This window comes from Anabrus simplex, chromosome 1 (assembly GCF_040414725.1).
Source record: "Anabrus simplex isolate iqAnaSimp1 chromosome 1, ASM4041472v1, whole genome shotgun sequence".
Classification (NCBI taxonomy): domain Eukaryota; kingdom Metazoa; phylum Arthropoda; class Insecta; order Orthoptera; family Tettigoniidae; genus Anabrus; species Anabrus simplex.
In genome coordinates this window covers 1,203,592,789-1,203,736,967 of record NC_090265.1, presented here as the reverse complement: position 1 = coordinate 1,203,736,967, position 144,179 = coordinate 1,203,592,789, and positions in this window count along the sequence as shown.

Genomic DNA, 144,179 nt, shown 5'->3' with positions numbered 1-144,179 from the left:
TCCAAATTCATGAATATTTCTATGATCATAGCCGGTACGGTAACAATGCATAAGATATAAATGATCGGAAATTTAAAATTATATAACTTTAGTTATGTAGTATTTGTTGATAAGACCACTAAAATCATCAATATTTGAGAATTACATTTTAGGCCTTCCCCTAAACTACCATTTTACTCAGCGTGAATAAAATTAGTTATGGCCTAGATTATAGCGACTTATTTTCCGACTTTGCATACCGATTTTCATTAAGACAGGACCACTAATAACAAATATTATTGAGAATTAAGTTTTAGGCTTTCTCCTAAACTACCATTTTTCTCAGTGTGAATACAATTATTTATGGCCTGCATTGTAACGACTTATACGACTTTTTTCCCGACTTTGCTGTATATAGATCGTCACGCGCATCACGAGAAAACGGCTGAACAGAATTAAACGAAAATCGGTATGTAAAGTTGGGGAATATGGAACTACAGTCTACGCTATAAATAATTTTATAAGATGCCTTAATATCAGAGAGTGGGAAGAAAACTAAATGTGGAGGCCTACAATATAGAAAGCTCATAAAGTTGATCAACAATAACATTCGTTGTTTCTTTTGCCTTCATGTTTCGTTGTTTTGTTGTTAATTGGTGTCTCTACAGTTATTTTGTTAGTTTAGTTAGGTTTTCCTCTATTTTCATCAGTAGATGCTTTTTCATTGTTCTTTTATGTTGCTATGTGCTACTCCATTGTAAATATTTCTTTTTTTAAATTGCGAAACTCCGTAATTCGGCTTCTCGCTGTTTTGTTTTCCAAAATTAGTAAAAAAAAAAAAAAAATTACAATGACCATTGTTCTGTTGTGTTTTGTGTCTTCTGTATTCTAATCTCTTCTGTATTGTAATCTCTTAGATGTTTAGTTTTTAATCTTATTCTTATATCTTCAGTAGGAAAAAGTATCTTACGCTTTTTATTTATTCTATTTATTAGATTGTGTATAATGGTTGATACATTTAAGTTAAAGTGGTAGTTAGTTACAGCCAAAGGGACCTCTAGTCCTACTTCTAATTGTAATTAACTTGAAATAAATATATTTCTATTTCTGCCACTCATCTCCGATAGGCTGGATTACTGCTGCTTACCGAGTATAACAGGCTGCCTGAATATTAGCAAGAAAATGCAGTTTTTAATGTTTCGTAATTCTGTATATATGTAGTATGAATGTAAGTGTGCATGCGATAAAACGGCTGAACGGAATTTAAGGAAAATCGGTATGCAAAGGAGTTGTGTTGGGGAGTTGGATATCTCTCTTCTTCTGGTTCATAAATTTTCTGATACTGCTGGTACCTAACACACTTGTTCATCATAGCATTCCAGCTCTTCAATCCTTGCTCTGAGTCACTAATATTAGAATAAGCTGTGTGCACTTCTAACGGAGTAATGGCAGAGGATTTCTCGCGGCTGTCTGCGGCCGGGCCATTCTAGCACGGAACTTTGGACTGTTAGATCGGCAGTGTAGTACTGTTCGTTAAAGTAAGAAAATGTGCGGTTTTTCATTTAATCGAGTATTTTGTATGATAACATTGCTTTTATCGCTAGATTCGCTACATTCCTACTGACGTCATTGTAATGTTGACTTTAGTTGGGAAAACCACAAAGACAGCCTTTCTGAGAATTCCGTAGTAAAGCACTGGTAAGTCAGCTACTCTACACTAATATATAAACAGGTATAGTTTGTATGTAATGGCTAATCTCAGTAACTACTAGATCGATTCTAAAAATATGTGTACTAATGTAAATATTCATTATCCCTGAGGGACATTGGCTTTATTTTATTTTATTTTATTTTCAAAACAATTCGAGAGGGCACTGGGGGAGATATAAAAATACTAGGCTAATATAGGAGAAATATCGAATTTGTCATACAAGGACAAGACAAAGCTCAATTTAAGCCCCTTGACGCAAATAACAAAACTCGGTGAGCCCTACGGGCCCAAAAACCATATTCTAAGGCTTTAAAACCAACCGTTATGAAGATGTTGGCTCCACACTATCCCTGCTCTAGGAATCTGATAAAGAAAGATTAACTGCCGTAACCATAGCAACGTCAGCTCCAGTATTCTTACAGCAGCGAGATTATCTACAATATATCACGAAAACCCAACATGTTACAGACATGAAAATTGGTATTTGGAATCTCCTTTAATAATAAAAGAACACAAATTTTTGTTTTCACAAAATCCACCTAAGGTGTGAGTAGGGGGTGGGGGGGGGGGGGTGGGGGGCGTGAAATGAAGTGAGGAAGGAGTTGAAGTCTTTATATAATGATACATATATCTCAGAAACTGAAGATGTTACAGACGTTAAAACTGGTACTTGGAATCTCCTTTAAAAATAAATGAACACCCTTATTTTTAGAAAATCCACTTATGGGGGTTAAATAATAAAAAAGCAGGTGAATTTTTAAATTGAGTATCTTCTTCTTCTACTGTTTTTCTCACACCCTTCATATCTGGAGGAGACCACCCTGGACGAATACAGGTTCTACGAGGGCCGTATTGAAGAGGCTTTGGACCTTATGTTAATGTTAGGTGACATAATTCACGATCAACTCTTGGACGATGAATTTGAGACGGATGTACCGACTTGTGAAGAATGGTATCGACGCTATCGAGACTGCTAAACGCGCGCTCCAAAGAGCAACACGAGGTATCAATAACGAGCTTTCCAATACAATTGCGAGAAGAGACGGGGTGGTAAGAAGCGTAGTGTTCCGTACACCAAATGGAGAGACAGTCGTTCGATCTATTCAGCTGGCCTTTTCTTTAGAGGTTGACCAGGGTTGGGTAGGGTATAGAGCATTAACTCATTATAACTTATTTACTATTTGATTGGGCCTCACCTCTTATCTACCTTAATGTTCTTTGTTGCTGTAAATACTACTTGTGTATTTAAAATATGAACATGTAGTTTGTTCGATGTAGATAAGAATAAACAATGTTATAAAATATGGAGTGTTAATATGTGCGTGTACGTAATTGGCCAACAACAGTAACAACCACCACCACCACCACCACCACCATGTACAAAATTCTGTGGAATCGTAAGAGAGCTCCATGTTGTGTATGTGAACATAGTCTAGTTTTACGGTCGGATGCCCTTCCTAACGTAAATCTTTGTGGAAGAAAGTACTCTAGTATTAAGTGTTTGCGTACTAATTAGTAGTGTAGTTTTCTATGCATAAAAGAAGAAAATTTTGGGATAAACACAAATGCCTATTGTCCGAGTTGGACAAATCATCCGCATACGACTGTAATATCTGAATCTAGCCCGAGCCCCTCTGAACAGAAGGTCACTCCTTTATTTATCCAAAGATGCTCACCATCTTAGTCAATGCCAGAAATAATAAATTCAACTCTAAAATAGCGTTGTTTATTTCCGTAACACGCGCATGTGCGTTCTTAATACACAGTTTTTAACTGTAAATATATGAACAACCTATTAATAAATATTGTAACCATAATAAACTGAATTACCGGGCGAGTTGGCTGTGCGCGTAGAGGCGCGCGCCTGTTAGCTTGCATCCGGGAGATAGTAGGTTCGAATCCCACTATCGGCAGCCTTGAAAATGGTTTTCCGTGGTTTCCCATTTTCACACCAGGCAGTAGCTGGGGCTGTACCTTAATTAAGGCCACTGCCGCTTCCTTCCAACTCCTAGGCCTTTCCTATCCCATCGTCGCCATAAGACCTATCTGTGTCGGCGCGACGTAAAGCCCCTAGCAAAAAAAAAAACTGAATTACTCGCGTATATTTCCCTTTCTAACTTCCCTTAAATAATCTGCGTGGTCTGAACTACAACATTGCATTGTTTTACCAAGCGTAATTTCTGTAAAATACATTTATGTAAGAACTCATTCGACTATCGACTCAGGTTTCAGCAAGGTACCTATCTGCTTCCAGATTATTTGGATATAAGAATCCATTAGTAATGTCAAGATTTTCTGCATTCAAACACAAAGTTGGCCTAATTATCTTAGTACAATATTAAATTACTTTCTGTAGCTAAAAATTTGTTCTTTAGTTACTGCACACAATTTCTGCAAACGATCCGTTATCTTATTCTGTACCAAAAATCCTACTTGCTAATAAAAGCTGTACGTAATAAAAAGTCCTGGAAATTTTCTTGACTGTTCACTTCTTTACACTTGTAAATATTTTGCATTTATCCGAAGTGAAAACATTTTTTTACTTGACGTAGCCCATGAACCTTCGACATAATCTTCTATGAGTCAGAAGCTATTGAAATACAATAGGAGTTATCTAGTGTTATTTACAACATGTTGTGGGTTGCCTGGAGAATGTACAGGCAAGTGTCTGTAATCCAAATTCCATCACTATGTGTGCAAATCTCAGAGAAGTAGTAATTGACAAGTCATCCCTTAATTTACACACCGTAATAGGATTCAGAGCGGTAACTTCATGTTATCGAAAGATCGTCTATGCACATGATTTGTGTTACAATGGTTGTGCGTGATTAAGGTGTGACGTGCAACATGTTGAAATCAAGGCGAGGCTACTTCCAGAATAATGTAACGTAACCCCTTGAAGTTCAAATGATAAATTTATCTCCCGGTGTATAATGATAATTTATTGGTGATTGTGTTGAGCACTTCCCCTCGACGCCTATCAGGTGTAAAACTGCAAATACCTAGTTATTAATACAAGGAACGACTTTTTTAAAATTTGCTTTGAATGGCGTATGGCTTTTAGTGCCGGGAGTGACCGAAGACATGTTCGACTCGCCAGGTGCAGGTCTTTTGATTTGACACCCGTAGGCGACCTGCGCGTCGTGATGAGGATAAAATGATGAAGACGACACATACACCCAGCTCCTGTGTCAGCGAAATTAACCAATTATGGTTAAAATTCCCGACCCTGCCGGGAATCGAACCCGGGACCACTGTGACGAAAGACCAGCACGCTAACCATTTAGCCATCGAGCCGGACTAAAATTTATTTTACGTCGCACCTTCACACATAGGTCTTATGGCGATGATGGGATAGAAAAGGGCTAGGGGTGGGAAGAAAACGGCCGTGGCCGTAATTAAGGTACAGCCTCAGTTATTGCTAGTGTGAAAATGGGAAACCACGGAAAACCAACATCAGGACTGCTGACAGTAGGGTCGAACCCACTATCTTCCGAATACAAGCTCACAGCTGCGTGCCCCTAAGCGCACGGCCAGCTCGCTCGGTGAAAGATCTTCATTGGGGTAATCAAGTTAATGAAACTGTAAATAAAGGTTACAAATCTCTTCATAATTTATGAGGGTATTTAAGCGTTGTAGTGGAAAGGGGGCGTAAATCAGTAAGAGTATGGTTAAACTGTTTGCAACACCTCATCATAATTACTTTATTCAAGAACAGAAAGAGAGTCAAAAGAAAGTGGTACGATTTGTTCTGGGTGATTTGCGTCAAGGAAAAAGCAGTATTAAGAAAAAGTTACCAACTTTGGACTGGTGAACTTTTGGAGTAAGAAGACGAGTTGCTCGATTAAACGGTATCTCCAAGCTGTCTGTGGAGAAATGGCGAGGAATGACATTAGAAGAGGAATAAGCTAGAGAAGAAGAATTAGGGGCTGGAATAAATTACCAAGGGGTCCGGCCCTGCGGTGTAGGGGACAACGCGTCTGCCTGTCACCCGGCGGCTCCGGGTTCGATTCCCGGCCGAGTCAGGTCCCCGGCCTGGGGACTGGATGCTTGTGTCATCCTTAACGTTCCTTTCCTCACTTTCAACACTTTACACTTCCGCAATTTCCAAATACACGCAGGTTCCTAACATATGGTGCAAGTAGGGGCAAAAGATCTTTCTAGGTCGACGCCCGAACAAATAGAATTAAAAAATACCAAGGGAAATGTTCTATACGCTTCCAACTTCTTTGAACTCTTTTAATAATAATATTGATTTTTATACGTCCCACTAACTACTTTTCTGTTTTCGGAGACGGCAAGGTCACGCAGTGATTGTTTTACGTGCGAGTAAATACACGGACACGAGGCTGACGTATTTGATCACCTTCAAATACCACCGGACTGATTCAGGATCGAATGCCAAGTTGGGCTCAGAATGTCTGAGCTACTTAGCCCGGCAAAATCTTTAAAAAAAGTTTGGATAAACAATTGATACGGAATCTGCCATCAAGGTGACAGCCTTAAATGCAGGTCATTGATAAATGATGGTGACAATAATAATAATAATAATAATAAGATAATAATAATAATAATAATAATAATAGAGTTCCTTGCGTATATTTCATGTAAATTATTCATGACTTACTCGTACATCTGTGAGTCACATGATCACTCGCATTGTCAGTTATAACTAGGCAATATTTTGTAAATCATTAGTCATAATATATTTCTTGTGTTCATTTCCGTCAGTTTAATTGTAATTTTGGTAAAACGCTAAAACATGCGTTAGGATTGCAATGAACATTTAAGCTCAAACAACACATCCTTTCCTTATAAAACAGCGTCAACAATTACTCAGAATTAAGTTCTGTAAACATACCAAATACTGAAAGTATTATAAATACATTTTGAAACATGAAGGTAACTATTTCCTGGAAATTAAGATCACAAATAATGAATGCCATACTCTTAACAAGAATCGTAGTTTGTTTCAAAATGAAAGTAAGGTAGTTTGTTGAATCACTGTCTATGTAACGCATCCCAATATTTTGCAGCACATGTGAAATGCATAGTTCAGGAAATTTTCTCCAGACGCACCTAGAACTATTTTCATTCGATGACACGGATATGTTATTCTATATGTATTGAAGGGTTACATTAACTTGCTTGAGACGACTTCAACATCAGCTACTAATGGGTGCATATTGTTGCATGTTGGACAAGGAGTGCCTCTTACACGTGAGAGATCCTTTTGCTCTTCTACATACTCTCTCCTTGTGTTTCTTGAGTGAATGATGGGTTCGATCCCAGCACGGTGCTCAAATTCTCCGAGCACACATTAGTAGGTTTATTAGCAAATAAGAGATTCAGTGGGTGAAACTTTCCATGAATGTAGTTGATGGGATGTAAAACTAATAATATTATCATTATTTAAACTGTACTCTGTTAATTGTACGTGACTGGATCCTGGCTACGTCCTGCAGTATTTAAAGAGGCCCAAATAGGATGGTACAAAATTCTGATACCTCATTGTATTCGAAAAAAACGTACTAGTAGTGTGTGGGACGAAAAACCATTATTATTATTATTATTATTATTATTATTATTATTATTATTATTATTATTATTTGCATATTTCCCCATCCGACTGTTTGCGATGTAACATCACGTAACAAGTTGCTTTCCTCGTCTTTCTCTCTCCAGAGTATCATTCTCCAAAACATATTATCGCGTGTCCAGTTCATCAAAGGGGACATTTTGAAAGGACACGATTCTGTGTAAGAGATTAACGAATTGTGGGAAGAAGTGTGAAAATGAATCTCGATGAGTCTGCTCGTGGGTTAATGTAACCTATATACTGTAGTTCTAGAAGAAGTAATGGTAGTTTATAAAAGCTACTCAAGAGTGTGCAAACCCAATGAGACACCTACTAAAAAAGAGATGATGCTTCAAATGTTGACCTTCTTCTTTGAAAGATGAAGTGTATCTGGTGATTATGGACGGGAAAAGCGGGGAAGAAATGGAATAGGCCTATACCTGTTTTACCATAAATCGATTTTCGTAAGCTGTCCTCAAATCGAAGTATTTCCAATATTTGCCTTAACGCAAGGATATATCCTATTTTATCTTTCATCTTACTTAACGTTCCCTGCTCCACATAGTCTGATTTGTAGCAGGCTATCTAGAGAGTTTGGGATTTCGTTTAACTCTTTAACTCCTTAGAGGGTTTCATTGCTTTGAGTTTATTTTTCTTTAGTTACACTCGAAGTAGTAAACATAACAGTCGATATGGGAGCTGGATTGGTCCTCTAAGCTCCTCTTTCAGCTGCTCAAAGACGTAGTTACAGCTGCGGGCTCTGAAAAGTGTTTCTCGTCGGTTTTTATAGAACTGTATGTCTTGCGGCTTATGCTATCCCTCCGGCTGTGAGAACTGTGAGGTTCCGTAGATGCCCTCGTCGTTTCACACCAGCTTGTTGCATCAGTAGTTTAACATATGCTGAGGCAAAGGTTATAGTAGCCGCATTTTATGTCTGTCTTACGAAAGGCCTCCATGCATATGTATTGAACATATTCGTAAGTACCCAATTCTATCAATTCTGTTTGTGTTCAGTCGTTAAATACTGGACTTAAAACAGCATGCGTAAATGACAAGGAAGGAAGAAATGTTTTATAGTAAATGAAGGTTGGTATTTTTTTAACACCACCTTCGTCCATTTACAGTATACGGTTTAATTTCATTTAATTTTGTGTGAGCCGGACTGAGTGGCTCAGACGGTTGAGCGGTAGCTTTCTGACCTCATCTTGGTGGGTTCGATCTTGGGTCAAATACGCCAACCTCGAATCGACAGGTTTAATGGCACGTAAAACAAAAACAAATTGTGCGGGTCGAAGTTCTGGCACTCGGCGTCTCCGATTATTATTATTATTATTATTATTATTATTATTATTATTATTATTATTATTATTATTATTATTATTATTATTATTAATATTATTTATTATTTGTGTTTCGTTTTGTGATCACAGCATGACGCGGTACTGGTAAGGCCGATTTTTCAAAGAGGGGTGGAAGGCGTATGCCATGTGGAGGAGGGTAGTGTTGTGTGAGGTATGTTAGTTGCATGAAAGTTGCAACACAGTTAAACATAGACGATTACTCCCACAGCGCAGCAAGGAATCGAACACGGAGCATTAAGGCCTGAAAGCCGTAACAATTACTACTCATTCATGGAGTCGGACACATTTCTGTGATGATGGTGGCACATCCAGATTTAATTTAGGTGACGTGCCCATCAACTGGTTCAATTGAAACTTTCACTTGAATTGGAATTTTGCCATTGAGGAGTTACTTTATGTGACGGTAAATCTGCTGATACAGGATTGACGTACGTACACACATTCAAACGCATTGCGACATGAATGAATATCAGAGGCGACTGGAATGTTTAGGTTATTGCCCCGCTGTTCACACAAGGGTGTAAATAAAGTAGTCGCGATATTGATAGGATGCAATATTTAATGAACTAACAATTTACAGTTGGACTCCATTCCTTCGATGTAGTCACCCGTAAAAACTCTTACCTTTCGCGAAATGCCGGGAAGTCGAGGACCGATGGCAAAGCATTCTCTGTTGATGACAACGACGGAGCGCCCTACTGCGCGGAATAGAGATGCCACGTCAGGAAATCAGCGGCCTCGGAAAGGTTCCTTCAACTTCGGAGAAAGTTTGAAATCACGAGGACTCACGTCTGGTGAGTACGGAGGGTGCTCCAGGGCCTCCCAATGCCACCATTGCAATAAGAAATTGACATTGTTTGTGACATGATAACGTGCGTTGTCATGCAACAAACGTGGAAATTTGCGCCGCATAGTCGGACGCAGATGTCGCTCCAGAAATCGGCAGTAGTAGTCACTGTTGACGGTTTATCCTTGAAGCACAGCATGGGGAAGATAAACTCGCTCATAGCCGTGTGCCACAATCAGCGTAAGCTTCACCCGACTGGGTTCCTGTCGAAATTTCTGTGGACGTGGCGGACCTGCGTGTCGCCATTCATTCTAATGACGCTTTAATTCAGGCTCGTAGGCTCGTGTCCACGTCTCTTCAATGGCGACAATACTTGTACGCTGCAGAAATGCGTCTTTTTCGTTGCGGTATCTGTCCAGATGGATGCCAGCCAGTGCATACCGGTGAGTTGATGTGGAACCCAACGGGGCGCACGTTAAGACGTTTCGTCAGTATGTGCCGTACCGTTTGATGACTGAGACCAACCTCCACAGATAATTCCTGGACAGTCCATGGATGGTCTACGGAAAAGAGAGCACTCACGATATCAATCTGATCTTGAGGAATGGACGGCCGACCTGTGCCGTGCTAATCGACAATCTCATTCCGACCTGTACGAAACGCCTTGACCCATCGTGTAACCGTCCTATACGGCAATGCATTCTCGCCACATGCTTCACGAAATCCTCGATAACATTCTGATGCATTTTAGCAAACTCGATTTTAATCCATGAACGCTGACCACCTTTTCAAAACATGCTTTAGTGCGAAGAAATCGACACTCTACACTTCAACGCCACGCAACAACACCACTCCGAACTGGATGCCCGTCAAATGCACACTAGACATCGATAGCAGCATCAGCTGACCGCTCCCACATCCTGTTTGCGCATGCCCGATCTTCTGCGAGTGTCTGAACCGCGTTGCCACTACTTTATGTACATCCCGCGTAATTAGTGTGGTTCCTGCAGACAATTGTTTCCGCTCACTCACACGAAGACAGCTGTCACTTTGTACAAGACAGAAATGACTCTCGTCGCAGAATATCACCGCTTACATTTCGCCTCCCCATGTACTCACTTCAGTACTTTGGTAGACGTTGTCGGCGTCCGTGACGTCGCCAGGCATGTCCTCGCACCACTGTATCTGGACTTCGTGAACGAATATTTTTGAAGGATAACTCGCGTCCGCATAAGACAGAGACCAAACACCGTATTCTACGCTTTGGACGCCTTCAACTTGGCCTGCTAGGTCTCCGGACCCAGTCCTATCGGAAGCGCCTGGAAATGATAAGGTGCCTGTAATCCAACGCTGTTCCGCCTACGGCCATTACCCAGCTATGTACAGCTAGTGTAGAATACCATACGCTAGACATCACTAATTGTACGACGCGTTAACTACCGAAGTAAATTACTCTTTGCTGTTTGCTTTACGTTGCATCAACACAGACAGATCTCATGACGACAGAAGAGGGATAGGACTAGGAAGAAAGAGACCGTGGCCTTTATTACGTTATAACCTAAGCAATCACCTGCTGTGAAGATGGGAAATCTCGAGAAACCGTCTTAAAAAGTGCCCGAGCGTAAATTCCGAACCTACCATCTCCCGAATACAAGCTCAGAGCTATGGGGTCCAAACCGTGCATAGCGTAATTTTGTGTCTGCTCATGGTGTTTAAATACACTCTAAGGCGTCCATTCTTCGTGTTTCAAACACGCTGAATTCAATACTCTCAACGTCCCAAGCGTACCGTATTTTGATTACTGCCATATTCTGCAGTTACCATGATCCTGAGAACTTGTGAGCCTACATTGTCAGATACGCGAAATCCTATGAGAGACGTTCTTCGATATACATTCATCTGTGTGTACACGCGTACAGTGGTTTTCTCATTATTTTGTCAGAAAATATCATCTGGCGATGAAAACGAGTACCGTAGCAATTTGTCAGCTAGTCTATTAGCGATAAAATGTCCGACTCGGCTGAATGATCAGCGTACTGGCCTTCGGTTCAGAGGGTCCTGGGTTCGATTTCCGGCCGGATGGGGGATTTTAACCGTCATTGGTTAATTCCAATGGCTCGGGGGCTGGGTGTTTGTGCTGTCCCCAACATCCCTGCAACTCACACACCACACATAACACTATCCTCCATCACAATAACACGCAGTTACCTACACATGGCAGATGCCTCCCACCCTCATCGGAGGATCTGCCTTACAAGGGCTGTACCCGGCTAGAAATAGCCACACGAAATTAATTAAGCGATGAAATCGGCAGGGGTTTTAATATCTATGCATTCTATATGAAATCGATATTCTATGCAGTCCATAACATACATCCACAAATACATGCTGAACGTAATACAATTACTATAAATAATATTCAAGTAAATATGTATAGGGTGTACATATGATTTTAAGTATTCTTTGTTGGCAGTATCATCTTCCAAAGGCCAGCGTGATAACCATTTAGCCATGGATTCTTTCTAGAAAATTGAATGAGTAATAATATTATTCGTTTCGCTTCCCACTAACTGTCTGTACGTTTTTTTTGCTAGTTGCTTTACGTCGCACCGACACAGAATCTTTTTTTTTTGCTAGTGGCTTTACGTCGCACCGACACAGATAGGTCTTATGGCGACGATGGGATAGGAAAGGCCTAGGAGTTGGAAGGAAGCGGCCGTGGCCTTAATTAAAGTATAGCCCCAGCATTTGCCTGGTGTGAAAATGGGAAACCATGCAAAACCATCTTTAGGGCTGCCGACAGTGGTATTTAAACCCACTACCTCCCGGACGCAAACTCACAGCCGCGCGCCCCTAACCGCACGGCCAACTCGCCCGGTACAGATAAGACTTATAGCGACGATAGGACAGGAAAAGCCTAAGAATGGGAAGGAATCGGCCATGGCCTTAATTAAGGTACAGCCCCAGCATTTGCCTGGTGTTAAAATGGGAAACCACGGAACACAATCTTCAGGGCTACCGACAGTGGAGTTCGAACCCACTATCTCCCGGATGCGAGCTCAAAGCTGCGCGCTCCTACTCGCACGGGTTGTACGGTTTTCGGAGACGTCCAAGTGTGAAGTTTTGTTCCACAGAAGAGAGATGTAATAGGGTAGGAGAGTGTTCATTAAATCAGTCGCATATGCGTCCATCCAGATGAACTTTGCTATTGTCATCTTGAAAAATCGGGGTATCAATAGCATACTCATTACGCAGATGTTAACTGAAAGGCAACACATTATCCAGAATGTTCAAATAAGCAAGCTGGTTAATGTTAGTGGTCAGTAGCGGCGATTGGGAATTAAACGTGCGGGGAAAAAAAAAAAAATCATACAACAACCAGTACACGGGTTTGCGGGATATAGCGGATGGGTGGGTGGGGAATTCATCAATACTGAAGAAAAAAAGCTACAAAGTGGTAAGCTCTTTGATGCTCTCTGAGCGAATTTCGACTGAGAGGTAGAGGTTGACAGTTTACCAATTTAAGTGCGGTAATAATAGCTTTGTGAGATTTTGTTTCAATGCTATAGGAACATAGGAACCATAGGAACAAAATTAGACATTTATTACAATTAAATAAAAGTACGGCGTGATTATACAATTAAAATAATTTAGTATTTGATGAAAGTCCTCCGTGGCTCCGGCGGCAGCGCGCCGGCCTCTCACCGCTGGGTTCCGTGGTTCAAATCCCGGTTACTCCATGTGAGATTTGTGCTGGACAAAGCGGAGGCACGCCAAGTTTTTCACCGGGTACTCCGGTTTTCCCCTGTCACTTCATTTCAACAACACTCTGCATTATCATTTCATTTCATCTGTCATTCATTAATCATTGCCCCAGAGGAGTGCGAAAAGCTTCGGCAGCCAGCACAATTCTTATCCTCGCCGCTAGATGGGGCTTCATTCATTCCATTCCTGACTCGGTCGAATGACTGGAAACAGGGTGTGGAAAATTTTTTTCCTAGTATTTGATGCACACTAAGAAACTAACTATCATGGCCATGAGACCTATCGGACCGAGCTCGATAGCTGCAGTTGCTTAAGTGCGGCCAGTATCCAGTAATCGGGAGCTAGTGGGTTCGAGCCCCACTGTCGGCAGCCCTGAAGATGGTTTTCCGTGGTTTCCCATTTTCACACCAGGCAAATGCTGGGGCTGTACCTTAATTAAGACCACGGAGCAACTTGCAAAAAAAAAAAAAAAAAAAAAAAAACCTAGCAGACACTAAAGAGACTTGTAAACTGACGAATGAGCGCGGCAAGCGAGTGAATCATACCTCATTGTCAATGACCTTGGCAAAAACAGTGTACCTTGCTACCCTTCCTTACAGCACATGCAAAGTGTTCAGTACTTGCTTTGGCGCTGTGCAAATCGAATATGCGGGACGAACGACCTTTTGTGCGTATTTCTGCTAATAATGTTGTTAATAATTCCAGATAATAAAGGAAGGAATCAACTGACAAGACAACAGGACTTGTACATATTGCTTTTTTTAAATTTTTATAATTCCTAGTTTAAGCTAGCTAAAATGTAATATTTTTCTCCACAAAGGAGAGGCGACTGCCCCCCCCCCCTCCCCCCCCTCACGTAATCACAGCTATTGTTAGTGGTCACCTCAGTGACCAGGTCCAACGCATGATACGAAAAACACCCCCAAAACTTCACAAACCCACCTCCAGCTTGAGCGTGACTTTGCACACATCAAGGACGAAATGTTTCATTTGACCTTCGGTGCACTCGACGACGTGCGTCAATGGAATACAGGCAAAAACGTGATTCGCCAGACCACATTACTTTCCCGCAGTCAGCTACTGTCCACGTTCGATGATTTCTAACCCGTCGAGCACGCGCATTTAATGTGCCAGTGTGAACAATTTCCTCTTGCGACGTGACTGACTCCAAATATTCATTGCATGCAGTTCCCGTCGCAATGTTTTCTCGCTGACAGATTGGGTTGAACCTTCATTCCTGTCGGGTTTGGAAGCGATTTTGATTCACAAGCCGTAAAACGCGTCTCCGGTCCCTCTCAGTCAGGATATTTCTCCGACCAAAATATAATTCCGACATCGTGTTTCGTAGCCACGTGTAGTACACGACTGCTTGCAGACACGTTGATAAGTCCGCTCCGAAACATCAACAAATCCAGCAATTTCACGCACCGTATGACCATGGGTACGGCCAAACACGATTGCCCCGTTTTGCCACTCTGTCACATCCTTACATCTACCCATGTTGAAGTACACTGTCCTATTGAAACATCAATGTTCCACTGATCGCTACAGCTCACGTAGAGGCAGTGAAATGAAATGTCGTATGGCTTTTAGTGCCGGGATATCCCAGGACGGGTTCGGCTCGCCAGGTGCAGGTCTTTCTATTTGACTCCCGTAGGCGACCTGCGCGTCGTGATGAGGATGAAATGATGATGAAGACAACACATACACCCAGCCCCCGTGCCATTGGAATTAACCAATTAAGGTTAAAATCCCCGACCCGGCCGGGAATCGAACCCGGGACCCTCTGAACCGAAGGCCAGTACGCTGACCGTTCAGCCAATGAGTCGGACGTAGAGGCAGTTCGCGTGCGGATCAGCACGGGACTCGTTCACTGCGCCATCTGTACAGGATTAACGATCCAGCTGTGCGCAGGCACTAGGTGACTATTTTTTTGTCTCGTGAGCTTACTTTGGCCGGGTCCACTATATGAGACAGTTAATCAGTTTTTTAAAAATATGGCTTTCGGTCATTTGCAATTCACATTTTTGATACTTGTTAATGGAACTTATTTTATATGACATTTACTGCTATATGTATTTATAGATTCATTTAGAATTAATTGACTGTAATATTGTTAGACTGCGGGGCTGAATAGCTCGGATGGTAGAGCGCTGGCCTTCTGAGTCCAACATCGCAGGTTCGAACCTGGCACAGTCCGGTGGTATTCGAAGGTGCTCAAATACGTAATCTTCGTGTCGGTAGATTTATACATACATACATACATCATCATTATAGACTGTTATGCCTTTCAGCGTTCAGTCTGCAAGCCTCTGAGAATTTACTAAACGTTGCCACAATCCTCGATTTGCAACTAGTGTTGTGGCCTCATTTAGTTCTATACCTCTTATCTTTAAATCGTTAGAAACAGAGTCTAACCATCGTCGTCTTGGTCTCCCTCTACTCATCTTACCCTCCATTACAGAGTCCATTATTCTCCTAGGTAACCTATCCTCCTCCATTCGCCTCACATGACCCCACCACCGAAGCCGGTTTATGCGTACAGCTTCATCCATCGAGTTCATTCCTAAATTAGCCTTTATCTCCTCATTCCGAGTTCCCTCCTGCCATTGTTCCCACCTGTTTGTACCAGCAATCATTCTTGCTACTTTCATGTCTGTTACTTCTAACTTATGAATAAGATATCCTGAGTCCACCCAGCTTTCGCTCCCATAAAGCAAAGTTGGTCTGAAAACAGACCGATGTAAAGATAGTTTCGTCTGGGAGCTGACTTCCTTCTTACAGAATACTGCTGATCGCAACTGCGAGCTCACTGCATTAGCTTTACTACACCTTGATTCAATCTCACTTACTATATTACCATCCTGGGAAAACACACAACCTAAATACATGAAATTATCGACCTGTTCTAGCTTTGTATCATCAATCTGACATTCAATTCTGTTGGATTTCTTACCTACTGACATCAATTTAGTCTTCGAGAGGCTAATTTTCATACCATACTCATTGCACCTATTTTCAAGTTCCAAGATGTTAGACTGCAGGCTTTCGGCACAGTCTGCCATTAAGACCAAGTCGTCAGCATAGGCCAGGCTGCTTACTACATTTCCACCTAACTGAATCCCTCCCTGCCATTTTATACCTTTCAGCATATGATCCATGTAAACTACAAACAGCAAAGGTGAAAGATTACAGCCTTGTCTAACTCCTGTAAGTACCCTGAACCAAGAACTCATTCTACCATCAATTCTTACTGAAGCCCAATTGTCAACATAAATGCCTTTGATTGATTTTAATAATCTACCTTTAATTCCATAGTCCCCCAGTATAGCGAACATCTTTTCCCTCGGTACCCTGTCATATGCTTTCTCTAGATCTACGAAACATAAACACAACTGCCTATTCCTCTCGTAGCATTTTTCAATTACCTGGCGCATACTGAAAATCTGATCCTGACAGCCTCTCTGTGGTCTGAAACCACACTGGTTTTCATCCAACTTCCTCTCAACGACTGATCGCACCCTCCCTTCCAAGATGCCTGTGAATACTTTGCCTGGTATACTAATCAATGAGATACCTCGATAGTTGTTGCAATCCTTCCTCTTCCCTTGCTTATAGATAGGTGCAATTACTGCTTTTGTCCAATCTGAAGGTACCTTACCAACACTCCACGCTAATTTGACTACTCTATGAAGCCATTTCATCCCTGCCTTCCCACTATACTTCACCATTTCAGGTCTAATTTCATCTATTCCTGCTGCCTTATGACAATGGAGTTTATTTACTATCCTTTCCACTTCCTCAAGCATAATTTCACCAACATCATTTTCCTCCTCCCCATGAGCTTGACTGTTTGCAACACCACCATGATGATTTCCTTTTACATTGAGAAGATGTTCAAAACATTCCCTCCACCTCTCCAGTGATTCCCTGGGATCTGTTATGAGTTCACCTGAATTACTCAAAACACTGTTCATTTCCTTTTTCCCTCCCTTCCTAAGATTCTTTATTACTGTCCAGAAAGGTTTCCCTGCTGCTTGACCTAGCCTTTCCAGGTTATTACCAAAATCTTCCCACGACTTCTTTTTGGATTCAACAACTATTTGTTTCGCTCTGTTTCTTTCATCTACGTACAAATCCCTGTCTGCCTCGGCCCTTGATTGGAGCCATTTCTGATAAGCCTTCTTTTTACGTTTACAGGCTGCTCTCACTTCATCATTGCACCAAGATGTTCGCCTTTTCCCATCTTTACACACACTTGTTCCTAGGCATTCCCTTGCTGTTTCTACTACAGCATCCCTGTATGCCACCCATTCACTTTCTATATCCTGAACCTGCTTACTGTCTACTGTTTGAAACTTCTCACTAATCATATCCATGTACTTCTGTCTAATTTCCTCGTCCTGGAGATTTTCTACCCTTATTCGTTTGCAGACATATTTCACTTTCTCTACCCTAGGCCTAGAGATACTTAGTTCACTACAGATCAGATAATGGTCTGTATCATCGAAAAATTCCCGAAAAACTCGTACATTCCTAAAAGATTTCCTGAATTCAAAGTCTGTTAAGATATAGTCTATTATGGATCTGGTACCCCTAGCCTCCCATGTGTAGCGGTGAATAGCCTTATGCTTGAAGAATGTATTCGTAACAGCTAAACCCATACTAGCACAGAAGTCCAGCAAACGCTTCCCATTCCCATTAGCTTCCATTTCTTCCCCACATTTACCAATCACCCTTTCGTATCCTTCAGTTCTATTCCCAACTCTCGCATTGAAATCGCCCAATAGCACTATTCTATCCTTGCTGTTCACCCTGACCACGATGTCACTCAATGCTTCATAAAACTTGTCAACTTCATCCTCATCTGCACCCTCACATGGTGAATACACAGACACAATTCTTGTCCTAATTCCTCCCACTGACAAATCTACCCACATCATTCGCTCACTCAGTCTAAGCAAACTTACTTGCATGTGTTGTGAAACGAACACGGGGCCTTCGAGTAAGAGGCTGACCCACTACATTTGCACTCGGGGGCTAGTATACCACTAATACTGGGCAATGTTATTGTCTTCTTGTAAATCTGCGTGGAAGTTGAACACCTAACCAACTACGCTACTGAGGAGGAACACTTTGTTAATTCTAAAACAGAGAAGAAGGTAAAAGATGGAACTTCGTAACGCATGTTTCAGTTCAATTCACTTAAAACTAACATTTTCTCCTTCAGTTTGCATCCGTAGCAAATCCGTGATCTGAGCATTGTTCTGCTTAAATCATAAATCAAACAAGTAAGCAAGTTTGAAGTTTCACGAGAGTGTTGATACCGTTATGCTATCCTCAGAACCTCTTATACCCACGCGGATGTCATATTTTATTTCAGAAATCACTCATGCATTGATCGGGATTCGAACTACGGCCACCTTATTGAGAAGCCAATGACAATGCCAGTTGCCTAACACGCCTCAAACTTAAATCGCAGGCCTACATCAGACGCGTATTATATTCACAAATCATTAAACCAGTCAGGTTTGTCGTGTTGTATGCGCTCTGTACCTCGAAGTAATATACCTTTCATTGGAGAAGCAGATAAGAAATGCCTGCACTACAGCCAGGAGTTATAATAAAAATGGTACAAAATTGATGTTCCGTGTAAAAGGTTGCAGGATGTATTATTCATTAGACGGAATTCTCTGTCTTTGTGAAGCGTTTCACACGAATTCTGTAATCCTTTGCTGAATCCGTTTTGCTCTCCTTAAGACGCTGTCACTGTTTCTCATCGAGAATCTCATAATCCTAATTGTCCTGACAGTGTATTGCTCTCCCTCTATCTCTCTCTCTCTCTCTCTCTCTCTCTCTCTCTCTCTCTCTCTCTCTCTCCCCTTCACCTAGTGGATTTCAAAGTAAGATTGGCGTTATATACACACTTCTCTGCAAAAGATATTACATATCGTAGCTCTTGACAGATCAACTTGTCTCTGATAATAATAAATTTTCGATTGGCCTTAGTATCAAATACAAAATAAATCTTCGAGAAGAGAGAAATTTAGGGAATTATTCTTGAAAGTCTAAAACGAATAAAAAAATTCCTGAGTCTTTCATAATAACATTGCTTTTCATATAAAATCCCGTCCTTAAATCTCTGACGTTCGCAGCACTGCACCCTCTTTGTCAAATAACTGTAAATTGAATGCTCGTTTAACTAAGAATGTCAACCTTATCCCTCATACCCTACGCAGTGTTTAATCTAATAAACACACATTATTAGATATCAGGTGTGAACCAACGACTTCCAGACATCTCTTTAAGTGTTCTGCCTTTCAGGTGAGTTTAGGCGCTCACCCACGACTAACCTCGCTCCAGGCGCAAACATCGTCTCTGGTAACATGTGGCTATAAAGTGAGGCTATACTGGAGGCGTGATAGCACTGCGAATTAGTACGTAAGTAACTAAATAAGGATTTTTCGTGGAAATATTACGACTTAATAAACTCTCTTACACTTGATCACAAAATTAAAATGATACAATTATCTAACAGGAATATTAAGAATTACAACAAACCACGAAAAAGTATTACTATTTGCAAACATGGAGATAGTAATCCCCCATAAATAAAATCGTTACATTCGTGTGTCTGTACATTGAATATTTTGGCGAAATTTTGTACAGTTATCCGTTTCAGGTGTAATAATGACCATCTACATATTGTTTTGTTTGGTGTCTCCCTTTGTCGGTTTGTCTGTTTTTTTCTGTGTTCTTATAATTGGAAAACTACTAGATATACAGTATTTCTGCCAAACTTCATATATAGAATCCACTTGCCCTTGGGTAGATTACAAAACCAATATCATTTCTAAATCCCTGAATGGGTTGGGAATTTATAGGAGGATCGTAACAGTGATTTACCGCCCCCCCCCCCCCACCCAACACATACACACAATGTCCATGACCAACCTAAATGGAAATCTACCAGCCTTAAAGGAAACCAACTTCTGAAACCTTTTCTGCATGTACACCTTTTCTACTGGAGGAGTAATAAGGTAGATATCATTAACGGACCGTTTTTTTAGTCTATATCCCACCGGACTTAGCCTAAAAGCGGGTGCGTGTAAAGCATATTTCTTATAACTGCAAAACTACTAAAATATTTCAACCAAAGTTCATATATAGCATCCATCTGTCCAAAGGGAGATTTTAGGGTCCATAGCACTTCAAATTCCCGGAATTGATTGGGAGTTTATGGGAAACCGTAACAGTGATTTTACTCTCGCACAAAATATACAAGACCAACCTGAATTGAAATCTACCAACCGTGATAGAAGTTACTTTCTAAAACTTTCTTGTCATGTGCACTTTTTCGATACGTGGATTTCTAAGGGATATATCATTAACGGACGGTTTTACAGGCTATGTCCAGCGGACAAGGTGTTTGTACGTGAATCATATTCCTTATCTATAATAATAAAAGGAAGTGTTTGTCTGTCTTTCTGTCTGTCTGTGCGAGATGTCCAGCAAAATCTACAGCACGCAGAGATCTGAAATTTTGAATATAGGTAGATGGAAAGGGGTCCGAAAGGACCTCGAAGCCGGAATTTTCATTTTCGCTTTCGTTGGTGAGTTATGAACGAAAAACTATCGAAAAACGTGTATTGGGATATGACAATCCAACGTGCTGTCACCAAGATTAAATGCATAGAGTTCCTATCGCTAGGCAACGTACATAAGATAAGTAGAGAACACAATATTGAAGGAGCCATTTTACGTCCAGGACGTAGGAAGCTGCTTTGGTCTTATATGGTGTGAGGGCATATGACGGTGTTGATGATGATTCGTCCGTCGGATCGGGACGTTAAGTATTGAGCTATTCGAGAGGAGTGGCATATGTGCCGGCGCCGGGTTTCATCCTCTTCATTCCTGCTATCATATATCATGTCATTCATTTCTTTCAAAAAGCAACTTTTACAAGAATTATCCGATGTTCTACACCGTTACAAGTCTATCGACTACACGGCAGAGCTTCGAAAGACTTGGAGTCATCTGGAGTACCCTCGAACATCTTAGAGCGGACGATTGTGGCACCAATTATCCTTCTTAAGAATAAGAAACTGATGACTAATATTATCGAAGCCATTCTCATGATTGGGCATGCCGCGAGCGAAGTAATATTCATTCCTCGGATTCGAACAATTTCTTCGGATATACAGTTTAAGTTTAGATCTCTGCAGTGTTCAAAATAAAATTTCTCTATGTAATAATAAAGCAAGCATAATCTTCTTCTTCTTACTATATATAAAAATGGATGTATGCATGTATGTGTGTGTGTAAATGACACATCTCCTCCTAAACCACTGGAGCAATTTCATCCAAACTTGGTACACTTATGACTTACTATCTGGAGACGAGCACTGTGGGGGCAAGCCATCCGTAGCTCCCTTAGGGGTGGGGGTCAGGGGGGGGCAAGGTACAAAAATAATCGAAAAAAGTGCCGAATACACAGTTTCCGGGGTCGCTGAGATGAACAGTGACACTCCCCATTTTTCAAATGTCAAAGTTCAGCTCCCTTTCGCAGGGGGGAGTGATATATAAAATTAAACGAAAATAATGTCGAATACATAGTTTTCGGGGGTCGCCGAAGTTAATTGTGTACTAAAAATCCATAGTATCAGGAGACAAACAACGTGGAGGTAAGAAAGCCCAGGAACCCTTAGGGGCGGGGGGCGAGGGGGATCAGATGAACAAATTAACGAAAATACTGTCGAATCCATGCTTTTGGGGGTCGCTGAGATGAATAGTGACACTCCGGATTTTTTTTTAAAGTTCAAGTTCAACCCCCTTTGGGGTGGGGGCGACGGGTAGTGATATATAAAATTAAACGAAAATAGTGTCGAATACATAGTTTTCGGGGTCGCCGAGGTGAATTGTACACTCCGGATTTTTAGTATCAGGAGACAAACCACGTGGGGGTAAAACACTCCAGGAATCCTTTGGGGCGGGGGGGGGGGGCGGCAAGGGGACTGAGATATACAAATCATCGAAAGTAGTGGCGAATCCATACTTTTCGTTGTCGCTGAGATGAACAGTGACACTCCGGAATTTTTTAAAGTCCAAGTTCATCCCCCTTCGTGGTGCGGGGCGATGGGAGAGCGATATATAGAAATAATAATATATAGAAGTAATAGTGTCGAATACATAGTCGATGAGGTGAATAGTGACACTCCGAATTTTTAGTATCATAAGACAAACCACATGGGGGTAAAACACTCCAGGAATCCTTTGGGGCGGGGGGGGGGCAAGGGGACTGAGATATACAAATCATCGAAAGTAGGGGCGAATCCATACTTTTCGGGGTCGCTGAGATGAATAGTAACATTCCGATTTTTTAAAACTCAAAGTTTAGCCCATTTAGGGTGGGGGAAGGGGGAATGAGATACAATAGTAATCGAATATACCGCCGAATCCATAGTTTTCCGGGTCGCTGAGATGAATAGTAACATTCCGGATGTTTAAAGTATATCTTCAGCGCCCTTTGGCATAGGGGGTGAAAAGGGGTGCAAAAATTGTCAGAAATGACCGAGATAATGGACGTGCGTATGTTCCAGTATGACTTTCAGGTATGACTTACTACCTGGAAAACGTAGTGGGAATAAGACGCCCCTAGAACCACTAGGGAAGCGGGTAAAATATTATCCACACTAATAAATGGAAGTCTGTTTGGCGCGATCTATATATACTGTACTATATATATATTAAGGCATAAAAATGAAAAAAGATGTAAATTAGTGAGACCATTCTAGGCATCTTAGAAATTTAAAATTTGGTACCAGACAACCTGATGACTTCAGGATCCCTAGAAAAATCTCAAATTCTCTAATTCTGTGCTGGGAGTTTCAAACCTGCATAAGAACACAGTCGGTGATACTTATCCAAAACCTACAGGTTTTATGGGCTTAAAAGTTTCCTTAAAGTCCTGATTTTTAACCCACTCCCCCATATCAAGATCGCAGCACAATCTCCCAGACAAGTTAGAAAATTGAAATTTTGCAAAATTATAGCTTTTAGCATGTAACCGACGGAAAATTTTCGAGATGTTTAAAAGTTTTATATTTTACCCCCGAAAAATATCGAAATATGGAGGCAATTTTAATAACGGTGCAGTCCTTCCTTTCGATGTATTTCGTGGCTAAACGGTAAGTCGTATCACAAAACGGATGGCACAATCTCCGTTCAATTTGGAGTGATCTACAACTTCGGTCCTATGACCTTTTTTTCGTATCTCCATCACTTATACATTCAATTCTTCTCTGTTTCTGGACTTACCTAAATTTTGCACTTTGTACACGTACAATTGATGGTATGATTCACTTATAGGAAAGATGGGATCATCAAATTCTACACAAATATTGGCCCACCCAGTAGCCATATGTGAGCCAAATTCTATGTTTGAAGCTGTCGTATAAGTATCTGAAAAGATATTCACTGTGTGAAAAACTTACACAAATTTCACCCTATTCAACGTTTCTAAAACATAATGAATTGTGGTAGACAAGTGCACCTATCGTTATCATCACAACTCCACAACTCGCACTTTACATTGAAACATCGTCTGCGGACCTCCCTATGAATTTTCTCGGATAACGCCAATTTACATGCAATAAAAAAATTATTATTAACTTCATGTACAGTAATTTACTTCGATATCCATATACAATCTGGAATACCGTAGCGAAGCACGGGTACAATTGCTAGTCTATATAAATAAAATAGTAACGACCGTGTGTCTGTGCATTGTGCTACCCTTGAGTAGGTTTTAGGGCCAATATTCTTTCCAAATCCCTGAATAGACTTGGTTTTTTTTTTTAGGAAGATTGAAACAGCGTTGTTACCCCTCTCACACAATATACATGTCCAACCTCAATGGAAATCTACCAGCCTTAATGGGAGTCAATTACTAAAACTTTTTTCTCATGTGCACCTTTTCGCTAGGTGTATTAACAAAGGAGATATCATTAATGGACGGTTTTACAGGCTAAGTCGTGTCACTTCACGGTGGGTTAACGGGAGTCACTAAAGAGCCATTTTACTCTTTTCGATAGAACTGGTAGTAAGAGAGGTTATCGCCAACTATTGGTTTGACGTAAACAACAATATGTAACCGAGAAATAAAGAGAAATTCGCACAACTTCGGACCAGGAACTGTATCGTTCAATAAACTCTGTGATCGGCCTCATCCTGTCTCGACTTCGCTCACTTTATCGTACTTCACGTTACTGCAAAGTGCTTTCGTAGAAAAATGCCAGTTTAACATGCCATATTAAACGTTTGAATACAGGCATGTAACACGTGTAATCCATTACTTATTCGCGTGCGAAGAACGGGTACATATGCTAGTAATATAAGTGTTCATGGAATGTACAACTTGGCAGTTCTTCTTCTTCTTAATCTGCTTAACCTCCAGGGTTGGTTTTTCCCTCGGACTCAGCGAGGGATCCCACCTCTACCGCCTCAAGGTCAGTGTCCTGGAGGGTGACACATTGGGTCGGTATACAAGTCGGGAGTGTTGTAACCAAGGTTGAAGTTTACAAAACACAACTTTTATTGCTTCACTTTATGGTATTTACACAAATAACTGAAATTTATTTTGAAGCAAAAAGGAATATTGAATCTTGAGAAAAGTCTGTCTTTATACAATATGTACAGGTTTGCAGTCTTTATATACACTTCTATCTTGAAAAGATAGTCTTTGTGAATTGACACGTTGATAGTCGAGAACTATCTGGCACACTAACATAAATGTCTTTGAGAGTCCTTGTTTGTTGAAGTGCCTGAATTCCTAAAAAGCAAGTTCAATTGATTGAAGAAATTCCACCTAGCGAAACTAAGGGAGCTTGCATAACTTAGGGAATGAAAATGGCTTGTAAAAGAATTACGGAACATAGGCAGCGGAAACAGGTAAGGGAGCGGTGACCAGAGGTGAGACCTCGTACTGCCAGAAATTCAGTCCACCTGGTCGAAGCACATTTTCAAGAGGAGTAGCCTCCGTGCTCGACGTAGGGTGTATTCTGGAGCTGGACACCGGGCAAGTGGGCCAGTGAGCAGGCAGGGAGCTCCTATTTATAGTACACTCGATGGTCAGGCACGCGCACTGAGGGCTGCGCGTCGAAGCTAGCAGAATGATACACAGGCGCGCTTGCAGCTGGCTGGTGGAGCGAGAAAGGGAGCGCCGGACATACAACACCCTCCCCTCCTAAATACGCCGGTACGGCGTGAAACGGCGGCGGCGCTGGCGGCGACGGCGATGCTGGGGCGGAGCTGCTGATGTTTCTGTTGTATTGTCCGGAGCTGGAACTGGGCGAAGTGGCGCTGTCTCGTCCTGAAAGGAACCCATTGTTATTAAATGATCTAAAGCGCGTTCAGCAATAGATTTATCAGGTTTAGCAATAGCATCAATAGCTGGACAGGGGCGGTAGCGCAGACGTATCTGATCTTGATGGCGGCAGATACGTTTCTCTGTAGTCTGTATCTCGTATAGACGATGACCCAAAGATCTGCAGATGACTCCAGGTATCCAGAGTGGGTTGGATTTGAATGTCCTGGTGTAGACCTTGTCGTTGAGGGAGAACTTCGTTGGTGAGGTCTTATGCTGGGCCGGAAGAGGCTGTAACAGAGAAAGTAAAGTTCTGTGAGGTCGTCCATGGAGCTTCTGTGCAGGAGTGATATTATCAGCGCCGGGTAGAGTTCTGTAGTTGTTTAAGAGTTGGAGCAAGGCTTGGTCTTTAGTTAAGCCTGAAGAGACAGCTTTCTTCATACTTCTTTTAAATGTTTGTACGAAGCGTTCAGCTTCACCATTAGATTGAGGGTGAAAAGGTGGTGCTAGGATATGACGAATGCCATTATGTGTACAAAAGTTCTGAAAAGCAGTAGCTGTAAATTGAGGTCCGTTGTCCGAAATGAGTACTTGCGGTAAACCTTCTGTAGTAAAGATTTTCTGGAGAGCACGAATGGTAGCTTCGGTTGTAGTAGTCGAATGCATATCCACGACATATGGAAAGTTTGACAGTGAATCGATGACTATTAACCACATGGAATTGAGGAAAGGACCTGCGAAATCGATGTGAACTCGTTCCCATGGAGTAGTAGCAGGAGGCCATGAAGCAAGATCAGAAGACGGGGCGTTCTGATTCGTTTGACATTGCTCACAATGACGTATTAGCTTTTCGATGGCGGCATCAATACCGGGCCAGTAGCAGTGTTGACGGGCGAGTTGCTTTGTTCTGGAGATACCCCAATGGCTTTGGTGTAATAATCCGAGAACGTGTTTCTGTAGGCTAAGTGGGATAACCACTCGGAAGATGGTGCCTGCTTCTAGTAATACAACTCCGGCACGAGTCGTGAGACGATGCTGCATACGATGATAAGGTGCCAGGGGGGCAGGAAGTGTGCTCTGAAGAGGCCAACCGTTGCGGATGTAAGTACGTACAGTAGCAAGTGTACTGTCCTTATCCGTAGCTTTAGCTATGCAGGTAGCATCAATAGGAAAACTGGATACAGTATCTTCAAGTTCTATGTCCAACTGAAGACATTCAGATTCTTGAGAATCGAAGGCAGTATCAGGACCAACGGGTAAGCGGGAGAGGGCATCAGCATTACAATGCTGGGATGTGGCTCGATAGACAATCTGATAGGAATAATCAGAAAGGAACATGGACCATCTTTGAAGCTTTCTGAGGGAATTCTCTGGGATCTTATTACCAGGATGGAATAAGTGTACGAGAGGCTTATGATCGGTAATGATCAGGAAATGGTTGCCATAGAGATATTCATTGAAACGGCGAATACCAAAGATGATGGCTAAAGCTTCTTTCTCTATCTGTGAGTATCGACGTTGATGGTCATTAAGTGTTTTCGAAGCGAAGGCGATGGGGCGTTCTTGTCCATGACGATCCTTCTGGGAGAGAACGGCACCGACACCGTAGTCTGAAGCGTCAGTAGCTAGCGTGATGATCTTGTCGGGCTGAAAATGAGTGAGTTGTATAGCTTGAACTAAGGCGTTGTTGATTGCTTTCCATGCCTGTTGGCATTGCGGAGTCCACTGAAACTTAACACCTTTTTTACGTAGAGCGTTTAATGGAGCTGCCACTGTAGCGAAGCGTGGAATGAACTTATTATAATAGTTCGCTTTGCCTATGAAGGACTGAAGCTGCTTGAGGTTCTGAGGTGCTGGCATGTTTACTATCGCTGAGACATTCTGTGTACTAGGACGAATTCCATTCTTATCAAGTATATGTCCTAGGTAGTGAACTTGAGGCTGAAAGAAGGTACATTTAGCGAGATTCGCTCGTAGGCCATTGTCTTTCAATTTCTGGAGAAGGAGGCGTAGATTGGTTAGATGTTCCTGATGATCTTTTCCAGTAACAATAATATCATCCAGGTAGTTAGCACAACCGGGAATGGAGGCGGTGAGTTGAGCCAAATAGCGCTGAAAAATAGCCGCTGAGGATGAAACACCGAATGGGAGCCGCTGGAGCTGAAGCAGTCCGATAGGAGTGTTGAGTGTGAGAAATTTCTTAGATTCTTCGTCTAAAAGTAGCTGTAGATATGCTTCTTTAAGATCAACTCGAGAGAAGAATTGTCCACCAGAGAGACGACGGAATAAGTCTTCTGGACGTGGAATAGGAAAGATATCTGTGTCGAGTTGTGCGTTGACTGTAGATCGAAAATCGCCACAAAGTCGAACATTACCATCAGGTTTCTTGATTACCACTAGTGGAGTAGCCCATTGACTAGAAGTAACTGGTACAACAATTCCAGGTTGTATCCATCTTTCTAATTCTTTCGTGACCTGGTCTTGAAGTGCTAGGGGTACTGGACGTGCTTTGAGGAAGCGAGGCTTAGCTCCGGATTTCAGCTGTATGTGAGCTGTATAGTCTTTTGCTGTTCCGAGCTGAGAGTCGAAGACTTCAGGAAACTGCGCTAGGAGAGCGGTAACGTCAGAAGTAGGATGCAATGTAGATACGACGTTAATGTTGTCATGTATCTGGAAACCAAATAAGTTAAATAGATCCATGAACATAATGTTTGATGCCGTGTAGTTGTTAACTACGAGAAGAGGAATGGCTTTCTGAATTCCTTTATAACTAGCCTGAAGCTTGATTTGACCTTTGATGTCAATTTTCTTCTTGTTAAATGTCACGAGCTGGATGTCAGCTGGAGAGCATGAAGGTGAACCTAAGTCGTGGTAGGTAGTCAGGTTAATAATAGAGACAGGCGATCCAGTGTCTAATTGAAATTCGACAGATCGATCAGAAAATGAGAGAGGAATGATGATTTTGTGAGAATCCTTTGTGGGAAGAATAAGATTGATCTGATCAACTTCCATGTCTTGGCGGGGCGGTATATGCTTCCGGCGTGCTGCAGTAGTCGTAGCAGGGCGGAGCGAACTTTGACAGACAGTCTTAATGTGTCCAAGTTTATTACATCGTTCACAAGTAGCTTTGAAAAAACGACAGTCACGACGTTCATGATGCTTGAAACAACCTCGGCAGGAAGGCAGGAGTTTCGAGGTGCTTTTAGAATTGGGCTTCCGTGTAGCATTACGAGAGGGAACCTGGCGAGAATGCTTGGTGGAGAGCGCCTTATCCGTACGGTTCACTGTAGCAGAGGACTTGCGGGCCTGAGGCGAGACTTGTGCAACTTCGTGTGGAGAAGCTATGGCTGCGGCAGTCTTGGTAGTAAGCTCATAAACCGTAGCAATACGCTGGACGTCTTCTAAAGAAGGGTTACTCTGCTTGACAGCGTCAAAACGTATTTTGTCTTCAGGAGTATGTAAAATTATCATGTCCCGAATGAGAGAATCAGTGTAGGATGAACCACAACCGTCCTTGGAGCAGATGAACTGGCAGGGTTTAGCTAGACCACGCAATTCAGTTATCCATTCAGTATGTGTCTGATGGGGTTGCTTTCTGCTCTGAAAAAATTTATAGCGAGCAGCCACTATGTGAGGAGCTTTGGCATAGTGTTCCGTGAGACGGGCCAAGAGCTGCTTGAAGGGTACCTCAGATAAGTGTTCTTCCGGACTTAATTTACGTAGTAATTCACACGTAGCATTGCCAACCGAACTAAGAAATAGTGCGCGGCGGCGTTGATCATCTGTGACAGAATGGCGGATGAAATGCTGTTGTAAACGGGCTAAATAAACTGACCATTCTTCCTTAGCTGGATCAAAAGCAGAGAACGGAGGAATAGCTGATGGCTGTGTAGAGACAGAAATAGCTTGAATAGCCTGAAGTAATGCTGCCTGTTGTTGTTGCATAAACTGTTGTTGTTGCTGCTGTAAGGCTTGGAAGACCGTAGCGAGTTGTTCCGCAGTAGCCATTGCGAGATGCGTGCAAGAAAGAGTAAGGCAAGCTGTGTGTCAGAACTGGTTGGAGTGTCGTTGTTGTTTAGCACGTCGCCGTAGAGTTGACAACTGGGCCTGTTGAATTGTAGTGTCGTGATTACCTCTTCGCTATAGAGTTGGCGATTGGGGCTGATGACGTGTAGTTTGTTGCTTTTTTACCTCGTCGCTATAGAGTTGGCAACTGGGGTCGAAGAATTGTAGGTGGTTGCGTTTTACCTCGTCGCCATAGAGTTGGCAACTGGGGTCGAAGAATTGTAGGATGTTGCTTTTACCTCGTCGCCATAGAGTTGTGTTGTAACCAAGGTTGAAGTTTACAAAACACAACTTTCATTGCTTCACTTTATGGTATTTACACAAATAACTGAAATTTATTTTGAAGCAAAAAGGAATATTGAATCTTGAGAAAAGTCTGTCTTTATACAATATGTACAGGTTTGCAGTCTTTATATACACTTCTATCTTGAAAAGATAGTCTTTGTGAATTGACACGTTGATAGTCGAGAACTATCTGGCACACTAACATAAATGTCTTTGAGAGTCCTTGTTTGTTGAAGTGCCTGAATTCCTAAAAAGCAAGTTCAATTGATTGAAGAAATTCCACCTAGCGAAACTAAGGGAGCTTGCATAACTTAGGGAATGAAAATGGCTTGTAAAAGAATTACGGAACATAGGCAGCGGAAACAGGTAAGGGAGCGGTGACCAGAGGTGAGACCTCGTACTGCCAGAAATTCAGTCCACCTGGTCGAAGCACATTTTCAAGAGGAGTAGCCTCCGTGCTCGACGTAGGGTGTATTCTGGAGCTGGACACCGGGCAAGTGGGCCAGTGAGCAGGCAGGGAGCTCCTATTTATAGTACACTCGATGGTCAGGCACGCGCACTGAGGGCTGCGCGTCGAAGCTAGCAGAATGATACACAGGCGCGCTTGCAGCTGGCTGGTGGAGCGAGAAAGGGAGCGCCGGACATACAACAGGGAGGATGACCAGTACCTCGCCCAGGTGGCCTCATCTGCTATGCTGAACAGGGGCCTTGGTGGGAGATGGGCAGTTTGGAAGGGTTAGACAACTAAGAGGGAAGGAAGCGGCCGTGGCCTTAAGTTAGGGACCATCCCGGCGTTTGCCTGGAGGAGAAGTGGGAAACCACGGAACACCACTTCCAGGATAGCTGAGGTGGGAATCGAACCCACCTCAACTCAGTTGACCTTCCGAGGCTGAGTGGACCCCGTTCCAGCCCTCATATCACTTTTCAAATTTCGTGACAGAGCCGGGAATCGAACCCGGACCTCCGGGGGTGGCAGCTAATCACACTAACCACTACACCACAGAGGCGGGCAACTTGGCAGTTAAATGATGATAATAATAATAATAATAATAATAATAATAATAATAATAATAATAATAATAATAGCTAATAAATTTGTAATGTTTTAAAAAGTATGGTCATTGACACACTAATTCACACTTCACTCGGCACATAAGTCAACTGGAAGCACTCAGCAAGGTATTACATCAATCCGCCTTAACTTTCTCACGAGAACGCGAATCTCTAATGTTGGCAGGGAGGATATCCTACAGGCTTGCCAGTACCGACTACGAAGGAGCCGTTCGTAAGGCCTGAAGTGACTGAGAGATAGCTGCTGGCTTTCCATCTAGATGGCAAAATTAGAATCCCAGTCTATTCCAGACTGGAATTGTCACCCGAAACATGACGTGACATCGGGAAAGATATCCGTCCTTCAGCCTCTTACCGAGACCCTTAAACGAACTAGGTTGCGGCGTGACAGTACACGAGTTACATGACCATGCTGGCATGACACCTGAAACCCCAGGTAATGTACCTAGTATCTCAGGTACAGCAAGTAATATTCATAGTTATAAGTTTTGAAGGAAATATTACCATGTATTTCAATACTGTACAATAGTCATAGGCTGATTTAGGAAGTAATGTCACAATTGTATTTGTCACTGGGTTGGTCATCCAAAGTAAATCCAGTGACACACACATGAGCGGAAGATTCTTGTTGATGACTCGCTGTTAGTCACGAGCTACTGAGTGTATTGTAATCTCGGGGTACGCCCTGAACTTTGCTCGCTATTTCATTATAAAAGAGCCTGTGTCCCAGGCTCATCAGCTTCACTTAATCATCAACACGCTGTAAGGTAGGACTCTGCTAGTCCGTCACCAAGAATCGAACTCTGCATTAACATCAGCATTGAGAGTAGATTATCAGCAACTGTTTAACTTATTCAATCTTCAATAAAAGTTAGTTATTTTAAACCTGCTACCAACAAGTCTAGTTATTTATTAAAGAGTAGCCTACAGCAAGCGGTAACGAATTCGAGACCTTAGTGGTTTAACATTAACACAACTTAAAGGTTCTACGTTCGAGATATAAACCGCTAAAAGATAACTGGGGGCCCGTCCGGGATCGAGCAGAGTCATCCTAGCCAGATAGACCAAGAAGAAACTGCTGGAGGAAACGACAACCCTGAAGGAGTCTTCTGGGTGCAGCTCTACCGACAACATTTAGGGGACTGCACAACTTCCAAGGGGCTTTTCAACCGCCATCAGGACCAGACTGCCGATCCTAACAACTGCTGAGCAACTCGAGAAGGACTGGACCAGAAGCAGACCGCCAACAGGACCAGGAGGATGCAGACAACTTGGATCATCTTTTCCTATCTGTAAGTGCAACATTAATAACGGCCGAGTGATAAATGTATAGAGGAGAGATCTGAGAATAGTATTTTTCGCCTTTTTTGCTTGTCATTTGGAACGTACTTTTAAAAGTGAAGTCAAGATTGAGAGTTAAACGAAGTAGACTAGGAAAATAGAAATTAAAATCAGAACTAAAAGAAACTCATTAGATACCAGGCACTAGAGTACCTGAAAATAATAATAATAATAATAATAATAATAATAATAATAATAATAATAATAATAATAATAATAATAATTCCGCTTCAATTATTTTGAATTAGTGAGATCGAATAGATTCGTCGCTGTTCACCATACATTGAATTAAACCAACTAAACTAATAATTTATTAGCTTGTAAATTTAATTATTTTATTAATTCAGAATGTCTGATAACGAGCTCTTAACAAAATTTGAGTATGCCCACATTCAGTTACTGCCCGAATTTAACGGAAGTCCTTCATGCAGTTTAGATTACTTCATTGCAAGGTGTGATGCCTTCTTAAACAATTTTAGGAGAGCACCCACAGCTCCAAACGCTGCAGTAATCGTGAATTTCTCTTTAATGTAGTAAAGTCGAAGTTGAAAGGAGACGCATGTAGTGTCCTAGACTTTGATGTGAACTAAAGCTACGACAGATTAAAGGAGAAACTAATTCGGAAATACGGAGACGTTCGCGATGAACGCCTTCTAGTTCAACAAATTTCTAATTGCTTTCAGAAAATAAATGAACAGTACCCACATTACCACGATAGACGTGAATCACTAAAACTTCAATGCATAAGTCTATACAAGATCAATAACCAGGGAGCAATATTAGAATTAAAACTCAGAGAACTTGAGGAATTAAGGTTGCATACATTTATAGCAGGAATTATGGAACCGCATCGTTCATACTTACGATACGCACAAGTAAATGACCTCGGTCAAGCAATTCGAATCTGCAGTCATATGACAATGATCGCGCACATGAGAATTACATGGACCAACTGAGGAACGGACAGAGAGCACAACAGAATAGAATGATACCAAACACTAGTCACAATCCATTTACCGCACATAAACTTGCTCCATTCGGAAAAACAGAACACAACTATACACCACCACTGAGACCTCAGTATACACCACAAACAAGAGCACACGATCAATTTGCACCTCGTCCCTTTTCGAACATGCAACCAAGACCTAACTGGATTCCCAGTGCAACACCTAACACAAGATCGTTCGTCCAACCGAACCCACAGCCAACAAGAACTACATATATGAACCGACCTTACCCTACACCTAATAATATTGATAGATGTTTCAATCAGTCTCAACCAAACCAGAACTTTCCGAGACCAATGCCAGGCGTTTCTACCGTAAGAGGAAACGTGAATTCACATGCAGAATTCCCTACTGACATCCAGTGAGAAAACCCCATGTATAAAGTAGACTTTCAAACAGAAATTGAAAATGAGGCTCGAACTAACGTCCCTTACTTCACTGAAGAATGTGACACCACCTACATTTCAGATCACTATGATACGCAGGTTGACCCATCTTGCTTTCCTAATGAGCAAACGAGTGAGGAATACCATCAGGATTTTCACTTGGCCCAGCAATCACAATCGAAACCTAAACAACATTCGCGACGCACCTAAGTCGCCATTCATTAATGTGTGTGGACTCAAGATTTTGATTGATAGTGGGGCTTGTAATTCAATTATGAACCCTGACATATCACTCAGCCACTTTTCTGAATGTACGTTTAAAGACCCGTTTTGTATACAGTCAGTACATACAGAAACTATTGGCGATGACAATGTAAGTTACCCAATATTTCTTGAGCACAACATAGACACACCTATAAATTTTAGAGTGATGAAATGGCACGGCTATTTTGATGCCCTAATCGGCTCTGCCGACTTCACCAGATTAGGAGCAAAAATAGACTATAGCACTAATCAAGTCACATTAGCCGGAAAAATTATACCTTTTTATTTTTATTCATCAAACAAGCAGAAAACATTCAAACCCACATGTGATTCACATTATACCGCTATACCGGTATCCATAGAACAAGGAGACGTGTATGTCCCTCCATTCAGTTTCGAAGGAGTGTATTTCCAAGATGCAATTTTGCATGCTGAGAATTATCAAGTACTTTATCCCATTAACACCAGTTTCAAGAAAGAGTTTAGAAGATCCGTAGTGGTTGAACCTTTGGAGAATATCGAAGTCCAACCATTAGAGATAAATCCCATTACCGATCAGAATGTGAATGAATCTCAGAACCCAACATATGAATCAGATGGAAGAAAAAGCAATCCGTGAAATCTGTTCTAACTTTCAGGATGTATTTTACTATCCAGGGTGTGATCTGTCTTTCACTAACACAGTGAAACATTTCATACGAACTACTGATGAGGATCCGGTATACAAACGAAATTACTGTTACCCTCCCGCATTGAAAAAGATCCTGCCAGATGAAGTTGAAAAACTTCTCGAGCAGGGTGTAGTCACTCATAGCGAATCTCCACATTCGAACCCAGTGTGGATAGTGCCGAAGAAGCTAGATGCTTCTGGACAAAAGAAATGGAGACTTGTCACAGATTTTAGAGATCTCAATAAGAAAACCGTAGAAGATAAATACCCTCTCCCGAGGATAGAAGAAATTCTCGATAACCTAGGTCGATGTCAATACTTTAGTACTCTTGACCTAGCTCAAGGATTCCACCAGATCGAAATGGATCCCCGGTCTATTGAAAAGACAGCCTTCACAATAGACAACAGACATTTAATGTTCAGGCTCATGCCATTTGGTTTGAAAAACGCGCCCGCGACATTCCAACGTGTCATGGACAATGTCCTAAGACCTTTCCTATACAAATTTTGTTTCGTTTATATGGACGACATAATTTTGTTTAGCAAATCTTTGGAAGAGCACGTTCAGCACTTGAACCTAGTGCTGCAGAAGCTCAGAGAAGTGAACTTGAAGGTTCAACTTGACAAGACAGAGTTCCTTCATAAGGAAGTAGCTTTTCTTGGTCATATTGTCACCCCTGACGGAATAAAACCGAACCCAGAGAAAATCCAGGCAATAAAGGACTATCAAATCGCAAAGACTGCCACAGAAATTAAACAGTTTCTTGGCTTAGCCGGATTTTACAGACGATTCATTAAAGACTTCTCGAAGATAGCGCAACCCATCTCGCGTTGTCTAAAGAAAGGTACAAAAATTGAATCCCGAATATGAGATCTCTTTTAAGACTCTGAAAACAGTCTTAATCAATGCACCAGTGCTAGCTTACCCCGATTTCGATGATTAATTCACACTAACCACAGATAGTTCGGATTTCGCCTTAGGAAGCGTTCTATCACAGAGAAATCACCCAATAGCTTATTTCTCTCGAACCCTGAACCCCCCAGAGAGAAAATACTCCACTATTGAGAAAGAACTCCTTTCTATAGTAGAAAGCTGTAAACGTTTCAAACCATATTTATGGGGCAAATACTTCCAAGTAGAATGTGACCATCGACCGCTTCAGTGGTTGTTCACATTGAAAGATCCCAGTTCGAGGCTTTAGAGATGGAAAATAAAGCTCGGAGAATTCGACTTCGACATCAAGTATGTCAAAGGGAAATTGAATTATGTAGCTGATGCCCTCTCGCGAATAGAAGTAAACTCCAGCGAAGAGACAGCCTCTAATATGCCAAACGTAGGAGATGAAGGTTATCAAAAAGGACTTGATAATCAGACGGTCCATTCCAATCAGGAAGACCCTATATTCACCCTTAAGATGTCCGAAAGAAAATTAAACCAGAACAGAAACCAGATAATTGTCAAATTTGGTAGCTCACCGAAGATTCTCGAACAGAGGATATTCAAGAAGCACACCAGGCATATTATGATTGTCACACGAGACAACCTGAATCAGGATTTGAATAATCACTTGCTGAAAACAATTATTCCTTCCAACAAATACGTCGTTCATTTTAATGACGTAACCCTTGAAATCCCATTCATCCAAACATGTCAAAGATTGTTCACATCAGAATTGATAATAATTAGATGCATGCAACTCTTAGAAGACGTTGAATCCCCTGATTCACAAAAACAGATAATTTTACAGTACCATGCTTTGAATCATAATAGCATAAATGAAACAGTTGAGCACCTACAAACGAAATACTATTGGCCACATTTGAGAGAACAGGCTCGTACCCTGATCAATCAGTGTAACTCATGCCAAAGAAACAAGTATGAGAGAAACCCCAACCAAGTCCAGAACCATATCACCGCAGAACACCCCTTTTCTTCAATCCATATTGATACATTTCATTTCGAGCAAGATAGAATACTAACTATAATAGACGTCTTCTCGAAATACGGTCAAGCATATGTGCTGTCAAATGGTACAGCCCTGGCCGTATTAAATGAATTGCAGACATACTTCGCACATCACGGGTATCCTAAAAAAATTACCCATGATCAGGGCGGAGAGTTTGAAAATAATTTAATTAAAGACTTTTGTAAATCCATAAACATTGAATACCATGCCACAACCCCTTTGAACTCATCATATAATTCACCAGTTGAGAGATTTAACTCTTCTCGAGAAATTGCGCTTTTCAAGAGATAATGATAAGTTCACGCCATTACCCCAGCTGTTACCTAATCTAATTATTAATTACAATTCAGCTATTCATTCCACGACAAAGCAACCACCATTTAATGTATTATATGGTCCATATTATAAGTCCCTGGATCATATTTTCTCGCCTTCGCCCAAGATCAATGAATACGTTGAAAGGCAAGGTAGACACCTACTCACAGTATAGAATAACATCGAACCCACTACTACCAATTTCAAACACACTTACAAAGTAGGAGAAACTGTATTTGTATTAGATCCACAAACTAGAAACAGAAAATCGAAGAATCTCTACAATGAAGGTATAATTACACAAATTGAAGAGAACAATGTTTACTGTAAAATGAAAAATGGAAAGACCCATGTAAGGAACTTTAGGAATATAAAACCTAAAAGGAAAACTGATCTCGTTTCAGATTCACATGCGGACATGGATTCCTCAAGTCAGAACCCATAGAAACTCGAGGATTTTACGCTGATCCGCTAGGTTCTGCCGTAATAATAGACGACTACCACACATTTCTATTTCACTTTAACCTCACTACGTTAAAGGAATCTTATGATAACCTACTGGACACTGTATTGAAATTTCAAGTACATACTAACGACACTGTTCCATACTTAGTAAATGAATTAAATGAATCTTTGGAAAATACTAGAAAAGACTTAAATAAATTGCTACCTGTTACCAATAGAAGTAAACGAGGCCTAATTAATGGTCTAGGTTCAGTAATTAAATTTATATCTGGTAATCTGGATCAAAACGATTTTGATAATTTACAAACCCAATTAAATGCCTTAAGAAATAGCCGTACTAATGAAATACAAAATGTAAACAAATTAATATCTTTTAGCAGTTCCATAGTTCAAAAGTTCTATAATGAAATTAATAGAATAGACTCTAATACTAAACTCATTAAAGGTATGTTCCAAAGGCAAAACTTCGAAATCAATGTAGTCGAAAGTTACCAACACATAGTGTCGTGTGTAAACAAGTCCAACAAAGTAGTGAGTGATCTAGAAGAAACTATCAGTCTCTCATTCAACGACATAACCAACATCAAGATATTCTCCACAAAATACTTGAAGAATATAATTAAACACCTACAGACTGTTTATTCAGAAAAGGCAATAATATATACCGATTCTTACCATGTGTATAGAAATCTTAAATTTACGAAAACACAAGTGGCAATGTCAAAATCTGAATTAATTATAATTCTATCAGTACCAATTATTGAAAAACAAAACTACCAACTGTACGCCATATCCCCTGTCCCTAGTAAAGACAACACTATCCTAATTCCTTCCGAGAAATATTACCTCCAAGGATCCATTCAAAAATGGACAAGAATGCCATGTATAAAAGGTGCCAAAGGTTATGTATGCAATAAGTTTAATATTAGAATAACTCCTTGTAATCTTACCGATGTATCAGGATATGAATTTGCGGAAGTTAACAATGATGTGCAATTATTTATATCTTTAAATAATGAACACTTACTGTTCTTGAAGAAATATCCGCAAACGATATTACAGACCTGCATTAAGCAGCAAATTGTTATAAAAGTATCAGATCCACATATTGTATATACTAATGAGTCATGTCCTATATCTGCAATGGGAATAACATTGGAACCCAAACCAACGAACTATGTGCATAAATTCGCTATCACGAGCACTGCTTACCTAATCCCTTCCAAAAATAAAATAAACTTCCAATTGTCCCACCTGGATGTAAATAAAATGAAATTAGATTTAATCCCTGTCACTCCCAATTACCTCACTTCAAGGAAATATGACTATTCAATTGTAATTATAACATTTGTTGTACTATGTATATTATTATTAATATTTAGACAAAAACTATGTAATCTGTATCAAAAATGAAAAATATGTAAGGTACAAGTCAATGAGGACATAGACTTGTCAGTTAGGGGGGGAGGAGTTACATGACCATGCTGGCATGTCACCTGAAACCCCAGGTAATGTACCTAGTATCTCAGGTACAGCAAGTAATATTCATAGTTATAAGTTTTGAAGGAAATATTACCATGTATTTCAATACTGTATAATAGTCATAGGCTGATTCAGGAAGTAATGTCACAATTGTATTTGTCACTGGGTTGGTCATCCAAAGTAAATCCAGGGACACACACATGAGCGGAAGATTTTTGTTGATGACTCGCTGTTAGTCACGAGCTACTGAGTGTATTGTAATCTCGGGGTACGCCCTGAACTTTGCTCGCTATTTCATTATAAAAGAGCCTGTGTCCCAGGCTCATCAGCTTCACTTAGTCATCAACACGCTGTAAGGTAGGACTCTGCTAGTCCGTCACCAAGAATCGAACTCTGCATTAACATCAGCATTGAGAGTAGATTATCAGCAACTGTTTAACTTATTCAATCTTCAATAAAAGTCAAGTTATGTTAAACCTGCTACCAACAAGTCTAGTTATTACTTAAAGAATAGCCTACAGCAAGCGGTAACGAATTCGAGACCTTAGTGGTTTAACATTAACACAGTTTAAAGGTTCTACGTTCGAGATATAAACCGCTAAAACATAACTCACGTGTGTTTGGCCAACGTCGAGTTGCCCGAAATCGTATTACGAGGGTAGAGAACAGTGTCTATAAATAGTGCGGGAAAGGTTCTGCCGGACGACCGCGGCGCGAATCAACTGACAAACCCATAAACTGTGAGCAGACGGAGACACTATGATAACACCTAGATTAATGCCAACCAAGCTCGATAGCTGCAGTCGCTTAAGTGCGGCCAGTATCCAGTATTCGGGAGATAGTGGGTTCGAAAAATGGTTTTCCGTGGTTTCCCATTTTCACACCGTCGCACCGACACAAATAGGCCTTATGGCGACGATGGAAGAGGAAAGAGCTAGGAGTGGGAAGGAAGGTGTGAAAACGGGTCATCTGAAAAATCATCTTCCGGGATGCCGATAGTGGAGTTCGAACCTACTATCTCCCGAATGTAAGCAAACAGCTGCGCGCCCCTAACCGCACGGCCAACTCGCACGGTGAATATGAAATTAAGAGATTGGTGCACTGTGATAATGGCTTATGGGGATGGCATCTTCCAGGCATTTACCTGGAGTGGGACTAAAGAACTACGAAGAATTATTTCCTAAATAGCTCTTAGTGTTGTTTGAAATTTGCCGTACATGTGGTTATATTGGCCAGTGGTTAACAACTATCAGGTGAGTAGAGTAGTAACAATCAGTGTAGCGTAAGGGGATGAAGTTACGAGGGCTATTTCTTTTAAGGTCCGATCTGTCGCGAAATTAAAACCACAGTGGAAATCAACAATGTTTAGTTTGCAACATCTACCTACACCATCGAGCTACTTCTCTCATAGCCGACTACAGTTACAAGCCGGTGTCATGTAAGTTCGGCAACGTCCAGCGGAGGCCAAGGTGAAAACGCGGGAGCTATCCCTGTATGCTGATGTCTAGTGAACTTCGTCTCGTATTTCGTTCAAAGCTGCAGGTTTAGTGTAAGTACACTTCCGCTAGATAGTACCACAAATATAAATGTTATTTAATGTATTTGTTTGATCCGACATTTCGTAACTATTACAAATGATCAAGGAAATACGCGATGCATAAAAGAAACTACTATAATTATCGAGAATTATAATTCTCATGTCACACATCATACACGGTAATGTATCTGAGTATAAATGTTGAGAATTTTTTTCAAATCTTGACAATTGTGTACAGTATATAGGTTTTCATGGTTACAATGATCGTAAAAATGGACCAAAATATCGGCACTAATAACATCAGTGATCCTACTACTCCTTTATTTGATAGAAAGTTTAAACTACAGGTAACAGACTCCGCAAAAGGCTGAAAACTAAGCCAGTACGTAAAGACGGAGGCCCGTCGGCAACCGCTTGTCGCTGTACTAAGGAGATCTCCGGGGCTATTCTTTTTATACTTCACTCCCTTTCCATCCACGCTCAAAGGAGTCCTATGAGCGTCTTACACAACAGTTTATTTTTTCCAGATAGTAAGTTATACGTGTATCAATTTTGGTTGGCAGCTATGCCCAAACGTACATGCATAATCTAGCTGCTGTAGAATCCTGGAGCTGCTGTTGCCATGGTTACGGCCGTTCGTTTCCTTATCCGATTCCTAGAGCAAGGAGTGTGTGGTTCCAATATCTCCATAACGGTCGGTTATAGGGCCTTCATACATGGTCTTTGGGCCCGAAGGTTTTACCGAGTTTTGTTGTTTGCGTCAAGGGGCTTAAAATGAGCTTTGTCTCGACCTTGTACGACAAATTCGATATTTAGCCTATATTAGCCTATTACTTTTATATCTCCCCCCCCACGTTTTTTTTGCTATTTGCTTTACGTCGCACCGACACAGATATGTCTTACGGCGACGATGGGATACGAAAGGCCTAGGAAGTGGAAGGAAGCGGCCGTGGCCTTAGTTAAGGTACAGCCCCGGCATTTGCCTGGTGTGAAAATTGGAAACCACGGAAAACCATCTTCAGGGCTGCCGACAGTGGGGCTCGAACCCACTATCTCCCGATTACTGGATACTGGCCGCAATTAAGCGACTGCAGCTATCGAGCTCGGTCTCTCCCCCCCGTGCCCTCCACCTCGCTTATATTAGCCTATTATTTTAATATTTTTATATCTCCAGTCGTCGCCCCCCTCGAATCGTTTGGAAAATAAAATACAGCCCATGTTACTCACTGGCAATGTAGCTCTTATAGGTGAAGTAATTTTTAAAATCGATTCAGTAGTTTTTCAGTCTATCCGTTACAAAAAAATGCAAATTTTTCCTCTTTATAATATTAGTTTAGAAGTATAGATTACAACTCTACACATACGGTTGCCGTCAGGAAGGGCATCCAGCCGAAAAAACAGGGTCAAATCCTCATGTGCGACACAGTTCGTAGCCGCAACCTCACAGGTGTGGGTAATGCGATAGAAGAATAAGATACTCATTTTTAAAAATTGACACGCTTTTTTATTCTTTTCACCCCCTTAAGTGAATTTTCCAAAAGAGTGTGTTCATTTTTAAAGAGATTCCAAGTACCAATTTTAAAGTCTGTAAATCTTCATTTTATGAAATATATTATGTATCCTCATATAAATAATTCAACTCCTTCCTCACTTCTTTTCACACACACATCATCACCCCCTTAAGTGGATTTTGTGAAAACGAATATTTGTGTTCTTTTATTTTTAAAGGGAATTCCAAATATCAGTTTTCAAGTCTGTAACATGTTACGTTTTCGTGATTTATTGTAGATAATGTCGCTGGTGTAGAAACCTGAAGCTGACGTTGCCATGGTTACGGCAGTTCATTACTTTATCCGATTCCTAGAGGAGGGGTAGTGTGGTGCCAATATCTCCGTAACGGTTGGTTTTAGGGCCTTAAAACATGGTTTTCGGGCCCGTAGGGCTTACCGAGTTTTGCTCTTTGCGTCAAGAGGATTAAATTGAGCTTTGTCTCGTCCTTATACGACAAATTCGATATTTTCCCTATATTAGCCTATTACTTTTATATCTCTCCCCCCCCCCCGTGCCCCCCACATCGAATTGTTTTGAAAATAAAATACAGCCCATGTTACTCACTCGCGATGTAGCTTTCAACAGGTGAAATAATTTTTAAAATCGGTTCAGTAGTTTTTGAGCCTATTCGTTACAAACAAACAAATTTTTCCTCTTTATAATATTAATATAGATAAGTGATAGAATAAGCATACGTAGAGCCTATTATCAAATTATGTGAAGGCTAGGCAGGGCTGAGTAGCTTGGACTGTAGAGCTGGCTTTCTAAGCCCAACTTAGTCCGGTGATATTTGAAGGTGCTGAAATACGTCAGCCTCGTGTCGGTAGGTTTACTGGCACGTTAAACAACTTCTCTGGGACAAAATTCCGGCATCTCTGTGTCTCACAAAAACAGTAAAAGTAGTTAGTGGGACGTTAAATCAATAACGCTATTATTTGTGAAGGTGCGGACTGAATTTGGCTTATTAATAAAACGTTTCGTGTATTTGCAGATGCCCGGAAAATGTTGTGTTCCCATGTATCGTTAACAACTATAGTATTAAGAAAGATTTTGTTACCTCGTTTAGGTTTCCTTAAGACGAGGAATTAAAACAAAAATGGTTGTGTCATTCAGTCGTATACATAAAACATGTCACTCACGAAAGTTTTTCAACAGGGGATAACATTTGTGTTATTAAAGTCAACGTAACTATACTACCACCTAAACCTAATGAACTTCTCCCTGATGCATGTCCAATTATTTTCCCAGATTTGGAAAAATATTATTAATTGAAAAGTGTAAAAAGAAAAGATCCTGAAGGTAGGAGCGTGGAAATGTAGAGTAGGGTAAACAAGAAGATGGATGATATGGCAAATGTAACCCATTTACTCAAGATTCACCCAGATATGAATGTCACTGTATATGTTAATAGTTATCAGGTGTTGCTAAAAGAAATGACGTGTTTAGCAGATGGTAACATATAAAAGTGGTCTCAACTAAATGCAAATTCATTACATTATATAGGAACCGCTTCTTGAATTGTTAGTGTTAAATGTGTACAAATAAATCTATTAAATTCACAATCTCATAGAGTATCGTGAGGTAAGCAGTGGAAGCACACTCTTCGTCTTACCTCATATTTTTAAGGGAACAATTCGAACTTTGCACTAAAAGAGATGGACTGAGTGGCTCAGACGGTTGAGGCGCTGGCCTTCTGACCCCAACTTGGCAGGTTCGATCCTGGCTCAGTCCGGTAGTAGCCTATTTGAAGGTGCTCAAATACGTCAGTCCCGTGTCGGTAGATTTACTGGCACGTAAAAGAAACCGTGAGGGACTAAATTGCGGCACCTCGGCGGCTCCAAAAATCGTAAAAGTAGTTTGTGGGACTTAAAGCAAATAACATTATTATTATTATTATTATTATTATTATTATTATTATTATTATTATTATTATTATTATTATTATTATTATTATTTGCACTAAAAGGAAGAAGAGTTACTCTAAAAGTTTCGTTTGAAACTGTGAAAGCAAATTATTTACTGTTAAGAAAGTTTGAAAGTGATAACTTAGAAAGAAGGTTTCGTCAGTACTTTTAGCTTATTGGTTGTAACTACAATGTTACTGCACTTCAAGTCCTAGAAAGTGGGATGAAAATTAGGATTAAGAGTGTTCTAGGGTTGCGGTGATGGTGGTGATCGTATGGAAAAGTTAGGTTTAGCTGTAGCCAATTAGAAATGTCTGATTCCATCAAGACAGACGCTATTGGGCTCAATATGTAAGTAATAAACGTTAGACTCACTTTTATAATGTGATTATTTTCGTGGGTATTTTTAGATGTCAGGGGTAATATGCTGTTACATTTCTGGGTATACACCAAGGACAGTATCCATAAACATAAGCTGTGATACTTGTTTAGGTCTCTTGCAGAGTAATGAAACAGGTGCTCCCTATTTTGAAGAACTTCAGAGAGGTGGCTTAGTGGTGCCATCACATTGTGTTGTGTGTGTCTGCATAACAGTGGCTTACCTGGATTGTGAAAATTATAAAGAATTTCTGTTCTCTCTATCCTGAGCTGCTTTAGGAAGAGATGACAATTAACAGTTCTGGTTTGAACGCCGTCATTGTGGGCGTGACAGTAATTGTGCGATAGATTGTTTATTGCCTACATTTTCCAATGTCGTGTAAAATACCTAAGTGCTGAAAGCAGATGAAGAACAGGAGTTATGTGAGCAGTGAGAAGAAAAACACTAAGCGGTGGAAGCTGTTAACGCTCCACAATAATTGAGCTTGTGAGTACATTTCTTAAAGTGTTTTGTTTTTATTCATGTAAAATGTGTATTTCTAACTTCAGTGAATGCATTTACTGATGTGTGTGTTTCTTAGTATAATTCTACGAAGAGTGTACATTTATCATAATCATCGTGTTGGTCTAAATGCGGTGAATGTGAATTCATTCAAAGTCGGACACGCCCACTTTTCTCTCGGCCTCCGCTAGACAGATAGGTACAGCGTAGCCAAGCGTACCTTCCGGCTTTAACTGTAGGTGGCTCTGACTTCTCTACATAGTTGCAAGGTCAGTCTAGAAAGGTCTGGTCACGATACCACAATCCTTTGCGGTGACGGCCATATTGAGTCTTAAGCATCGTTATGAGGTAAGGGAGCCCGATGTGATAATGTAAAATATGTTTGCATTTTTAAGGAAAAAGGGGGTACAGCGCTACACCAAATTGTCAGAATAAGTCAACCGGTGGGATTAAAGAGTTTCGCTTTACAGTGATCAACAATGGTGAGCTCAGTGGGTACGTTACAAAATTTCAGACGCGGTAGGTGGCAACCCACTTACTGTATAATTCCGTCTTGTTAGAGATTAGTAGGTTATTACAATGAAATTATTCCTGAAGAATCATATGTTAAAAGGGCGATTATTGTATTTGTGGATTCCATTATGTATTTTCTTCTGATATTATTTTGATGAATCGCAGTTTGAACAGAGGAGGTTAGAAGGACAGAAACGCTCAAGAGAAATTCCATTCCAAAATGTTCGTAATCTACCCAAGTCATTAAAATGTTCTAAAAAAGCTTCCAAACAGATGTGTTTTTCAAAAGGAAGTAACAAAGATAATAGCAACTGTATGATAATATATTATATATATTTTCTTTTTCGAGTTAACTATGCAAGACTGACCTTGCATAGTCGCCGCTCCGACATAGACATTTTTTGTCGTAGCCTGGTACCATCTTTCCAATACCCTCGTCATAGAAAGCAGTCGCCTGTGCTTTCAGCCACTTCTTTACGCTGGTCTGCAATTTGTTGTTTGTGCCAAAATACTGTCCTCCTAGCGAGCGTTTCATGTGAGCAAAGATGAAAGTCAGAGGGAGCCAATTCCGGTCTGTATGGTGGGTGATCAAACACTTTCCATCGAAAACGCTGCAGGAGCGCCTTTGTTGCAGCTGCAGTGCTTCACCGTACACATTAATCATTCGTCGATCAATTTCGGCTGCACTGCAACACCTAGCATGAAGAAACCCCATGGCAGCACGCACTTCACACTTGGTGGAAAACTCTATTATTCTAGGCATGTTTATGTGCTCGCTGCGCGCTCAGAACTGAAAATTGCGACGTGACGCGGTCGACGGGCACACTAGAGACACTGCATAACACATCTGCGGAACGCTTCATCGGATTCTCAGTATATTTTTAATTTCGCGACCGATCGGATCTCAGAAAAAAATAAAACAGCCCTCGTATTTTAAAATACAAAATAAACTCATAGAATGCAGAAATGTAATGGGAGAAATCAATACAAATAACATGATACGAGGGTTGGGGCAAAAGTCATGGCGATGCGATTTTGCACAGTTGCAGCTCATTGCGCAATATCCTGTGGACGGTGCGTTTCTCGATGCCACTTGCCCTCTCTAACTCCAGTAGTGTCCGTCGTCTGTCTTCATCCAGGAGCTGCTCGATGGCGGTACGAGCCACGTCGGTCCGCACACTGACAGGTCGTCCCGAACGTTGCTCATCACTGGTTGACACACGTTCTTGCTGAAACTTTCCTCCCCACCGTGCTACTGTACGGTATGGTAGGGCATTATTCCCAAGGGCTTCCACTAATTCACTGCGATATTCCATCGCATTTTTCCCTCGAAGAACGACTGTTTTATGTAAGCGCGCTACTCAACACGGGTTACTTCCATCTCGCACGACACTCACCAACTGACTGATTTCACAGCCCTCGTTGCGCTACTACCAGCTATCACAGAGTCATCTGTTGTTCTGCATACACACTATGCCTGCAGAACTTCCCCACGACACATATACGTTTGTGATCCGTTCACATATCTACAAGAAAAATGAAATACAGTAGTTGCCCCAATCCTTGTAGATTCGTTGATATGGAGAATAACAGTTCTGTGGATTGCGTGTAAAGGTGATTGAGCAGTGTGGTTATATAGGCCATGCTATCTTCCGTTGGTGAAGCTAAGAGGATAAGTCACCAAATTAGGTTTAAGATACCTATAGCTGACGCCAGTTACAAGGAATACGTCATAATAACACTTAAAGTGTCCAAGGTACTGTACAATGAACCAGTGAGGGCTAAATTTCATGTACAGATTTCGAACGTCCGGTCAAGAGTATTTTAAATTTAATCCCTAGAGCTTCATTCCGTTTTAACTTCAGAATTATGTATTGTAATTTCAGTATCGCAAATAAACTCGCTAATTTCACTTCAAAATTTAACAATATAAGTTGGTTAGTATAAAGTGCAGTTGATTGTTTTATTTCATGGTAGAACAGGTAACCCCAAATTCTAGTTGGAAACCAAACGACAGTATCCTTTTCCCAAAACCTATGATGTGTTATGTTGTCAAGTAAGCCTTATTACCCCATGCCCTAGAGATATTCAAGAGTCTCGCTCTATAATTGTTACATTTATTTGTAGCTGGCGCCCATCGTTAATTAAAGTATTAGTATTTCTGGTTACTGTATGTGAAATTAATTAGTTAATTACAAGGTCAATGCCCAACAGCAGGGCATATTTTACGTGGAAACCCGAGGATAAGTACAAAGTGACACCACATAGTGCGACGGATAAGTATTTTATTTTATGCGTATTTCATTTAGATAAGAGTAACCGTCACATTATCTGAAGGAAATACACCTAATTGCAAACATCGCTGTAGTTGTGTTTGGGGCAAGAATCTGATAAGTCCAGGACTTGACTTGTTTTGTTTTGATTTGTTTTTGCACCTACAGATGGCAGCATCTGGTTTCTGTTAACAACATGGTTGCTTAGTGCGAACATTGAGAGAGAAAAGCTAGTTAATAGTATTGGTTTATCAAGTATAGTACACACAATACAGGACACTTCCGGATTTAACCTTTTTAATGGGAGAAATTCGCAAGTGGCGCTCCTAGTGGCGTGACATGGAATCTCGCGCCGAATTCAAATTTCAATGTAAATTCATATACGGAAATGGATAAATAAATTACGTCTAGAATAAAAGTCTTGTTAAGATATTAACTTGAAAGTTGCCGAAGCAATTCTTAGCAGAATATTATAATACTGTATTCAAGACATGTATTCAAGATTTGAAATGTACTGATATGAAAGGGCTTGATCGTTCATTCACGCATTACTTTGTTTTGCTTTAGCATTCCTACCCCAATGTTTACGGTTAGATTTTTCTATTCCCTCATTTAAAAAACATTGTATCATCACATTAAGACACTTGTCAATAAATATATCGGCACATTTCTGTCTTTTTCTCTTAGAAGGACTACCCGTTTGGAAGGGGCGGTGGCATTTGATGTTTCATTTTTTGGGGGAAGATTCCGTGTTTTTACAGATCACGGTTTTAATCTGAGGAGAGGGGTAAAAGAGAGAAAAGCATGAAAATGCTATCGATAGTCATTTTTTGAGGAATATTTACGTTCAATTAGAGTACGAATATAACATACCCTTCGCTGTATAGTCGGGGATTTGTAAAGTCGCTGACCTGGAAATTATCTGCATGGATCTTATAATGCTTAGGGCCGATTGTATAAACATCATTGACTGGAGATCGGTTTTGATCTAAGTTCAGAAAATGATCTGAGATCAGACTGGTGTCATGTTGTGTAACACTGATCTGAGATCAACTAATCGAAGTTCAATTTTGATCCCAGTTCATATGTGAGCGCTTGGAAACAGCGCAGAAACAGCTGAGTGTCACGAGTCGCATTGAGCAGTGTGAATCTGTTTTCCTTCTTTTTTAGTGTGTCGAGCGAAAGAAAGAACGAAGGAAAAAATGTCTGAAATATTTGTATTGAGCAAGTAAGTAGAGAAATAATACATTATTCCTGTATTTCGTAAGTTAAATTTGTCGGCAAGCAATATGCCTACACTTTATTTCTTCTATTTCAGGCTCCTGCTTCCAAATCAGATCATCTGCCCACTGTTCTTCCTTCGACCTCGAAAACAGCCGATGTGCTCACGAAGTCACGGTTGCCTAAAAGGAAGGATAGTGATAGTATACTTGAAGCGAAAAAATCGTTCTACAAAAGACGATTAGAATATTTGGAAGCTGAGCACACAATGAAAATGGAGACCTTAAAACTTGATAATGAAATTTTAAAAATTGGAAATTTTAGAGAAGAGAAAGTTAGGCCTGGACAATAAAAAAAGGTTTAATTACATAGTACAGTGGCATTATTAGACGTTTGTAGTTGTAAAATACATTATGCTTTTTCCTATTGTATTTAAATCTTCCTTTCTCTTTTGTTGCAGATAAACTGTTTGTATAATTAGGTTAGTTTGAACCACTTTTCGTAATTGCCAAATGTATATTTTTGTAACTACTACTACTACTACTACTACTACTACTACTACTACTACGAAACGTTTTCATTCCTCCCCTGAAGGGGGAGGGGGGTCTCTTAGACGGTTACGCCGTCTCTCAAGCCGGGAGATTTGTTACGGTGAAGGAGATGTGCAGAGAAGGTGAGGGGGTAGGTGGCCGTGGCCTATACTACGAACTGTCCCGGCATTCGCCTTAGTGTGGGAGAATGGAAAACCACGGAAAACCATTCTCAGGACAGCCGATGGGCGAGTCCAGGCGAGAAATGCAGCACTATGCCCCAGGCCCGTCTCCCGAATGCAGAGGCGTAGAGCCACGGTAGAGCCGTGACCACCTCTCCTCTGCTCGGTTGGCCGGTCAGAGTACAGAGCTTATGGGACAACAATCCACTCTGCACCTACCGACCTGTTTTGTAAATATTCTTACCCAAATACGTTATTAATATTTGCTGTCCTTACAGCAGTGTTTTCTCTTCCATGAACGTAATTTGCAGCAGGTACTGGAATTTCTTCAAATGCTCTTCTTGCAGCGAACACAGCCTGATCTCTTTCCGAGAACTCATGTACTGCATTTACAGCGATATTATGCAAGACGAATGTTGCAACTATAATTACCGGGACACGAGGTAACTTCACTCTTAGCTCCATACTAAGACAAGGAAACCATCTTTTCACAACCCCAAATGTTCTTTCTATTGATGACCTAGTTGCTTTATGGACTCGATTATAAGCTCGCTCTGCAGCTGTTTCGACATGAAGTTCTGGTGTCACCAGGTAACGACAACACTGATAGCCATTGTCTCCCAGGAATGTGCCTTCAGGAATGTCGCCTGTTTCGAACTGAGCATACATTCGTGAATTAATGAAGATATTGTTATCGTGAGCAGATCCTGGCCAATTTGCTACGATATTTGGGGACCTGAACCTAGCATCACCAACAACTTGAACATTATTAACGAAAACCACCCATGACGATTCCTATAAACTTCTGCGTTATCGCCCGCAGGATACATTATAGGTATGTGGGTACAATCTATAGGCACCGTGCAAATAGATCGAAATGCTACTACTAGCGCTACATAGTGGCCCATTCTGAAACAAGAGATGAGGCATAGTGCGAGAGTCTCAGTACATGTATGACATTCGAACGAGTTGCAGTTTTAAAGCGATTCAATTCGGGGATCTAAGTGAATGATCATGCAGTAAAGGAAGAAACCTTGTCAGTGGCCACGTGAACGGCGTTGAAGAGTTAATTTCGAATGGTTTCGGATACATCACAGGAAGTCACCCGACAAACGTCTGTCAATTTGCCGCCTGATATCGTGAAACATGAGGTAGGCAAGGTATAGTTAGGTAACCATTTATAAAGTTTATTTAGTAAGGATTACTTAATGCATGTCTGCTAAGTTGTACGCATTTTTATTTTGTGTTCAAGTTGACCAGAATCGTAATGTCTCTACCAGCGAATGTTCCTGTCCTGCCGGCGCCAGAGGAACTTGTAAACACGTAGCTGCGGTAGTGTATTATATGTATAACGAAAGTGTTGTCCCCAAAACAGACCGTCCGCAACAAATGAGAAAACACATAGGCCCTACTTCGCTACTTTACGACGATGAATTCTACATCACTGCGCTTCAGTATGTCTTTTGTTCATGTACCACTTTTGTGTGTTCAGTCTTTGCTCACTTAACTTTCTTGAACTCCTTTGCTTTGCTTCATGTTACTTGGTGGGGCTAGTTGATGATTTGTGCCCCATAACTCATTACTTAATGTAATTATTGGACCAGGGATCATGCTATTTTTCTTTCAACAAAAATAATTTTTGTGTTATTCACTATATACTTTTCACCTGCATTTTCCCCATTTGAACTGCTCGTGCTAGTCATGATGGACAAATGTATTGAGAATTCACAGACATAGCATTTCCATCGTCGGTGCTAGCCCTGGATCTTGAGGAGGAAACAAAAGACGGCACGATGAAGCGGAATGTAACAGAAGAATCTCGTGTCTACAGCGAAATAATCGCCGTAGATACGCATTGCTTCACACCTGTCAGTTATAACCTTCAACGTTTCTAGGACTCTAAGGTGACTTCTAGGCCTATCATACAGTGAACATATTGTCATTCCAGAAGATGGGTTGCTGGCCTGTAGGACTTAATAGCCCCCTAACATTTACAGTCATAGTAAAAAAGTATTCGTACACGTAATACTGAAATAAAAATACTTGGTACACTTATCTGTACACTATGTAAAGGTATGTACATCATAAAACATACAATTGATAGACGTCTCTATCATTAATACATAAATAAATGAAAATACCATGATATCATGCTCATAAAAAGTATTCGTACAGTCCGGTTTCACTTTCATTTCCCACTGATTTTTGTGCACATTCAGCTCGATAGCTGCAGTCGCTTAAGTGCGGCCAGTATCCAGTAATCGGGAGATCGTGGGTTCGAGCCCCACTGTCGGCAGCCCTGAAGATGGTTTTCCGTGGTTTCCCATTTTCACACCAGGCAAATGCCGGGGCTGTACCTTAATTAAGGCCACGGCCGCTTCCTTCCACTTCCTAGGCCTTTCCTATCCCATCGTCGCCACAAGACGTATCTCTGTCGGCGCGACGTAAAACAAATAGCAAAAAAAAAAAAAAAGTATTTTGTTAGCAACCCTTTTGATTTTACAATGGCCTCAAGCCGCCTAAGTATTGAATGAACTAGCTTGGAGGTGAAGGTGGGCTCAGTCTTATCCCATTCTTCCAAAAGAGACATTTTCAAAACTGGCTTTGATGAAATATTTCTTATGCTCAGTCTCTTTTTAAGATAGCCCACACATGTATTGAATTCATATGCGGGGATTGGGGGATGTTGTATAAAATCCACAATCGTATATCAAGGACCGTATGCTTTGAATCATTAGCCTGCATGAATATATAATTACCCAAAAGTCCCATTTTTTCGGCACTAGATGCTAGATGTTTCTTCAAAACTTCAATATAGTATTTACGGTCCATATTTCCATCTATGAATTCTAAGGAACCTACTTCAGCTGAGCTCATGCACCCCCAAACCATTAAACAACCTCCAACATGCTTCACTGAAGGAAGCAGATTTTTTCTTCGATTTCTGTGTTCGTTTCCCTCCACACCTTTTTGCCATATTCTTGAAAAACAGTCAATTTACTTTCATCCGTAAATATAACTCGATCCCAGATATTCTAGAAAAGCGTGTTTATAGTCTTTAGCATATTGTAGTCTTTCCTTCCTATTTGCTGGATAATTCAAGGTTTTCGCCTGGCATTTCTACAATGATACCCATTCGTACATATAAACGTTTGGATTGTGGAAGCAAAGATATTAAGTTTTAAATCATTTCCTAGTTCAGACCTCAGTTTTGCAGCACTGATTCTAGTATTTTTCTTAACTTTCCTGAGAATTATTTTATTTCGATCGTCTAGATTGCATGGAGAATTGTAGCCACTCACTCGCATCCCCACTGAATTTCTTCAGCTCGAGAAGTGGGAGCCTATATTTCTTCTGAGTGAACGAAATGTTACTTGCAATACTCTCGCTAGCAACATGCTTTTCCTCTAGCTCTTTTAACCCAGCAACTTTTATCTGAAGAACATTCAATTTACTAGAGATTTCGTCAGTGGCAGTAACCTATGTTTGCGGACCATCCTCGTCGACATCTTCCTCGAGGATTATGTCGAATATCTGGTTGTCCAGTGTACGCAATTCTTCCCGTTTTCTCCGTAATAAATTTAATTCTCCTTCAGTAGCAATCAGATCAGACTCTTTACTACGTAAGATAGCGGCCACCTTGTTATAAGTCCGATATGAGCGCCGACGTACCGTAAGCACTTTCCTTAATCTATCCATCGCTATTCTTATCGTGCACGGTAGCTAGAAGAGAGACGGTAGCTGTCACGAGACGGATGCGCAGTAGACTGCCGAGGTCGTGAAGTCACTGGACCGTCGCTTCCATTACACTACGCATTGTTCGGCGCGCTAATATCAGTCTACACACTCTCCGGTGTCGATGATTGTTGTCCAAGTGTTACAAGTTTGTCTATTATGGGCTCTTGGGTAGCTCATAGTCCTGTCATTTTATTCTTAAGTATTTGTCTACTATGGTTAGCTGACGAGAAGTCGCGTGCACGAGGGGTAAGGGGTGTGGAGAGTAAACATATGACTTCGTAACTGAATAAGATCGAGGGAATAGTGTTATGTAAGTGAAAAATGAATAAACTAGTAAGACGAATGCTCACAGATTTTTGACTGAGAATACATCTGTAGTTTGCAAATCGTACTTGGCCCAGTAAGCGTTGCGAAAACTAATGAAATAACAGGACCTCGTGAAAAACCAAACCCCATGGCGCAACAGCCCAGAAGGGCCATGGTCTACAAAGCGACCGCTGCTCAGCCCGAAGGCCTGCAGATTATGAGGTGTCGTGTGGTCAGGACGACGAATCCTCTCGGCCGTTATTCTTGGCTCTGTAGATCGGGGCCACCATTTTACCGTTAGATAGCTCCTCAATTGTTATTACGTAGACTGAGTGGACCTACAACTAGCCCTCATATCAGGGTAAAAATCCCTGACTTGGCCGGGAATCGAATCCAGGCCTTCGAGTAAGAAGCAGGCACGCTACCCTTACACAGTGAGCAGGTGACAAGACCTTCTACGAAGAAAAAAAAAAAGCAACGAAGAAACTGCAGTTGAAAGCATGCGAGTATATGTTTCTCGGTTTTTTCTTCGTTATTTCGATAAATATCTGGACGGTTTTAAAAGCAACCACCATTAGCCACTCTCTGTCCACCCTAGGTGGTGGGGGTGGTGTTTATTGTTTTAAGAGGAAGTACAACTAGGCAGCCATATTCTGCATAACACTGATCAGAGAGATAAATGGAAGGAATCCGACACTTCGAAAAATGAAGGCATCAACCAAGGAAAGACAAGCGCCACGAAGGGTGTGAAAATTAAAGACTTCCTGGGCCTCGGAAACTTAATACCGTTGCGATTGGAAACGAGTAAGAATTGACTAACGGAGGTCACATAGGATAGATGAAAGGGAGGAGCGTGGCATAAGTAAGTGGGAACAATACCAGGACTCATCTAAGGGTCCCGTGATCACCAACCCACTCTCCCAAGTTAAGAACCCTGGGGCCCCTTTTAGTCGCCTCTTACGACAGGCTGGGGATACTGTGGGCGTTATTCTACCACCCCCACCCGGAAGGGGATGTCCACCCCAGTAGAGCAAACATCCACGGGCTCTGATGTACTTGACACGAAATGAAATGGCGTATGGCTTTTAGTGCCGGGAGTGTCCGAGGACAAGTTCGGGTCGCCAGATGCAGATCTTCTGATTTGACTCCCGTAGGCAACCTGCGCGTCGTGATGAGGATGAAATGATGATGAAGACAACACATACACCCAGCCCCCGTGTCAGCGAAATTAACCAATTATGGTAAGAATTCCCGACCCTGTCGGGAATCGAACTCGGGACCCCTGTGACCAAAGGCCAGCACGCTAACCATTTAGCCACGGAGCCGGGCACTTGACCCGAAATATCTCGTGACGGAGTAAATCACTCATTTTCTATTTTAAGGGAAATGCAATTTTAAATTTACCTAAATATCTTGTATTGCATGCTCTACATCTCCAGCGGCTATTATAGTTAGTACCGAGCTCGATAGCTGCAGTCTCTTAAGTGCGGCCAGTATCCAGTATTCGGGAGATAGTAGGTTCGAATCCCACTGTCGGCAGCCCTGAAAATGGTTTTCCGTGGTTTCCCATTTTCACACCAGGCAAATGCTGGGGCTGTACCCTAATTTTTTTGCTAGGGGCTTTACGTCACACCGACACAGATAGGTCTTATGGCGACGATGGGATAGGAAAGGCCTAGGAGTTGGAAGGAAGCGGCCGTGGCCTTAATTAAGGTACAGCCCCAGCATTTGCCTGGTGTGAAAATGGGAAACCACGGAAAACCATTTTCAGGACTGCCGATAGTGGGATTCGAACCTACTATCTCCCGGATGCAAGCTCACAGCCGCGCGCCTCTACGCGCACGGCCAACTCGCCCGGTGTGTACCTTAATTAAGGCCACGGCCGCTTCCTTCCCACTCCTAGCCCTTCCCTGTCCCATCGTCGCCATAAGACCTATCTGAGTCGGTGCGACGTAAAGCGACTAGCAAAATAAAATATTATAGTTAGTAAATAATTCTTGAAATTATTATTTTAAGTATTATAGACAGTTGAAAGAACTTACGCGTTTACCCGAATGGCAAGGAGCTAGTAGTTTGACAACCGTATTGTCAGATCACCTGGCGAGAAGAGAAATGTCAATACCGAGCAAGTGACTGCGTGGTTTGGGTCACGTAGCTGTCAGCTACTGAGTTCGAACCCCACTGTCAGCAGCCCTGAAAATGATTTGCCATAGTTTACCATTTTCACACCACGTAAATGCTGGAGCTGTGCCTTAATTAAGACCAGAAGACCTATCTGTGTCGGTGCAATGTAAAGTAGCTTGTAAAAAAAGAAATGTCAATACCTTTCTTGAAACGTACGAACTGTTTGTTAGCATGTGTCGAGATGTGGCAGCATATTAAAGAAACTATTATTATAGCATTTTTTTTTTGAGTCTCCATTTAATCAACCGGCTTGCCGTTTCTTTAACACAAATATTTTCTCTGTCATTCTGTTCTCCTCTGCCTACGTTACGAGAGAACTCTGGAGCACAGTGGCACAGCTGGTAGAAAACTATCGGTGACCACGGCTAACTCCCTTGTTGATAAATGACAGGGCTATAATTAAACCTGGGACCACGTTGATGTTTATCTTCCATTCTGACCATTAGGAAAGTGTGGCAATTAAAATAGTAATACCGAGCTCGATAGCTGAAGTCGCTTAAGTGCGGCCAGTATCCAGTATTCGGGAGATAGTAGGTTCGAACCTCACTGTCGGCAACCCTGAAGATGATTTTCCGTGGTTTCCAATTTTCACACCAGGCAAATGCTGGGGCTGTACCTTAATTAAGGCCACGGCCGCTTCCTTCCCATTCCTAGTCCTTTCCTGTCCCATCGTCACCGTAAGACTTATCTGAGTCGGTGCGACGTAAAGCCAATAGCAAAAAAAAAAAAAAAAAGTAATAAAGGAATTGCTGTCATTCAGACTTGGGCAAAGTGAGTCGGAGAGAAGGTTAGTTAAATGAATCCAACATTTTATTGCTTACTTGTACTTCATTAAAATCTGTAGCGTTACCCACACCAGGCTCCTTTTCATCCTTTCAATTACAAACGAAACCTCCTACTGTGGGATGTATTAAGTTTGCAGTTAATTAAGGAGGAAGTTCCCCTTTGTTCCTCTAGGCAAGAAAGCGAGCGATTGGAATGTAATGAACATCTTCTTTGTGCATTAAAAAGGGAATTACTTGTAAGGAAGTCTTCTATTGTGTTAATATTCCGAGCTTGCTTCCTCCTAAGCTATGACTTTATTCTTACCCTCGGAACAGGTGCCAGGGAACAACTGTTGCTTACGATACATCGTGAGCTTCATAACTGACACCTTTTACTGACGTCGATATAACAAGCCCACTTATAAAGAGACAATGGATATTCAGACAATGCAGGTGAAGGAGTTACTCGCAGCTGAAGAAGATCGAGGGAATAGTGAAAAATAAATAAACTAGTAAAAGGAACGTTCACAGATTTGTGACTTAGAATACATCTGTAGTTTGAAAGTCGTACTTGGCCCAGCAAGCGTTATGAAACCATTAAAGTCTTAAAGAACACGCGCGACAATTGTCAACATATCAGTGTAAAGAGGAAGGATCAGCCTACCAAACAACAAGGATCTGACCTAGTTATAATGCCATCTGCTGATGCTGTGGCGTCGCCATTTTGAGGTAAAAATAATAATCTTCTCACACGGCTTAGAATTAATGTATCTCTGGACTCCGGTGTAGTAGCACACCGTGTAAAATACAGTTAGATTCGTTTCCGTGTGCGAAAATTATGGAGTGAAATGTGTGAAAAAATATTTCTTTGGGAAAATGTTGCGACAGATGGACGATAAATGGCTACAAAACTTCGAAAACGCATTCCAGATGTTATATTTTTTGTCAGAATTGCAAAATATTCTATATCACCAATACTGAGCATCAAGAAGCTTATGGTAACGTTTCAAAGTTAAGACGGTGGGACGACTTGAGACGAGTTCCACGCTACTGAAGTCCCAGCCGAACACATCTAACACCTCGGTGGTGAAATACGATTTAGAACTCATGGATGTGAACAATGATCACCCTGGTCTGACCATGTTTGTCTCAGAGATGTGTAAATTTGTATAGAATTAACACCGAAAATTCCTATAAACCTAGCTGTGACTTCTTTTTCTACCACTTTTCGCACACCTGTGGGGTCGTGGGTGCGAACTGTGGCTCACATGTGGATTTGGTCCTTTTTACGGACGGGTGCCCTTCCTTATGCCAACTCTATGTGGAGGTATGTAAGATGTAATCTATGGTGGTGGAAGTGTGGTGTGCTGTGTTAATATTGAACAGTAGAGTGTCAAGACAAGCACAGACAGCCAGTTTCCGAGCCAGAAGAATGAATCAAATGCGATCATCGACCCGGCCGAGAATCGAACTCGGGATACTCTGAGCTGAAGGCCTTAAGGCTGACCATCTTCCTCTAGCTGTGACTAATTGTCCCTAAATCCAGAGTTCCACAGTTAGTGGCAGATAATCTAAATAATGAGGTAGAATACGTAAGCGCAAAATTACTTCCATCTGTCTGTCTGTTAGGTCATCAGCCCAGAGGCTGGTTGGATCCTCAAATAGCACCACCAAAGGTTATGCGGTTATAAGGAAACCCCCCAAAAAAACCAATGGCAGCACCAAAATGAGGCGTACTAGGCAAGATCAGGAGTGAGGTAGTTTGCCATTGCTTTCCTCACTGGGTCAGAAAGTACTATTGCAGCACGAGTGACCCTAAGAGCAGCACCTTACATAACACTCAGATGCACTAGTCATGCTCTGAATGAAATTACTCAGCACTACCCATACCCCAGCAACTTCCATATTGTCACAGCCATGGATGTTGACTGGGACTTCGGTGGAAGCTACACTTTACTCTGGCCTGTACCAAGAGATGGATGCTTTACTTCCATAATGTGAAGAAATGAATAAATAATTTATTACGTTTATGAAAGGAGAACGATCCGTAAAAGAGGAAGAGGAAGAGAGATATATATTCTGCACTGCAGATTCGTGGTCAGCTCGAACTGCTCTTCCTTCCAGAAGTTTAGCCTACAACTGCGGTGGACATTCTCAGTGACTTACTATTTTTTTTGTTATTTGTTTTACGTCGCACCGACACAGATATGTCTTACGGCGACGATGGGATAGGCTTAGGAATTGGAAGGAAGCGGCCGTGGCCTTAATTAAGGTACAGCCCCGGCATTTGCCTGGTGTGAAAATGGGAAACCACGGAAAAACCATCTTCAGGGCTGCCGACAGTGGGGCTCGAACCCACTATCTCCCGATTACTGGATACTGGCCGCACTTAAGCGACTGTAGCTATCGAGCTCGGTAGTGTTTTACTAGCGTTGGTCAGAATTCCCTTCGCGTCACATAGGAAGCACAAGAAGTGATTTGGCAAGTGACAAGGAAGAAAATAATGCCAATGTCCATTGCACTACCGTTCTTGTACTGCAAGCTGATAGATATTAGTAACACTCGTAACATAGGCAATTTAAGTGAAAGTACGATACCTTTCGTACTGCAATCTGCGGTCCCAAATTAAAGAAATCTGTTATCTACTAAGCCTGAGTAGTACCTGCTTCACTTGCACTTCTTCAGAAAGCAGATTTCCGTGTGCTTTACAGCACCTCACCAAAATGTATTTATCCGCAATAAGTCAACAAAGAAGAGAATAGGAAAAGTAGTTCTGTTGGCGCACTTCAAGTCTGTTATTGTAGTTCTGAGTATTCATAACAAGCTGACCGATCTTCGATGAAAAATTAACCAGAGCGACAAGAAGACCTTGCATGGAACGGAAATTAACAGTAATGTATCTCGTATTTCCATGAACTTATTTTCCTATTTTTGTAAATTGTAGGTTGTTAGAATTAACATGATCCCGTAACATAACATATTTTATTTTCATGTTTAAGCCTTTATGATTATGTATATTTAAAGTAGGCTTCTGTTAAAAGGTATGATAGCAACTTATGCTGTGTGTGAGTTTATGTTAAATACATAATATTACTTAGTGTCTAAAACCATGGATTATCCTCGATAAATTGTCCCTCCTTCGTTTTCCCTTTGCCGAATGACTGCTTCTCCGTCGTCAGCACTTCATGAGGTCCTTCTTCAAGGACATCGAAGTTTTAATCTCTGACGTGTTTTGCAGTGTTGTGTGTTGCAACAGTTCCTCGAAGCGACTTCCGTCGGCACGTCAGAGACAACGCAACACGAGCCGTGGTTTCCTTCGACGTATATGAACTGTAATTAAAAAACGATAGTTGTGTTTTGGACCATACTTCTTAGCTTATTGTCCTCCTTATCATCTCCCCATCCACCTCGTTGCGTTTTGCCGTAGAGAAGAGGCTTTCACTATGCAGCACTCGAGTTCGAGATTGTGGTGTGTTGTGTGCAAATGAAGAGGTATGTATTCAGAAAAATACGATCATTTAGACTTGAAGGTAGAGAAGTTAGCCATATAAAATAAGCGACCCCGCTACAATTCTAACTATTTAATTTTCTAACAATACTCATGAAAGCACAATACGTGCACTGCGTTATTGATAACAACGGAAGGACAAAAGCACGAAAAGTTTGTTTATAACATGTTATTATCGACATTTCCTCACTTACTTTAAAGGAACTTTCATTCACCCCAAGGATCAACTGCCAAGGGATTTAACGCAGATTTTATAGTTTATTTTTAATATTGCATCACTACGTAGAATTTTTTACTGATTATCACTACTGTTACTATTTAATTCTAACAGACAATTACCGCGACTACTACTGACTAAATACTGAAATTTACAAATGATAATAAAGGCATTTATAAAAAGATAAAAATGATGAAAACTAGAAAGGTAGCTGGGATTGATAAGATTTCGTGGGATATATTAAAGGCGATGGGTTGGTATACAAGGCCATATCTGAAATGCTTATTTTATTGCTGTTTGCATGAAGGAGTGTTACTAAATGAATGGAGAGTTGCAATAGTAGCCCCATTTTACAAGGGAAAGGGTGATGAACAGAAAGCGGATAATTACAGGCCAGTCAGCTTGACGTGTGTAGTTTGTAAGCTCTGGAAAAGCATTACTTCTGATTATATTAGACACGTTTCTCAAATTACTAACTGGTTTGATAGAAGGCAGTTTGGGTTTAGGAAGCTTAATTTGTAGGATTTCAGCGAGATATAGCAGATATTTTAGATTCAGGAGATTCAGCAGGTCAAAGTGACTGTATCGCTATTGACCTATGCAAGACTTTTGATAGGGTAGGTCATGGGAGATCACTGACGAAACTGAGAGCGATCACACTAGACAAAAGAGTAATTGAATGGATGGCTATATTTCTATAAAATGGAACTCTGAAGATTGGAGTCGGCAAAGCGTTATCTGATCCTGTAATGATTTAGAGAGGCGTCCCGCAGGACCCTTTTCTTATACGAGAGTCGAGTCATAAGTCATGGCGACTATTTTTTTTCTCGTGAACAGGAGACAACACGAAGAATCTAAGATATGCATTTGGAAAGGTAGGGCATGTACGTAAGCATAGTGCCTGCAGAAAAATTCTGACTTCAGGAGATCCTCGTAGGAAAGTGACAGAACACAGGCCATTGGTAAACATTGTCTTATTATGGTATAGACAGCAAATACACAAGACTACATAAAAAGGACAGGTCTTCACTGGTTACAGACCTTCGAAATAATCACCCAAGGTTTCCACTGTGCGTTGCCAGCGGTGCGGCAGGCGCTGAATACCATTCGCTACATGTGTATCGCTAACGTGTGACCCCTCTCCCCGAAATTCTGTTACGATGTCCTCTTTGTTAGCAAACCGTTGTCCACGTAATGGCTTCTTGACTTTGGGGATTAGATCACAGTCACATGAGCTCATATCAGGTGAATAAGGCGGCTCCTGCTTGTTGACTTCCAATTTGTGACGCTCTCACTCACGCGCTGAACTTGGGGGCATGCTTAGACCCACACTGTTGTTTACATACACCGTCTAGTGGCATCATGCGCAAGTACATACCGTACGTTTCCAAATGCATATCGTCGTTGCTGGGACAAAACCTCCTATGTGAAATATTTTAGCTTAGAACTATGGCCGGTAAGGTTCTGTCATCTAAGATGCAATATTGTGTGGATATTGTCAAGGCATTCTCGCTCTTCACAACGTATGTGCTGCGGGTCAGTATATCACCAAAAATATTATCACATAGGAGGTTTTGTCCCGGCAACGACGATATCTTAGATTTTCCGTGTTGTCTCCTGTTCGCGAGAAAAAAAAACATTTGCCATGACTTATGACTCGACCTACGTATATAAATGATAGGAGTAAGGAACTTGAATCAGAGAGAAGGCTATTTGCGGATAATGCTATACTGTATAGACTAGTAAATGAGTTGCAGGAGTGTGACCGACTGCAGGCTGACAGCAGACAATGGTATGAATATAAATAAAAAGTCAAGTTGTAAGTTTCGCCAAGAGGAAAAGTCCTCTTAGTTTTAATTATTGTGCTGATGGGGTGATAGTACCCCATGGGGAAGACTGTAAGTAAGGAATGATCTTAATTTGGGTAATCATATTAACGAGGTAGTTAAGAAAGTTTACAGATCTCTTCACATGATTATGAGAGTATTTAGGGATTGTAATGAACTAGTTATAACTTCAATCAATCAATCAATCAATCAATCAATCAATCAATCAATCAATCAATCAATCAATCAATCAATCAATCAATCAATCAATCAATCAATCAATCAATCAATCAATCAATCAATCAACTGATCTGTTTTCACCCCTGTGGCATTTCTTCCTTCTGTGAGCTTTGCTTAGTCGTTTGTCTGGGATACAGCGAACGAATTGCCTAATATAAAAACCGTGTTTGGCACCGTCAATAAAATTGCTCACAGTCTGAGTAAAACCAAGGACAAATTGTCTCCAGTTTTACATCCTGGGGTATACGAAATTCCCTGTACTTGCGGTAAGATATACATTGGCCAAACATGCCGGTCCATTGATACTCGTATCAAGGAACATGAACGAAATAATCGTCTCAACCAGTCAGACAAATCAGCAATAGCTGAGCACGCTCTATCGTCGGGTCATGATTTCGTGTTCCAGGATGCTCGAGTTCTTACCCACACTAGACACTACATGCCCAGGATTATACGGGAAGCTGTGGAAATACGTAGAAATCCTAACAGTTTCAACAGGGACACTGGCTATCAATTAAGTAATACGCGGTTACGATCCATTAAGGATTTACGTAGGTAGTTCCCTTCCCTGCCCCTTCACTATTGTTATTTCGTTTCGGTGTCTTCCAAATTCCTACGTTCCTCATCGCCAGATGTTTCATTCGAGGCTTGTGTCAATGTCATCTTTTCATATGTGCGTACGCCTGTTATGTTATGTGACCCTCTTAGACTGATTCGGATGGTTCCGTCAGCTTCCGCTTCGAATGCTAGTGCTGTACCGCGTCCGGGGAGCCATCTGATGACGAATGAACATACCACATCCACTTATACTATAACGTCTAAATTCAAACCTCATTGTTTGATAAGCCTTTCTCGTGGACAGTCGAGATTTTCTTCTGAAGACTCAGAACAATGTTCTCTTGGAAACGTAAAGAATTTCACTATATTTTCTTGACACGGCATAAGTCCAAGAGCCTATAATCATGTCGTATTATTCGTGTTGATTGATTCATGAGGCTTAGTAAGTACTTTCATAGTTACGATCGCTATTTTGAAAAATGTTTGTTATTGCGAAATGAAAATGACACCCTTTGCACTGAGGATCAGACGTACATCCATAACAAAATTACAATTGCACTAGTAGTTTTGACGTGATTGACTCAAATCATCACTTTAAACTATTATGTGATTTATTCCAAAATAATTCGCAAATGATTACAGTATTTTAAAGTCAGTTTTTGAAATATAACTAACGTAGTCATATGAAAGATCCTTCTGAAAAATGTTTTGCAACAATTTCTTGAAATAGAACTAACGTAGTCATATGACAGATCCTTCTGAAAAATGTTTTGCAACAATTTCTTGAAATAGAACTAACGTAGTCATATGACAGATCCTTCTGAAAAATGTTTTGCAACAATTTCTTGAAATTCCGCGCGACGGTTTACATGTGACCTCGTTCCGGAAGGTAGGCGGACAGAGAGACGTCATTTCATTTTTATCTACGGAGATACTGTTGTCAATCTGAATGGAATTTAAATTATTTGAACACTGGTTTGTGTGAAATTTCATCAGTTGGAAATGTTATAAGTTATTCCTCGGGTATTGATTCGCATCGAAATCTCAATAATTGAACAGGACTAATGCACAGAACCAGACAGCGTCATAAATTGATTAAATGTACTCGTCAGTGCACCAGATCAATTATTTACCTTTTTCTTGTATACGGAGAACAAAGTACAGAGTCATGGGTCAATACCCGTACCGTACTTCCATTTATTCACGTTAATGGCTCCTTTCATAGCACTTCTTTACCGAGTAGGTTGGCTACGCGGTTGTTTTTGATATTACTTTTATATCCAAATAATTACACTTTTACGGTTTCTGATTATAAAGAGAAGCCACAATTTCCTCTCGCAAGGGTTCCTTTACATACCCAGTAAATCTGCTGACACGAAACAGGGGTAATACCAACGTACTTAATCGGGTTCAAACCCACCAACCTGAGCACAGAAGGTCTGCGCACATCCATCTGAACTATTCAGTTTGGTGGTTCACACAATTACAGTTTAAGCTACCACTCAATAGTAATGGGTTCAAATCAAGCCTTTTCATGTTTTCAATAGTGGTAATCGCTGAGGCTATTTGTTAGGGAATTCCTTATCCTTATCCTTGCGTCCTTAAACATGTGTGTTAATGCGACTGTAGTAGATCCAGGCTATCGCAACTTTGATCAACAGCTTGGTTATGTAGATGGTTAAGGTAAAAGGATAAAATCAATCGCATTCGCCATAGTAAAAGTATCGTCAAATATTGTAGTACTATACGAAATGCTTTAAGAAACAATGACATGTAAAGCAGCACACATCCTCACTTTTCACTAACTACTATTGAACGCTTGGGATTTTTCAAACCCGAATTCCAGTGCTGGAATGACCTGACCACAGTCTGCAGTGAAGGCTAACTTTGCTATGTTCCGTTCAGTGAGTAAACTCTGTACTCCTGTCAGTAGCTCGGTGTCCGGCTCCCTGGCTGAGTGGTCAGCGCAGTGCTCTTCGGTTCAGAGGGCCCCGGGTTCGATTCTAGACCGGGTCGGAGATTTTAACCTTAAATGGTTAATTCCCTTGGCTCGGGGACTGGGAGTTTGTGCTGTCCCCAACATCCCTGTAACTCATACACCACGCATAACACTACCCTCCACCACAATAACACGCAGTTACCTACACATAACAGATGCCGCCCACCCTCATCGAGGGTCTGCCTTACAAGGACTGCACCCAGCTAGAAATAGCCACATGAAATTATTATTATTAGTGGTAGGTTCGTAGCACGGATCGAATAGCTCGAATATTATAATGGACCAGTGTGTCATATACGAAGTACTAGTAATATATGATTCATAGCAAGACAAGAAACGAAAGTCACCGAAGTGGCCATAGGGTCGCAAGTCCCTGTGAAATTAAGACATTAACCTTTGGAACGTGAATCCAACCATAGCACGGAGTTAGAAAACCAATAACCTAATCTAATGTTTGGCTTAGAGCCACGTAATTTAAAATATATGCGAGAGACTAGCATGAATTTTTGCATCAATATTCAAGAAAGATTCCGGCAAAAAAAGGATACACGAATACATGTAAAAATCCAAATCTTGGTATGAGGCCGGTGACTACGACCCCCAAACTAACATAGATTCTACGTCAATGGTCACAGCCTGGACTGCACGAATGGGATATGAACTTGCAACCTTTGAAAAGAGCACGGCATATGGATCCCTAAAACCAAAGAAGCAACCACAATACAATACTGTAAAACACAAAACAAGTCGCAAAATCACACAACAGACAAAAATCACCACACACAGACATGAAATACACGCACATGAAAAACAACATATACATGGAAATATGTTTTTTTCTCGACGTAGCGCGCACGAGGTTCGAACCATTCTGCACTCAGGTCCTCCATTTGTTGGCGGCTTCATGTTTCACACTTGGAAAGCCTGGTCAGGTTTCTGCATTCCATATAACTGGAAACTACAGTACATTCCAGTTGGCTCGATAAGGATACTTACTACTCAACGCTGGGAAAGTACGTTCCATCAGCTTCTGCTTGATTCATCTTCAATTTCATGCATTATGGAAAACAATATTAATACATGATGTATGCGCAACCTGACTTTATTTTATCTAAATGCCTTCTAAATTTTAAGTCCTCAGTTCAAGTCTCTATGAGGGCGCTACCGTCACTTCACACATGGCCCTATTTTTACGCGCAACCACATTAAAGCACACACAGATTAAACGTAGTAATATAACACTTATTTACAAACCGAAATAACTATTATTCCATAAGATATTCCACAATCAAAGAAAAAAAGCTGTACATTCAAGAGCATGCATTCCCGTTCCATCAAAATAAATTTGAAAGTGAAGAATCTCGTCGTTATATGACGTTAACGTATTATTTACATATTTACAGGATTGAATGCAAAAACTAGTCTTCTCTTACATAATTATTGATAAACTTATTTGTTTTCCTTCTCATGGTACACATCAACACTTCTGGGCTGTCCATAAGAACTTAGACCATCACTGAGTTAGCGACGGTGATTGGAGATGCCCTGGGTTCCATCTTAGCGCAGTCCAACATACTAGTGATGCCGTCTTTTTGAAGTCTATGATCTGGTCCACTGCAGCTGTACAAACTAACTGGTAGTTTATCGATTTGCGACACACGGTTCTGCACTTCCGCGCCATGGTATATTGCGATCTAAGTTTGGGAATTTGTCCGTTCCCGCTAAGGGGAATATTAGTTGTTCGTTCACCAAATATCAAAAGAACTGAAGTCTATTCCTTCGTATATCTGTCCTTGTAGCCTCACTGCTCAATTACCTCAAACCCTGCAATTGAATGTTCCTTTATTGACTATTGTTTCACTACGACGTAGCTGTACACGCTCACCGCCACTCGTAACTTTCAAAAGAGGTTAAGGAACACCCACTCCAATGGGTCTAGGTGATTCCGCAAGATAAACTGAGTTCCCTTTGTACAGTGACCTAATTTCTCCCAACGGACATTCAAAAACTCGTCATTCCTCAATTAGTAGCACAATTATCACAGATTGTAGGTCCAAGAAGCTTGATGAATCTAGTAATGATTTATCCTTGATCTCGATTTTTTCCAGATGGTCTTATAACGGAAACTGGAAATTTTCGAGAGGATTTCACAACTGCGATTTCTTGTAATTATTGGGCCTCAGTTGGCGGTAGGGAACTCCCAAAACAAATTCAAACATCTCTGTCTCCCTCAGTCATTCGTTTCTCTCTCCTCCGCCACTCGCCCAAGCTTTACCTTTGCGAGCCTGAAGTGCTAAATTGGGACCTCCCTCGCTGGCGCTTCTTCGTTCATAATCCACCATATCATGAACTATATGCGCTTAAATATGGTCCTAGGATCGCTGTCCGATACGGTTCAATATACAGTACAATCGTAAATATATCCGTTATCCATCATAAGATGAATTTCTTCTTCAAATATAATCGGAACTTTTACTTTATATAACAATTATAACATATCATTTACCCGTAGAACTAGAATGAACTGAGATGTTTGTTCTCCACGTTGTTTGGGTCACGTAGTTGTGAGCTTTTGTTGGGAAGATCGTGGGTTTGAGCCCCATTGTCGAGAGCCTTGAAGATGATTTTCCGTGGTGACCCATTTCCACACCAGGCAAATGCTCTAACTGTATCTTAAATAATTCCACGAGCGCTTCCTATTATGCCGTTATCATAAGACCTGCCTGTGTTGATGCGACGTGAAAAATTAAAAATTGGTTTTCACCCAATGTAAATAGACCAGAATTATTTATGGCTTAGATGAAATTATCTCCTTTCCGTACCCTCAATACCGATTTTCATAAAATTATATTTAACAGTATTTTGCTAATGTCCGAGCGTTACGTACACACGTACGTTAGGAACAGACAGACGGATGATAGACAGGACGGAAATTTGAAAATAGCATTTTTTTTCTGACACGGCCGAGATGCAAAGAGAGAATTTATTTAAATTCTGACCAATCAGCAGACGAATCTGTTATTTTATTTATATAAATAATGACCTCCGGCTATTACTTGGAGGATTTTTGAAAACTCGTGTTCCGTGGTTCGCATTCGATGAAAAATTTGAGGATCCATGGTTATGACCACGGTATCAACAGTCACAAAAAGACTAAAAGTTTCTTTGTTTTAGTAGACATGTCCATATTCAGTGTAAAATACGGTGGTTTCAATATTTTTCTACATTAGTATAATGTTTCAACGTACGTACATACATACATACATACATCTTCATTATAGTATATAGTGTTATGCCTTTCAACGTTCAGTCTGCAAGCGTCTGTGGATTTATTAATCGCCGCCATAATCCTCTAGTTGTAACTAGTTCTGCGGCCTCGTTTTGTTCTTTTTTTTTTCTTTTTTTGTTAGTTGCTTTACGTCGCACAGACGCAGATATGTCTTATGGCGACGATGGGACAGGAAAGGGCTAGGAGTGGGAAGGAAGCGGCCGTGGCCTTAATTAAGGTACAGCCCCAGCATTTTCCTGGTGTGAAAATGGGAAACCACGGAAAACCATCTTCAGGGCTGCCGACAGTGGGGTTCGAACCTACTATCTCCCGAATACTGGATACTGGCCGCACTTAAGCGACTGCAGCTATCGAGCTCGGTCGTTTAGTTCTATACCTCTTATCTTTAAATCGTAAGTACATGAGTCCGACTATCTTGGTCTATCTTGGTCTCCCGCTACTTCTCTTACCCTGCATAAAAGAGTCCATTGTTCTCCTAGGTAACCTATCCTCCTCAATTCGCCTCATATGACCCCACAAACGAAGCCCGCTTATGCGTACAACATCCATCGGCTCCATTCCTAGCTTAGCCTTTCAGCTCCTCAATCCGAGTACCCTTCTGCCATTGTTCCCTGTTTGTACCAGTAACCATTCTTGCTACTTTCATGTTTGTTACTTCTATATTTTGTAATAATTCCAGATAAATGGAAATATATTCCTAGGACTAATTCCAATAAATTAGAGAAGCGAAACTTATTTTCGTCGTCGAAAGACAGCATTAGTCATCCAGGTTTTGTTGCTCTGCTTAGAAAAAACTAAACAAAATTCGTAAATGCACATTGTCAATTTTAATATTCGATTATCCTCATACTGTCATTATTATGTTTATGGTAGCTATTATGGATTCCAGCATACATATTGATGAATTTCACCCGTATGGGAATTCCATTAACATCTTCCTTTTCTTTCTTTTCAGGTTGGTGTGTCAATCGGATTTCGAATAACGGTAAGTAGAAGTGAATCAAATCTAGCTATTTTACACATTTAGAATATGTAACTGTATTCATTACACATAAGCCTTTTAAAACCCAGTCCTACTTTATAATTACAATAGAAACCACCCATCACACAGTCGCCTAGGTTATAGCAAGAAATAATGTTTAATAACAACATTATTTAACGTCCTTTGTAACTGGTAAATATTATAGCTGTCGAAATATCAGAACCTTGTTCGAAAGAATTCTTTTAACGTCTCGGATGTCAACGACACAGAATCGTTGTTTTCAAACATCCGCTGATACCATCAGTCTCAAGCAAGATTGAACACGTAACCTCCGTGGCACAGGCGGCAGCGCGCCGGCCTCTTACCGCTTGGTTGCGTGCTTTAAATGCTGGTCACTCCATGTGAGATCTATGCTGGAAAAGGAGGAGGTGGGCCAGATTTTTCTCCGGGTACTCTTGTCATCTTTCATTCCAGCAACACTCTCCAGTATCATTTCATTTTATCCGTCAGTCATTATTCATTGCCAAAGAGTAGTGCAACAGGTTTCGGTAGCCGGCACAGTTCCTATCCTCGCCAGTAGATAGGCCTTCAGTCATTCCATTCCTCACCGAGTTGAAAATGGAAACAGGCTGTGGATTTTCAATGTTGAACAAGGTGAGAACGCCAATGGCTTCTCGATAGGGTAGCCATAGCTCGAATCCCGCTCAATCCATGTAAGGTTTTGATATGCAAATACTTGTCCCGATGATTCACTTTCTCATAAACCTGGGATTCCCGTGGTTTCCCATGTTCACACCAGGAAAATGCTGGGGCTGTACCTTAATTAAGGCTACGGCCGCTTCCTTCCAACTCCTAGACCTTTCCTATCCCATCGTCGCCATAAGACCTATCTATGTAACATAAAGCAACTAGCAAAACTCAGTTTACGTAAAACTCTAAATATTGTTTTGCTGCTGAATATGCTACCACTAGAAAAAAAAAAAAAAAAAAACTTACCAACTGTACCACCGAAGTTGTCATACATAGGTTATCGCACAGAATTCACATCCTTTAAGCAGTACAGCATGTTTCAGAATCCTGGAACAGCATTTCCAATATGAGTCTACATCGGAAATCAGAACTATTGTGCTAATGGTGCTGTGGATATCATGGCTACTTCATTCGATTTTTGGGGCATTCCCCAAGAATCCGTCCTGAAAGTAACTCACATAAATGTGTGCTAGGAAGACATTTATTTTGCATCTTTGACATTCCTTCGAATTCTTGATTAGTTTAAATCCTGTCGCTTTTCATTTTAAAAATTGAATAATTGGAGATCTGCTTTTACCGCACCGTCTGTGCTAGCCTTCGGCTTGAAAGTAGTAATATTTGAAGAAATGCCATGTCATATAGTGTGGTGACTGCCGTTAAGGTCAAGCCCACGAACGTAATTGCATTCATTTAGTTTATCTGTTAATACGTCTTTCTTGTCAGACAAGGTAGAACTATGAGCTATGTGCAGAACCTATCTACACCACCTTACAGAATTACATCACCGGAAAAAGTTAGAAATTTGGAGTGATCTCTATGACATTGATGCCATGGTTGTAAAGGAATGGACTGAAAGAAATTATGAATTGTGACAACTTGGAACAAGGTATGCGGTGCATGGTTCTCACTGCAAAATTTATTTCGACTTTCCGCAAACTGAGATTGCCCCCGAGGACAAGATATACACAAGAAAAACAAGATAAATATTAAAAGTAATTGTGACTTGATTAAATAATGGTTATTAAGCACATTTGACATATGTTGTCGCATTTAAAAGTTTGGGAGATACGGTTCTTCAGAATTTGGACAGAATATTTCAAGGCAGTCACTGCCTGATCGAGTATAAATGATTTGCATAACTTGACGAAAAAGAGATGAATGGTTCTCTAGCACCAACAATTTATTAATCCTATGATTTCGATGTTATCCAACTGGTATTCTTGTTGATAGAATGGGATGCAACATATGATCCCACAAACGCGATACCAGCGTCCTCGTGTACCTCATTGGGTTGTGTTTCGGATATCTCGAATCTGGCCTCGGATATGTTATAAGCACTTTCGGTGGTCCTTGAAGGCTATCATGTCATTTCGACGGGTGCTGCCTGTAACAAGGAGACCGTGAACCTCCTCGAAGACTGTAAAGCCTGAGTCCCTTAACGCCTGAGCAATAGCAGATCGTATTTTATGATGCCTAGTATTTCGTAGAGCTTCTCCATGCGAGCAGTAACCAAGGACGTAAGGAGGTGTTTTACCCCGTTGTGGCATAATAATAATAATAATAATAATAATAATAATAATAATAATAATAATAATAATAATAATAATAATCTTTTACGCCTTCTTTACTATTCTTACGACCTCCGTAAATGCCGAGGTGCTAGAATTTTTCCCGAAACAGTTCTTATACGTAACAGGAGACCTACATCGATTGACAAGAAGCTGGCGTATACGAGCGTATTGAAATACCACCCGAGTGAACCGGGATAGAACCCGCTAACTTGTGGTCAGAAGGACTGTGAATCTATAGACACGTAAATGAATCCTGCGGGACAAAATTCGAACACCTCAGATTCTAAGAGAATCATAAAAATAGCTAGATAGTGGGACGTAAGTTCTAAAACATTATTATTATTATTATTATTATTATTATTATTATTATTATTATTATTATTATTATAAATACAATATGGGATATATCTCAATCATTACGGTCGGTGTACATTGGAGAAATCTTATGAGTACGATACCTCTATGCAATTAATCTGGAAGAATTATTGAATGATTCTACTGTAAGATCTTCATGATTGTCAGAGTAAATTGGAAAATTCCTATGACTGCAGATACCACTAATCGATCAAATCCAAAGGGAACTACACTAATCAGCCAGAACATTATGCCCACCTATCATCAGTATAAACCTGTCCAGGCGATACCAGTGTCACCTGACGATGAATGACTGCTAGTCAGACACACGCACGGTGCGTGTAGTATCAGTGAGCGTGCTGTCCGTGTGTAGAATAGGGAATGCGCGCGATCTATCTGAGTTTGACCGAGGGCAGATGCTCGGCACGAGCATTTCAGAAACTGCACGACTTGTCGGGTGCTCGAGCAGTGCTGTGGTGAATGTTTTCAAAAAGTGGCGAAACCAAGGTGAAATCACGTCCAAACGTCGAGGGGTTGGGCGACCGCCCCTCATTACAGTTGTCGGACGTCATAGGCTGGACTGATTGGTAAAGTAGGACAGGCGGCGAACTGTGGTGGAACTTACATCAGACATTAGTGCTGGCCAGAGTACAAGTGTGTCTGAACACACAGTGCACCGAACACTTCTAAGGATGAACTCCGCAGTGGCGAGCTGCAATTGATGTGCTGGCCCCCCAACTCGCCAGATCTTATCCCGATGGAACACATCTGGGATGTGATTGAATGTGGCGTCAGAGCTCATCTCCCCCTCCCCGGAATTAACGGGAATTAGGCCACTTGTGTGTGCATATGTAGTGCCAACTACCTCCAGCGACCTACCAAGGCCTCATTGCTTCCATGCCAAGACGCGTCGCCGCTGATATTCTTGCCAAAGGTTGAGATACAGTCTGGCTGATCAGTGTATGAAACTCCAAAAGTCTTGGGTACCGGTATATATGTATATCAATTCCGTTTCTCTAGGGCTTCGGGAATGAAGTGAAATGAGTCATCGTAAGTAGTATAATTGGATGGTTCGGCGGCCTCCTCCTCCTCCGGCTCTCGGGAGAGGCCTCCTCCTCCCGCGGGAAATTTGAATTTTGGCGGGAAATTTGAATTTTGGCGGGAGATTTGAATTTGTAAACAAAGCCACGTGCTTTTTGACAGCTGTCATCGACAACAACGCATCGCTAACCTCAGTACTGCCATCTTGACGGGCCTAAACCTCACTAGTGCCAACTTAACCTAACTAGCATGAGGTAAACAAACCCACGTGTTTTTTGACAGCCACGTGCTTTTTGACAGATTTGTAAACAAAGCCACGTGCTTTTTGACAGACAACAACGCATCGCTAACCTCAGTACTACCACCTTGACGGGCCTAAACCTCAGTAGTACCAACTTAACCTAACTAGCGCGAGATAAACAAAGCCACGTGCTTTTTGACAGCTACGTGCTTTTTTGACAGCTGTCATCCGCCATCTTTGAGCACCGTGCTGCCCTCTTTCGTCACCTGTCATCGGCAGTGCTGCCATCTTGACGGGCCTAAACCTTAGTGCTACCAACTTAACCTCACTAGCTCGAGATAAACAAATCCACGTGCTTTTTGACAGCCACGTGCTTTTTTGATAGCTGTCATCCGCCATCTTTAATCTATAGAGCACAGTGCTGCCCTCTTTAGCTACTTACCTTTGAAATGTGGTGGCGGATAATTTGAAAAATGCTTTTCGACAAGCAGCCATCTTTAATCCAGAGAGAACAGTGCTACCCTCTATGTGGTGGCGGCAAATTGAAAAATTCCACGTGCTCTTGTTTGAAAACAAACTCACGTGCTTTTTTGACAGCTGTCATCTGCCATCTTTGAGCACAGTGCTGCCCTCTTTAGTTTGAAATGTGGTAGCGGTAAATTCCACGTGCTCTTGTTTGGAAACAAAGCCATGTGCTTTTTTGACAGCTGTCATCCGCCATCTTTAATCAACAGAGCACCGTGCTGCTATCATGCGGGCAATTTCATCACCTATCACCCGCCATCTTTAATCTACAGAACACCGTGCTACCCTCTTTATGGCTACTACCTTAAGCATGTAGTAGCGGGCAATTTGAAAAGTTCTGTTAGCTATCATCCACCATCTTTAATCAAGAGAGCACCGTGCTGCCATCTTTAGTTGAAATGTGGTGGTGGTAAATTCCACGTGCTCTTGTTTGGAAACAAAGCCATGTGCTTTTTTGACAGCTGTCATCCGCCATCTTTAATCAACAGAGCACTGTGCTACTATCATGCGGGCAATTTCATCACCTGTCATCCGCCATCTTTAATCCACAGAACACCATGCTGCCCTCTTTGTGGCTACTACATTAAGCACGTAGTAGCGGGCAATTTGAAAAGTTCTGTTAGCTATCATCCGCCATCTTTAATCAAGAGAGCACTGTGCTGCCATCTTTAGCTAGATACCTTTGAAATGTGGTGGCGGCAAATTGAAAAATTCCACGTGCTCTTGTTTGGAAACAAACTCACGTGCTTTTTCGACAGCTACCATCCGCCGTCTTTAATCAACAGAGCATAGTGCTACCCTCTTTAGTTTGAAATGTGATGGCGGCAAATTCCACGTGCTCTTGTTTGGTAAACATAGCCATGTGCTTTTTTGACAGCTGTCATCCACCATCTTTAATATAGAGAGCACCGTGCTGCCCTCTTTATCGTAGTAGATGTAAATTCGTCACCTGTTATCCGCAGTGCTGCCATCTTTAGCTAGATACCTTTGAAAAGTGGTGGCGGATAATTTAAAAAGAAAAATTCTACAGCAGCCCTCTCTCGACGCTAATTGCATAAGATGGCGGCTATACATGACTCCTTAAGGGTGCTTACGCAAGATGGCTGCTATACACAGGTTCTTATGAGACGCCCTTGGGATGCTTGCGCAAGATGGCAGTTATACACGGCTCCTTATGAGATTCCCTAGGGATGCTTGCGCAAGATAGCGGCTGCTCTTATGGGACGGCTTAACGGTCCTTGCACAAGATAGCTTGAGACGCCCTAAGGATGCTTGCGCAAGATGGCGGACACAAGATGGCGGCTATACACAACTCCTTATGAGACGCTTTAAGGGTGCTTGCGCAAGATGGTTGCTACTCTTAGCTTAGAGGCTAACGTGTCGTGATAGTTCGATTCATTAAATTTAGGGCTTAAATGCAAAATGTTAAATATATCGAAAACGGTGCACCGTAGAGCAAAACGGACAAAATTTTTCTGCCTAATACCTAGGTTCGCAGTATGAGGAACAAGAAAATCATAGTCTAATGATGGGATCAACGGTTCGGTTCCTACTTAGGCCCTTTGGCATTTGCTCTGTTTTAGCTTGTATTGAAACGAGTCTTCGTAACATGATCAGGTCTAGCTATGGTAGAGAGTATAACGTACCGTGCAGGTTCGATTCATTAAATTTGGAGGCTTAAATGCAAAATGATAAATATCTCGAAAACGATGCATCGTAGAGCAAAACGGACAAAATTTTTCCGCCTAATACGTAGGTTCGTAGTATCAGGAACAAGAAAAAAACATAGTCTAATGATGAGATCAACGGTTCGATTCCTACTTAAGCCCTTTGCCATTCGCAGCTATCTATTTCTACAAGATGGTGGCTGCTCTTATGAGAAACAAGATGCCTTGAGACGTCCTAGGGATGCTTACGCAAGATGGCAGACACAAAATGGTGACTATACATAGCTCCTTATGAGACGGCCTAGGGGTGCTCGCACAAGATGGCGGCTACTCTTATGAAGAAAGCTAGCTTAGAGGCTACTGCGCAAGATAACAGCTGCTGTTATGCATGTGGTGGAGGGCAATTTGAAATTCTGTGTGCTTAATCAACAGAGCACCCTGCTGCCCTCTTTAGCTGAAATGTGGTGGTGGATAATTTGAAAAATTCTTTTGACAGCTATCATCTTTAAACAAAGGCGACTATACATAGGCTGTTAAGGCCTTATCATTCTCCTCCTCCTCCTCCTCCTCCTCCTCCTCCTCCTCCTCCCCTCCTCCTCCTCCTTCTCTACCTCCTCCTCCGCCTCTTATGTCAAGGCATAGCTTTATATCGAACAAGTTTAAACCTGCATCGCGAAGGCAAGCGTGTGCAGCGATAACATTATTGTGCATGTTTAGACTTTCGAAACATAAGAAGAGTAGAATCAAACGCTGTACTCGATACGACATGTGATCAGAACATTGATTGATGCGTTCAGAAAACAAAATAAGTGATCAAGACTAGAATCGAACAATGTACTCAATACATCATGTGTTTAGAATATGTCAGGGGATACGCTTGTTCTAAGAAGATCAGATTGAAACATAACAAGACTAGAATAGAACACTGTAATCGATGTTGTTAACTTCAACATGTGATCAGAACATTGATTGATGTGTTCAGAACACAAAATAAGTGATCATGACTAGAATCGAACACTGTACTCGATACAACATGTGATCAGAACATTGATCGATGTGTTCAGAACACGAAATAAGTGATCAAGACTAGAATCGAACACTGTACTCAATACAACATGTGTTTAGAACATGTTAGGGGGTACCCTTGTTCTAAGAAGATCAGAATGAAACATAACAAGACTAGAATCGAACACTGTAATCGATGTTGTTAACCTCAACATATGATCAGAACATTGTTTGATGTGTTCAGAGCAAAAGTACAATTTTGATGATTTGCGCAGCTAACTCGCTCGGTAAACGATATAGCCAAAGTATATCTTCAAATTATTTACCTTCCATCATTCGTCTTGTGTGTAAAAATCAGTCGAACAAGTTATCGCATAAACATGGCTGAAAAAAAAATCGTGATAGGGTATGGAACCCAGGGGTTACATCTTATCAGAAGGGCAAAAAGGATGAAAGGACTCTTCCTCCTCCTTACCGCACATTCCTTGGCTAAAGGGCTAATAGGCTAAAGGGCTAATGGGCTAAATGGCTAAAGGGCTAATGGGCTAAAGGGCTAAAGGTGCAACAACCTCATCGATCGCTATCTGCAAGAACGCTTGTACTTTGTTAAGTGTAGAAAATTAATCTTTATTGGTAAATGGTTTTATGTTCAGAACAAGGAATGGAACCTAGGGGTTACGTCTTACCTAATAAAATCCCCGAGGTGCGATGAGTTACGTTTTTCGAACTAGTGTTCGGAACACTGAACTTTTCAAGAGGGCAAGAGTGAGGTTAGCAATGTTCTGTTGTTGGATTTTAAATTCCACGCTACAACATGCATAAGGTGGCAGCCCTTGAGGTTTACTCCCGTAAAGATGGCAAGAGTGAGGTTAGCAATGTTCCGTTGTTGGATTTTTAAAATTCCCCGCTATAACATGCAAAAGGTGGCAGCCTTGAGGTTTACCGCCGTAAAGATGGCAGCAGTGAGGTTAGCGACGCTCCATTGTCCTTCAAAGTGAGGTTAGGGTTCGTCAAGAAGACAGCTGTCAAAAAAAGCACGTGGCTATGTTTACCAAACAAGAGCACGTGGTCGTGACGTCACGGTCACGTAGTATGCTGCCTCAGCATGCAAAGTTCAATGTCTACACCTACGTAGTTAACACTCTGCTATGTTCACAAGATTTTTATACATCACTATTCTTTATGCTTTAAGTTCATTCACATAGGCTATGCTAAGATAGCAGCACAAACACATGCGAACTTTGTACATTCTAATGGAATAAGTTTAGTACTGTGTGCGTCATGGATACATGATGTGTGCACGCATTTAATCTTGACTATACGTAATGCTGCTGCTTTGTTTACAAGATTTTTATACATTGCTATTCTTTATGCTTTAAGTTCGTGCACGCACAAGCGATACTCGTACGCTCTAGCAGGAGAAGTTTAGTACGATATTCGATACATACATTATCGATAGGTGATGTGTACACGCTTTAGAACATAGCTCCTCTTTATGCTTTAAGTTCGTGCACATGGGTTAGGGATACACAAAAGCGATTGCTACATGCTCTAGCGGAAGAAGTCTAGTACGATAGTAGATGCATGTAAAATCGATAGGTTATGCTAAGATAGCAGCACACTTACATGATTTTAGCACAATCTAGTGGGAAAAGTTTAGTATGATAGTCGTTTCGTGCAAAATCATTAGGTAATGTGTAAACGCTTCGAAACAAGGCTATTCTTTGTACTTTAAGTTCATGCGTACAGGTTATGCTAAGATAGCGGCACAATCTAGCGCAAGAAGTTTAGTACGAGAGTCGATGTATGTAAAATCGATAAGTAATGAGTACACGCTTTAAAACATGGTTATTCTTCGTACTTTCAGTTAATGCATCTTAGTTATGCTAAGATAGCAGCACAATCTAGCGGAAGAAGTTTAGTACGATATTTGTTGCATGCAAATCGATAGGTGATGTGTACACACTTTGAAACATGACTATTCTTTTTACTTTAAGGTCATGCGTATAGGTTATGCTAGGATAGCAGCACAATCTAGCGGGAGGAGATTAGTACGAGAGTCAATGCATGCAAAATCCATAGGTAATGTGTGCATGCTTTGAAACACGGCTATTCTTTGTACTTTTAAGTTCATGTGTATAAGTTATGCTAAGATGCCAGCACAATCTAGCGGAAGAAGTTTAGTACGAGAGTCAATGCATGCAAAATCGATAGGTAATGTGTACACGCTTTGAAACATGGCTATTCTTTGTACCTTAAGGCCATGCGTATAGGTTATGCTAAGATACCAGCACAATCTAGCGGAAGAAGTTTAGTACGAGAGTCGATGCTTGTAAAATCGATAGGTGATGTGTACACACTTTGAAACATGACTATTCTTTTTACTTTAAGGTCATGCGTATTGGTTATGCTAAGATAGCAGCACGATCTAGCGGAAGGAGTTTAGTACGAGAGTCAATACATGCAAATTCGATAGTTGATGTGTACACGCTTTGAAACATGACTAATCATTGTACTTTAAGTTCATTGGTATAGGTTATGCTAAGATAGCAGCACAATCTAGCGGAATAAATTTAGTACGAGATTTGATGCATGCAAAATCAATAAGTAATGTGTACACGCTTTGAAACATGGCTATTCTTTGTACTTTAAGTTCATGCGTACAGGTTATGCTAAGATAGCAGCACAACCTAGCGGAAGAAGTTTAGTACAATATTTGTTGCATGCAAAGTCGATAGGTAATGTGTACACACTTTGAAACATGGCTATTCTTTTTACTTTAAGGTCATGCGTATTGGTTATGCTAAGATAGCAGCACGATCTAGCGGAAGGAGTTTAGTATGAGAGTCAATACATGCAAATTCGATAGTTGATGTGTACACGCTTTGAAACATGGCTATTCTTTGTACTTTTAAGTTCATGTGTATAAGTTATGCTAAGATACCAGCACAATCTAGCGGACGAAGTTCAGTACGAGATTCGATGCATGCAAAATCGATAGGTGATGTGTACACACCTTTTTACTTTAAGGTCATGCGTATAGGTTGTGGTAAGATAGCAGCACAATCTAGCGGAAGGAGTTTAGTACGATATTTGATGCATGCAAAATCAATAAGTAATGTGTACACGCTTTGAAACATGGCTATTCTTGCTACTTTTAAGTTCATGTGTATAAGTTATGCTAAGATAGCAGTACAATCTAGAGGAAGAAGTTTAGTACGATATTTGTTGCATGCAAAATCAATAAGTAATGTGTACACGCTTTGAGACATAGCTATTCTCTGTACTTTAAGTTCATGCGTATAAGTTATGCTAAGATAGCAGCACAATCTACCTGCAGAAGTTTAGTACGAGAGTCGATACATGCAAAGTCGATAGGCAATGTGTACACGCTTTAAAACATGGTTATTCTTCGTACTTTCAGTTCATGCATCTTAGTCATGCTAAGATAGCAGCACAATCTAGCGGAAGAAGTTTAGTACGAGAGTCGATGCGTGCAAAATCGATAGGTAATGTGTACACGCTTTGAAACATGGCTATTCATTGTACTTTAAAGTCATGCTAAGATAGCAGCACGATCTAGCGGATGAAGTTTAGTTCGATGGTCGATGTATGTAAAATCGATAGGTGATGTGTACACGCTTTGAAACATAGCAATTCATACTGCTGCTCTGTTCCCAAGACTTTTAAGAATAGCTAATCCTAATGCTGCTCTTAGCGACGTCGAGCTAAGGATTGATTACGTGTCCGTGACGTCACGACCACGTGCTCTTGTTTGGTAAACATAGCCACGTGCTTTTTTTGACAGCTGTCTTCTTGACGAACCCTAACCTCACTTTGAAGGACAATGGAGCGTCGCTAACCTCACTGCTGCCATCTTTACGGCGGTAAACCTCAAGGCTGCCACCTTTTGCATGTTATAGCGGGGAATTTTAAAAATCCAACAACGGAACATTGCTAACCTCACTCTTGCCATCTTTACGGGAGTAAACCTCAAGGGCTGCCACCTTATGCATGTTGTAGCGTGGAATTTAAAATCCAACAACAGAACATTGCTAACCTCACTCTTGCCCTCTTGAAAAGTTCAGTGTTCCAAACACTAGTTCGAAAAACGTAACTCATCGCACCTCGGGGATTTTATTAGGTAAGACGTAACCCCTAGGTTCCATTCCTTGTTCTGAACATAAAACCATTTACCAATAAAGATTAATTTTCTACACTTAACAAAGTACAAGCGTTCTTGCTGATAGCGATCGATGAGGTTGTTGCACCTTTAGCCCTTTAGCCCATTAGCCCTTTAGCCCTTTAGCCCATTAGCCCTTTAGCCAAGGAATGTGCGGTAAGGAGGAGGAAGAGTCCTTTCATCCTTTTTGCCCTTCTGATAAGATGTAACCCCTGGGTTCCATACCCTATCACGATTTTTTTTTCAGCCATGTTTATGCGATAACTTGTTCGACTGATTTTTACACACAAGACGAATGATGGAAGGTAAATAATTTGAAGATATACTTTGGCTATATCGTTTACCGAGCGAGTTAGCTGCGCAAATCATCAAAATTGTACTTTTGCTCTGAACACATCAAACAATGTTCTGATCATATGTTGAGGTTAACAACATCGATTACAGTGTTCGATTCTAGTCTTGTTATGTTTCATTCTAATCTTCTTAGAACAAGGGTACCCCCTAACATGTTCTAAACACATGTTGTATTGAGTACAGTGTTCGATTCTAGTCTTGATCACTTATTTCGTGTTCTGAACACATCGATCAATGTTCTGATCACATGTTGTATCGAGTACAGTGTTCGATTCTAGTCATGATCACTTATTTTGTGTTCTGAACACATCAATCAATGTTCTGATCACATGTTGAAGTTAACAACATCGATTACAGTGTTCTATTCTAGTCTTGTTATGTTTCAATCTGATCTTCTTAGAACAAGCGTATCCCCTGACATATTCTAAACACATGATGTATTGAGTACATTGTTCGATTCTAGTCTTGATCACTTATTTTGTTTTCTGAACGCATCAATCAATGTTCTGATCACATGTCGTATCGAGTACAGCGTTTGATTCTACTCTTCTTATGTTTCGAAAGTCTAAACATGCACAATAATGTTATCGCTGCACACGCTTGCCTTCGCGATGCAGGTTTAAACTTGTTCGATATAAAGCTATGCCTTGACATAAGAGGCGGAGGAGGAGGTAGAGAAGGAGGAGGAGGAGGGGAGGAGGAGGAGGAGGAGGAGGAGGAGGAGGAGGAGAATGATAAGGCCTTAACAGCCTATGTATAGTCGCCTTTGTTTAAAGATGATAGCTGTCAAAAGAATTTTTCAAATTATCCACCACCACATTTCAGCTAAAGAGGGCAGCAGGGTGCTCTGTTGATTAAGCACACAGAATTTCAAATTGCCCTCCACCACATGCATAACAGCAGCTGTTATCTTGCGCAGTAGCCTCTAAGCTAGCTTTCTTCATAAGAGTAGCCGCCATCTTGTGCGAGCACCCCTAGGCCGTCTCATAAGGAGCTATGTATAGTCACCATTTTGTGTCTGCCATCTTGCGTAAGCATCCCTAGGACGTCTCAAGGCATCTTGTTTCTCATAAGAGCAGCCACCATCTTGTAGAAATAGATAGCTGCGAATGGCAAAGGGCTTAAGTAGGAATCGAACCGTTGATCTCATCATTAGACTATGTTTTTTTCTTGTTCCTGATACTACGAACCTACGTATTAGGCGGAAAAATTTTGTCCGTTTTGCTCTACGATGCATCGTTTTCGAGATATTTATCATTTTGCATTTAAGCCTCCAAATTTAATGAATCGAACCTGCACGGTACGTTATACTCTCTACCATAGCTAGACCTGATCATGTTACGAAGACTCGCTTCAATACAAGCTAAAACAGAGCAAATGCCAAAGGGCCTAAGTAGGAACCGAACCGTTGATCCCATCATTAGACTATGATTTTCTTGTTCCTCATACTGCGAACCTAGGTATTAGGCAGAAAAATTTTGTCCGTTTTGCTCTACGGTGCACCGTTTTCGATATATTTAACATTTTGCATTTAAGCCCTAAATTTAATGAATCGAACTATCACGACACGTTAGCCTCTAAGCTAAGAGTAGCAACCATCTTGCGCAAGCACCCTTAAAGCGTCTCATAAGGAGTTGTGTATAGCCGCCATCTTGTGTCCGCCATCTTGCGCAAGCATCCTTAGGGCGTCTCAAGCTATCTTGTGCAAGGACCGTTAAGCCGTCCCATAAGAGCAGCCGCTATCTTGCGCAAGCATCCCTAGGGAATCTCATAAGGAGCCGTGTATAACTGCCATCTTGCGCAAGCATCCCAAGGGCGTCTCATAAGAACCTGTGTATAGCAGCCATCTTGCGTAAGCACCCTTAAGGAGTCATGTATAGCCGCCATCTTATGCAATTAGCGTCGAGAGAGGGCTGCTGTAGAATTTTTCTTTTTAAATTATCCGCCACCACTTTTCAAAGGTATCTAGCTAAAGATGGCAGCACTGCGGATAACAGGTGACGAATTTACATCTACTACGATAAAGAGGGCAGCACGGTGCTCTCTATATTAAAGATGGTGGATGACAGCTGTCAAAAAAGCACATGGCTATGTTTACCAAACAAGAGCACGTGGAATTTGCCGCCATCACATTTCAAACTAAAGAGGGTAGCACTATGCTCTGTTGATTAAAGACGGCGGATGGTAGCTGTCGAAAAAGCACGTGAGTTTGTTTCCAAACAAGAGCACGTGGAATTTTTCAATTTGCCGCCACCACATTTCAAAGGTATCTAGCTAAAGATGGCAGCACAGTGCTCTCTTGATTAAAGATGGCGGATGATAGCTAACAGAACTTTTCAAATTGCCCGCTACTACGTGCTTAATGTAGTAGCCACAAAGAGGGCAGCATGGTGTTCTGTGGATTAAAGATGGCGGATGACAGGTGATGAAATTGCCCGCATGATAGTAGCACAGTGCTCTGTTGATTAAAGATGGCGGATGACAGCTGTCAAAAAAGCACATGGCTTTGTTTCCAAACAAGAGCACGTGGAATTTACCACCACCACATTTCAACTAAAGATGGCAGCACGGTGCTCTCTTGATTAAAGATGGTGGATGATAGCTAACAGAACTTTTCAAATTGCCCGCTACTACATGCTTAAGGTAGTAGCCATAAAGAGGGTAGCACGGTGTTCTGTAGATTAAAGATGGCGGGTGATAGGTGATGAAATTGCCCGCATGATAGCAGCACGGTGCTCTGTTGATTAAAGATGGCGGATGACAGCTGTCAAAAAAGCACATGGCTTTGTTTCCAAACAAGAGCACGTGGAATTTACCGCTACCACATTTCAAACTAAAGAGGGCAGCACTGTGCTCAAAGATGGCAGATGACAGCTGTCAAAAAAGCACGTGAGTTTGTTTTCAAACAAGAGCACGTGGAATTTTTCAATTTGCCGCCACCACATAGAGGGTAGCACTGTTCTCTCTGGATTAAAGATGGCTGCTTGTCGAAAAGCATTTTTCAAATTATCCGCCACCACATTTCAAAGGTAAGTAGCTAAAGAGGGCAGCACTGTGCTCTATAGATTAAAGATGGCGGATGACAGCTATCAAAAAAGCACGTGGCTGTCAAAAAGCACGTGGATTTGTTTATCTCGAGCTAGTGAGGTTAAGTTGGTAGCACTAAGGTTTAGGCCCGTCAAGATGGCAGCACTGCCGATGACAGGTGACGAAAGAGGGCAGCACGGTGCTCAAAGATGGCGGATGACAGCTGTCAAAAAAGCACGTAGCTGTCAAAAAGCACGTGGCTTTGTTTATCTCGCGCTAGTTAGGTTAAGTTGGTACTACTGAGGTTTAGGCCCGTCAAGGTGGTAGTACTGAGGTTAGCGATGCGTTGTTGTCTGTCAAAAAGCACGTGGCTTTGTTTACAAATCTGTCAAAAAGCACGTGGCTGTCAAAAAACACGTGGGTTTGTTTACCTCATGCTAGTTAGGTTAAGTTGGCACTAGTGAGGTTTAGGCCCGTCAAGATGGCAGTACTGAGGTTAGCGATGCGTTGTTGTCGATGACAGCTGTCAAAAAGCACGTGGCTTTGTTTACAAATTCAAATCTCCCGCCAAAATTCAAATTTCCCGCCAAAATTCAAATTTCCCGCGGGAGGAGGAGGCCTCTCCCGAGAGCCGGAGGAGGAGGAGGCCGCCGAACCATCCAATTATACTACTACTATCGTAGCGAATTTTAATGACCATATGCCCTTCTTAACTTAAACCTCCTTCGAGGAGTTCATGAAATAAATGACGTAATGTATGATAGTTGGAATGGAGAGGGTGAAACTGGAGTCGGCACACAGCCTACTCAACTCGAATAGCACTAAGGGGTCTGCTCATGACTTAACGTCTCCATACGACGGACGAATGACCATCAAGAGCGTCATATGTCCTACCCTGCCGGGCAGCATTCTGATGGTGAAACATTTTTCAACCAGCGGGACTCGAACCGGCTCACCATGGTGTCACACTATGCCGATTTATCGCCTTAACGATCATGGTCAGTAGGCGGGATCCAAAAGTCTAGGATACTCCTCCACTATTACGGTTTGAGTAAACTGGAAAACCCGTGAGATCCTAGATCAGTATTGTTACGCTTGGAAGAGGATGCAGTTCATTTCATGAGATTAAATGGCAATGTTGAAGCAAGTATGCCACATGTCGATGAAAGCGATTGCTAATTAATTTCTAAACACGTCGTTCGTCGAGCATCCCTCGTAGTGCCAGTCCCTGGAGTGTGGACGCTGAATGTGCAGTCAGTCCAGCATATTAATACTTCATAATTTCCAAATATTTCAACAATGAATATTGTAACGGTTCAAATCCTATTATTTCATCTGTGATATTATTATTATTATTATTATTATTATTATTATTATTATTATTATTATTATTGTTATTGTTATTGTTATTTTATCTGTGAGATCACTATTATATTATCATTCTTATTCAATTCAATTCTGCAATGCTTGTCGCTTCCATGATTGAAGTTAACTGTATGCATAGATACATATGTGTAGAATAACACTCGAGGCATGTACAGTGAGAATTGTTATATATCAGATGTTGGATATGACATTGCTATATTGTGCAATACTGCTGGAGTAAATGCAAAGTGATCGCTACGTCATGGCTACGTCATCGTGCTCATTTGGCGGTGCGCTCACTGCTGGGAAAGACCTACTGGGAGCCCCGGGGGATTTCACCATTACATGTAATATATGTCGCGAGGTGGGAGTATATTGTAACTATTTCTGGAGATTACGTAGGTGCGTCAACCGACGTCTATAAAAGGTGGCTGTATCTTGTAGCGTCAGTCATTATTCAATTGGAAGGAGAGGCGACAGTTGGTCCGAGTGTGAACGAGATGCAGAGGCCTCAGTCGGTCATTAAGTCAACGGGAGTCTATGGGAAGGAGAAGACTCAGTGAGCCATTAGTCTTTGGTCATTGAGAGAGTGAGGCCAAAGTTGGTCGGTCACCTAGTTGAAGATACGGACGCAAAGGCTTACAATGGAGTCATAGAAGGATACCACTTGCAATGAAGTAATACCATCCAGACTTACAAAGAAGTCATATGGTATGGAGAAGAAGCAGTCACAGGGATACATCACCAAATTTGGCGTGACACATCTACAGTAAACACCAGAAGTAAGGAATACGTCGTAATTACACTCAAAGTGTTGAAGGTACAGGCAAGTGAAACAGTGAGGGATATATTTTGTATAAATTGTTAAATCTCCGGTCAAGAAGAATTCAAATTCATGCCTAGTTTCTTTCAGTTGCAATGTCATAATGTCATATTCTCATCTGTTTTGATCGCAGCAGTTCTCACTATTTTATTGAAATTATTTAAAGAATATATTTTCTTCTATCAAATGAATTCGTAGTATTATTTCAATGACAGTAAAATATCTTAACCTCAAAATTAATGGGGAAACCGAACGCCAATCTCCTTTTCTCAGAACTTATACGGTATGTTGTCAAAAGTAAGCTTATTACCCCACACCCTAGAGATAGTCAAGATTGTCATTCTATTATTGCTGCACTGAGTGGTAGCTGGCGCCCTTAAAATAACGTATGTGTAAGTAAGCAGATAAGAAGTAAGTGTGAGCACAAGGTTCGACGTTTGTGTATTTTATTTAATGAATATTAATTTTCATATTTTCCATTTTAAATGCAGATATTCAGATTTTTCAATATAAATGCAGTTTTATATGTTTCAAAAGTTAGTCAGAGAGTTAGGAAAATTACAATATACACCTCAAAATAGGTTTTGAATATTGTGAGGTCAGGCACGTTATGAGGTAGGAAATGTTTAGTCATGTTTCAAGTGATAGGGAGCATTATATACACAATTTAATGGCTTCTTTACAGTACAGAGGATGTCGCTGCCTACGGTCAGTGTTGAATCTGGGGTGAACTGTGTAATTTCGGGTGAAAGCTGGTAGTAGTGTATATAGTGCAGTAGGAGATTCAGCTAGTATTTACGTTTCATGTACAGTGCATATTTCCCAGTTTGGCCGAGCCAGAATTTTGGCATTGATTTATGGTGGACATACACAAGCAGCAGTATCACGTATCGTAGGGGTTACCCAAAGTGCAGTGTCAAAAACGCGGAAAAGGTACTGTGAGACAAATGTGACTGGCAGAACGTGTTAAGGTCGTTCGAACGTGACAACGCTACGTCAGGGTCGGTATATCTGCATAACAGCGCAGAGGTGACCAACTTCGATTGTCCAACAATTACGAGATGACTTCTTGAGGGTAACCGGGGTCCGTGATTCGGCACAAACCGTAAGCAACCAGGCGCATAGTCCCCAATTAAGGTCATTACGACCGATTAGAAGTTCACCTCTAGAGACTCGTCATCGTGTTGAGGGGAGAGGATACGCCACTGTATATCTTAATTAGGGTTTGTATGAATGGCGTAATGTCAAGTCCGCAGATGCAATACAGATATTACTTAGGCCACATACACGACGGAAAAGGACGTGGAGACGTAAAGGACACGTTGGTAATGCATGCTTTTGGAGGTGGTGATGTTGTATTTTGGGCTGGTGGTTTGCAATGCCTACGTACATCTTCGATACCAATTCGACGGACGTTAATTGCCCAACAGCATACCGATGAATTTTTTAGACCATTTGTACAACCCTTTCGGCATGAATATAGTACTGAATTCATTTTAGTCTATGTCCATACTCGCCGTCTTCGAGTTGTAACAATGAGGAACTTCATGTGGTATCTACAATATGAATTGGCCAGCTAATTCACTGGACATGAACTGCATTGAGCGTGCGCGGGAAAGGTTGAAAGCGGCGGATTGCTCTTATCGTTTACAGCCTCTACAGTCTCTCCCAGACTTCAATAGAATTGTTCATATGGAATGTGAACATATTTTTTCAAAATGACGTCAATGTACTGATCGCAAGCATGCCACAGCGAGTCAGAGACGGAAACAATGCCAGAGGAGACCATACACGGTAATAAGGCAGTGTGAAGAAGGGACAACCTTCACTAAAATACACGCACACAGATCTTTTTTTTATCATTGTTACTGTTTATTTGTGTTAGACATTAGAAGAAACACACTTGACTTCGTAAAATTGTACATTTCCAGGTTACGTTTGTGTCTGTGATACAATAAAGAATATTCTGTAACTTAATTATTGAATTGCATCCTTGATATTCTAAACTTTCTTTTGCTGTGAACTTATCACGGCCAAAATTCACCTCCATTCTAACCGTAGGGAAATTACGGGAGGTGTTTGGCACACTTGCAGCACACCACACTACTCAATGCCGGTGCCAGGCTGTGCGTGGAACAGTAACATAGCCGGAAGTCTCTTGTGTCGCCGTACCTGTGTGCTAATTGTAATGCAAATGTCTTCGTGAGAACTAGCGTTCAAGACAAACCGTAGCGTTCTATTATGTAAAACACGATAATGTACCTTAAGCAGAATGCTTCGTCCTTCAGGATTCAAATACTTAGAAGAGGATCAATATATGCAGATAGTGGAGAACTCTAAAACTCACAGAAGTTTTATATTCAGAAACTCATACAATGAATCGATTTTCATATAAGAATATATTATGAAGTACTTCTACTCTGCTACAAATTTGTCATATTCAAGACTTGGTACCTTATTATTTTTAACTTACGTTCATTCCTTCAAATGGTACACTCCCTCGAAGTACCCTGTTTTGTTTATTAAAGCCGCACAATAAATAGTGTTAATTATTAATTATAAACGCGAGCCTGTTGTTTCACACACTAAAGCTGAGCTCCTGGTGGATTGAACACAATCACACCTGTTCAACAGACGAAAGACTCTCATATTGCTTCCACTCTATACACTTGCAAATGGTTCAGTTTCATTTTCAAACTGTGATTCTATCGCTCATTCTTTCCAGTGTCTTCGTTTTAATCAGAAACCTACGTACAATGACTAGCAACTAAATTTGAGATACCTGGTTAGTAGCGTGCAGGACCAACTTTAGCACTTATGACAGTAGCGTTCCGAGGTGCCATGGGCTCGAAATAACACTGGAATTGTTAGGAAGCCATCCCGACCCACGACCGCTGCACAGCCTCCCATAATGCAAGGAGATGTGTCGAAAGAATGTCCAGGGTGCTTGCATTCTTCTCGATACCATCCCAGATGTACTCAATAGGATAGAAGTCAGATGACCTTAGGGACTAGGCAAGCAGAATCGTATCCTTGGAGTGTTAATTGGAGCAATCGGCCACAATTCGGGTGCAAGAAGCGAGTTCAATATTTTGTTGTAGGTCTAGGTCACTTGCAGAAGAGCTGAAGGTGAACACATGGATAGATATGATCTGACAATAGGTTCCTGTATCGTTCGCGCGTGAGGGGCGTTGGCTTATGTACCATGGTCCACATATCATCTCACCTGAACAATCTCCACAGGAGAATACTACCATCACCAGCCTGAACTTTACCCTGCTGGCAAGAGGGATCCAATACCTCACGTGCTTGGTGATGTACTTGCACTCTGCCATCGGCGTGAACAAACTGGTACCTCGACCAGGTGATCTTTTACTATGCTTCGGGTGTTAGTGGCTATGTTCCTTAGCCTGTGGCGGTCTTAGCGCCCTATGGCATGTGGGGAGGAGAGGTGCCCTAGTGGGAAAGTGGCTTCTGTACCCATTGGATGAAATAGTTCTGGATGGTACACCTGCTCACACATCGTTTTTATCTAGCATTGAGTTCGGGGGTGCCATACTCTACGGTGGCCCGTCTATCCGCTCTTACTACCCGAGCTAGCTGACGGCGACCCCTGAAATCAACACCTTGTACACCATAAGAGTTGACCCGGTGTCGGTGTTTTTGTCCGAATGCACGTACTCACGATTCGTCCTTCTCTCGCTGGCAAGGGGAAAATCCCAGTGCCGCCACGACTTCAGAGACGAAAGAACCCACACGTCTAGAGCAGACAATCTGGCCATCATCAAATATCATGTCGTAACGTGCTTAACTGCTAGTCGCACGGTCAGTATGAGGTCTGGCGACATCGGAGTGATGTCTCACACATTACATTCACCAGGCCGACTACAGTGCTATTTCCCCAATACGGCAGCTATATCTCATTAAATTGCACATCCTTGGCTGAATTGTCAGCATTGAGGCCTTTCAGTTCAAAGGTTCAGAGTTTCGATTACTAGCCGGATCGAGGATATTAGAGTAACTAATCTGATTCATGGACTGGGTGTTCGGAATGTTTCCTAAATATTCGTCTTCATAATCTTACAACACACCAGACTACACCACAGAAGCACGCAATAGTGAATACATCCTTCAGCGTAATGTTGGCGTCAGGATTAAATAGGGTCAGGTCCACATATGCGACGCGGTGTGGAAATAAAATGAAGAAGTGAGAAGAATCAGAAACCAACCTATAGTTAAAAAACTTTAAAATTAAAGTTAAGACAATAAAGCATATAAAACCTGTCAATTTAACGATCTCACAACATACCAGAATACCGAAGAAATAGCGTTACGATTGCAAGCCTACAAACATCTGACATCTTCCGTCAGTTCAGAGCAGGTTCACTGTACTGCACGCGACTCGTCACTTCACACGATCTTCGGCGCGGTCAGTTGTCACTCTCACTCTGGTCATATCCTTCATCCACCATTTCATTGGCCGTCCACTTGGTCCCTGCACTGGAGGAGAGATTTTGAGTAAAATTTGAACAACCCAATTGTCAGCGCTCCGGATTACATGGCCCTACCACCGCAAGCGACTTTATCGCATTTCGTACTGTATGGGGGCAACACCAAATTTGTCGTCCGGCTCCATGGCTAAATGGTTAGCGTGCTGGCCTTTGGTCACAGGAGTCCCGGGTTCGATTCCCGGCAGGGTCGGGAATTTTAACCATCATTGGTTAATTTCGCTGGCACGGGGGCTGGGCGTATGTGTTGTCTTCAACATCATTTCATCCTCATCACGACGAGCAGGTCTTCTACGGGCATCAAATCAAAAGACCTGCACCTGGCGAGCCGAACATGTCATTGGACACTCCCGTCACTAGAAAAGCCATACGCCATTATTATTATTACCAAATTTGTCCCTATTCTATTTCTTAAGCGGTCAAGTCTGATATAACTTAGCGACTAACGTAGCAACTTCATTTCTGCGACATAGACCTTCTCTTCCTGTTTTCTGTTAACAGGCCAACATGCTGTCCCACACAGCTGCACAGGTCTCACCACCGTATTGTAAGTTTTATACTTGTGGTAAACAGGCATTTTACTATAAGATAGAAACCCTGAAACTTGCCGCTATTTAAACCAGGTTGCACTAACCCTCTGTTGGTGTCCGTTAAGGTACTGCATTTCAATTTGAGAGGCAATCATTGTAAAAACCTCTCACAGTTGCATGTTATGCGTATAACTACGAGCCACTGAGACTGCCGAAGGCAAACTTTGCACGAGCAAAACCGAGTCTATGCATTGTTACAAACACGTGCGTTAGTGTGCCGCGGGATCTCACTACGAAATATAGTGTACCGAATACAATAAATGATCGAGAAACACTGAATGAAGGCATTCGTTTACGTATTTCTTATTTGATCATATACATTGATGTTACTTGTGGCAAGAAGTGGATCGAGAAAATGTGCGAGTGCGCTTTTTGAGGTTAAGGATTTGCTCAGCACAAGATCAGCTCTTCCTTAAGCCTCCCTTGTATTCCTCCAGATGGCTCTCGATTTCATTCTCTGCCCTAGTTAGTAAAGCAGTAGACAGGACGTACGGTATGCGCCAAAATATCCAGTGCCCATTTTCGCGCAGTGCACTTGCGCACGCCTGAGCGTATGCGTGTTGTTACATCGCCATGATGAATTGTTAGTTGTGTAAAGAACGTTGTGCTCTGTGATTGAAAGTGACAATGGGTCTCGCGACGGAAGAAAAAGTGTTTATAGTGGAGTATTATTTTCGCTCGTACGGAAACGGTTATCAAGGTGGGCCCAGTTTAAAGTTAGTAGCGGAACAATATCGTGAACGCTTCAATAAGCCAGCATTTAGCAACACAGTTATGCTATCTATTGTTAAAAAGTGTCGACGTACGGGTAGTTTATTGTGTCAACGCAAGGGAAGGTCTCGTAGGCCAGTAAATGTGTCCACAAATGAAAATCTTTGACGTGTACTCACTTAGGTGTTGCAGTCTCCAAAGCGAAGTCTTCGGCGAACAGCCCTGAAATTAAACATTAGCCCTACGTCACTTCGACGATTGTTTAAAAACTAGGTGGATTTCCGTACGGAATACAGGTTGGGTAACGATTGACGGAGCACGATAGACATGCCAGGGTGGAATACTGTGCACGACTTTTGGCCATGGTGTACGAGGATCCAGATTTCTTGTTCAACGTGTGGTTCTCCGACGAATGTCACATTCACTTGGACGGTTTTATCAATCGCCAAACAACTCGCTTTCTTGGTTTCGAGAGGCCAGACACTGTAGTTCAGAAACCGCTACATAGTGTGCGTGTGACGATTTGGTGTGCAGTGCCAGGAAACCGTGTGCTAGGTCTGTATTTCATAGAGAATGATGATGGTGCACCTCTTACTGTTAACCAGGAACGCTATAGGAACATGGTGAGCAGGCCATTTATTCAGGATCTAAGAAGGTTTTGTCGTGCCATAAACATGCAGATGAATAGACAGTTTTTCCAACAAGACGGGGCGATCTGCCACACCGCTCGACAGACTATGGCTATGCTGCAAGAAACCTTTCCAGGACGAGTAATTTCCCGTGGGGCTGAATTCCCCTACCCATCACATTCCCCCGATCTCACACTGCCTGATGCTTACGTGTGGGGAATGTTAAAGGAGCAAATTTTCAATTGTCCGGATCCACTCAAAACTGTGCCTGCGTTACGTCAGAAGATCGTCTCGTTCTTCGGGACTCTGCAGCAACCTGTGTTCCATAATGTTGGAAAATCTGCGTGATCGTTATGAACACTGCCTATAGCGCAATGGAGCACATTTTGAACATTTACACTATCATCTCTATAAGTAAGGTAATGACAATAAGACTAACATAATTTCTAGTACTGTATATTTTGACGCATACTGGGGAAGTGAGAGGTCTCTCGGTAGTTGTTCACGTCTTTAAGATCTCCGTTTTGTGAAGGGAGTGTATCAAATTTTAGGTCCATTCAGAAGGCAACCTTTCCGTTTCCCTGATGTTTTGAATGATCTCGATAAATTCGTTCACTGCTTTTTTGCCGGCATACTTCCAGCATTTGACCGCAATGGAATCCTCTTCAGCTGCCTTTCGAATTTTCAACTCACTGACTGGATGATATGACTAATTTCCTCTATTGACGAAGATAATGAGTCCAGGTTTGCTGTTATTTGCTGGTAGTCAGCAGATTCATAAAGTACTTGTCTAGGATGGGCATTAGTGGTTTTTTGTCAACCATCTTGCCTTGTGAATCTCTGAAGTGAAGTTTCAGTCTGCTTTTGTGAGCGCAGCGGGTAGGTCATGCCAGCTGAGCTTCCGCAAGTGGTTACGTATTTGATCCAAGCGAACGGAACACAGTGTAGCAAGCGTCTTGTTGGTGCTACGAATCTAGTGCTATCTCAGTTATTTACTAGAGTTTCTTAATCTTAAGTGAAACGTGTTTTACTGGTGGACGGTGGAAGATACGGGAAGGGAGGCCCTCCCCCTATTGTTTACATTCTACAGTGAAGGTATTTCTCCTCACCCTCAGTTAAGACCACCATTACAACGTAGAAATGGAGCTTCGAAACAATACCGTCCAGAAGCGTCCGATGGATCACCAGCCACACAACAATGAAAAACGTTTGCGACAACCACTTCTGAATTAAAAGGTAAAGATATATCTTTGCTGTCATCAGAAAACCTTCCGAGTACAGTTAACACGTGCCCCTCCCCTACGGGAACAACAAAAACAATAGATAAAAGGACGTTTTTCCTGGCCCATTCTATATTTACGTATTTGGTACGGGAGGAAATATTGGAAAATTCCATCCCATGGGATTAGGGAAATTGCTTTACAGTAGATCTAGCATTCTGAACATTAGCCCCATTGGGCAGAAAAGAATCAGGATTGACTTTAAAAAAGTTAGAGCTGCTAAATTATTTGTAGAGTCTCCCCTGGTTGCTGAGAAACAATTACAAGCGTATGTTCCAGCTCATGCACTTACTCGCCAAGGAGTCATCCGTAACGTTGATATCAATCTAGGTGACGAAGAGCTCCTGCATAACATTTGTTCCCCCATTAGCATACTCAGGGTACGCCGTTGGATGAAGAAAATCCATCACAATGGCACACAAGAGAGTATCCCTCTTCAAACATATGTAGTACAATTCGATTCCCAGCTTTTGCCGGACAGTGTGTCTATTTACGGTATGCGTTGTGAGGTCAGCCCATATGTTTCTCCTGTACGCCAATGTTTTAAGTGTTTACGGTTTGGCCAAGCTCAGCTACTGTCGTTCAACTGGAAGATGCGCTAAATGTGGTAATCAGCACCCTGTAGCACAGTGCGCATTTTTGCTATTAGTGTGTGTACATTGTAATCGTGCACATATTGCCACAAGTAAAGATTGTCCAGAATAGGGCCTACTCTAAACAGCAGAGGGTGAACGAAATATCAGCTACTAGGAATATTATATTCAAGGACACAATCAACGGTTTGGAACACCGACCCTACGCAGAGGTAGTGGCATCAACCTTTCCCATCGAAGATGAATGGACCTTCCCCTCGCTTCCAACGCAGCGCTCTAATAGATTCACTGCCATCAAAAAACACGCCTATCCCCACCACCTGTCTCCCGTGCTTATGAGCAACCACCTCTATTTTATTCCCCTCGTGAACTTCCACAAGACCCCATCAGACAAAACCCCTACGCACCTCAACCTCACCGTATCCCCTCCCAAATGAACGTGGATAACTCTGTTTAAAAGATTAATTCTCCTTTTGTGATGGATGTCTTAATATCCAATGTTCACAATCTTATTTTACATATTTTACAAGGAATAATCTCATCTTCGACAGGCCATCCAACGGCTGAAGAATTACATGAAATGATTTCTTGGTGCATTAACAATGGTCATTAATCTAAAAATATTACAGTGGAACGCCCATTCTTTGACAGTTAACAAAGGCACTTGATTAAAGTTTCATGACTGGCAGATTTCTGCCGTAGCCATATCTGAAATTTGGACATCTTCAGGTTTGGAGGTGCAGTTTAGAAGTTTCAGAGTGTACAGTGATGATCGTGTGGATGTTAACGGTGGAGCAGATCTCATTATTTCCTCTCAAGTACGACATAAGATGATCCCTCTGAACTTCAGTCAAGTGACCTTTCTAAGCCATAGCTGTACAGGTAGACTTGCCTCCCAAGCCGTTTACACTGTTATCAATGTGTGACTGAGCTTAACTAATGGTACATTCTGCTATCACAACTCAACCCGCCACGCTTAATATGCGTAGACCTAAATGTACATTGTGGAGTCTGGGATTGTGCGTTCACCGATGCTGCGGGTACTGCCTTATTGAATACCCTCGACGAATTTATCTCTCTCATTTGAAGTTATGGATCTCCAACTCTCGTCCCTCGACTTGGACAGCGTACTTCTGCTGTTGATGTTACATTGTGCTCTTCTACACTCCTGAACACATTGTCCTGGAAAACTTTGCCGTATGTCAGAGGTTCGGACAATTATGCTATTGAAATTTTGTTGCATACTCTTTGTATCTCACCATGCACTATTTACCCATGCGCCAAGTGAAATACAAAAATTGCAGACTGGTACGCCTACACTTCTAAAATCGACAACGATCTCCAGTTATTGTGGACTACGTAACGCTGTTAGAAGACTATATTGCTTTCCTGAAAATAATAAATTCTGCCGCCCACCTTTCAATACCTGAAAAGCACCCATATATTCTTAAGAAAGGACCTCCAACGCCTTGGTGGGACCGAGGATGTTCATTGATGATTGCAAGGCGTAAGCAAGTTTTAACCAGTACCGACACCAACCTACTTGGCATAATTATGAGTTGTACGAACAGACGAATGCCAAAGTGAAACGTTGTTTGCAACAACGAAAACGCCACAGTTGGAGAAGTTTTTGTGAACGTATTAATAAAGATACCCTCTAACTTCTATATAGTCGCAAATAGAGGCCTCCAGACGCATAGCCACACTACATCTTTTACGTCCGACATTGCAGAGCTGAGGGAACAGTTCGTTGACATTATTGCATCTCCGTTCGTGCCTGAACTCATAGATACAATGGATGACGTCTGCGAGGATGCCAATCACTTCCTCACACGTCCATTTACACTTCATGAGTTTTAGCGGGCTCTTAAAGACTGTAACAATACTGCTCCGGGAAAGGACAACATACAATACCCCAGGCTTAGCACATTTCCTCCCTCGACTCAAATTCTCCTTGTCCATATTTTTAATTCCATATAGACATATGGCCCACTACCGTAAGACTGGACTACTCAAATAGTGGTACCCGTATTAAAGCCCGGTAAGGATCCTCAAGATGTAACATCTTACAGACTAATAGTTTTATCCTCTTGCGTGGTTAAACACTAGAACGGATGGTTAAAAACAGATTAGAGCGGTTTCTGGAACACTACAGGTTACTTCCTGTATGTCAACATGGATTTCGAAGAGGACGTGGATCCGTGGATCTCCTCAGCATACTCACCACCGACATCGAGCGTACTTTCCAAACTCGGGGGTTATATGGCCGCTCTTTGCTTGGATATTGCTTCTGCTTACGTCACTGTGGACGTATCTCTACTGTTGCGAGAGTTAGCAGCATTGAAACTATCAAGAACCCTTATCTTCGGGATTGTGACTTTGATTAAAGAATGCACAATATACGATCGGAACGGGCCTACTTTTATTGGACAGCGTACAGTCTCGAATGGACTCCCACTGTGTACTGTATTAAGTCCCTGTGTATGCTACCTACACCTCTGACTTGGACGCAATATTTAGTCCCGCCATTCATGTCTTGCAATATGCTGATGACGTCTGCATTTATACAGGGTGTTAGGTGTATACGTGCAGATATTAAGCTAGTCGGCTAAGAAAAATACATCTCATAATATATGCTATGTACTTTTTACCTTGTCCTATTAGTTTGCCCATAACTGAGCCAAATATTTCAGGACCTAATGTGTTTTGAATGGCCGTAGCAGGATACGCCGGTGATGTCATTCTGTCCACGCGTAGCGGAAGTACAGTAGCTGAGTATAGGGCTTGTTGAACCTGTTTCTTATCGCAGGCCAACACATGTTGTTGTGCACTTTCCCTAAAGGCTTGGCAAGTAGAAGAGGATGACTCACGTGCCAGGTCACTTGCTGTACTCTAAAACCGGTGTAGGGTACTCTGTGTGAAAAGTACACAGAATCCTTACAGTGACGTCGAAGATCCGTACAAGCACATACGTGCGAATCAAGTGTTGGGTATTTGTGTGCGATTTTTAAGACGTCAATGGCATTACTCAGTGATCCAGGCTGACAAAATGAAAGGAAATGGTTAATAAGTAAATGAAATATGGGCGCAACATTTCTGTGCTGTTATTGCGACAGTCTACGATGAATTTCTGACAATAGACAATGCGGGTTTTCTATGCTTATTCATAAACTTTTTAGGTCATTGAAAGGACGGTGGACACTGAAAGAAAAGGCTATAAGTATTCAGTAAAATTGTTATTAATGAGACAAATTTCAAAAACCGTAGTTGCATCCATCGTGAACATTGCTCGAAGGAAAAAGACCTACTGTGGAATTGCCGCCGGGCATTTCTAATAGAAGGCTTATTCTTCTTTTTCCTAATCTGTTTACCCTCCAGGGTTGGTTTTTCATGGGACTCAGCAAGGGATCCCACCTCTACCGCCTCAAGGGTAGTGTCCTGGAGCGTGAGACATTGGATCGGGGATACAACTGGGGAGAATGACCAGTACCCCACCCAGGCGGCCTCACCTGCTATGCTGAACAGGGGCCTTGCGGGGGATGGGAAGATTGGAAAGGATAGACAAGGAAGAGGGAAGGAAGCGGCCGTGGCCTTAAGTTAGGTACCATCCCGGCATTTGCCTGGAGAAGGGGGGAACTACGGGAAACAACTTTCAGGATGGCTGAGGTGGGAATCGGACCACCTCTACTCATTTGACCTCCCGAGGCTAAGTGGACCCCGTTCCAGCCCTCGTGCCACTTTTCAAATTTCTTGTCAGGGCTGGAAATCGAACCCGAGCTTCGGGGGTGGCAGCTAATCGCACTAACCACTGCACCACAGAGGCGGACGGAAGGCTTATTACTGAACAGTAAGTACCGATAGGTAAAATGATGACTGTAATGGACCCGTTTAATTAGAACTTCCGTAAAAATAATATTACTACTACTACTACTACTACTACTACTAATAATAATAATAATAATAATAATAATAATAATAATAATAATAATAATAATAATAATAATAATATCTTTACGTTCCACTAACTAATTTTCACGGTTTTTGGAGACGCTGAAATGCCAGAATTTTTTTGTCGCAGTATTTTTTAATGCAAATAAATCTACAGACACGAGACTGACGTATTTGAGCACCTTCAAATACCACCGGACTGAGCCAAGACCAAGCCTCCCAAGTTGGGTTCAGAAGGCCAGCACTTTACGCAGTGCTGCACCAATCATCTTGCCGGGCTGAGTGGCTCAGACGGTTGAGGCACTGGCCTTCTGAGTCCAGTCTTGACAAGGTGCTCAAATACGTCAGCCTTGTGTCAGTAGATTTACTGGTACGTGAAGAACTCCTATGGTACTAAATTCCTGCAAATCCGCGTCTCCGAAAACCGTGAAAAGTAGTTAGTGGGACGTAAAGCCAATGACATTATTATCATCATCTTACCTGGAGTTCCTCATAGGTACGTTATTAGAGCTTTCAGAGGACGCTCCGTTTCGACTACGCCGAAACATGTGGTTTTTACACGATGGTCCACCACCTGATATAAGCCGCTTACTGCGTGATCATTTGGATCAGTCCTTTGGTCTATGGCGAATAGGACGACATGGACCCATCAATTGGCCCGCCAGATCTCCAGTGGATATTACGGAAGACTGGATTCGGAGAAGTGATTTTCTTTTGTTAGTTGCTTTACGTCGCACCAACACAGAGAGGTCTTATGGCGTCAATCGGACAAGAAAGGCCAAGGAATGGTAAGAAAGTGGTCGTGGCCTTAATTAAGGTTCAACACCCGCAATGCCTGGTGTGAACTTGGGAAACCACGGAAAACCATCTTCAGGGCTGCCGACATTGGGGTTCGAAGCCCCAATCTCCCGGATGCGAGCTCACAGCTGTGCGCTCCTAACCGCATGGCCAACTCGCCGGGTACGGAGAAGTGAAGCCTGCAGAGTAGTCCAGGGAGGTCACTTGAACAAATGCTACGTGTTTCACATTGGTATGTCAGATGTTAAACCATTTCTGCAGCGTATTGAGTTGGGAGTTCAGTTCTCAATCGATGTAGTATTTTGAGTCTCGATAGTTCGATATTCTCATAAATCCGAGCAGAAAAATTGAAGTACCGGTAACAAAAATTATAAATCTAGAGTTTCAGTTCGCGATTGCCTTGTACGTGGCGCAAGCTGAACACAACACACGGAAGACGTGCTTGTTAAAACGCTAGATATTGACCTTGAACACAGCATGGCAGTTCTTCATTCTACACTGTACTGGTTTGGGTACATTGCGTGTGTGTGTCTGTTGATGTGCATGTTTGATGTTTATACACAAAACCTGTTTGTCACACTTTGTCCTCTAGTGCTAACCACAATACGAAGATACACCTGACTCATCGCAAAGAGACCTGGTTCTGGTCTTACGCATACTATCCTGTAGTAAACTACTGCGAGCGATGTAGGCACGGGTGAAGTACATTTCATCTTGTTTCCTCCTACACCACGCATATTTTACTATTTTCTTCCCTGCCTTTCAGCTCCTAATGACTTGTTAATAATAATACCGGTAATGTTATTTGCTTTACGTCCCACTAACTACTCTTACTGTTTCTGGAGGCGCTGAGGTGCTGTAATTTAGTCTCGCAGGAGTTCTTTTTACGCGCCAGTAAATCTACCGACACGAGGCTGACTTATTTGAGCACCTTCAAATACCACCGAACTGAGCCGCCATCGAACCTGCCAAGGTGGGATCAGAAGACCAGCGCTCTATCGTCCGAGCTACTCAGTCCGGCATTAGAGGTTAGAATAAGTTGGTCGTGTGGTTAGGGGCGCGCAGCTGTGAGTTTGCATTTTGGTGATAGTGGATTCGAACTCCGCTGTCGGCAGCCGGGAAGATGGTTTTCCGTAATTTCCCATTTTCACATCAGGGAAATACTGGGACTGTACGTTTATTAAGGCCTCAAACGCTTCCTTCCCACTTGTATCCCTTTTCTCTCCCATCGTCGCCGTAAGACCTACTTGTGTCGGTGCGACGTAAAACAATTTGTAAGTACATGTTTCGGTAATTCCGGAGACATGTCCGCAATTATAAGATTAATAATAATTCGGACTTGTTAAAAGTTCAGTGTTTTCTGTAGTGTGTTCTGACAGATTACCAGCTACGGAGTTTGAGTGGGGCGTTTAACTTTTATTTTAGTAATAGTTAGTAATAATGGACTAACACAGTTTTTATTATAATATTGGTAGGTGGCTTTACGACGAATGCAAGCTGACAGACGCGCGCTCCTAATCACACGGCCAACTCGCACAGTAATAATAATAATAATAATAATAATCAAACGAGAAAAAAGAGTAACAAGAAGAAGTTCAATATGAGTAGTAGCAATAATAATAAGACTGAATAATAATAATAATAATAATAATAATAATAATAATAATAATAATAATAATAATAATAATACCGGTAATGTTATTTGCTTTACGTCCCACTAACTACTCATACTGTTTCTGGAGGCGCTGTAATTTAGTCCCGCAGGAGTTATTTTTACGTGCCAGTACATCTACCGACACGAGGCTGACGAGCTCCTTCGAATGCCACCGGACGGACCCAAGATCGAGCCTGCTAAGTTGGAAACAAGAAACCAGTGCTTTAAACGTCTGAGCAAGTCAGACTGGCCGCTGTTATTTTGCTTTATTTTACCATTACACATATGCTTTTCGTTTGCAAGCACGAAATAATAATGTAATTTTTTACGTCGCAATAACTACTTTGGCGGGTTTTGGAGATGCCGAAGTGTTGGAATGTTGTACCGCAGGATTTTTTTAATGCAAGTAAATCTACAGACACGAAACTGGCGTATTTCAGCACCTTCAAATACCCCCGAATTGAGCCTCCATCGAACCTGCCAAGATGGGATCAGAATACCAGCGGTCTATCGTTCGAGGTACTCAGCCCGGCATTAGAGCTTGGAATACGTTGGTCGTGCGGTTAGGGGCGCGAAATTGTGAACTTTCATTGGGAAGATACTGGGTTCGAACTCCACTGTCGACAGCCCTGAAGATGGTTCTCCGTGGTTTCCCATTTTCACATCAGGAAAATGCTGGAGCTGAACCTCATTTAGGTCACGAACGCTTCCTTCTCACTTTTACCCCTTTTCTGTCCCATCGTCGCCATAAGACCTATCTGTGTCGGTGCGACTTAAAGCCAATTTTGTAAATCATCATAATTAGGACATTATACAACTGTCGAGATCCATAGTTATAAACGATGAGAAGTATTTTCTAGGCAGACATTATTGGCGAGTAGTCAATAATAATAATTGTTACGGAGATATCCGTGGTAGGTAGAGGTGAAAGAAGGTGCGGGTGTGAATGGGTTTCAAGCTACGAAATTAACGTGCAATGTAAAATTAATTTAAAATTTAACTAGGTTATATTTTCTTTTCAAAAACAAGAGATAACAATCAAAACAGGTACAGAGTAGCAAAAATGTAGGTACAATATTACTGGATTCGGGCTCAGTGCCCTTACTTCATAACTCTTGGGCAATCAGCCCCGCCTTACTCCAAAAAAATTTTTAGCCAAGTGGCAGAAAGCCCCATTCATGCCCAGGAGCACTGGCTCCAAACATTACACATAAAGCCTGCACGAGGCATACAGAAACAAATTTCAAAGTGCGATCCGCTCTCAAAATTGTAAGCCTATCACAAGGCCACACCAAACTCTACCTTCAAGCTGTCCTCTAAGGACGTATTCACAGGGGTAAAATACCCAACCTACTGAGGTCTATTACATGAAAAGAAGGTTGATTACATGACCTCTAAAATAACAATTTGAGAGGAGGCGAACTTGCACTCCTAATACACTTTGTTTTTAAAACCTAATCTGGCTCTGGGCCACTAACGCAAGGGCTAATCCCATACTACAGAGGTGACTTAGAGAAGAACACTTTACATTACATAAACGAAGAATAGTTTGAGAAAATAAGTTCACCTCAAAACAAATGTGAGTGGGAGCTCGAGAGGGTAGCACTCTCTATCCCAATATGTAGCTTTACAAGAAAAAGATGAAAAGAGTAATTACATTTTAGGAAAAGGTTACATGATGGAAATGCTTCGAACCCGCCGCGAGTGTTAAACTGCCTACCTAGCAAGAAAAGAAGTTATTAATAGGCCATTACCTGGTGTTGAACGGCTGAAGAAGAAAGAGGCGCTTCCCGCCTCCTGCTATGTACTTAATACACTGAAAGATGGAACAGAAGTGGCCCGGAGACCCTAAAATCAGCAGTTTATATACTCTCGCGGAAGTTTCTAGGCGTTAGGGGAAAGAAAACACCCGCCCACAATGTTTTTATTGGATAGGACCCCGCAATCGATTCAAGTTGGGGGAAGATACATCTGATTGGATAGAAATTAATTTAAGAAATTCGGGATTGGCTACATGCAAAACAAGGGGAAAGAGAGGGGTATACAGCCAACTTAAACAATAACAGAAAGAAATTTAGCAAAGAACAAACATTTGAAATAAAAATTTCTTCAACAAAATAGTTCTTTGACTCCGCACTAGGTTGCACTATTGTTGATCTTCAGTAGTGTCCTCTAGAAGAGAAAGTTCACACTTCTTACTTCAAGCTAAACAAAAACACATCAAAAGTGACACAGTTCAAAAACTCAAAATTTTCCACGTGGTGACATCTTTTGAGAAAGTAGAGAATTAATAGAATAGATAAAGTTCAACCTTCCTCCAGAAGAGGAGTTTCAACTGGCGCAACTTTTAAATAAACGGTGTAGAGGTGTACCGCCCGGTACAGACCTCCCCCCCCCCCCCAAAAGTTCCTCCAGGGGTGACACATGAAATCAGTTTGAAACAAGGTCCAAGTAATGATGTTGATACGAAGATAGATAGCAGAAGCATTTACAAGATTTCTTAATTCAGTTTCAAAATGTTGTTGTTGCAGGTGAATGAAAGTCTTTATGTTTGTAGAATTTGAATTTCTGAAGATAAACTTTTAATACTTAAAGGTGAAGAAAAATTTTGCAATGTCCACCAAATATTGTTGTTGAATTCCCAAGTGTAGTTATTGCTTATGGTGACTGTCCATGTAGTTGATGTAGATTGAGTCGGATGGCCAGACCGGCCGTTGCAGCTTGCGTCCAACGGAGGCCGCTCGGACCCCTCAAGTACCCTGAGATACCGCTCGCCCGCACTATGAGGGGAGCAGAGGTGTTGAAGTACGCCGCGCCCGCGGTGAACAGATACAGGCTGCGGGCATGTAGCAGGTCGTGCGCCGCACATCAGCCTTGGCCGGGAGGAGAGCTCCGGCTCGCCGTTCACATGTCGTCCTCGCTGGAGAGGAGGGGGCCCATCCCCCTCCCCAGTCGCTGCACGGCGCTGCGCGGCTGCGGGGGCGCTGAAACATTAAAGCTAGGCGGCAGAATTGTGTTGGACTATCATCTTCTTTGAGGGTACAGGCTTGTGGAGAGGTTGAGGGGCCAGCGGCGTGTAGATATCCATGGCATTTACTATTATGAAGCCACAGTGTAAGGTGGAGCAGGAGACGGGAGCGTGGTAATGGCCGTGGCAAGAACAGGATGGCAGTTTAACGGGTCGGGGCAGGTTTTACACAAGGCTTACATCTAAAACCAAAATATTACAGAAGGGGCAGAATGCCTTAAAAGTGAAACTCAAAAAAATATAACCTTCATATCCTTTCAAAATAATATGAAGCAAGTTAACACAGAAATTACACCGGTTTCACCTGGGACAGGTGAACTCTAAATATCCTCTCGGTGGCTGGATTACTTAGCAATAAGGTAACCGGCGTAAGAAAATCGAGAATGATACAAGGCCCATGAAATCTGGGGGCAAGCTTGCCCGCGGGAACAAAATTTTTGACCATAACCTGGTCACCTACCTTCAAAGTGGTGGGTCTCCGTCCACGATCATACCTTTCCCTAACCTTTTCATGAGACACTTTAAGATTGGCTTTAGCCTTCTTCCAAAGATCTTTAATGTTATCCGGATCTATTGTCTCGGGTAGAATGTCATTCAAAGACCAGAGGTTAGAGAGCGGCGAGTTGGGAACAAACTTGAACATCAAAGAAGCTGGAGTAAATTTGTGTGATTCATGGACCGCCGAATTCAAAGCAAAAGCTAACCAATGCAGGGACGTGTCCCACCTAGAATGATCTTCATGATGATAGGCAATAAGTGCGGACCTGAGATTACGGTTAACCCGTTCAGCCAGAGATGGTTGAGGGTAATAAGCGGAAGTAGTTACATGAGAGATGGACAAGTCAAAACAGAATTTACGAAATAAATTAGATGTAAAAGCCTTAGCATTATCAGATACAATGTATTGGCACGGACCAAAAGAAGCGAAAATAGAATTTAAGCAAGTAATGGTTGACTGAGCGGTAGCCAGCTTAGTCGGAAATAACCAGGAAAATCTTGTAAAACCATCTACACACACAAAGATGAACTTGTTGGCATTACCCTTTGACTGGGGGAAGGGTCCCACATAATCAATATACAGGCGTTCCATGGGGCGCGACGCTTGATGAGAAGACAAAAGGCCTACTTTAGTGGACATGGTGGGTTTACTGATCAAACAAGATTTACAAGCTTTTACAAGTTCCCGAATTTCACCGTCCATACCTTTCCATATGAACATTTCACGAATCTTTTCACGAGTTTTAAAGATTCCAAGATGCCCCCCCAATGTTGTCTCATGATAGTATTTGAAGATCATAGGTACAAGAACCGCTGGAACAACAACTTTCATCAACTTATCATGCCTCGAAGGGCAACATAAAACACCATTCCTCAGAACATAAGGGACGACATGTTCCCCAGAAGAAAGGGTTTCCATTATCGGAGCCAGCGTAGGATCTTCACGTTGGTATTTCTCAATATCCCTAAAAAGCATGGGAGCATCTGTTAAGATGGCATTAACACCAGATAGTATGGACTCAGAAGGTGATGAACTGTCGACCGGTTCGTGGGTCTCTACGTCGTTATGAAACATACGGCTGAGTCCATCAGCAACAACATTTTCGGTACCTGTGATATGTCTAACATCAAACTGGAAGGCGGAAATACGAATAGCCCAGCGGGCTATACGACCAGTACGACGCGGCCTACCTAAGACCCAGCTTAAGGCTTGATTATCTGTCTCCAGGTCGAATTTAACGTGTTCCAGATAGAGACGGAACTTTTCTAAGGCAAATAAGACTGCCAAACCTTCGAGCTCATAGATGGAATACTTGGCTTCTTGAGCCGACAATGTCCTAGACGCATAGGCGATGGGTCGCCTCCCTAGTTCAGTCTCTTGAAGAAGGACTGCAGCTACAGCTGACGACGACGCATCCGTTTGGACGATGAATTTCTTCGAGAAATCAGGCATAGCAAGTACAGGGGCATTACAGAGAGCTAATTTAAGATCTTCGAAAGCGGCTTGTTGAGAAGGTCCCCACTCGAATTTGATGCCTTTCCTACGAAGAAGGTTTAAGGGCGCCGCTCTATTAGCGAAGTTAGGAATAAACTTCCTGAAGAAATTCACCATACCAATGAATCTAGCGATACCTTTGATGTCCTTAGGAGGTTTAAAATCACGGATGGCCTGTGTTCTAGAATGATCGACAGCTACCGCATCGGGTGACACAATATTCCCTAGGAATGACATAGAGGGCTTAACAAAGGCAACCTTGGACAACTTGACAGTTAACCCAGCCTTACGAAGGCGATTCAGAACTTCTCGCAGATGATCTAGATGTTCTTCAAAAGTCTCGGAAAATACGACGACATCATCCAAGTAGTGATATAAGTACTCAAATTTGATGTCGGAAAAGACCCTATCTAGTAGCCTAGTGAGCACAGCTGCCCCCGTGGGGAGCACGAAGGGCACGCGGTTGTATTCGTATAAGTTCCAGTCCGTGGCAAACGCTGTAAGATGTTTAGACTCTTCGGCAAGGGGAATTTGATTATAGGCCTGATTCAAGTCCAAGATGGTGAAGAACTTGGCCTTACGAAACCATGAAAAGCAAGAATGAATGTCGGGAAGGGGCACAGATTGCAACACCACCTTCCGATTGAGAGCCCTGTAATCAATGACAGGCCTGAAGCCTCCTTGGGGTTTCGGGACTAAACAAATAGGCGAAGAATACGCTGACTTAGAGGGCCTAATAATACCATCCTTCAACATCTGATCGATGATTTCTTTCAGAGCCTTCATTTTAGGTGGAGATAGCCTATACGGTGGAAAACGGACAGGAATCGAATCCGTGACCTCAATTTTGTATTCAATAAGGTCAGTAACACCAAGAGTATCAGAGAACACCTCGGGAAACGACTGACACAGTTTCCGAATACTATCAGCCTGCTCCTCAGGTAGATGTCTAAGGTCTAACAACATCTCATCCTGGGTAGGCGAAATAGATGAACATGATACAGAATTACACTTTAACAAGGGAATTCTACAATTGGACGCAAATTTGAATGTGCACGACCTACTCTGGAGATCGAGCACCAGACCAGTGTGAGAAATGAAGTCCGCTCCCAATATGATGGGGCAAGACAAGTGCTTAGCCACAAACAGTTTGATTTTCCATGTAAATTTAAAAATACGAATTTTGACCAGTACGGAACCTAGAATTTCTAATGGCGATGAATTAGCCGAAACATATTGAATAAGAGCTGAGACATGGTCAGGTAGTTTACAAACAGATTTCAATTTAGAATACCATTCAGCCGAAATAATCGAACAAACACTGCCTGAATCTAAAAGAGCTGTTATAGGCTCGTTATTTAACTCAATCTTAAGAAAAGGAACAGGTGCGGGGGTATCCGCCGCAATCCTAAGACATTCTTTAGGGCATTCAAAAGATGAATTTGAAGGCTGATTGTTCTCTGCATTTACAACCTGTTTACTAGGGGCTGAGTCTCGGGAAGATGGATTAGTCGACTCAACCGATGCCACTAGTCACTTTTTATTATTGGCATAGGTGGAATTGGCACCAGAAGTTGAGCAGGAGGGGGTGCTATTTGAGTTTGGGCAATTTTTGGCGATATGTGAGAAGGCCCCACACTTAAAACAGCCTTGTGATGACCCTGCTCCATTCCTTGTCCCACTTGACTTGATCAGAGGACACTTATTCCGCAGATGGTCAGGCGACCCGCACGCATAACATTTACGGGGATTGACTGGTCGGCGAGGTGGAGGCCGAGTGTTACTAAAGGAAGGCGGGGGTTCTTTCGCGACACGCAAGGAATCGGCGTATCTAACTCCTTCCGCTGAGACGGCCAATGCTTCAAGTTCAGAGAAGGTTTGCGGACACGCCGCGAAACACAAATATGACCTGTAGGATGGCGAAATACCTTCTACAATAGCCTGCACAATCTGATCTTCAGGAAAGTGCAGAGCAAACACCCTAGTGTAGAATTTGATATCTTGAATGAAATCAGCCAAGTTTTCATCCAAGCGCTGTACACGGTAATAGTACTTCTGAATAAGAGATGACCTCGCGCGGGCAGGAATAAAATTTGCAAGCAGATGTGCATGGAAATCTTCGATAGATGACTGTTCGGCAATGGCTCTTACGATTTTATCAGAGAGAATACCAATAGCATACGGATAGATAATTTGCAAAATTTGACATGGCGAAAGAGAAAAAACAAGAGCATGATCCTGAAATTCCACTAGAAATCTTAAAAATGAAATTACATCACTGGTGGTGTTGACGGAAAACTTAGAGATACCTCTAAGCAACATTGCCAATGGATGAGGCAAGCTACTGAACCCAGGTGACATAGTCGTTAAAGGTTTCAATGGCAAAGAAGTTAATTCAGAGCGGATGTTACCCAATGACGCACGGCGTTCAGATTCGTTGTTCGATGGGGCAGAGATAGTTTGAGCAGCAACGGTTATCCTATTGCCTTCTCCCTTAGCAGGTTCTTCCTCACTACTTACATTCACTATGGTGGGCTGATCAGATTTGGGAGGAACTTCCCCAGTTAACAATTGAGTGACTTTACTAGACAATTCAGAGATAGTTTCAAGGAGCGTATTAGCTTGCTTCCTCTGAACGTCATTCACCTTCAGAGACAACAGATCATTAACTCTATTTGAAAAGTGATATAATCTGCCTTGCACACGCTTAATTTGGTTAGGAGACGGATCATTTTCATCAAATAAACTAACTACGGAAGCTAGCCCAGTAATATTCTCCGTGATCGTGGAAAGAGAGTCGTCAATTTCTTTCTCTCCCAAATTGGGGATGGAAATGGGCAAATCAAGGGACTCTCTAAGCTTGTTAGTGTCTATTGCAACCGTGCCTCCAGATTGAACGTTTCTGATAGTTAACTCGTATATCAACTCCTCTTTGCGCAAATAGTTAAGGAGGAGAACATCGCGAGGGCCGGACATGATGACAGAACAATTTTTAAAAAAAACTCAAAAAATTCCAGCAACTGAGAAAATTGTTAGAGTTCGAATTAAAGCAATGTTTAGCCGTCAAAAGGGGCTAAATTGAGACCCATTCAACCACGCTCTGCTACCACTTGTTACGGAGATATCCGTGGTAGGTAGAGGTGAAAGAAGGTGCGGGTGTGAATGGGTTTCAAGCTACGAAATTAACGTGCAATGTAAAATTAATTTAAAATTTAACTAGGTTATATTTTCTTTTCAAAAACAAGAGATAACAATCATAACAGGTACAGAGTAGCAAAAATGTAGGTACAATATTACTGGATTCGGGCTCAGTGCCCTTACTTCATAACTCTTGGGCAATCAGCCCCGCCTTACTCCAAAAAAATTTTTAGCCAAGTGGCAGAAAGCCCCATTCATGCCCAGGAGCACTGGCTCCAAACATTACACATAAAGCCTGCACGAGGCATACAGAAACAAATTTCAAAGTGCGATCCGCTCTCAAAATTGTAAGCCTATCACAAGGCCACACCAAACTCTACCTTCAAGCTGTCCTCTAAGGACGTATTCACAGGGGTAAAATACCCAACCTACTGAGGTCTATTACATGAAAAGAAGGTTGATTACATGACCTCTAAAATAACAATTTGAGAGGAGGCGAACTTGCACTCCTAATACACTTTGTTTTTAAAACCTAATCTGGCTCTGGGCCACTAACGCAAGGGCTAATCCCATACTACAGAGGTGACTTAGAGAAGAACACTTTACATTACATAAACGAAGAATAGTTTGAGAAAATAAGTTCACCTCAAAACAAATGTGAGTGGGAGCTCGAGAGGGTAGCACTCTCTATCCCAATATGTAGCTTTACAAGAAAAAGATGAAAAGAGTAATTACATTTTAGGAAAAGGTTACATGATGGAAATGCTTCGAACCCGCCGCGAGTGTTAAACTGCCTACCTAGCAAGAAAAGAAGTTATTAATAGGCCATTACCTGGTGTTGAACGGCTGAAGAAGAAAGAGGCGCTTCCCGCCTCCTGCTATGTACTTAATACACTGAAAGATGGAACAGAAGTGGCCCGGAGACCCTAAAATCAGCAGTTTATATACTCTCGCGGAAGTTTCTAGGCGTTAGGGGAAAGAAAACACCCGCCCACAATGTTTTTATTGGATAGGACCCCGCAATCGATTCAAGTTGGGGGAAGATACATCTGATTGGATAGAAATTAATTTAAGAAATTCGGGATTGGCTACATGCAAAACAAGGGGAAAGAGAGGGGTATACAGCCAACTTAAACAATAACAGAAAGAAATTTAGCAAAGAACAAACATTTGAAATAAAAATTTCTTCAACAAAATAGTTCTTTGACTCCGCACTAGGTTGCACTATTGTTGATCTTCAGTAGTGTCCTCTAGAAGAGAAAGTTCACACTTCTTACTTCAAGCTAAACAAAAACACATCAAAAGTGACACAGTTCAAAAACTTAAAATTTTCCACGTGGTGACATCTTTTGAGAAAGTAGAGAATTAATAGAATAGATAAAGTTCAACCTTCCTCCAGAAGAGGAGTTTCAACTGGCGCAACTTTTAAATAAACGGTGTAGAGGTGTACCGCCCGGTACAATAATAATAATAATAATAATAATAATAATAATAATAATAATGGTATTTGCGTTACGTTTACGGTTTTCGGAGACGATGAGGTGCCGGAATTTAGTCCCGCAGGGGTTCTATTTACGTGCCACTAAATCTACCGGCACGAGTGTGTCGTATTTTAGCACATTCAAAAACTACCGGACTGGGCCAAGTTCGAACCTGCGAGGTTGGAGTCAAAAGGCCAGCACCTCAACCTTCTGAGCCACACAGCTCGACAGGAGGCACGAAATGTAGGTACGTTTAATTTATTTATTTGTATAACATGTCCATTATTCGTTTGAAGTAAAACGTTGGCTGTGCTTGCCTAATTCAATTCAATCCCATGCTTGCTTTCGTTGGCGTAAAGACATAGGTTTTCAGGTCATTTCCATACTCACTAGACCACGGGGCTGACGACCACAGATATCCCAATCCCCTAAGTGACGTAACAGCAAATGAACCAGTATTAACGCTGACAATTCGATACAGCTCCAGGGTCCGAAACCGATAACTAGGGTTGTCTGACGGAAACTAAATACTAACAACAAAACCAGTCTGGCGAGAATGTAACGTAGCATGGTGAACACCGGTAGCAGCCTTCAGCTGTTATCGTAGTTCAGTTGCTCGTAAACATAAAACCTGTTTGGCAAGTATATTACGTAACATCTCGTGGCATTACAAAGGTACCGTTCAGCTCTTACAGTAGAACCAGTTTGGTACGGATGGCGCGTGACTTGCCTGTTGTCAACGGAAAGCTATTCATTCGCAGAACGAGGCATACTACCTATTCTAAAAACATCATATCACTTTGCTCTCAAAAATAACTTCCGCGGATTACTAAAAGTTTGATATATAGTGGTTCGTCACATCGTTCTCTATTGCTACAAGAAATATCTGCACGTATACACCTAACACCCTGTATATCTTCAATTTGAGTTACTCTTGAGTGTCTGCACACAGCGTCACTATGTCTTCGGGAATGGACTAAGCAGAGTGGAATTGCACTTTCTCTTTCTAAATCATCAGTAACTATATTCGCCGAAAAGAAACTGGTTCTTCAGTCTCCTAACATTCAACCTGGACCACATTCTTTTCCCATGAAGTCTACTGTCCGTCTCTTGGGGATGCATTTGGATAGCAAACGGATTTGGAGTGGACATAATGCTTACATCCAGGCACGGGCACTGTGTGCACTGAACGTCCTTCGTTTCTTAACCCGCACTTAGTGGGGCGCTGCTTCCGCGTCTTTGCTAATTCTTTACCGCTCCTTGATACGGACCGTTATTGAGTACGGCAATATGTTGTACGGAAACGCTATGAAGTCTGTTCTGGAGAAATGAAATGTCCTGCAATTTCGTTCTCTCAGAGTATGTCTTGGTGCTATGTCGTCAATGCCTACAAATGCTCTACAGGTCGAAGCTCATGAACTACCCCTGCACTTTAGAAGGAAACTACTGGCAACAAAATTTCTCTTTCAACGTTCTACTCTGGAGATTACCCGTTATTCAAGAGCTTACACTTTCTGCATAACCAGTATCCACCTCTACTTCTGAAATATTTCAGAGAACTCAAGTTCTGTATATCCTTGACTTTGAAGTCTCACACAATTCCGGCATTCCAGTTTAACTACGCCTGCTCGATATCTCCAGCTTCCACGTATTATGTCCCGAGGTACCTACCAGAAAATTCTGCTCCAAATAAACACGTAATTGGATTTATAGCATCTACCTGGTCAGACTACATCCGCATTTATACTGACGGCGCAAAGTTTAGAAATTCAGTTAGTTTTGCATTTTTTGCGTGCAAACACAGGAATATTGTAATTTCTTCTATTCCTGTTGACGCATCCATCTATCCTGCTTAACTCGCTGCCATTCGGGAGGCACTGTATTACTCACAATCAAGAAATTTTTATAAGATACTTATCATTTCAGATTCTCAATGTGCTATTAGGAAATTGGGACATTCTTGAAGAAACATACGAACACACTCCTTCATCCATAAAATATTAGAATTATCGTCTGTCATGAAATCGCGTGGAAAATGTGTGTCAGTTTTATGGGTGACTTCCAGGACTTCCATACAATGATCTAGTTGACAGTCTGGCCAAACAAAGCGCACGCACTGGTTTATTTCTTTCATTACGTCTCCCCTGTACTGGTTTTTATGTAACTAACAGAAGGAAGACGTATGTTAAATGGACAGGTCTGTGGAACAGAATTACTCAACACAAAGGACGATACTATGCCTGCATTCAGCCAGCTATCCCACACAAGCCATGGTATCAAGGCGTCAGATGGGTCAGAGGCCATCATTGGGATGAGATTTAACCTTGCTTCATACCCCGCTCACCTCAAAAGGATTGGAGTCCTCCAATCAGCACAATGTCCGTGTAGCGCAAGGAACACAGGAGATGTGAACCACATCACCTTCGAGTGCAGTAGAACTATATCCTTTCGCAGAGAATTGGTCGCTACCCTTGTGCACCTTCGGGTTTCCTTACCCACACATACTCAGCTATTACTGGCAACTGGAGACTTATGTGTGTGCAGTGAAATTTTAATCTACTTGACACAAACTGGTGCAAATATCTAAAGAAGCAAGTGTCTTTACTTGAAGTGTGTTTTTGCTTTCTTTTTTGCTCTGTTCTAGGACCTTTCTGTTATTTTATGTCTTTTAACTAGTCCCTCTTTTTTCTTTCTATTTTCTCTAATATTGTTATCATTGTACATTGTTGATGGCCAAATGTCCTACGGACGAATGTCATAATAAAGAAAAACGGTGTTCATTGGAATGTATTTATGGCTTGGAAGTTTTGTAAAAGTCTCTGGATTTATTTATGAAGCTCAGTCCGATGTGGGACCACTGGTTGTGTGAAGGTTCGTTTGATTCCTATGTTCTTCTTTGGCTTGAGCTTCAACTATTCCAAGACTTTCTCCCAGTCTTCGCTGCTTTTCTGAGAGTTCCATCTCAACCATGCTGTTCTTTTTCTTTGCTGTCATATTTTTCAGTCCACTACTCAGTGATGGGGCAAAAGCACTGGTCGTCTTGGCTAGGATGTCCTTCAGTTAGTCCCAGTTATTCATATCTCGTTTACTTACCCCTTGGTTATTGTTGAATCATTGTCTGTTGGATTTATTTGTCCTGTTTGATGCTTCCAGGCAGGAGTCATAGTTTGCTCTTTACGAGATAGTGATACGAAGGTAGGTTGGCGCCTGTCAGTACTTTTGAGTTTTGAATTTCTCTTCGGGATATCCTCGAGATAGCCACATGTTCTATCTGTAATTCACCATTATTATTATTATTATTATTATTATTATTATTATTATTATTATTATTATTATTATTATTATTATTATTATATTATTATATTATTATTATTATTATTATTATTATTATATTATTATTATTATTATTATTATTATTATTATTATTATTATTATTATTATTATTATTATTATTATTAAATCTATACCCGTGAGAGTCCAGACCAGTAAAACTGCTTACTACCAGCCCACAAGCTGCCCAGGGCAAGATCACAGCCATTTCCTTCTCGCTGTACGTTTGTCTCTACGGCCACGTCATTGCATGCCTTCCACACAGTAGTCGCAAACCCCCTATCTCCGTCTACTGAACGTAGTCTAATAGTGTCTTGTCTCACATATCTGTGTACTTATTTGCCATTTCGGTGTATAAAACAAATTTGACAAATTCGTATATAATTGATCCACCAGACTTGTTTAAATTATTTAAATCATTTTTCATAGTGATCAATGTATTCTTCTAATGTTAATTACGTTAATTACTATTTGTTATTCACCTGAGTCCAGCCTGAAAACAATGTTATTTATGACATTACAATTCAGTCAGAAACACAACTTCTTCTGGTTTATTTTCGTATTGTGATCCATCTGATGTAGCGGTTCCTTCTGTAAACATGTTCACCGCAAGAACTTCCTAATTGTGAGTTGACTAGGGATGAGACCAAAATATTACAGGAGTTCCAAAGTGTACCGTAGCCAGGGGTAGTAACCCTCTAGGACGATGCCTCCATTCCTGTATAAACATTCGACTAACTCAGGTTTGGGCAGAGAAGTGGGTTGGTTGTCGATGGGCAAGTCTAAAAGTCGAAGTCTCTCACTTAATTATAAGTAAATGACAGGAAAAATGGAGGTATAACTCGAATGAGAAACAATAATATGGGGTAGGATGAGTTTATTCACAAAATAACCCCGAATCATACTAACATAATAAGAAAATCAAATAATAAAAATGATAATAACATTATCTCAAAAATTGATAAGAAATGGACATTAAAACGTTAATTGCTCAAATAATTAAATGCAAAATGAAAGTTCAAGCACAACATTGAATACTTGTGAACTTCAAAAGTATTCTTCACATGATTGTCCAAAGTTCATATTCATAATAGTATACGTATGCGTATACAAATACGTATTCGATTTGCATGGAGTAACACGATGTTAAGTATCACATAGATACGGATTTTAATTCCGGAGGATCGTCACATAGTTAACATAAAAGGAAAATTAAGACGCAATGGGACATGATATAAATTATAAAAAATACAAGTGGCATTTCCCTACGCTATATTTACAATGAACACAAATAAGCAAAGTATCTCAAATATATACATCGGATAAAGAAAGAGAAATCTTACATACTACACTGACTCGACGTGAAACGCGGTTCATCAAAGATCTGATGAAAACTAGAGTGACCACCCACATTCAATCAGTACTCAGGCTGTTCTCCATTAAACAACAAGACAACATATCAAAACAACATGAGATAGCACAAACACCATCTTGTTAGAGAAAACATATTATCAACCTTTATTAAACATGTGGAAAGCAACTGGCAACATTGCATTCTTCTGCTGCATTTGCGCACCCAAAAGCGCGTTCATCCGTCACCTATTTCCTGCTGTGCTGTGGGCTGAAAAGAAATGTTAGAACTCAATACTGCACTGAGGCTTGGTTACTGTTCGACAAGATTGTATCACGGAAATAACATCTCATTCACACTGTCTGTGTAAACATGGCTGATAACTGAACCTGCAAGGCGATTTCATATTTCCTCAACTGCACGGAAACTCAAATACAATCGTGCTTCTTTCTAGCATGCTACAATAATTTATCACACACATCAGACTCACTGACCTGGCTTCAATTTCCCGTCAATTCTGATTATCAATATTCTCTCAGAATACAATTGCAGGGCCATATTCACTGCACATCATTCTTATCACTTCATCAGGCATGCAATTGGCCTGCATAATCAACTTCATAAATCAGCATGCATTAAAACCTCTTGTTTCTTACAATCTCATCAACCTTTCCCATTATAAATCCAGGTTCGATTTCCATACACATCATTGTTCGAAACAGTTTCCAACCTACATTGGAAGACTCTTTTCTCATTCAACCTTGCGATACAGCTCCACACATGTCAGCTCCTGAAATAACATGCGTCATGCACTCTAACTGTTACTAACTTCCTAATGACCAAAATAAAAATGAATTTACTCTCAACGTAGCAAGTGTTTAACTCAGAAAGCGGATGATCTTGTCAATCTAATCCTCCTATCTCTAATGTACAAGAATATAGGAATAATACTAAGCTAATTATCATGCATAATTACACAACTAATAAATCCTAACAACTCCCTCGTTATCCCATCTAAATAATCGTAAAATAAAATAAAAATATAGAAATCATGCATTCCTCTTTTATCCGTCTTTACAGCATTACAAATGTAAAATTAACACATGCCGTCAGGCAAAATTTACGTTAACGGAAAATCCCTACTCTAAACTTCACTAGTATTTAAACATAATTCATATAACATGCCATCTAATTTAAAAACAAGCGTCTTATCTTGGACGACTCTCTGGACATTGGCAACGGCTCACATCCTTGCTATGGTGGTGTCTTACCCCATGTTGATCACTGCTTTAACACATAGAAACAATCTTCTTTCTTCTGTGGGCGGTGGCATCTTCTTGATGAAAGTTCCTGTACACTGCAACACAGAAGACTTCAGGTGTATGTCTCTTCACCGCTCGATTTGCACGTGCTGAACAAACCCTTGTTAGCTGTGAACTAAGCCAACATTACTGACAAACAAACACACTTAAAATAAATCAATTAGGTTTTTTTTATACAGTTAGTTAGAGCGGCTCGCGGTTCGGTTCGAAAGTTCTACGCGAAACGCGACCGACACGAAAATGCAATACAGATAAGCGTTTCTTCTTCACTTTCCAGTCTGCGGCTATTATTACCGTCTATTTATCTGGAGTAAAATTTTGTGCCCTAATGAAATCGGCAATTTAGCACTGCACCAGTTAATTCAGTAAACTTCACGGCTAAAAGCACTGTTACTCGGTCGTAAAACCATACACTGTTTTATACCCATTCACGTGGCAACAATCACGCACAAGTATCAGAGTGATACCGAACAACGTTCACACCACGTCGGCTCCCACCATCAGAGAGATGCCCTCAAAGCTTGGGACGTTGGAGAAGCTTGGCTAACGCCGTTGTAGCTATGGGATTTCCGCCTGTTCAAAGGAGCAACCAATCAGCATGCTTGCCATCCACAATGACTTATATATCAATTCAAACACACCATAAAGCACCCTCCAGATGATATAAAAGTGACTCAGATTATTTTTGTAGCATATTCCTTATTATATTACACTTTCCGACCTGTGGAAATCCGTCAACTATCAGAACTGATTACTTTATAGCGATATCTTCTTCATACACTTGTCGATATTGCTTAACTTGGGATTTTACTTCCGCGCGATCCCAACTCCATATTTGCGTCACCCACGCGTTCTGATTGGCTGAACGTTCCTCTTGGCCAACGTCTTCCACACGTTAACTTATGGTAACGCTAAGCCTTTCTCACGGTCCCGAGGAAGCATCGCGCAATATCCAGCGACTTTATGTCTCCATGGACTTCCGGTCTCAGCTATCCTGCGATCTACTACTTTTACCAGACCTGAATAAAATTTAATTCAATAAAATTATATAATATGGCAAATAATAATCTGAGTGTCTCTTATGAGCCGTCAGGATACGGCTCAAAAGGCACTTTGATACTTTGTTGAACTCTTATGAAAATGTCACTCCATCAGACGACGAACCTAATGATTTCTGTAGCACAAATACCACTAGTCGGACATGGTTTGAAGTAGAGACAGCAATATCTAAGCTGAAAAACAACACATCGACTGGATCAGATGAATTAAGTGTTGAGATCAAAGCACTAGGAGAGGTAGGACAACAGTTGATGTACAGGGCACTAAATAGAATCTGGAAAGATAATGTAATGCCCAATGACTGGAAGCAAGGAGTCATCATCCCATTGTTGAAAAAAGGTGATAGAAAGAAATGTGCCAACTACAGGGGTATAACTCTGCTGTCACATGGCCTCGAAATCTACGAATCCATCCTTGAGAGCAGGATTAGAAAATGTGTTGAACCTACACTTGAGAGGGAACAACATGGATTTAGACCTCATAGGTCAACTATAGATCTCATTTTTGCCACCAGAATGCTCTATGAGAAGTATTGGGAGAAGGGTAAAACATTTATAACTATTTTTCTGGACATCGAGAAAGCATATGACCATGTACCACGCAGGCATATATGGGAATGTTTGAGACATAAGAAAGTGCCTGATGACATCATAGCACGAGTACAACTATTATACGATGAAACCAATTATTCTGTCCAGGTCCAGGATGGAAGGTCAGGTTGGTTTTAAACGAAGAGTGGAGTCCAGCAAGGAAGTTGTCTTTCACCACTTCTCTTCAAAATCATAATGAATGAAGTTTTAAAAGCGGTTAAGAGAAAGGATCCAACAACTAATGCCCTGGTTTTTGCTGATGATGTAATGGTATTAGGTGAGACAGAAGCGGAAGTACAATCTAGACTAGATCTCTGGCATGAAGCTTTTACAACCTTAGGTCTCAAAATCAGCAAAACGAAGACAGTTGGCTTGGTGATGAGTAGAAATTCTCCGAATGTTCATCTAAGAATTGGAGATGAGGAGATGGATATTGTAGATAACTTCCAGTATGTAGGCAGTGTTCTGTCATCAGACAATACCATATATCAAGAGATTAGTAACAGAATACAGAAAGCTTCCAAAATTCTGTCACGCTGTGTCAAATACTTTGGGATGAAACATTTCCGTTAGTTTCCAAGATCAGCTTGTACAAAATATATCTAGTACCTATATTGACGTATGGACTGGAAGCAGCAACACTTACTGGACCAACAAAGAGTCGTCTTCAGGCAATAGAAATGAAGTTCCTCCGTTCTTGTCTACAAAAAAAATGGATAAAATAAGGAATGTGGATATCCGACAACAGCTTGGATAGGAAAGAAGCTTACTGGAGACCCTAGAAATGAAGAGATTGCAATGGTATGGTCACATGAAAAGAATGAACCCTCACAGGACTCCTCGAACATACTTTGACCACAACGTTCCTGGGAAGAGACCAAGAGGAAGAGCTCGTGATGTTTGGGAAAAACAGATAATGAAGGACCTTGAAATGAAATGAAATGTCGTATGGCTTTTTAGTGCCGGGATATCCCAGGACGGATTCGGCTCGCCAGGTGCAGGTCTTTCTATTTGACGCCTGTAGGCGACCTGCGCGTCGTGATGAGGATGAAATGATGATGAAGACAACACATACGCCCAGCCCCCGGGCCATTGGAATCAACCAATTAAGGTTAAAATCACCGACCCGGCCGGGAATCGAACCCGGGACCCTCTGAACCGAAAGCCAGTACGCTGACCGTTCAGCCAACGAGTCGGACACCTTGAAATTAGAGATGTGAAATGGTGTCGCATATATGAGCAGCATCTATGGATGGATAGAACAAAAACTGGAGGAGGCTCGTACACAACCGCACCCGGGTTGTTGGAGCGAAGAAATGATGATGATGATGATGATGATGATGAACGAGAAGGACACACTTGCAGACTGCCTTCTGGCAGTTGGTGATGTACTGCGGGATGGCGGGAAGGCCATGTCCAGTGTTTCCTGGCACTGCGTGGCCCATACGCAAGCTTTGTCCTCTGATGCCCATAGCTGTTGTCAGAGGGCCGCCCAGATGTGCAGGCCTGTGATAGATTGTATGGCAGCACTGGCATTCTCGTTACATTATTACCTTTGATCAATAAATACCCTGTTAAAGTCGAAGCTACCGCCGTTCGTTTTTGTACCTTATTCACAGGTTGCTGACGTTTGGAATATATATCAGTATTTGTTATCAAGGCCTCTGATGTGTCTTTTACTCGATTCAAGGAAATCCGACTCCCCAGGAACCTAATTTTATGACGACATTTGGTCTATTCTATGGGAATTATACTGAACCTAAACTGAGGTTGTGTCTGTATTGGCGTTTTATTTTCATCTTTAAATTAATGAAATGTGTTATATGGAGACACCTCAAGTGATTACTTAACATCTAATGCATGTACAGTAATTGTATAATTAAAATACAATCAGATAACTGTAAAAAGCATGGATAACTGTAGAATGAAACATTTTGATGGGATACTGTCAATGTAGCAGAATTCAATAATTCCTCCCTTTAAGAGCTAATAGCCTTCACAAGCCCATTCAGTCGCTCAACCACACAATGTGGAACAAATATTTCTGCTGCCTATACTCTCTCTAATCCGAACAGACACCATCTGTCCGCTCTTTGCTATCGCATCATCGGTTGTTTAAATGGTATTTCCTCGGTTGGTCATTGGCGCTGCCTGTGGTTAACTGTTTGATCCCTGGACTCAAAGACTCGCAGACGCATAATGAGATTTGATCATTATGCACCAGAGTAATTCATTTGATGAATGGTGATAACGTATTTATGAAGCTGAAACAAACTTCTGTAGCGTAGTACAACGGCTATTCTACCTACGATAGCCAGAATTACACTGGGTTGAATATTGTGAAAAGCGTAAGTATACAGATAATATATTTCCTGTTCATTTGCAAAAAAATTAGAAGAATTTTCACTGAATTATTCGAAGGGCATCACTTTGACGTTCCTATTGATTAATCAGTGGATTGTGTTAGAATTACGCCTACCTCATTACATACGTCCTCAGTGAGGGACACTGAAACCACACAAACGTTATAAGTTTACTAACGTGATATCGGAATGAACCAAATCTATGTGATAGGGATGTATTATAATGTTGAATATATCAGTTTCATTCTAGAGAAGACAATTGGATTATAGAGTGTACGTTGTCACTAAAATGTTCTACTAATTTACTAGCATTCATAGGCTCATTTATATGAATTATCTAATCTAATTATACCAGAAAACAGTTCCATTGCAATCATCATCCTGCACATTCACTACATGGCACCGCTTGTCTATTGACTAATGCTGACTTCTTTCTGATTCGGAGTTTGCTGTAGGCATGGTATACATTTTTATGAGTATGAATATGTTTGGCGAATTGTAGGCAATTTTATTATCTGTACTCTTTCACAGGGAAAATGTTCGATCTCGCAGCTGACTGGTCAGCGTCTAGGATTTTTGGTACCGGGCAAGTTGGCCATGCGGCTAGGGACGCGCAGCTGGGAGCTTGCATCTGGGAAATGGGTTCGAACCCCACTGTCGGCATTCCTGAAGATGGTTCTCCGTGGTTTCCCATTTTCACACCACGCAAATGCTGGGGCTGTGCCTTGATGAAGTCCACGGCCGCTTCCTTCCCACTCCTAGGCCTTTCCTATCCCATCGTCGCCATAAGACATATGTGTCGGTGCAACGTAAAACGCATTGTTACAATACAAGATTTCCCAGCTTCGAAGTCTTAAGATCGATCCTTGGCCTGGTCATGGGAATTTATTTGTGAATGATTAATTCTCTTACCTCGGATACTGAGTGTTAGTGCTCTAAACAGAGCTGCAATTCGCGTATTACACAACGCCATCCTACCCCCCGCACCCCTAATACCCTGTTTTCTAAATACAGCAGACGCCGCCTGTCCACATCGGAGCATCTGTCGTACTAGGGCTGCCAACATTCTAATAATAGTCACTCATCTGAAAATACTATTATTATTATTATTATTATTATTATTATTATTATTATTATTATTATTATTATTATTATTATTATTATTATTACCTGGCATAGCAGTTCAAGCAATTGAGTGCTGGCCTTCTGAGCTCAAGTGGACAGGGTTGAATCAGGCTCAGTGGTGGTATTTGAAAGTGATGAAATACTTCAGCCTCGTGTCGGTAGATAGGCTATACCAGCATGTAAAAGAAACCCTGTTGGACAAACGTCCGGCACCTCGGCGTCTCCGAAAACCGTACAGGTAGTTAGTGGGATGTAATATATTATTATTATTATTATTATTATTATTATTATTATTATTATTATTATTATTATTATTATTATTATTATTAACAAGAGGGAAACCCTTGTAGGACGTTTCCTTATATAGTTCATCCGTGCAAACGATAGGGGAATGCTGTTTTCTGAGACCCGTTTGTGGGTACCGACTTTGTACAGCTGCCACAGAAGGAACTGGTTCTTCACTGAAAAGTGATACGTGAGAAGTACACTGCTTTTTATATGTCTGGAGAAGAGTAATAGCAGAGTATTAAGAGAAAATTTGATACTATACCAAAGGTGGTTTATTATACGAAAGTTATGAATTTATGTTCTAGAAATCAAACTGCATTGAGAGGTGATAACAAAATGTTGTTATTTCCAGGTTGTTGTTGTGGTGGTTAAATAAGGCTGCAATGTTCAGTCTTATGGACAATCGTTTGAACTTCTCATGTTCTGATTATTGTATCAGACGGCGTGAAGTGTGGTACAAAGATTGACTAAACTTTTAACTGTAGACTGTGCTGAAAATATGCTATCTAAATATTTCCAAACATGCAGCGAAATGAAGTTAGTATCATTTTAAGCACTTAGAAAGAGAGTTTACTCGTCTGTCCGTAGTCGTTAATTACTCCGGTAGTGACGAACTGACTCGCCCACTTCCTACGAAAACTGTCTTCGAATTGGCTGGACAGCTAAACCATCGTATGTAGTTCGACGATCGTCCTATAGATTTTCCAGATTTTGTGTGCAACGCTATTGGTAATATAATTGTCTTACACGTATGTCCGACTCATTGGCTGAATGGTCAGCGTTAAGGCCTTCGGTTCAGAGGGTCCCGGGTTCGATTCCCGGCCGGATCAGGGATTTTCATCGCGTCTGATTAATTCTTCTGGCCCGGGGTCTGGGTGTTTGTGGTTGTCCCAACACTTTCCTCTTCATACTCATACTCATACAACACACTGCACTACCAACCACCAATGAAACACGCAATAGTAAAATATTACATCCCTCAATATAGGGTTGGCGTCAAACCGTAAAACATGGCCAAATCCACATGTTCGGACGAGCCAAGGGAGTTAACCATTTAAGGTTAAAATCTGCCCCCCGGCCGGGAATCGAATCAGAGGCCACCTCAATCGAAGAGCACTGCGCTGACCATTCAGCCAAGGAGCCGGACAACATGTACTAGGTTACTACAGTGATCCCCATGAGGTACTTACACTCCATGAACACAATTATTAGAACTGAGATAACTTTTCCTCTTAGTGAATCTTACAATCTGGCTTTTTACCCCGTTAACAACTCAACGTGTTGATCTTTCTATGTGGCTTGTTCAGTCTAATTTTCGCAAATCTTGCGCTAGATAGCAGCACATGACCAAACTGGCGGTGTATTTTGTATTTTGCATTTTGACTCCTTCCTGACGGTTGGAATCTTGCGTGCTGAGAGGATAGCTGTGTTGGTCGATGAAATTCCCTTACAGGGTATTACAACTTATTTGGTAGATTTAAATGGATAATATGCTTGGCGATTTTTTGGGGGGGGAGTGGGGGGTGGGTGGGGCGGCACCTGTTTAGTTTTGCGTTTGTCATTCGCCTGTAAGTACTGGTACTCCTAATATTAGATACCTTCTCATGAGGCGTCTGGTGATATCTCACTTGTAACAATGGAGTTATTTTAGTGTTTCTTTATATTTAGATCTTCGAGTTTGGTCCTTCATGTTAATTGTTTTGTGTCATGTTAAGTATCGTCCTGAAATTCCCTGTAGCGTGGGTACGTACGTTCTATTTTGTGTATGGGTGAGAGTATGTGCACGTGTGGGGTTATAGAGGCCATGTGTTTTGATATGACGCACCTCGCTCTCTGCTTCTGGGATGATCGGCGTTTACGGCGATGTGTGGCTATTTCTTAATCATCTCGTTTACGTGCCTTGAGTGGACTCGCCGCTGAATCCTTTGAGAAAACTTTTCGAGATGCTGACCATGTTTAAGTGGAGTAATATGGCGTTTTCTATGGTGATAAGTCTGCGCAACGTCCCCTACTTTTTGAAGAAATATCACCTCACGTCGATTCAAGTGACAGGTTTGATGGTGGGAACTAAAGAAACAATTTTCCGTAAGTCTTGCGAGAGCTTGTGACCTGCACCTTGCTTTATTTTGTTTCTCGCCTCGTATTTATAAATGGGGCTGATATAAATGATAGACCCCACGTTTTCAGCTCTACAAGGAGAATTTCTTTACTTCAATTCATTTGCTATTATTATTATTATTATTATTATTATTATTATTATTATTATTATTATTATTATTATTATTATTATTATTATTATGCTAACCCCCCCCCCCCTTCTCACCCTCCCGTTTCGTCGTTTATTTGTTGTGGCTTGCATCTCATAGATTCATGCGCGGTCCAGTCTTTTTCATCTTTTGATTTTGGCCCAGCCTAAGTCACCGGTCTTTATCTCGTGATGCGAACGTTATTTCCGTGTCCGGTTATTGATGCTGTTATTGAGAGAGAGTATTTTTGAATCTTCACCTGTATGGCTGATGTGAATATTTTCCCTCAGGGATATATAACCCTTAGAGGTCATGATAATTGGTCGTATCGGTCTTGCTTTGTGATGGGTAATGTACGAACTATTTAGGTAAACTGCTGCTGTCTAGTTTTATTCGAGTGCGCGTTATGTACCACAACGGGTCAAGATTGATTTATTCCGACGGTCGGATGAGGCCCGACTTCTATGTTGCGAATCAAGGTAGTTGTAAATTTTCCTTTTACCTAAGTGTTCCACGGACCATTTTAGTTTGATTTATATATGTGATATCTCGAATTTTCTCTTGGTTTAATTTTAATAAATCCCATTATTTTTCTAACCCTGTTATTAGTTTGTAGTCCTAGGTAGACTCTCCCTCATTTTAGGTAATAGTGGATTCAATTCCGGCGGGTATTCAGGCTGGTCTTGGTCGAAATCTTTGGTCTGAAATTTAGTGCTCCAGGTATTTTCTCTGCGCACTGATGCTTCTGCTGTAATTCATTTTTCCTGTTTGTGTTTTTTTGGGGGTGGCTGTTAACCTGCAGTACCAGAGGTTACATCTGGTTGTTCCTTATTCTTTCTAGGTCAGGGAGTTGCGGGTTCAGTGCACTTGCTGTCCATCTCACAACAGTATCGAGGTCTTTTCACAGTCACACACACAATCATATAACTTGTTTGTTACTCTGTAGAGTACAAAAAATCTGATATGTGATTCCACTTCATTACTCGTATCATCTACGTATAACAAAAGAGAAAGGCCTAATAATACCACCTTGCGGAACCCCGTTCTTAACCATTACGAGTACAGATAATTCGTCACCAACTCTAATTCTCTGGGATTTTCTGAGATTTAGCCACCCATTCACTCACCTACTTTATGTAAGCCTTCATTTCCTTCAGTGATCTCCCTTGATTTGCCCTATTAAAAGCTGAATAATATTCCTAAACCGGAACTGCTTTCTACCATACCAGACAGTAACTTCACAAACGTATCTACCATAAACAGAAACAATGCTTTCTCAGAGCTTATATGCAACACATGTCAAACTGACGGGCCTGTATTTGTTCACTTTGTTTAACATATTTTTCTTTGTACATTCAGGCTACTATAGCAAATCCAAGTAGCTACCTGATCCAAACCGGACAGCCACTTGCTCGGTGTCTCCCGTTTTTCCGCCAGACACGTACTGTTGTTGTTGTTGGCCACGGTCGCTTCCTTTCAACTCCTAGCCTTCCCTCATTATCCCATCCTCGCTATAAGACTTATCTGTGTCGGTGCGACATAAAGCTAATTGTAATCCTGTTGGACAAAAATGACCTAGTTTTACTCTTATTCAAGTCCATGGCTGAGAATGTGTGTTCCCAAAAGTATGTAGAGCCAAACGTAGTAACTAATTAGCGTGCAAGTGTGTGAATGTGCGGACCCACGTTTTGTTCCTAGTTCCTGTAAAATGTGCAGATGATGCCTAGAATATTACAATGTTTAAATTTGAAAGTTGTGGTACGTTGAAACGTTGTCAGATATGTATCAATCATTGCCGAATTGTTTAAGGGATTCACAGTGGCTGTGTGTTACAATAGGACAAGTCGTATACTTTTAAAAAAAGAGAATTCTTCAAAACCTTTCTCCTGCAATTGAGTTTCGAACAAGAACAATACAGTAAAAAAATCCAACATTGCGCCGTTTATTCCTAATTGCAAAAAAATTAAACTCCAAGAAATTAAGTTGATACTTTTGAAACTTTTCCATTACTTGCATTGTAATAAATAACTTACGTAAATCTCTTCGAAAACAAAGTCATACTTGTATGTCACATATTTGAATTTTGAAGCTTATTTCAACAATAAATGTGCAATTATAACTTTTGAGCCGTTTCAGCCAGAGTATTTATTTCTCCATGTACCAAAATCATTACATTGTAATGTAAAATATTTTCTAATTAACAGAAAAGTGAAATAGAAAGGAGTATAAGGCCGGCAGCAAATAAACTGATTTGAAGGGGTGGTATTAACTTTATTCTGACACTGTACCGGTACTATATACTTAACTTGCAGAGGAAGGCACTCATTGTTTGGTGATTTCCTAAGTTCACCCTGCGCGCAGATCAGTAATTAACGAACAAAATTTAGATTATCAATTGGATATAAGATAAGCTTAATCCCAGCTATCTGATGTGATGTTACATCATAACCTAACGCGCCGCTGTCATTGTTCATCATCAGAGATAATAGCTTCCCATGTATGAGTCTCTGACGATACTCAATTTGCGGGAGGCCGTTATTTTGTGTCCTGATTAACCACGCATTAGTTAAATGATCCGTCCAAATCCCCCAAATAGGCAGTTTAGTTCGTGAATATAAACGTTTTCATGTAAAAATTTATTTTTATGTATTCCATCCAACAAAATATATACGAAAATACCTCTACATCAAGTGGATTTTGATGCTGAAAGCAGTGATTCTCAAAGGAAAAAATCGATATATGGCAGCTAAATGATGGTTAAATTTATAGATTTATTTAGGAAACAGATCACAGTTTGTTTCCTCTAGGCATATAATATAATATGCTGTAGGTAAATGAAATTGTAAACCTACTATACGGAGGAATTAAAAAACTTTCGGGAGCACTGTGATTTTTGTACGCTCAATATTGTTTATTGAATTATATTTTAATATCAGTTCTATGAATTTGAATTTCTTGAAAACATCGCCATAGAATGAGTTGTAAATATGATAATTAGATGAGTAAAATGATTCGTTTTCAATCAAAAACATAAATATGACGGCTCTTACGGTCTTTGTCTTGATCCAAAACAGGCTGTATAACGAATCATCATTTGAAATCCTTTGAAACGTGAGAGGAACTATTGATGAACTGTGCATTCTTTCTAAATATCATTTCTTCCAGTTTTTCTTTCATTCTTTAAACGCACTTCCTTAAAATATTATTAGCCTCTCTCAAAGAAACGTAGGTAGTCACACTGTTCACAAATACACGAACACTGAAATAGCTGTGGTATCTCAATTTCACAGGACAGGTTTGTTGATTATATGATTACCATTGAGTCGTTATTGATCGGGGTAAAGTGGCTCTAAGATTACCGGTGACATCACATGAAATGATGATGTTGTTGAATTTAAAAAATCTTTACGGGATATGAACCCTTTAGATTATATTTAGCTTACCTTATAGATCATATTTGTATAGCTAGGTGTATGAAGCACGAACGTTTTTGATACTTTAGGGAGTAGTTTAAGTCTTTTAGATATAATGAAGGTACATAATTACATGGTTTACTCCATCACAGAAAGTCAGCAATACTGGTGGTCTGCTAAAATAGCTAAATACGCCACCGTTAGCATTTAAGGTCATACAATCGTATCAAGGAAGTCTCATCATGGGCATTCTGTAGTGGAAAACGTTCTTCTATAAAACATCAAAATCACTGGAACTGTTTTTCTGTCGTACTGGAGAGTATGCAGGGAATGGTTTGTCCGGGACATTTGACATTGCATTCTAATAATCTAATGGCTGTTTTACTCCATCTCCTATATTACTGCAGCGTTGAAAAACAAACATCTTTTGCATAAGTTTATCTGCAACATTCAGTATGGGTAGCATTCATTTCGCCCTCTCTACATAATAACGTCGACAAAGCTAACAAAATTTCCAGGTTAATCGAGCGGCATGATAAAAAAAAAAGCGAGAAAGTAGAAGATTGTGCTTTGTGCAGTGATTAAAGTGTTATTTATGGACTTGATGTCCAGCTCCGTGGTTAAGTGGTTAGCTTGCTGGCCTTTGTTCACAGGGGTCCCGGGTTCAATTCCTGGCAGGGTCGGGAAATTTAACCATCATTGTTTAATTTCGCTCGCACGGGGGCTGGGTGTATGTGTCGTCTTCATCATCATTTCATCCTCATCACAACGCGCAGGTCGCCTACGGGAGTCATTCAAAAGACCTGCACCTGGCGAGCCGAACTTGTCCTCGGACACTCCCGGCACTAATTCACTTGGCTTGAGGACTGAGTGCGTTTGCACTGCCCTAACGTTCCGGCAGCTCACATGCGCATTTAATACCAGCCTTCACCACAATAATACGCAGTTCAACAGATAAAAGAGACGGCACCAGTGCTTATCGGAAGGTTTGTTTTATGAGGGCCGCATCCACAAGTAATATCCACACAAAATCAGTAAGTAGTAAACCAGCTGATCTTCCGTTCTAACAGGCCAATCCTCGAGTTACATTTCTAGCTATGCGTAGGCTAAGCATTCTTTACAGGTTCACTGAAATTAACGATATTAAAGCCTTAAAATTATACTTCGTCTCCTATGTTCCCCCCATTATTGACTTTTGTTCCCCTATTTGGTCCTCATCTGCTACGACAAACATATCTCAACTAAATAGTATTCTTAATTTTTTTAACTTTCATTGTTAAGACTCGCAATCCTCTCTTTAGGAACACAACTAAACATAACATCTTGAACTACCTGGATATACTTGACCTGGGAAGACGTTTACAGTTCTCCGACCTTTGTTAATTACATAAAACATAAAATAATCAATGGATATACCAAATGCAATAATCTTCTAACGTACTTCCCTATAAACGTCGTCGTCGGCGTCGTCTCCCCGCCCAACAAACAACCGGCATATTCATTGTATGTCCCGTCCGCGTCTAACTTTATAACAACGCTCCTCCTTTCGCCCTCTCCTCTTGGTAATTCTCTACCCGATATGGACATCTTCACACCTTACTGTATGATAAATAAATAAATAAATAAATAAATAAATAAATAAATAAATAAATGAATGAATGAATGAATGAATAAATGAATGAATGAATGAATGAATGAATGAATGAATAAATAAATCAATCAATCAATCAACCCAAGGCCACAATAACCGTGTCATGGTTTGCTCTTCAAATCAGTGTCAAACATTTCTATTAGTATGAAATTTCTCATTGTCTAAGATCCCATTTTTTCACCGGGGGACGATCACCATGAATGGGTTTATGAACAGTAATCTGCAGAGGTGATTCTATGAACAAATCGTTCATGTGCGTGCTCGACATGCACGAGTGATTCCTGTGAATGCTACGATATATTACCCGGCTCATATTGCCGCCGCCGTTAACTTATGTTGTTGGAACAGTGGTTATTGTTTCTCGCCTAAAACACCAAGGCCTAACTGTATGATGAAGCGGAAAACGACTCATCGGAAAATTCGTCAGTCAGAGAAAAACCATTTCAGTACTGCCGTGCAAACTGAAGCCTTTTCGTAGAGCGTAGGTTCATTCCGTTTAATTATATGGAGCTGAGTATGCCTCATGCCTGATACTGGTCTACCACAAACTCACAGATAAGTGTTCACAACCCCTACATTACCAACTGTATGTTAAGTTGCGTTTCTCTTGCATAGTTGACTGCATGTTGCCTTTCTTTGTAGATACCCTTCGTAAGGTATAATGCAAGTGCATACACATATCAAAATTTTTAAAAATGTAGTTCACCAGAATATGCACCCCAAAAACTGAGCACTGTAAATAACACCACGATACAACTGAGCAAATTAATGAGGGACCGGAAGGAACCGTAGATTTTTTGCAAATACAATTGAAGATAATCACTCTAAATGGGCTGTCACCCATTTCCTATGTTCGACTGGGCTCATACTACAAATTTAAGTTACATATGTTTCTCTTATAGGCTTTTTACTTTTGTGGCAGAGCAGTATGACTAATTTCTTTGGAAAACTTTCAAATATAACTCCAGTTTGATCTATATTTTCTTGTCAGGACAAAAAGCCTTTACTTAGGAACTCTATATATTAAAAGAATAAAAGTATGAACAGCAACACTGACATACAAATAGAATGTGATAACTCTAAATGTAATAACACAGACAACAATAAAATTGTTCTCTTGAGAGCAAAAGGAAACATTTTTTCTTTTTCTAAATTTTTAATTTATTAGCCTTCGGTCTACAGTGAACTGTGTTATAATAATACTTAGACAAATGATATAGGCCTACTTGTTATCGTAATAGCATTCTGCGACGTACTTCCCACGTGCGAGAACGGTCGCTTATGACAGCTTACATGTTGGCCCAGCGTGGGTTGCTCTCAGCTGCGGACGACGGCTAACAGTAACTCCCTGAACAAGCAAGAACTACTACGCATGTGATCTGTTCTTCTCTCTACGATTTATACACTTGGTAGGATTTCAGCTTTTGAGTCTCCTTTAGCTTTCTTCATACCAAGAGGGTAACACATAGTTCAGCACTTACAACAAATATTTTGTCGAAACTATCGTTGACTTTCATTTTAAAAAATTGACCGTGACCGTCATCTAGAAGAGGTCCGTGGGGAAAAGTGCAGAATCTAACAGCCCAACAGCTCCTTCTGTTTGAAGAAATATCACCTCACGTCCATTCATGTGAAAGGTTTGATGGTGGGAGCAAAATAAACAATATCCCACCTCTTCGAAGATTTCAGTAAGAAGTTCTCCTTTATGACTGCAATTGAGCTCACCGCGCTGAAAGAGTGTCTGGCCATACATACATCCTCAGCGTTCGGTCTGCAAGCCTCTGTGTATTTGCGAAATGCTGCCACAATCCTTTATTTGTAACTGGCCTCGTTTAGTTCTATACTGCGCCCGCTCACCCTCTGATTCCCACGCTAGCATCAATCTCAGGGGTGATCGGTTCTTTAATAAATATCTAATAAATAATTAGGGCGCTCAATTAAACACAAGGATGAACGGGGCATGCAAAAATAAATAGGGAAGGGCTCATCCGTAGACACACAAATAAAGGACTCCACAATAGGACTGGGAAGTAACCGAAATGATTTCCATGGGCATAACTGACTATCTACAATTAAAATATATGGTATCTGTTTCCTTTTGAAATTGCAACAAGGAGCAATTTATTCATGTAATTTGGAAAACGTTCAATTAATTACAATAATTTACATATCACAACACCAATCCCGAAAAGAAATACAATGTTTCGTTCCACCTCACCAGACTGATGATGTGGATGAAATTATATGAGGTCGAACCAATATCCGTATTCTTGGATATGTAAACCTTAAATACGACTTTAGGAGACGTGGGCACTACTGTAACTTGAATTACGGTCGTCTCCACGTTTCATTGCAAGAGTCATCTCCGGGTTTTTACATTTCAGATAGTCCGGATTCCTATCTTGGAAATGTTATCGTAACTAGAATGGGGGACTACATTAGACGGACGGATCCTAGCCTACACATGGAGATTCACGAGCATGCAAGGCACAGCTCGTCAAATAAATGCTTAACTTAATATTTACAACTGTCAAGGCGACAATAAAAATAGCGGAAGCTTATCCACTAATCTCGTATAATTTTGATATTTACCGTCCGTGGTCCCGTTTGCACATCCATGAACCTAAGGCTCCAAGAGAAACCTGTTGTAGGTCAGAAACAACCCGATTTACGGCGACAACATTTATTATTATTATTATTATTATTATTATTATTATTATTATTATTATTATTATTATTTCCATTTACATTCGTTTCATCTGTCATGATTCATCATTCCACCATACATTTATTCGTGTGGACATAAACCTCTCTGATCTTTGGGGTCATAATTCTTCAACAACTTAACATGAAGCTTTATCTTTCTCGTCCGTATTTCAACGGTGTGCGATCCCGGACTCACTATAGCTCAGTCCTACTCTGCTGCGTCCCACGGGCTGATAACATCACTTCCCAGTACCCGGACACTAATAATTCTCTGTGTTCATCGTAGATTCATTTTAATACTGCATCGTAGTTTCATTTAATATTTCATCGTAGATTCCTTTTTGCTACCCCTGACATGGACATCTCTCTATCTTCATACATCAGGGTAATAATACACATTTATCATTCAGAGTTCACGACCGATTATCAACGTTTCTTACGATCCCATTTATTCATTAACTGCATGTTATTTATCATACCCCATCTACACTTGACTGCTTGTTATAGGTCATCCTCCACGAATTAACGTCGGGGTGTTTATTTATATTCCTCTAAATTTTAACAATCCTGGGGTCGTAATATTTACGTGGTCCCAAACCACTATTTAGCACAATATAATTTATACCATTATTTAGCACTTATTAGCACCGCGATTTTACGGTAGTTTTGGACTATTATTTAGCAGTTATTAATTAAATCAAATTTAAATTAACATTATTTGGGACCCAGTTATACATCTATCATTTCATTAGTAACTCATTTAAGGCTCAAAAACGATCACCGTTTACACTTTAATACCGCATTTTACATCCCGATAATTTAATCCATTAAAAACACGACCGGCAAAATCTCGGCATTCAGGCATTATATCACCCGACCTTCCATACGTAAAACACACATTTAAATACACTGGTACTTTCATGTCTCTGGATTTCTCATAACAACATGCCTAATTCCTAATATTAAAGTACACCAATCACCACAGTTATAGAGACATTCATGCAAAATTAACTGGGTTAGCATCCAAACAAACACTGGACAAATTAAATAAACTGAAATCAATTGTATGTACACCAAGAAAGCACTAATTAAATGATATAACCCATATTTACGTTATGTACAACAAACAAGTAATAATTAATGGATCTAACCCATATTTACGTCAATCTAAATTCTGTCCATCCGTCTTATCAAAAAATTCATGGATCCGAGAAGCCATTATTAATTTATTTCCCCACTTTATCGCGATAACATTCCCACATAATTAATCAAAATTTGGTACTCATCACTGGGTAGAATTCCTATGTTCGACGAATGAGAGGCAGCATGGCACACATCCGTCTCACTCGGTTATCCTGTTGGCCGTGAAAAAAATGGATTTCAATTAATCCTGGGCGCTTAGACATAACACGTATCTTAATTAATATTTTACAAGAAATTATACATTATTTCGATTCAATGTGCCTAATACCTGTTACACTTTCACTACCACTTTTTCATTCCTGCTCGAACTAGGAACTTGGATGCTCACGATGAAATATCGTCTCTTGCGACCCAGCGCGATCCGCGATTGTCAAATGCGGCACTCCCGAAATGTTATCTAGGCCGTCTAGTGTTCGCAGCGCTGACTCCGGTTTCTGCACATGACGAAGTATACCGTCTCATATTAAAGTTTACAATTGCAGGCTAAGCACAATGCCTCATAAAAATGCTACCGACATCTACCGATAATTGATATATTTTCACTGACACGATATTAGGATCATCGTAAAGTTAAATTGTGCTAAACACTGTTATTATCACGAATATAACTAATCGTCTTTGCATTCGCAATAACCAGCTTAATTGCCGTGTGGTACAATGTGTACGGAGCAACAGAGCTTCGACTTGCAGCTCTGTCTACCTGTTATCTAACAGTAGATCGTTCAAGTCAATCTTATTAATAGATGCTGGGACTTTCCATCCGGTTCATCAGAGGTCAATCCTGAAAGAGAGGGTGGCTTCCATAAATTGGTACTTGGAACCCGACTTGGATGTTCTAAATTATACCACTGAACGGTCTGATAATAAACACTCACACGTTGTAATCTCATCCCAATTTGATCGTAGATTAAGAAGATATCAATGGATTTCTGTCCTCCACGTTTCGCGCTCAGATAAGCGTCCCTATTAGCGTGGTATAGTTCTGACCAATATCAGTCCAGCTGGGGTCAATTCCTAGAAATTGATACCTTAATTTATTACACTTATAATCAATTATCATGGGGATTGACTTCTAAAATTCCCACATTTTAAATTCTGTGTCCGAATATTTTATTTATTAGGTAAGAAGATAGCCGTAGTTGAAATTTTACTTGTCAAGCTGGTGCACTTGAGGCTGATCTAGAATTTTGTCGTTGGCCAAAACTGAAGCGGGACTTTTAAATGTTCCCATCGCCAACTTGACGTCAAATATGCCCATAGGCCCTGGGAATTCTGTTTCAGCACTTCCAAGAATCCGTGTCGTTTTGCGAACTGGCTCGTTCTGAAATAACAGTCTCCACTTCCTGGTAGCAATTAGCTTCCTTGTGACGATTTTCCCCGTTCCATTTTTTGTAACGCCTAATCTCCCTTTTATTTTGTTTTAATGAAAAGCGAACAAAAGTGAACAAGTCTCCAATTACAGTATTCTTCACCAATTTAAAGTGTAACAGTACATGTGAGGTATCTGTACGAAAGAAGGCCCAGCTCCATACAAGGCCCACTCTATCATCTTGGCGTTCTAAAAGGAACTACAAACAAATTTCCCCGCTATTCCGTTAGCTCCTCGCATCTAGTGAAAACGGGGTGGTGAATACTTCCAAGACACCTCGTGCGCCGGTCACTTCCTCGGCAGTTTTTTAGCAACTGTCAAGAAAGGCGAGCGCTGTTCTTATTTGCAAGGTGTGTTTATACGGGTATACCTCATGAAACACACTTTGTGTTAAGTAATGCCCATAGGGTTTACTCTGCCATCTGTCAATATCAATGAGTATTTTTCTAACCTTCCTTCATAGTATTTCATAGAAAAATATAAGTTGAATAATGAAACAGAACAAACAAGTGACAATATTTAAGTCATGTATAGAATGATAGGAACATACACTGACTGAGCAAATGTCATGGGATAGCGGAGCACTGATGCGCAGGTGTGTTGTCTGCGCACCACACGCCCCCTGTGCCAGTGGCAGTTGTATAGGAGACTTTGTGAGCAGTGGCTGTGCATGTGACAGGTGTAACATGGAACGTCGTCGTGAGCTGACACCGCTCGAACGGGGTTTGGTGGTCGATGCCCGACGGATGGGAAGTGCGATTTCGGAATTGGTGCGGGAATTCGGCTTCACACGATCAACCGTGTCCAGGGTGTATCGTGAATGGTTGAATGCGGGTGTTACCGTACACAACAGACGAACGACCGGCCGTCCAGCCATCCTCGATGATCGTCACCGGTGACATCTGAGACGGATTGTCAGTAGTGACAGACAGGCAACCGTGCAACAAATCACGACTCAATTCAACACATGCCGTGCTAGACACGTCTCCCTGTGAACAATCCGTAGGAACATGGGTTCTATGGGGTATGGGAGCCGGCACCGCACACGGGTGCCACTGTTAACCCAACGTCATCGGGCACAACGACGCGCGTTTTTGGCCAGTCACCAGGGATGGACACTGGAACAATGGCGTAACGTGATATGGTCGGACGAATCACGATTTCAACTGCACCATGCCGATGGGAGGCACCGTGTATGGCGCAGACCACATGAAGCGATGGATCCCGCCTGCTTTGAAGGTGTGATCCGGAGCGCTGGTGTCTCTGTTATGGTCTGGAATGCATTTGCGTGGTATGGAATGGGCCCACTAGTTGTTCTGGAAGAGACTTTGAATGGTACGCTGTGTGTTGAGCTACTCGGAGACCATCTCCACCTATTTTGGCCTTCCAGCGCCCAGACGTTTCTGCGGTGTTTCAAGATGATAACGCGCAGCCACATCGCTCCCACGTCGCCCGGGAATGGTTCCAAGAACATGCAGCGGAGGTCCAACGACTGCCATGGCCACCCAGGAGCCCCGATATGAACCCTATCGAGCATATCTGGGATGTCCTGGAACGCAGGCTCCGTGCCATGGATCCTGCACCCACGAACAGACCAGCATTGGCGGCCGCTCTGCAAACGATTTGGTGTCAGCTTCGTCCAGAGGACTACCAGGGACTTGTCGACTCACTTCCAAGGCGTCTCACTGCAGTTCGCAGGGCCAGAGGAGGCCCCACGTGATATTAGGTGACTATCCCATGACATTTGCTAAGTCAGTGTATTACATAGTAATTTGCAATAGGATGAACACAATGTGTAAGTATGGGAAGAGGGTTCCATAGAAAGTCCAGACAAGGACAAGTACGGAACAAAATAAAAACAAGGACAATCTACGAATTTATATATTCTGTCGTCTTCAAATAGATGGGATCTCTTCCTCTCCAGTCCCAGTCCTTACACTGTGCATTCTTTCCTTCTCAGTCCCTGATGAGGTCGTTCTTTCTTCCGAGTCCCTTCATGACGGCGGGGTTCAATTCTTGTTCTCTTCCAACTCCGATGATATTAAGTTGGTGAGACCTAAAGGGTCTTTCATTTTCACGCCCTTCGTGGTCCTCGCATTTCCTGTGCCGATAATTTCATTCGTAGAAGTGTCGGCACTTTTACTTCTTCCTTTCTGTTTAGAGTTAAGAGAGGATGGTTGCTATGTGTGTAATAACTACCATCGCCTGACACTATGTCACAGGGAGTAAACTGTGACTGGAAGATACCATTACGCTTCAAGAGGAAGACTTACTGCTGTAACATTCGTCCATTGCCACTCTTTGGGACCGAATGCTAGCCAGCGATGAGAAGAAGCCTATAACTTTAAATCGTTGAGAACTGAGTCTATCCATATTCGTCTTGTCTCCCTCTACCACTTTACCTTTTAAAACAGAGTCAATAATTTTCCTATGTGACCTTCCTCCTCCATTCGCCTCACACGACCCCGCCACCGAAGCCGGTTTATGCGTACAGCTTCATCCGTCGAGTTCATTCCTCACATAGCCTTTATTTTCTCATTCCGTGTACGGTACCCTCTGCCATTGTTCCCACCTGGTTTTACCTGAAATAATTCTCGCTTCTTTCATGTCTGTTACTTCTAGCGTATGACACAGAATGCAATCACCATTGGCCTCTCACCATGGCAACCGTTAATCGAATCCCGGCCAATTCATGTGGAATTCGGTTCACACAATGCAGATGCAGATGGGAGTCGCACCGCTTGACCATACCAGGGTTGTACTCGTATGAAACCGGTTCAGAACAGCGTATATTTCAAGCAAAATGAACGCAGCAATTCAGCGGTAGGATGGTAATATGGTTAGAACAGGCGCTGAAACCATTGTGAGACGAGCACTCACGCTCAGACCAGATGGAAGAGGATCCCAAACTTTGCCGAAGAAGTGATGCGTGGGTTGTTTACGAAAAGACATGACCCGCTGGTGTCTATTCTCTTGATATTACAGACCACAAGAAGTGGAGGGCGGGAAGAAAGTATGCGGTCTCTGCGTCTTGATGGCAGCAGCATAACGAAGAAAAAGATGGAAGAAGAAGACGAAATACTATTGATAAGCTTATTGTATCGGCAGGGTAACAATCCCATTTGAAATTGTCGTACATTCTAGGTGAATAAAACTTGATTTTGAGACAAAACTCTTCATTAAAATATTTTTCATTCTTCAGTTGGTCACACGCGTCAAATTATCAAATAATTTGGGCGAGTGGTTAATGTGCACAAAGTAAAAGCATTCTTCCACTAGCAAGAGAAAGTGCTTGCCACAACAGAGACAAACACTTAGAAGCAGGAAGGAAGGAAGAAAAGGAAGCAAGACTGGACCAGTTGGATGGGAGATGGAAGTGGAGGAATCGAAACCAGCATAGGTATGGGTGATTGTTTCGGGAAATAAGAGCCAAATTCCAAGTCGCACATGAACATTGCATATAAGCAAAATGTCGCGAAATCGAAGAACTCCAGGAGATACATTATGACCTCAACCTGGACAAGAAAATTACAGAGATGGTGATGATGGATAGAACCCGGGCCGTCACTGTACTGATAGACAATCGCAATCACCTACTGACCGACATAGATGACAAGATGGAACTCTGGAGAGAGTATATTCAGCAGTTATTCGAGGAAAGTAGACCAGAAGAGCATGGTGTTGGTGAAGCTCACACTGGACCTGACGTCATGAGAGAGGAGGTTAGGTGTTCCGTCCATCAAGCAAAGAGTGGACAGGCTGCAGGACCAGTTCAGGTTTATGAAGAAACACTTAAACCGCTTAACGATGACGGCATTGATGACTTAGAAATCTTCTAACCAATCTATAGAACTGGCGTGCTCACATAAGATCGGTTTAAGTCCACTTTCCTCACTTAACAAAAGAAAGCAAGCACCAGGCGACGCGAGTCACGTTCTCAAGATATTTGCTGAAGATATTCCAAGGGCGAATTTATGTGAAGTGCGAGAAGATACTTTCCGAAACGCAATTTGGATTTAGGAACAGTCTTGGAACAGAAGTCATATTTTGCATAAAAGTTCTGCTGCAACGTTGCCATTGAAGAAGAAAGTATAATATGGACATAGACAGGGGTTCAGAAACGCTTTATCTGTTTGATAGGACTCATTTCCTGCATCTCTACATAGTATATTAGACATGGGAAACACACAGAATCAGAACGTACCAGCTTACTACATGAAACTATATGAAATATTCAAAATGCCCTCTTTTAGCATTGATGCATGCATCAACCCGCCATCACACTGAATCCCGCATGCGCTGATGTATTCGTGGAGTATTGCGTATGCATGAGGATGATGCAGAAATCTAGGTAAAAAGCCTCCATTCTAGTTATTCTCAAATCAGAACAACTAATGATCTGGCAAATGCTAACATCCACATCAGTCAGGTCCGGAAGTAAGAATGGAATAACAGATAGCTGCCGCAGCTGCATATTTTTCTCAGAGATACTGTCTAACATGGTATTGTGAATTTGCTTCACAGAACGTGATCAGAATAATGCTATCGATATGCTGACTTGTTGCACAAATGACGGAAAGGAGTCCAATATGCAAATGCGGATTTCCCCGGCAAACCACTGACCAACTGAATGTCCTCTGACTCCCTACTGCAGAAATTTTCTGGATTTTTTGAATGCTTTTCCAGGGGCTATACAATATGTAAATAACTCAGATACTGAATTGTTACTCTCCTTTATATGTTGTGTACTAGCAATATTTGTAATATCATACTGTAAATAAAAAATAAATTTCAATAAATTCATTAAATCAATCTCTTAAACACCGGGCGAGTTCGCCGTGTGGTTAGGGGCGGCCAACTGTGAGCTTGCATCCGTGAGATAGGAGGTTCAAATCCTACTGTCGGCAGTCCTGAAGATGGTTTTCCCATTTTCACACCAAGCAAATGCTGGGGCTGTACCTTAATTAAGGCCACGACCGCTTCCTTCTCCCTCCTAGCCCTTTCTATCCCACCGTCGCCATAAGATCTGTCTGTGTCGGTGCGATGTAAAGCCACTACCAAAAATGAAAACTCTTAAGCGTAATAAATTCACATAGACCTTCGTCTTATACAAGGATGGTTACGACTGTTTTAAAAGAAGTACTCTCCTAACCTGTGTTAACACTGATCACGGGAGAGAACGGCAGAGTTCCGGCGCTTTCAAGTATTTTTCTTTTTTTGCTAGGGGCTTTACGTCGCACTGACACAGATAGGTCTTATGGCGACGATGGGATAGGAAAGGCCTAGGAGTTGGAAGGAAGCGGCCGTGGCCTTAATTAAGGTACAGCCCCAGCATTTGCCTGGTGTGAAAATAGGAAACCACGGAAAACCATCTTCAGGGCTGCCGATAGTGGGATTCGAACCTACTATCTCCCGGATGCAAGCTCACAGCCGCGCGCCTCTACGCGCACGGCCAACTCGCCCGGTCTTTCAAGCATTAAGGTGCTATAACCAGAAAGGGAAAGGCCACGGAAGGCGTAAAAGTGAATGACTCCCTAGACCTCATGAACCTGATATCTGTCGAGATTGTAGGAGAACATGCGTTGTTCAAAGGAGGTCATATATGATAGATAAGTAAGGAACACGTACACTTGAAAGGAAGCAATGCCTGTCTCAGCTCTCACTTACTACCGACTGCCCCGCTGTCAGCAGCCCTGAAAATGGCTTTCCATGGTTTCCCCATTTTCACACCAAGCAAATGCTGGGGCTGTACCTTAATTATGGCCACGGCCGCTTCCTTCCCCCTCCTAGCCCTTTCCTATCCCATCGTCGCTATAAGACCTATCTGTGTTGGTGTGACGTAAAGCAAATGGTTAAGAACTACCGAATATTACAGTAATGTTGTAAGTGGCTACGTGACACCGCATGCCATCATCACTGGACTCTCACCATGGCAACCGTTAATCGGATCGCAGCGAATACATGTGGAATTTTTAAAATGAAGTGATGTGGAGTAGAAGTATTTGCAAAAACTGCGGGCTTAAGAAGCTGGTTATTTTTTGAAATTATGAGCAATGTTCGAACATAGTTGTTATTCTTAGATATATTTCAGATGTTGCTTCAGCTTCTTATTCATTATATGAGTACTGAGAATGTTATTTCATTTATATTAAAATAGCCTCCGTGGCTCAGTTGGTAGCGCGCCGGCCTATCACCACTGAGTTCCGTGGTTCAAATCCCGGTCACTCCATGTGAGATTTGTGCTGAACAAAGCGGAGGCGGGACAGGTTTGTCTTCGGGTACTCCGGTTTTCCCTGCCATCATTCATTCCAACCACACTCTCCGATATCATTTCATCTATCAGTCATCAATCATTGTCCCAGAGGAGTGCGACTGGCTTCGTCAGTCGGCAAAAGTGGACTTCGTTAATTCCATTCGTGACGCGGTTGAATGACAGGAAACAGGCTGAGGAATTTTTTCTATTAAAGTGGGTAAGTAGATTTTAAGCTAATTGTCCCGTTACCTTTCTTTCTCATACATAATCAGTATTCGGAGTAATCTTAGAAGACCACATAGAGTAAAATGGCACGACTGTTAAGCATTCATTAGTATCTTGGACCGGGCGAGTTGGCGCGCGGCTGTGAGCTTGCATCCGGGAGATAGTAGATTCGAATCCCACTATCGGCAGCGCTGATGGTTTTCCGTGGTTTCCCATTTTCACACCAGGCAAATGCTGGGGCTGTACCTTAATTAAGGCCACGGCCGCTTCCTTCCAACTCCTAGGCCTTTCCTATCCCATCGTCGCCATAAGACCTATCTGTGTCGGTGCGACGTAAAGCCCCTAGCAAAAAAAAAAATGTATCTTGGAAGAGGCTAATTTCGCCACATTCGAGGCAGTGATTATCAAGTATTAACTTCGCTTGGTCGGTCAATACACGCATTTCAAAGCAAGTGATATACAGGTCTCAATGAAGGATGGATAAATAGTTAGGAAGGATAGAAACAACCGATAGAAAGACGTTCACAGTATAATATGAAAACTGACTGACATAAGAAACTGGGTGAATGCAGTTTCTGATTGGCCGTTCTGGTGACATAGCGTCGACGAGATCCCACAACTTTCTGAACAAAAGTGACAGAGGCACTGGCTGGATAAAAGCGTTTGTAGAAGAACAGGAAAATCGTAGAAGAAATAAACGGCATACTCTATAACAACGAGAAGCTTAGATACATTAGGTATGTAAGAATTGTGTAGAACATGTGAACTTATTATTGGCTAACAAGAAAAAACCCACCCATAATCGGCTGTACTAATGCACTTGAAATACAGATACTCCCATAAATATTTGGTCAGTCTGATTCTTGACACACTTTTATTGGTTTGTTATTCATACACTATTAATGATAATGTATAATGCAACAATAGATGTAGGAAAACATAATGACACGTTCTACAAACATTGTGATGTCAAACTCTTCTGACAGTCATTAGTACGCCATCTGTCGTACGTGAAATAAGAGCAATAATTTCAGTGCCGCCTCAAAGTATTCGGACACTATACAAAAAGCAGCATACACTCGCATAATTCACAACCCTGTTACAGATTCAGTACTTTGTAGGTTCGCCTTGATGTTTTATGACCTCTTCCAGTCGATTCGGCATACTGGCGATAACGTTCTTGATATAATCAGGCCTTAATACCGCCCATTCTTGTAGCAGTCTTCTCTTCAAGACTATGAGGGAACTTGGCAGCAGCAATTCTAAGGCTGACTTCATTCGACTCCACACCTTCTCAGTGGGGTTCAGGTCGGGTGACTGTGGTGGAGTTTCCAAAACTTTCGGGCAGTTGTACAAGAGCCACTCCTTGACGAGTTACGACTTGTGCTTGGGGTCATTATCTTGGTAGAACTTGAAAGTACGCTGTATGCGAAGTTGTTCCACAGATTTTTGAGGATAGCCAAATAGCCCTCTTTTGTCAAAATATGTTCATTGAAACTCAGTGCACCAACCTCGTTCGATGCAACACATCCCCACACCATTGTACTTCCTTCACTATGTTTTACCAGTGCTTGTAAATTGCGTCTTTTCAATTCCTCGTGACGTTTCCTCCACACCAATTGCTTTCCATCGGACACGAAGACGTTGTACTTTGACTCATCAACAAATAACACATCCTCCCACCAAGCACTGGGTTTGCTTACGTAGGTTTTCGCGAACTCTAGCCGCTTCTACTTATTTACCGCGCTGATGTATGCTTTCCTCCTAGCTCTTTTTCCAAAGAACTCATTTGTTCGCAGTGCTCTTCAGACGGTTTCAGTACCCATTTTTTTCCACACTCCTCTAAAATGGCTGCTGCCAGTTTCGGAGCACTAATTTTCGAATTTCGTTTCCCATTTGAAGCACAAACTTCTGTCAGCCTTTTTGGTCTGCTTGTGTGGAGGACTGAATCAATTCTGTTTCATTTTTGAATTGTCTGATTATATCTCCAACTATTATTCTGCTTATGTTAAGCATTTGCGATATATTTCTATGCGATTTACCTCGAGCATATTGGAATATCACGAGCTGGTGTTCTTCAAACAGGTGTTGTGTTGTCTTTTGCTCCCCATTTGATACCAGTCTGCAACAGTGCAATAAATTACTTCGGCACGACGTGCCTTGCAGCACCGCACTACTGAACTGAACGTTTTGCAACGCTATCTGCCGTGTCCCTGTCAATGAACACAACGGCAATCCCGGCCTTTCCGAGTAACCGAATATATGTGAGGCGTGTCATTTCACCCATGTGCGCAATGTCCTTTCTTTTGCAGCATACTGTACATCAATGCTCCGTGATTCCTCTTCGGCATAAGCAACCACATGTACTTCCGTTACTTAGACACAATTGGTTTTACATTCTGATCATGGTGGCGTTACTGTCATCATTTATTCGCGGATTTTATTAGTGGTCGAACATTTATGGGAGTGACTGTACGTTCCTTGAACTCGCCAGCGAGTGAATGCCTCCCACTACCTGTTATTAGTGTTGGCTACTGAATGCATGATTCGAAGCAGTGTATCGATTCATTCAAGTGTCCGAGTGAATCGATTCACAGGAACGGCGAGCTCACGGCACACGATTCAGCTTACTCCCAGCGGACAGTGCTGAGTGGCGCACTCACTGGACGTTGACTGGGAGCCGAGCTTCCGCTGCAGCGAGACAGTGAATCATGGCACATCGAAAGAATCGTGAACGAGCGCGGCTCAGTGAGACACATGATACACACGGCTCCTTATCGGCTCACTGGACACGCGGAGAGCCGAGCTTCCGCTGCAGCGAGACAGTGAATCATGGCACATCGAAAGAATCGTGAACGAGCGCGGCTCAGTGAGACACATGATACACACGGCTCCTTATCGGCTCACTGGACACGCGGAGAGCGGAGCTTCCGCTGCAGCGAGACATACAGTCAGCCATGGCACACGGAAAGAATCGTGAACGAGCCGGCTCAGTGAGACACAAGATACGCACGGCTCCTTATCGGCTCACTGCAGCGAGACATACAGTGAGCCATGCTACACTGAAAGAATCGAATGCTATAATGGACTCTCGAGCTCAGCTCATTTGAAAATAATACCCATTTGCATTCACTGTCTTCTTCTTACAGGGAGGTTTAAATAATAGGTGGATTTATTTGCAGTGTTAAAAAGGTAGTCGCAACATAATTCTGAAGTAGCTAGTAAGTAGATAGGCTATTAGGTTATACTATTTATTAGTTTAATGAATCTTAGTATTATAACTTAGTTGATATTGGACAATTAAACTCGACTCTAGCCTGCCCTATGACTATGAGTCATGCTCATGACCACTCAAAAGTA